Source organism: Adiantum capillus-veneris, chromosome 13 (assembly GCF_014529385.1).
Source record: "Adiantum capillus-veneris isolate H3 chromosome 13, ASM1452938v2, whole genome shotgun sequence".
Taxonomy (NCBI): Eukaryota; Viridiplantae; Streptophyta; class Polypodiopsida; order Polypodiales; family Pteridaceae; genus Adiantum; species Adiantum capillus-veneris.
The window spans coordinates 6,298,164-6,442,342 of NC_140943.1; the positions used below are offsets into that span (position 1 = coordinate 6,298,164).

Genomic DNA, 144,179 nt, shown 5'->3' on the forward strand with positions numbered 1-144,179 from the left:
GATCTACTTGCCTCCTATGCGGATATGGAAGGAGTTGGAGAGAGGATCGCTAATCCTCTTCTGCATTTGCATGTAGCGTGCATCCACTTCTGTCGACAAGTAACCTACCTTTTATCTTCACCCGCAATGTTTTCACGACAAGACTATTTTGAGTGGTCGTACTTGCTCGCAAGGCAGTCAGCATCAAGGCTTGTATTCTGCGACAGTAGTAAGGCTACCTAGTAACTCGGTTGGTTGGTGTTTACATAGCAACAATACCTACACCCACAGTATCCACATGTTTGGAGGAGTTTCCATCGGCTTATGCATCCACAAGCATCAAACGCATTCAGCATCAAAAGTATAGATAGAAGTGTAGCAGTTGTACCTCACCTTTAACAGGGGGGGTGTCATGTGCACACTGCAATTGCGCCATGGGGACAAGCTTCTGCTATAGTCTAGCGTCAGTCTTAGCTTAGGACCTAGCCTGGCACCCTTGTGAGCCTCTAGCAGGACGTGCATGTCCACGCCAATCATGTGCATACCCTCTCTTGCACAGTACCACATTTTACCAGCAGATTTCAGCCCCTAGCCTCATCATGGTTGCATGTGCAAGCACTCGACAGAGCTAGCACTTCGGCATTCAGCCATAGCCTCGTCACCGCCGTCGTCATTGTCGTCGACTTCGACATAGAACCAATAGAACCCCACATCAGTAGCATCAGTACCCATTAGCATCAGAATCTCAGCATTCAGTCATTATATGAGCATTTGTGCAAGAATAAAGAAAGTACTTGCTCTGGCAACAGAGCAAGGGGGGCCTTGAGGGTTTGGGACCCGACATTCAATGTCGTCTCTTTTCTATCTCTCTTGTGTCTCTCTCTTTCTTTCAATTCAATTCAGTTCTTTCAAGTGAAGTAAAGTGTCCCTTGTGTTTGTATTCGAGTACTAGATCCGAGCTAAATCCATACACACTTCTGCTACACCTAACAATGGTATCAAAGCTTTGTGTGTGCTTCGGCTTCGCGAACTCAGGAAGAACCTAAAGAAGAACCATCAAGAACCAAGAACCCAAGTACCCCAAGATCCCAAGGACACCAAGAACCTAAAGAACCCAGGTAGAACCAAGAACCCAAAGAGCCTCTCCCAGTGTTATAAGACCCGATCATGGAATTATTAAGCTCCCACCTTCATTGCCATGTCTCTGAAGAAAGATCGACATGTGAAATCAATCAAGCAAAGCCCTCGAAAAGCAGAAAACGGCTCAAAGGCTACAAAGCATCATATTCGATATACGAGGTCAAACTGACTCCAAATGAGCCAGAATTGGATGAGTTGCTTCACGACTATGTTGCGGACAAGTCCAAAGCCTCACAAGTGACAAACCAACTCCACAGGCAGTGTAGTCACAGAAATTGGTGATTTTAGAGTCGACAAGGCACAAAGTGATGCCAACAAGACCAAACTTGACCAAATTCAATTTAGGACTTGGTTTAGGTGTATAGGATGTATTTAGGTCAAAATTATTAAGTTTTGCAAGTACCAAGATCTACTTACCTCTTCTGCAGATATGGAAGAGTTGGTGAATGGATCCCTAATCTTCTCTCTTCTGCGTTCGCATTCGCATGTAGCGTACGTCCACTTCCGTCGACAAGAAACCCTTGGATTTACCTCCGAGCATCCTTACCTTTAAGCTTCACTCACAATGTTCTCACGACAAGACTATTCAAGTGGTAGTACTTGCTCACAAGGCACAGTCAGCACGAAGGTTTGTATTCGACGCGACAGTAGTAAGGCTACGGGGTAACTCGTATAGTAGGTGGTTACATCACACCTGTAACAAACTTGGGAACCCCAAGTCTAGATTCTGTCGCGACACGAGAGAGAATCACTTAAAATACTTCACAACTTTAAAATCACAGTTCAATTTGGTAGAAACGGCCTGGCGTAGTTTGGTGCCCAGAGAGATTGGCCCCAAAGACTGACGCTCTTTCAGTATTTCTTTTATATTAATCTTTGAGGAAAGTACAACTCCCGCAGGTCCTCCGCAGGGTAGTTTTCGTACGACGTACGGAACATCTCGTTCCGTACTGCGGGTCAAGTACCGTCCCGTACGTTTTGTATGCTTTTTTTAAAATATATATATATATATATATAATAAAAGCAAAATTCACAATTGTGAATGGATTACATTGAGCAGCCCAACTCTCTCTCTCTCATGCTCTAGTCTCTTCCTATTTAAGCAATGCCTCTCCATCTTGTTCTCCAACACTTCCAAGCTCTCAATGCTCATTGCTCTCAATGCTCTCACTGCTCAATGCTCCCATGTTCTAGCTCTCAAGTGACAAGCTCTAGAGACTAGAGTCTTGCCTCTCCATCTTCTCTCCATTGGGTCTCTCCCTCTCAAGCTCCCATTGAAGATCTCATAACGTCAAGTTTCTTTAAGTGTAAAGTTTAAACCCAAGGGCCTGAGCCTTAGACGTAAGAATCTTTGTTTTTTTATTTTGAACGTACGTAACATCATCGTACATCTTAATATTTTTTAGTTCGTTTAGTACCGCACATCATCGTACGTGTACAAAACGTACGGGACCGTACGAGACCACTATGTCTCAGACTCTGCGTCCAGATGCTCTGTAGAGTGAGGCCCTTAGGGCTCTTTTATTCTTACAAGGGATATATCTTCATAAGTTTAGAATAGTCCGGACTCACGAATTATAAGAGGGAATAAAGTACTCATAAAACTATAAAAGCAAGGGACACAAGAAAGAAAAGAAAAACAAAAAAACAAACAAACAAAAAACTAACTAAATCACTAGTTTGCTACGAAACAAAAGCAGATAAAACAAAACATATATTGAAAAGGCATGTGTAAAATAAGTTGACGTAACTTACTTGGCTTAAAACAAGTACTCAACTTTACGCAAAAAAGGATAAGACATCTTAAAAACTTAATCCTAGAAATCAAACTTCACACAACAACTTCTAATAGAACACATTCTTAAGTCCTCAGGTAAGCTAAATACGAAATCGAAAAATAAATACTACAAACCTACAAAGAGCAAAGAACCAAACTTGACAATATGTGATCTCAACTTCGCTGCTTGTCCAAACAAGAAGAATAAGATTATCACCTTTATCATGCATAGCTTGGACAACAGCTATCACATCCTACTCACGTCGTCGTGTGCCAAGAGTAGGTGCACATCTATATAGAGGTCATTCATGCTTTGAATGTACTCTATAAAACCAACGAGCTGAGTTTCTATCACCCTCCGGAGGTGATGGGCATACTCAGCCATGATAAAGGCTAGCATTTGTCAAGCTATAGTAAAAATACTAGAAGCGCTAAAGATCAAAACAACAACATAAGGTGTTATTAAGTCAAACAATAAGTGGACTTTTTAGCTCCCCACTTCTATTGAATTTACTATTGATTATCTTGAACATTCCAAAGGAAGAAACATTAAAGATAAACTTACTACGATGCAAAAAATGAACGTTTTTTCATGATTTTGAATGAGTATTCTTTATGGAAATGATGACACAATGATAGCACACAATTGGAATCCCCACTTTTTGCTCTTAAATAGCACAAATAGCATACATAACAATGTTATGACAAAAAGGGATTATTATCTCCTTGATATGCAACTCACCACCTACGTCTTTCCATGGTCAATGAAATCACCGATGTTTTCCCTTTCAAAACTCAATCATTTTTGTAGTGCACAAACCATTATTTAAATGATTATACGCACTAAAACCTGCAAGAATCAAAAGTCACTCTAAAAGAGATGAAAGACATGATTTGATTTCTCTTTTTTTCTTTTCTTTTCTTTTTCGAAGGAGGAGGGTGAGAACCCCCTTCTATTCCAAAAACAAAACCTTTTTGTTTTATTTTTTTTAATTCTCTGTTTTTGTTCTGATGGTGGCGGCACTGGCGGCTTGCAGCTGACAAAGACAACTCGACGAGCTTGAGGGCCCAACGAGGGGAAATGGGGAAGAGAGAGAGAGAGAGAGAGAGAGAGAGAGAGAGAGAGACGAGCCCAGCTGCATGTGTGTGTGTGTGTGTGTGTGTGTGTGTGTGTGGGTTTTTATGACTTTTGAGCAGTGAGGATGATTTGACTCATCAGATTGCTATGATTATTCGCCATAATATCAACTTGAAGCGCCAAGAGCAGAATGGGGCTCAACTGTTACAATTGCAGAATTATGCAGAGTTCCCGACCTAGGCAGTGAACATTAGGCTCCATCTCGCTGCGCTTGCCTGCTCTACGGGCAGAAGTGTCCATCATTACGGAGGGTATGACAAGAGGTGGAGGAACTGGCAATACTTGTAAAACCATCCAATCAGGACGTGCATACTTAGCATTAAATCCTATGGGCATACAATCTTCTTCAAAAAATGAAAAACAAATTTACTTCAAGATACCAAGCAGTTGTTGCTTTGTTTCAACAGGTTCTGGTAAAAACTGTTGCTCATCACTGTCTGTCTTCTTCTTACTGGATTTGAAGTCCTTCTGCAGTAGGACCTACAACGTCATCCCCCTCTTAGACTCTCCAGATCTACTCCCGTAACCTAATTGCCATCCCGCAGTATAACTCCCATAGCCTTGAAGCGAGCTTGCCATTATCTTAATACTCGGTGCAGTAGGCGTCAGGGTTGTCAATTGCCAAAAATGGGGTACAAAAGAAGAAAGACAAGGGGTTGGGGGGTGGATAAATGATGTGCAAGATCAAGTGAATGCTACGGCCATCCGAGTGTGATGAGGCGGGCATCAGTGCCATGGCCACAGTGTGTGGGTATGCCAACTGTGCAGCATGAGGAGCTCATAGGCAAGGCGTTGTGGGGTCGACATGAGGTTAAAGAGTCCTATCCGGGTGTATTGATGCATGCCAAGCAGCCAAATTAGTGGCAACTTCAAGGGAGTGGACTGTGGGACTCGGTAGCAGCCTTAGCAGCATTTAAGGAGTAAGAGACAGATGGCGGGGCTAGGTGACTATGTGTTTGTGGCTTTTTCTACTTGTGCAGAGTCAGGAGCCAGATTCCAGAAGCAAACAACCCCAAAAGCAGCTCCAACTGAGTATGACGTCGATGTGGTAGCTCATATTAGCGCGCTGCACGATGTCTGCAAGGAGGTCATGATGGCATTTATTAGTATGGCAAAAATGTTTGCAGGCTTGGACTGCAGTGAGTTGCGGTGGCTAGCTTTCAAATAAGGTAGCGACTGTTTGTTTGGGTTTGGTAGCGACTGCGATTCAAGCGCGCAAGTGGGAGGCCATGTGCAGGTAGGGCGCCGATTTTGTGGGTCCACCGAAAGTGAAGTTTTATGCATGCTCTCGACAAAGAAAGCATTTCGTGTGTGTGTGTGTGTGTGTGTGTGTAAGCATGCATTCATAAGAACAATAAGAGGGCAATTCCGGCCAAGAAAGCTTGCAAAATAGACAGCTAAGATTGCTTGCCTTGCGACCCGTGGCGATGACAGTAAAGGTATAGATCTCCCTTAGGGGACATCCCCTGTCGTGCTTTTGAGTGTATGGAGCTCGTACTCCAAATATAGCTCTCCTCATGAGATTCAAATGGGAATACCATCTTTTCAATAGACAAAAGTAGCACTCTTGAATTTTGGCAAAATTTTCCTCTCGATCCTTTTTATTGATTAGGTACCCCCTCAAGTACGATGCAAACTAGCACCAAAATTTGAATGTTGCAAATTGACACTATTTGTACACAAGATTTAGTGCCCTTCTAGTCCGGTTTATATGAGCAAATTAATGAGGACACACATTCCCCAATTAAATCATAATGCAAGCTCAAAAAATAAAAGGTGATTACTGATCAAGCATTGCATACACAAAATGTAAAGCATAAATTTGTCCCAATTGCAATTCCATAGAAAATCTTCAATTGCTCATATCTCTAAGCCCTTAATCATCCAAACCAAATTGGCTTGCCATTTTGGTACGTGCGGTGACACACAATTGATTATAGCATTTGCAAAGGCACAATTCAATGAAATTTTACCAATTCACATCAAATTGGTATACACGGCATTGGTAATACATAAAATCATTTTCAATTGTGTATCAATCGAATCATCCCAAATCAATTATACACATAGAAAACCAACCATTTTAGGTCTTTTAATCATCACAATTGGCAACCAAGGCCAATCATTCATCTTCAATTTGAACTTTGAATGCCATTGAGTAAGCACACACACCCAAATTTAGACCGAAATTATATGCAAAAAATTACATCAAATCCACATTGCAATGCTCAAATTGCAAACTAGATCAAGCATAATTAAATGCATGCATGCTCAATTTTCCAAAAAATAACCCTATTTTGACTCAATCAATCAATGCACACACTCAAAAATTAAGCATAAAAATTCAAATTTGACTCAATTGGCAATGCATTTAAGATTACACCTAATGATTACACACACTTTTCATGATCATTTCACAATCAAAAAACATTTAGGTGCCCCTGTTAACCCTCGTGGCTCACGGACACCCTATCGCCTACGACGGACACTGTAACCGTATTATTTATTTAAGTAGAGTCAGGCACCGGGCTTGTCGGTCCAATAGGGAAAGGTAGAGTGATCGCCGATGAGAGGCGCACTCTAACACGAACATGCTAGGGTTAGTTGGCTAAGCATGGGCGCCCAAGTGTGAATGGGGTGAGCTCACATAAAAGCCAATTAAACCTAAAATTGAGTCATTCTCTCATTGTGCAATAGAAGCTGCTCTTGCTCCATCTCCACCTTCTCCTTCACCATCTCCTTGTGTGTGTGCGTGTGAGAGAGAGAGAGTGTGAGAGTGTGTGTGCGATCGAGCGTTGCGGCGGCACGACGGCGGCGAGGCGGTTGAGCGCGGCGTAGCGGCGTCTCCCTCTTCTTCGTGGCGAGGAATCCTCTACGACATGAGCATAAGGCGGTGAGTGACACACCATTGCCCTCTTTGAGCTTACTAGTTAAACTAGTTGTGTGCTTGGAGCCGTCTGCGGCTCGTACACGGTGTATTGGCAAGTCCCTTGCCTCGACAGTGCGGCAAGGAGCGCACATTTTTGGCGCAGCTGCCGGGGAATAGCCCTGCACTAAGCCCAAGAGGCACTTTGTGCTTCTTATATGAGTGGTTTGCAGTAGGAAAGAAGAGGGAGAGGAAGGCGTATTTTTTCTACAAGTTGTTAATTCTGTTTTTCCAATGCGCACAGTTTGCATTTTCTGTTTTTCTGCTACGTACATTCAGTAATTAGTTAAACAGTTAGCAAAATTCTGTTTTTCTGTTTACACACAGTTAGCATTTCTTACGTTTTTTTGCGTTTTCTGTGTTTTCACTGCACAGTTCTGTCAAGTTTTAATTTCTGCATTTTCTGTGTTTTCTGGTTTGTGCACAGCTAGGTGCACAGCTAGTTAATTAAGTAGGTTAGTAATTAGGTGAACCACTGATTAGCAGGTCAGTAGGTAGGTGGGACAGTAAATAGTTAGGTGAGGTCAACGTGCACCAAAACGCGTACCAAATAATATCTCAAAAAAAAAAAGAAAAAAAAATTATTTAAAAAAAAATTGAAAAAAAAAATTCTGAAAAAAAAAATTCGAGAAATAAAAACGTGAGCGAGAGGGAGATTAGATTTTCGAAAATAAAAACGTGAGTTATAAAAACGGACGGGTTGGTTTGTATAAAAGTTAGATCGGAATCGGGATCATTTTCCCAAGCCCAAGCCCAGGCCTCAGTCCTCAATCTTATGATATGTACTAGACTCACTTTTATATATATACCCTACCTCCTCAAGAGGGAATGAGAGCATGTGGGACAAGTCCTCCACTCTCCTCCCTTCTCTTCCCACTTGCACCCTTAGACTTTCTAGTTTGGGCCTAGTTCCCTACTGGAAATTGACAGTTTTAGGGATTCCGAGGGCATAGAGTGACCAAACGGAGGGCTGTAAAGCACGGCACGACCCTCTGACCGATACGCTCGTTTCGAGCTATCACACGACCCATTCCACGACACGCTCTAAAAAATCTAGCAAAAAAAAAAAAAACAAAAAACACGCTAAAAACTAGTCACAAGGCCTCTTAGAGCAGCTTTTTGACACCTTAGGGTATCAAAAGCACATGCACTTACGCTCTGGGCGGGTGCTAGAACACGAGTATATTGAGGGTGCCTCTGTTCATACGGACACCCATTACCCATCCACGATAGGATCTAGACCCTCAGCGGGGACACAAGGTAGCACCACCCAAGACCCTAAAATAGCCGCTAGTGATTCCTCCTCCGACTCAGAAATCATGGAAGCATACCCTACCCAAAACACTGAGAGAGAAGGCCATGCACCTCCCGAAGCTCCACAGCCTAGTACTAGTATGTTTAGCCGTTTCATGGAAACATTAGGTAGAGCTACTCGCTCGGAACCTGATGCAAATGAAGCACACGAAGGGGGTGGGGAAGTGGACTCTCCTTTCACATCGCACGTGGACCCCACACCCCCAAAGAGTGTCCATGTGGATATCCTGCCAACTTCTTACCAAGAAGGCCCTGTTGAGCTGCCTCCTTCAGAAGTTCCCTCTAGAGTACCGTTGGTGACAAGTAAAACCACGGGGAGCAACATTGCTTCTACCTCACAAGAAACCGTTAACACGTCGACTCTAGAAGGATTGTTCATTAATGATCATTGGACATACGACCTCCACACTGAGGTGTTGACGGATCTACACTCTGGCCACGCCTACCATGTAGGATGGATAGAGATTGTACAATCCACTTCTAGTGCCACGAGCATCAAGATCAACAGAAAATGATCTGTAATGTTATCCATGGCATTATTCAATCAGAAAGGCAAAACCGAGGGGTAAATATACTCTCAACTGGCCCCATGAGATTTCTGGATACGAGCAAGGCTCAACAGCCTACTCTATCACAAATGGAGACTCCTCTAATGAGCCCCATGGACCCATCTTACGTCATTTCACCTGGGGTCTCTATGCAATCTGAGCCTCCGAGCGACAACTTTAGCTTCCCTAACTTGGCTCAACCCTCTATTAAGGAAAACACAGTGCTCACTCCAGGGATAAGCCTGACAGAGAATGTACCGATGACATCTACGGTTAGCGCAGTGCCACTACCTAGTGTCGTAGTACCTAATATGGGGCCTCGACCGTATGTGCCTCTAGCCCCTTATGCACACATGGCCGCCACACCTCCAATTGTACCACTTGTTTATGCTCCTCGAGTGCCGCTCCCTAGCCCTTATCCGAGTGGACCTATGCCCGGTTATGTTCCATATCCTGCATCATCCACACATATGCCAAGACCGTACCCGTCCCTCTCCCACATATGATTCCAAGAGTACCTCCACCGCCCTGCCTCCTCACATAGGTGACTTGGCAGCGTTTGCTCAAACCATAGGTCGATCTATCGCTGAAAATATGCGTCATGCATCTGATAGAGAGCCTAGAAGTAAGGCAGTACAAATTGCCAAACTCACGCAAAAATTCAATGGGGACGAAGATGCTAGGAAACACATTGAAGTGTTTGAACAAGTATGTGATTCCTTAGGGGAACGCAACGAACTACATAAGTGCAATGCCTTAAGCTTGACATTAAGTGGGAAGGCTGGAGATTGGTATAGGACCCTAAGGGTGGACGAGAAAACAATCTACCCTACCCTTCGAAGGTTGTTTCTAAAGGAGTACATACGAGAAGGTGTGCTTTGGGGCGTAGCATCTCAGCTACAGAAGGCCGAACGTAAGGAAGGAGAGTCAGTAAGGGACTTCATTAGTCGTCTAAAGCACTTAAACTCTCGTTGCCCTGTAAATGAGCGCTTCAACAATAACCAACTGCTTGATCGATTCATTCGAGGGTTGAGGAATGAAGGAATCTATAATGGACTAGTGATTAGAGGTATCACAACCTGGGAAGATGTCACTGCCAATGCAATCCAATTAGAGGACAACTTGATGATAGCAGGCATGAGGGTGTCTACTGACACGAGATCCACTAGCTCACAAGCCATTGAGTATGAACCCATGACTGCAAAGCCCATTGCCAATGAGCCAAAGGTATTTGAGACATTCTTGACAGACCTCACCAAGGCAATCCAAGAGTCTCTTAAGGATAATCGACCCCCTCAAAATAGTCACATGTATCCAAGAAGGGAGCAACAATGGTGTTCCATTTGCTTAGGTCCACATAGCACTAGTGAGTGCCCTACGTTTAGAGTAAAATTTAATGGAACTTGCAACGCATGTGGTAGGTATGGTCACCAAGCTAAGGATTGTTTAATGATCAAACGTATGATGGCAAATAGACCACCTGTAGCCTGGACGGATGCACCTCGAGCTCCTGTATTGATGCCTGCTCCACCTGTTGAGCAACTACCGCAACACATGGTCCCTAGATCTCAAAATGTTGTACAAGCTACACCGCTTACCACCTCCTGTGCTAGGACCGCAGCCCCCGCATCCAAGGTCGCCCCTATGAACCAAGTGGGTTGCGAGCCATCTAATGCTTATGCAGATGGCTGTGAGGAGGAAATAGACACTAGTATTGCCTACGGACTTGATACATTGGAAGAGTGTCCTATATACTACATGGAAGATTGTTGGGGGCAAGTCAAGCCGGTTTATCAAGCTGCTGCTCTCGCATCCAGAGGTCAAAATATCAACACCCAGGCTAGGAGGCCACCTCTTCAATGCTACGAGGGTGGTGGACCACATCGGGCAACGGAGTGCCCTATTAGGCTGCAAAAGAATGCTGCACAGATGCAAATGAATCAAGGGAGCACGTCTGCAATGCCAATACTCACATGTAATCGTTGTGGCATAGATCACTTGATTGCCCAATGCCCCTATAACCCAAATGCGCCTAAAATCACACCCCTAAATTTGGTCGAAATTGCTAGTGTGACATCGCCAATACCACCCGCCGCACCCGCTTATGCGATTACACGGTCCATGCTTCAAGGGCCAGGCCATACTCGAAGAGAGAGATACCGCGTCAGTTATCCAAGCAAAGAAAAAGAAGACACGAAGGAAGAGGTCGCAGAATATGGGAAATTCAAAGCCAAGTTCCAAAACAAACATAGGAACAGGAGATGACCCCGTGTATATGAATGACCTCGAGGATGATTCAGATTCAATCGAGACAATGGAGACTAGAACCAATACCACAAAGGGAAAGACCGACAAAGAAAACCGTAACATGGAACCAAATGAAAACCGAATAAGAGAAAACCATAAAGATCCTCTGAAAACACCACAAGTGTTTACAAATCCAATCCAAGACCCCCAAGATAAACCGCAGGGGCAAAAAGGGAAGAATCGTAAAAAGAAGATTGGGACGTACCCAAACCCAGTAGACGAGATTGAGCAGGTGAAACATCTAAGAGGTTTAGTGGAGGAGACTCAAAGGAAACTAGAACCAGAACCCATGCATGTCAAAATTCATGACACAGTGTTTCCCACGCAAGTTCATCCACCCCACATGAACCATAGACCGTTAGCCATATCTAGTATCATCCAAGAAGGGAGTGAGGACGGGACATCAGAAAGTGAGCATACACCTTTCTTGTTGGAAAGGATGTTTAACGAAGGAATACCTGATCCCATTGAGGAATATGAGATTCCATCCTCACCAGTTCCTAGTCAAGGACCTACACCCTGCAAAACGCCAATGAATGTTGCCAAACTAGTGGACTTCATGTCTTCTGAGGTCCGAACCACGATCATAGCAAAGCTGTATGGAGATCCTGAGTTATTCCTTGCACTTCGAGCATTCCTTAACGGAGAGCTACGAACGGGATTACCGCAGTTTGCGCAACCAAATAGGCCTGACTCGATTATGATTGATGAGGAAAATCATGTGCAATCACTTGACTTAGATGGACACGAGTCTGTGATCGAGGTACCCATTAACGAATTAGGGCAGTATTTTGAAGGCGACGAGTCTAATGCGACCCTACCCATCACTACCAAGGGATTAACTATAAAGGGAATTCTTGATGGTGGTGCGGGAGTTAGCATCGTTACAAAAGATTGTTGGGAATCCATGGAAAACCCCGCCTCAGTGTTACTAACATTGTGGTAAAGATGGCAAATGGTACCATAGCCAAACCTATGGGGATGCTCAAGGATCTTAAGATCAAAGTTCTAGGACACAAGGTACGACATACGTTCATTGTAATGGATTTCTCTAAACACCTTATGTCATATGAAATGATTTTAGGACGACCATTCATGAGGGAAGCACAAATGGTTCACGATTGGTCTAAAAATCATGTCTATTTGCAATTCCAAGACTCTGTCCTTAGAGTGGATTTGGTGACTGGTAAGGTACACCCCTTAGGGAGTAAAACCATTATTGATCATCGCTCTGACACCACCGTTCACTCGGCCCCACTACAATATTGTTACACTTGTAAGAAGGATACAGACATTGGCCAAGATTCCCCTTACATGGATGTGTTACCGGGTATAACGGAATCAGACAACGTAGACTGGGTACACCTAGCTGCAACCATAGATACCTGGGGAAATAGAGGAACCACTTGGGTCACACCAGAGGGGGAAGAGGTACCACAAATTGCACCTCTGAACATGATAAGTGCCATACATGAATCTTCTAAGGGCAAGGCAATTATGGACCAATCTGACAGTGACACCGATAGCTCAATAGAAGACTTTGACCAACACGACTTGGACACTGACTCCCAGAGTGAAACGGATTCTGAATCTCATGAATTAGAGAGTGGAGCAAGGTCAGAGTCAAAACATTCGGAAGGACCGAGCACATCAACCGATGATAGCTCCCCCGAGAGTGAAGAGGACACCAACGAGGACTCCTTTAGTGAGCCAGATCTAAATGCAAATCAAAAGCAGGTCTCAAATAAGAAAAAGAAAAACCTTAAGAGGCGTCGATATCGAGCCAATGTACGTGCTAGGATAAAAAAGAAGAGATCCTCAGCAGAATGGCTCAGTTATATAGGAGCATGTGATGCTCATCGAAAATTGGTAGACAATTGGGGTGAATATCTCCAAAATGTTATGTGGTGTAGACCACGACCCCATGACATAGCCCAATTAGAGATCATAGACAAGCCAAAGTTGAGCCGCACTGCAAGGAGGCGTCAAAACCAAGAGTTAGCTCGACAACACAAGAAAGCAGAAATGGAAGCACAAACCAAAGCACAACTAGAATCCACAGACTTGCATCCTGCACCAGAACATTTCAAATCTTACACCACAGGGGAAGCAAAGGTTGTGTACACAAAAGCCCAAAGAATACCTATCGATGGGAATAATGGAATCTATGATGGTCCGGCAATAGTTAAAGAAATAGAATTAGCTGACCCCGGTGAAGAATCAAAACCTGTTTTTATTGCCCAAGACCTCACAGAAGTTGAAGAGGCGGTCCTCAAAGAGCTTCTCAAGGAATTCAAGGACGTATTCGCTTGGACATACCATGATATGAAAGGTGTTCCACCTTCTGTGGTCCAACATACAATCCCTATGATTAGCACTGCGAAGCCCGTACAACAAAGACCCTACCCGATGAATCCTAAGTACGCAAAGATCATTCAAGAAGAACTAGAAAAGCTTATCAAATGTGGGTTCATATATCCTATTGAACACTCTGAATGGGTGTCTCCGATAGTTATCGTGCCAAAAAAGAATGGGAAACTCAGGGTGTGCGTGGACCTCAAAAAAGTTAATGCAGCTACTAGAAGAGACCATTACCCCCTACCATATTCCGAACATGTACTCGAAAGAGTTGCAGGCAAGGAAGCTTATAGCTTTCTAGATGGGTACTCAGGCTACAACCAAATCACGATAGCGCTAGAGGACCAAGCTAAAACTGCCTTCATCACAGAATTTGGCGTGTTTGCATTTCGTGTGATGGCTTTTGGCTTAACAAATTCCCCTGCTACATTCCAACGATTAATAAACACTGCTTTTAAAGAATATTTGAGAGAGTTTTGTGAAGCTTTCTTAGATGACCTTTGTGTTTACTCTTCTTGGAAAGAACATCTATCATGTTTGCGGAAGGTGTTTGAAAAGTGTAGGTTATATCGTATCTCATTGAACCCGTTCAAATGCCAATTTTGGGTCAAGCATGGAGTTATTTTAGGGCATATAGTATCCAAGAATGGTATCTCAACCGATGAGAGCAAAATTAAAGTGATTCTAGAGTTACCACCACCAACCAATTACAAGGGAGTTCAAAGGTTCATGGGACACGTGGGTTATTATCGACGGTTTATTTTATTTTTCGCTAAGATAGCACGTCCTTTGTACAAGCTTCTCATTGAATTTAAATGGACTGAAGAGTGTGACCAGGCCTATGAACAATTGAAGAAAACACTAGCAAGTGCTCCGATTTTAAGGACACCTAACTGGGATGTCATTTTCCATGTGCATATTGATACATCAAACTTTGCTATTGGGTGTGTTCTCACTCAATCAGGAGAACATAAATTGGACTATCCCATTAGCTTTGCAAGCCGTCAATTGAACGATGCTGAAAGGAACTACACCACTACAGAGCGAGAAGGTTTGGCAATGGTTTATGCAGTAAAGAAATTTCGTTACTACCTTCTGGCAAACAAGTTTGTATTTTATGTGGATCATCAAGCGTTGCTGTATCTGGTAAACAAGCCATGCTCCACAGGAAGAATCACACGATGGTTGTTAATTCTTCTGGAGTTTGATTTCACGATTGTAGTGAGACCCAGTAAAAGGCACGTCATGGCTGATCATTTGTCTCGCATACCCAATGGTGAAGCCCCTACAGGAGTTGATGATGAATTACCCGATACTTCCCTATTCATAGTTGAGACTATGCCTGAATGGAGTGAGAACATTGTTAACTTTTTAGTTAATGGTTTTCCACCCAAGGAACTTCGTAAGGATATCGCTCGAAGGCTAGTAAAAGAATGTGAACCCTATTGTTTGATTGCCGGAACCCTGTATAGACTAGGCAAGGACGATATTCTTAGGCGTTGTGCCCGCGAGGATGAATATTTGTATATCTTGCAAGAAGCACATATGGGCATAGCAGGAGGACATTTTTCAGGAGACCTGACTGCTAGAAAGGTGCTGCAATCAGGCTATTGGTGGCCAACTTTATTTAAGGATGCATCACTTTTTACAAAAGGGTGTGATGAGTGCCAACGTTACAAGACCACACAGCGCAAAGACAGAATGCCCTTACATCCTATTAAAGTAACCCAACCATTTGAAAAATGGGGCTTAGACTTTGTAGGTCCAATTAGTCCCGCAGCTCGCAACACTCAATCTCGATATATTCTAGTTGCTACGGACTATGTAACAAAGTGGGCTGAAGCTAAGGCTTCACAAAAAGCTGACGCGAGGACAACAGCTAAGTTTCTTTTTGAGAACATTATCACAAGATTTGGTTGCCCTTTTGAAATTGTTAGTGATAATGGTACCCATTTTATAAATGAGGTAATAAGAGAGCTTACCACGACCTTTATGATATCCCACCATAAGTCTACACCTTATTACCCGCAAGCTAATGGACAAGCCGAGAGCACCAACAAGACTCTAATCTCTATTTTAACCAAGACGGTAGAAGCTCATTGCACTGATTGGGATTTGAAGTTGACATCTGCTCTATGGCTTATCGTACTGCTTATAAAGTGGCTATTAATTGTACGCCATTCAAAATGGTATACGGCCAAGAAGCGGTTATGCCTTGGAAGTTTGTCATTCCTAGTCTTAGGGTAGCTTCGCAAGAAGGATGGAATGGTAACCCCTTAACCGAGCGTTTGTATATCTTAGAAAAACTAGACGAAGAGAGACAGTTGGCTGTGCAAAATGCTCTTGTGGAAAAGGATAGGAGAAAGAAGTGGTTTGATCGCCATGTGAAGGACAAGGACATCAAAGTTGGTGATAAAGTCCTTATGTATGGAGTACGTAAAGAGAAGAAAAAGTTGAAATATGCTGGTAAAGGACCATATAGAGTATGTGAAATTACCCCACAAGGTACCCTTCGTGTGGAAACTCTTGATGGAGTTGAAACCATTGGATTCCTCAATGGGAGTAAATTCAAAAGATATTACGATCCTTTAAGCCAAGAAGAACTACGGGCCATTCATCAAAAGAAGGCCACCAAAGCACAAACCGAGTTAAACAAGATACAAGCTCAAGCTGAGACTAAGGAGCGACAACAACGTATAAGACAAAAACGAGAGGCTAACCTTGGAGTCACAAATGCATTCCACGTGGAAATCGAAGAGGATGGATTGGACTCTGACACACCTCTACGATACCCTATTGAGTTAAATAGTGCCTATGGAAAAGTGCTATATAACGCCTTATTGGACACGGGTGCTAAATATAATCTGCTATCCTATGGGGTGTGGTGTCAGTTAGGGAAGCCACCTCTGTCTGAGAGTATTATCCAAGTCAAGGGTGTCAACAAGAAAAAAACTACGGTTTTTGGAATCTGGCATACTTCTGTCAGTTATGACAATGGAATTGTAGCTCAAGACTTTTTGGTCATGCCTACTGGAACTATGGAGGGTAATATAAACCTAGGCCGCACGTGGATGATAGCCACCAAATGCACTATTGATTGGGGGACTGGGGGTGTTACAACGCAAAAACCAACTCTTAGCCCTACCACTCAAGCCATAGTCCCTGAGATATTGCCTAAGGAAATAAAACCCAAGACATTGCATGTCCAGGAGGTTGAACCATACGTCCCCATAGCCCAACTCTCTAGAGCTTCAACTGATGTAGCTGAAAGAAAGCTTGAGACACACAAGAACCATCCTAATATAACACAGAAAACATACAAGTGGGTCCCTAAAGCCTCTATAGTGAGCATGGTTGATGCAAAAAAAACGGAAACCTAGTAAGAACCATCCCACTCACTCCAAGAAATGTAAAGAAACGTTGCGTTGGATTCCTAAACGACTATTGGAAGCCCAAGGATACTATGAAGGAAATGATCAAATCTGGGTGCCCAAACGTAAAGTGTACTCTTACCTGTCACCTGGCCCATGTAAACCCAATCCTGTGGCTCCCAAACAAATTGAAAATCGCGGAAAGGAAAAAATCATGGAATGTTACACACCCGATCTAGAGCTAGTTTGGGTACCAAAGAAAGAACGATTTGTTCCACCTAGCTCAGGAACAGGGAAATCAAATGAAGCTTCATGCTCTTCATGTAGTTCCTATACGCAAATAGAAGCTTCGACACAACCTCCACCTACCACTGTACATATCCATACAAGCACGAAAGAGTTTGCACCTCCCGGGGTAAGTTCACCACCTACAACAACATTGCAAATAAAATCATGGGAGAGTACCTTACCACCCTTGCAACTAGATGAAACGCATAGGGCGGTCGAAAACTATTGGTTAAAACCTTCACCCATAACAACTTGGAACAATTGGTTTCAAAAGGTGACGACCTCATTCCAAAAGGTATGATCTACCCAAGGAAGGGGGGAGTGTTTGCTAACATCAATCATTCACTCGCTCCCCTCTCAACCTTCCTCCCTGACCTCTCAATTCCAATCTTAGGGAATGTATATATATAGCCTTATACTCACAAAAAACAAAAATAGTAAAGAGTAAGAGCGACTAGCAACGAGAGAGCACCCTATCAGATCTTACATATAAGTCCAAATTCACCGTGTCAATTCAAGCAACACAAAAAAAAAACTTTTATGTTTTAAAGGCCTAACCGAATCTATCTGTCTTGTCAGAAATGGCTACTTCACCAGAGGCATGCACTTCTATTTTTTATGAAAGGTACCCTTTGTCTTTTCCTCAAGTGTTCTACGTATGCTACCCTATACTTTCTTGCGAATGGGATTTGATAGAGAGCCTTGCATGTGAGAGAAATTTTGAGGAGTTAGAATGGCTGATACGTCTATGGCTAACTAGTGATCCATACCCAGTAGCGAATGTGTCTCCAATGGCACATGCTTATTCTTTTGCACAAGATGAGTATCCACGCATCGCGAGGTTCTTGATTAGCATGCTTGCACAAGAGGATGATGAAGAGGAACTAATAGAGACCGAGGAAGACTATGGCCTCACGGACAACGATTTTATTTATCTAGATGATGAGGATAGAGGCCTAGCCTTAGGGTGGCCACCCGGTTTATATAATATCCTCTTTCCTTGATTCTAAAAGGGGTGACAGATAGGTAGGTTAGGGGTCTAGATTGTGTTTTGAGTTTGTTTTTTAGGAGTTTTAATTTTTCACACTGACATGCCTCCTAGAGGTATAGTGCCTGTTTTTGGATGTGTTAGGTAGGACTTATATGGATCCCCATCCACATGGCTGAGGACATCTGCTTCAACGAAATGAGCCACTCCATACCTCCAGGCGTACTACTTTCCATGATTCATGTTGGTGGATATGTGTAATTGTTAATAATGATTTTTCATTCTTTGTTTGAGTGCAATAGTTATGATTGTTATCTGCCATTATAGATGTATAAATTTGTCTTTGCTTAAGTTGATTGAACTCCAGTATCTTATGGATGAGCCTGGAGATTAGGAGACCGTGACTTTAGGTTAACTCATTTACTTGACCACTAGGCCTAGCTAATAAAATTATCTGATTATTTGAGACCTTAGGAATGTTTTAGGCAGAGAAAGGCTTGCTCACTCAAACAACAAAAAACACTAGTGCGAATACCAAGGAAATGGAAGCAAAAAAAAAAAAAACATAAGTGCCACAAATGAAAAATCTTACGCTGGAAGAGAAATCCTGGCTTGAATTGGTACTTCACTCACATGTATTGTCTATGGTACTAGAGCCCTAGAGGTTCCCAGTGTGGGTGCTTTTCCTTGAGAAGCAAAAAACCCCGGACATACAAAATAAGCACACACGTCACATGATTGTGACCCAAATTTTAAAAAAAAAAATTTAAAAAAGAAATTAAAAGACTTCCATTGAGCTTACAGTTAACATTTCAAGCTTTTGTTTGTAGTTGTGAGAGCGAGTTGGCTAATCAAAGCTGAAAAGCATAATTAGGGAATCTTGCATTTAGATAATCTTCTTAGCTAAGCTAGTACTAGAGTAGTTGTTTTAACCTTAGTCATAGCTAACTAATTGATAGACTCACCCATAAGCTCAAAACTCTTGATTAATTAATTTACTCAAAGTGCAATTTATTTGTCCTTAATGGCAGTTTAACATTTCATAAATCTTGCATTTACTCATTTCCACATGTACTTTACATTCCCCTCATGATTTATGGCAATATAATTCCGCTTGCTAAAACAGTGACTTTGCCTTGCAGATTCAAATCTAGATGCTCTACAACATGGACTTACCAAGCTTCAACTCAATAGCTTCCGAGGACGGAATCTACATCAAGAAGGGGGGCAATGTTAACCCTCGTGGCTCACGGACACCCTATCGCCTACGACGGACACTGTAACCGTATTATTTATTTAAGTAGAGTTAGGCACCGGGCTTGTCGGTCCAATAGGGAAAGGTAGAGTGATCGCCGATGAGAGGCGCACTCTAACACGAACATGCTAGGGTTAGTTGGCTAAGCATGGGCGCCCAAGTGTGAATGGGGTGAGCTCACATAAAAGCCAATTAAACCTAAAATTGAGTCATTCTCTCATTGTGCAATAGAAGCTGCTCTTGCTCCATCTCCACCTTCTCCTTCACCATCTCCTTTTGTGTGTGCGTGTGAGAGAGAGAGTGTGAGAGTGTGTGTGCGATCGAGCGTTGCGGCGGCACGACGGCGGCGAGGCGGTTGAGCGCGGTGTAGCGGCGTCTCCCTCTTCTTCGCGGGGAGGAATCCTCTACGACAGGAGCATAAGGCAGTGAGTGACACACCATTGCCTTCTTTGAGCTTACTAGTTAAACTAGTTGTGTGCTTGGAGCCGTCTGCGGCTCGTACATGGTGTATCGGCAAGTCCCTTGCCTCGACAGTGCGGCAAGGAGCGCACAGCCCCAATTGACCATCAATTATAGGAAATCAAGTGGTCTTGGATAGGCACACACACTCAATTTTTGCCCAAATTTTTGGCAATTAGGCTTATGCAATGATTGAATTAGCTTAGAATACACATCAATTACATGATTGCATACTCATATACCATCAATTCCATCACTTTATATGCATGCACACTCAAGATTAGATGCACACACACTTGAATTTTTTTTCCCTCTTCGGTGCATTACACACACAATGACTTTTATGCACACACATGAATTCTAATCATAAAATATAATATCTAATATCTAACCAACCCAAATGATTTTCTCATATTAAACTGATCACTTAATGTGGGAGAATAAACGGGAACAAGGGTTAAGATATAGACATGTGCTTATAGATCTATCTCAATACGGGGCCAATTGTAAAGGGGCCCAAATGAGAGCTGGTCTATCAAAGAGCAAGGCTAACCCCAATGGAGCATAAGACCTTAGGGTCAGCTTCATTGAAGACCTCCAATAATTGAGGTTCTTGAGATGCTTGAGGTGCTTGATGATTGAGATGCTTGAGGTCCTTGAGATGCTAGGGTTGCACTTGAGGTGAGAACGCAGCCCAAGCTTAAAGTGCTTAAGGGCCAAGCTTATGGTGGGAATTGGGCCTATGCATGAGGGGCTTGAGGTGTCAAAAGGTCAAGATTCAATCCCTACAAGGAAGGGGCGAGCCTTACAAGAGGGGGAATGAGAGAGAACACCCACACACTCACAAGAGGCATGCATGGTACAAAGAAAGCAAAAGGGACACTTGTCAAGTTCCTCCTCATGTTGCCTTCATGGTGTGCCTGAAGCCTATTGGTTGGCCACCCAAGGGGTCCAATGATAATTTAGGAGATTTAATTAATTGATTTTTTATTTATCAAGTCCTCTCTCTTAAAGGGGAAAGGGGGACACTTGTCCCAAGGCTACCCTTGCTGCTTGTAATGCCTCCTGCTTGTGATTGGCTAGGCCTGGAGGGGTCCAATGAGCTTCAAGCATGACCTACAAGGGAGGGTCGACCCAAGCAAGCTAGGGGGTTGCTTAGGGGGTATACTCACCCACACACACTCACAAACACTCTCATTGTGTGCTATGCAAAGTGCAAGAACTCCCTCTCCTTCTCCAAGCAAGTAGAGGTTGAGAGCCTACACCAACACTCTTGGCTATGGAGTGCAAATCCAACCAAGAGCCATGCTTCAATGCTTAATCTTGCCATCTCCTTCTTCTTCATTACTATGCTATTATGTATGCTAGCAAGAAGAGTTATGATAAGTGAGGAGCTAATTCTTTCTCCTATGAAATGTTTCTTCTTCCTCTTCCCTACCCTCATTCCCTGCTAGCTCTCTCCACCTTCAAAGGTGTTTGAGGTCTTGCGACTGAAGCTTGAGATAGTTAAAGCTTTCTTCAAGTTTATGTTATGCTTGTGATGCATGAATCTTTCCATCTTCATTGCATCACCTAGGTCACAAGGAACACAAAGGTTGTATCGTAACAAGTCTCTCTTAATGGGAGAAATTATAATACAAATGCCTATTGGAGAGGGGACCGACTCCACATAAATCCGGTCCTCAACTGTTGTCATGTTCTCTAAATTCTCTCTCTTGCAAAATTATTGTTCATGCCAAGTTACCTAATTGCTATGATTATGTTGCTATCTTCAATTATGTTCAGCCGCTATGCTCACAAAGTCATTTCTCAAAAGTACTCTCATTAATTTTCGCTACTCTCAAGTTAAATAGGCCAATTCCATTACAATTCTAGATGAGAAATAAGCATTATCTTGCACACACAAGGTTCATTAGTCAAAATTTGACCATCCATTTCATTCCAAAAGTGAATCAAATTAGGTGCAAAGTGTAGGTCAATTGAATCACACACCTAATTTTAGCAAATAATTAGCACACATTGAACCATATTAATCAATCAAGAATGAGCAAGTGGGAGCACTTACATTGTAATCACACTTCAAGCTATTCCTTTGCTCCACGTGAAGACACATCATTGCACACACAAGTGTGTGCACCATCAAATCGGCTCCAAAACTAACATTGTATACAAAAACGCAAACACTCAAATCATCAAATTAGGCATAATTAGCACAATTAACTTGATTAGAGTGATGATTCCACCTCTAAAAAGGGTATTTAACATACATTACACTTCAATATTAGCAGTTAGGTTAGCAAAGTTAATCAAAAATTAGTAAAAATTAGCATGAAATTAGTACAATTAGCATGGAAATGAAGCAAAATTAGTACGGGTTAGCATGAAATTATTGAAATTGGGGGTCGAATTGGGGGTTTGAGGTATTCATAACTCAATGATTAGCATCAATTAAACATCATCAAATCACACCAAAATTGAGTTACACACACTCAAAAACCGAGAAATTAGTAGTGAAATTACTCTATTCTAAACATCTTATACTCACTAGCTTAGGTTATCGATCCCCGGCAACGACGCCAAATTTTGGGAGGCGTTGTAGCAACGACCTAATCGCAATCCACACATATCAAATCCGTGGATCGACAACCCGGCTAGGGCATGGAAGCACAAGCATCGGATGAATAGAAATAGAGGATTCAAGAGATCACCTCTCCAATACAAGTAAAGATTAGCCACGGCAAGACTAACTCTAAACCTACTTTAACTACTAATCAATCAACTCCTACACACATCAAACCCACCGAAGTCTGACTTACCATCGAGGTTACAAGTAGTCATGTAAACAATTGTATGTGAGAGGGAATTTACAAGGAGAAGAGGTTGGTTTAGCTATAAGAAAGAGGCAGCTAAAGGTGTTTTGTGTTGGTAACTTGAGACCTGCCCAAGGTGTTGAATGCAACATGTTTGTTGAAGGTAATAAGAAGAGTGAGAGAATTGTAAGTTTAGGGAGGATCATCCTAGGACGCAAGGATAGAGCTTTAAGGAGCAGCATTTAATCACAGTGAGGTTGGGTTTCAGATAGATCCAAGTAGGCAAAGTGAAGGATGGTAAAGGAACTTGCCATGACTATACAGGGAGGTTGATAGCTAGGAAGGGAACAATCTCTGTCAAGAGGCAATTTAGGTATCAAATAGAAATATTAGGGTGACTTGAAGGGAAAGCCACCTATATGGAGAATCTCTTTAGGCTGTGAGGGAAGGACTGAGTTGAGGTATGAATATGACATCTCATTTGCAAAGGCTTTCATGGTGATGAGGGTTTGAAGTACAATAGTGTCATGAATCAACACTGCAACTTTTCCCAAGCTGGTGCCGAGGGGGGAGGGGGGACATTTGGGCATGGTATCGAAGTAGAGTTCCTCCATAAGCTATTTTGTTGCAAAATACATTAATTGTAGTCGAGCATGTGGAATACTACAGAAGGGGAGGGGAGATTGCTATTGTATTAAATGTCTTAAATTATATTCTCTCTCTCTCTCTCTCTCTCTCTCTCTCTCTCTCTCTCTCTCTCTCTCTCTGTGTGTGTGTGTGTGTGTGTGTGTGTGTGTGTGTGCGCGTGCGTGCGCGCTTAGTGCTCCTCTTGTTTAAACCATTTTTTTGAAAAATATATAAAAAAAGGATTTTCTAAGAATAGTAAAAGTCCACAAAACTAGCTTATAAATTTGAGAGCATACACATTTTTGAGGTCTAAAACAAGCTAATAGTCCTATCTCTAAAAATAGTATTTACATGGATTCTTTGTGCATACATGCCCCTATATTTTTTTTTATAAAAAATAAATGTGCTTTGAAGATTTTTAAGAATTTTACATGGAGTATCAAAATCTTTGAGCAACTTTTATTCTATTGTACTTAACATAACTCTTTAGAAAAATTAGATATGAAATTATACATTTTCTATTTCTTATCAACTCTCTACATGCCTTGAGAAAAAATGCCTAAAAGGTTTTGATGAGGTTATTTATGGTTCATGAGAAAAAGCATATGCACAAAAGTTGCTTTTATCCACAAAAGTGGCTTGTGATTCACACAATCCTAGTGTTAACACAAAACAAAGGAGAAGAAGAAGATGGTCAAGAAACAAGCTAGAGATAACGATCAATTTTGGATGAGTTCAAGAGTAGTAACATCATTAACAAACATAGTAATAGTAGCACAAGAAGAAGAAGAGGGAACCACCTATCGTCTATTCTACGGAAAGCAAAAATGACATTTTATGAGGACATATCTTGTATTCTCTTTGTCTTCGAGTGAAGCTATCTTTTGGATAGAATGGGTCGGCTTGGTCTTTACATTGTGTGAGGGGAGAATTTTGTTCTCTCTCTTAAGTGGAGGCCATCTCATTGAAAAGCTTCTTCTGCTATAAGTGGCCTTATTCTCTATTCCCTCACAAGTGGAGATTTTCATCCTAACTCGGCATACAGATTGTCTTCTCTCAGCCCAAGGGGAGGACTTTGCACAATGAATTAGCATTTGTCTCTTTTGAATCATGGTGTATCCTCTCTTATCTAGTTGGAGCCCGTGGCATAAGACATGTGATTGTCCATGTGTAGCTTTCCACCTAGGATGACGTGTTAGCCCATGATGTACCCATGACATCACCCTATAAAGTACCTTGATAAGTTTCAAAAATTGCCAAAATTCATATGCTTTTATGAATTCATAAGCAATTCTCGAATAAGATATTGTAAAGATGCACCTAGATGTCAATTCTAGTCATTTGCAACCAATCCTACATCCTATTGTCAAAAAGTCTCACTCAACACTCGTTGCTAAAAGTCATAACAATGTCACCACAGCTGTGGCATCAATGGTATTTTGATGTATAGCACTCGAAGGAGAAAGATCCCCACAGCTAGGCTCATGGGGATCTTGCAATAGGGCTACCCAAAGAAGCATATTGGGTGGTGGCTACATTGAGGACAATGTCATAAATGGTGGCAACATTGGTAGCCACCTGTTGCTCATCTGCCTTTCCGAATGTTGGGATTCATGTAGTAGTAATCTAGCATGACAGGGGCACGATGCCGGTGCGAGGACTTGTGGTACACATCAGTTAGATCACACATCTATGAATCAAGGATAGTCATGCCATGGGAATGGTCATGATTCCGTAAGGGTGAGAGCAAAGAATCATTGCCCAAGAGAGATGCCAGAATGCACTTGTGAAAATACACATACCAAGAGCTAGGAGGCATGTACTTGCAGAGGCATGGAGGAGTTGCCCATCTAGTGAGTGGAGCTACCTAAGACAATATCGTGAACATGAGATGACAGCGATGCATTGAGTTTTCTTAGTTCTACCACACAAAAGTTACTGGTCCTTTGCAATACCTGCAGTCTCAAAGTTGCTATGCCCTCGGCCTACTTATTTTGCTGCCTTGCAATCTGCCCGGTGTGCTGCATTGCTATGCAGGTTGGTGACCAGAGCCTCTATGGTAAAGGGCTGCTTATATCATACTCTGTTGCTTGACACTTTTGCTATGTTTACACGCCTATACAGGGCCACCAAGTGGCTACATTGAGAGAGAGAGAGAGAGAGAGAGAGAGAGAGAGAGAGAGAGAGTACCAAAAAATGGGTCTTATGTTTTCCGTGTGACCACTTATATGCTTTTGAGAGGAAGCTACCATGGTTCTGACAAGAGACCACCTCCAGTTCATTGCAATATATCTATCTATGAAAAACGCATACAACCCCGATTCAAGAATTCAATGCTTGCTCAAAGAAATGGCAAAGGATTACAGAAACCGACATTTTTTACCTTACACTCAATTGACATATCTCCATAGATTTTGAGTCTTTGAACTTGAGACAAGCAGAACCACACCAAATTTACCTGAACTTCCTATATTTACATGGACCCTTCTATACAATATTTTATATAGCTGAACTTCTAACAGTCTACTTTAACATTTGTTCCTGCACTGCAAATATCGACAAAGGCGGGCCTAGGTTGAGCTAGCTAGCTCGAAAGCCTTCAAAAACGAGGCTGGTGGCTGGGCTCCACTTAGTCGCTGCTGCCCGCTGATCTGTGCAAACATTGTGAATGGTGAGCATTATAAAACAAAGCATCCTAAGATGGAATCAAGCCTTCGTACAATTGGTATAAGATATAGACTATGGCTAGAAAAATTGCAAGCCCCACAAAAGAAACTCACCGTTGTCGCTTAGTCTTTCAAGCAAAGACAAACTACACAAATTGTCCAACACAATATTTACCAGAAAATAAGGAACACCAGAGACACCTTTAGCATACTGCTCCAGATCATGTTGTATCTGTAATTTAATCAAGAAAAAGAGAACAGTTCGGACAACCATCCACTGAAGGGCAAACCAATAAACAAAGGACCCACTTCATCAATGCCAGCATTTGAATCATTCAACCACGCTTCTGCCCCATCAATTTGGACCTTGGCAGCTGCCTCTAAGAGAACCTGCCTGCAAAATTCATTAAAATCTCTCTCTCTCTCTCTCTCTCTCTCTCTCTCTCTCTAAGAGAACCTGCCTGCAAAATTCATTAAAATCTCTCAATCTCTCTCTCTCTCTCTCTCTCTCTCTCTCTCAGGATCTTATACAGTTGGACACCAGGAGGACATGGGTAGAGCCGATGCAGGAGTTGGGCACGAAGATGGCTTTCTACAAAGAGCACCTTCTCCAACTTTCGGGAGATGGGTTTGTGACTCGTCTGAGCTACATGGACACTCATTTGTCTCATGGTCTGCGATGTGCTATTGGTCAGATTCGCACATCCTCACGACTGAGATGGGTAGATTCAGAGGGATACCACCGGAGTCTAGGATATGTCAACTATGCGGTAGAGAGCCAGAGATAGAGCTACACTACATATGCCACTGCACTGTGTATTATGAGACACGAGGGCGCTTCCATTGCTTATTCAGGGAGGGTTTTGGACCCCTAAATAGAGTCATGAGGTATCAGGATCAGAGATGCCCTGGCTTATATCTACTTGAGCTACATCGACATAGAGATAGTCTGTTGAGGAGACATGGAGTACAACAGTCGTCGCAGAGACAGATCACAGACTTCTTTGGATCGAGGGAGCCAAGAGACCAACCACCAGCACAGGGTTGTACCCGCATTCATACCAGAGGCACCCTCATCGACAAGGCGACTTCGCTCAGGAGATCGAGACGACCACGACCGAGACACAGGAGCACACTCCATCGACAAAGACTCCAACAGAGGATCAAAGGCATTCTAGCACGACACCCAAATTGTCATTGAGGGCCTATTCTACATTTTCACATTTCACATTTCACACTTCATTTTCAGTTTTCATTTTTTACTTTCAATACTTTTTGTACTTGTACTTCAGACATTGTATTAGATTCACCGCTTTGTATCTGATGGTCTCATAGGTCATTTTGGCATTCTGAAGACGGTAATATGTCATTTCATTTCATTTCTCTCTCTCTCTCTCTCTCTCTCTCTCTCTCTCTCTCTCTCTCTCTCTCTCTCTCTCTCTCTCTCTCTCTCTCTCTACATCGACGCAGATTGCAACAGAGGCTCCATACCATATTGGCGCGACATAGGAGCCGTCCCGACAGAGTGCCTACCTTGGAGGACATTGAATCTCTATAGCCTTTTGAAGACGTTAATATTACATTTCATTTCATTTCATTTCACCTGAAGCCCAATTACGTTGTCTTCTATGACCAAGCATTGTTCGGCTGGAACCACGAGCCTCTGATTCAAAGCAGCAGAGCATCTCTCTCTCTCTCTCTCTCTCTCTCTCTCTCTCTCTCTCTCTCTCTCTCTCTCTCTCTCTCTCATTTTGGCCCTGCTGCTCTGCTCGCGCTGCCCTGCTGCTCTGCGGCTCTCTCGCCAGGTACACAGGAGGAGTTGCGGGCTGCTGTACACAGCGCCCTGCGGGGCCTCCTCAAGCTGCGAGCTACCCGGCAGTGGAGGCTGTTCTCAGCAGAGGTGGGTCGCTCTGAATTCTGCTCGCCAAACAGCCACTGAGCTGAGCCGAAACTGCTGAGAACAGGATCGCAGCAGGCCTAGGGGATTCACGCGAGTGAGGTGGAGCAAGCAGGAGCTCGCGCGAAGGGCAGGCAGGGGATTCTCACGATAAGGCAGGAGAAGTCCTACGCGTAGCATGTCCCAGCAACCCTACGCGTAGCAAGTCCCAGCATACGCGCCGCATCACCCCCGCCCTTCACCTACGCGTAGGAAGTCCCAGCCTTAGAGAAAATTTTTAAGCCTTAAGGTAAAAGCCTTAAGATAAAATCTTTTAAGTTTGCCCTATTCTCCCTAGTACCCTACCCCACATTTGGGGCTCGGGTTCGATGGATCCGCCTACCGAAGGGGAAGGGCCGGGTGTAGATAGCTACACCACCCCAAAAAAAAACAACAGCTACATTTAAGCGGAGAAACAGAGATACTGTACTATCACTAGGATCATTACGAGTGGGGAAAACGTCCAAGATACATGATGAACTAATGATGGAGAAGGTCCAGATGATGCTCAAATCAGAGATAAACTACATGAGAGATGACATCAGGAAGGAAATGCACGCGAGCGCTGAGAGCTACAGGAACTCCATGTATGGAGACATGATGAGAGAACTAAGGAGAGAGATCCGGGGGATACAGAATGAGGAGATTCAGATCTTGAAAACGGAATTACGAAACCTAATCAAGGCCGAAGTAAATGTAACAGAATGCGTTATGCAAAAGAAACTCGATGAGGCAGTAGCAAGTTTTGAAGCATGGAGAACAAATATGGAAAAGCACATGGGGAAAAAAGATGCAATAATCGAGGAGCTAAAAGGAGAACTTGAGGCTTGCAAATCTGCAACTAAGGAGAAGGGAGACGACCAACCTTCAGTGCTGAAGGAGCTCGAGGACATGAAGGATCAAATGAAAGCTCTACGGGAAGGAGATGAACAGAAATCGAAAACGGCATCTTCATGGGCAAAAGGTCTATTTAAGACACAAGAAAAGGTTGATGAAGCAGAGAAATGGATTGAGGATGCGAAGAAAGGGAAGGCCCAGATGCTCGAGACCACACCTACTTCTACCATTATTAATATGACCATTGAGGAAGAGCAGAAAAAGAAGAATCTGGCTCTGCATGTGCGGGTCACAGGAGTCAAAGACAGAGAGAATGTAGATGAAGAAGTGAAGGAACTGCTACAACGCATGGGCATCACAAAGCATACTCACACAAGTGCATGGAGAGTGGGCAAGAAAGGAATCGATGAGAAGGGAAACGTAAAGGATAGGGCACTTATTCTCCGCTCTCCGAATATAGAAATAAGGAAAGAGTTTCTAAAGAAGAGGCCAACTCTTAAGAAAACCGGTATTTTCCTAGGAGATGACCTTACATTGGCACGAGTGGCACACATGCAAGAGTTGATGCCAGAGATCAGGGGAGCAAGAGAAAAGGGGAAAATCACCTTTTATAGAGGAGGGAAAGTAGTGGTTCTGGAAAAGCGCTCAGCATGACGGTGCGAGACCCATGGGGCGACGCTCCAGATAGCGGCGTGGAATTGTAATGGATCATATAGGCTAGATGTAGGTGCCTTTGAAGACAGCTTTAGGGACAGAGACATAGTTTTCTACTCAAAGACACACCAGATACCGGGACGCGTATGCCACATGTAAAGGGTTATTTATGGGAAACAGTTGGTCGACCAGAAAAGAGATCTCTACAGGGTAGCCGGGGTTCAGGAGTAGCAGTCTTATTTTAAGAGGAGCTGAAACCACTACTACAGATTATCAGGAAAGATGAGCAAGCAAGGTATATGTGGGTGAGAATGAGAGCCGAGACAGGTAGATTTCTATATATCGCTATATGCTACTTCCCTCCAAGTACCTCAGTCTACTCCTCACCTAAAGGACAATCCCCTTTCTCCATATTGAATAATGACATATGGGAGTTCTCTAGAGATGGAGACATCGTTCTCTTAGGAAACTTTAATGCCAGAACGGCCAACTCTCAAGCAGTATCTATGATAATTCCGAGGAAATGCTCAGAGAAGTGGATTTATCACAAAGGGGGCTTACTAGAAACTCACAGGATAAAGAACACATTGAATATGGGAGACATCTCATGGAGATCGCAACCATACATGGTTTGGCCATACTTAATGGTCTAGAGAATTTCCCATTATCTGGGGGATTCACATGCTTCCCGCACAGGCATGGGGCCAGTACAGTGGATTATGTCATGACTTCACCAAGCTTTATTTCTAGTATCAAGGACTTTAAGGTGGGACCCAGACCGGTTGGGATTGCAGTGGATCATGCTCTCTTGACCTTATCAATCTCCTTCCAATACAATGCCTCTCAAGTACAAAGGAAGAAGACACACACAAGATATACTTTCACGCCAGAAACTGATTCAGTCTATGTGGAAAAGATCTATAATAGGATGTGGGCAGCCGAGCCAGTATATACTGCAGAGGAGATTACTTCTCAGTTAACAGAGATACTACATGGAGCAGCACAAGAGGCATACCCACATACTCAACCTGATCAGAAGAGAGGAGCTGGGAACATGCCTCAAAACAGTTGGTATGACGAGGAATGCAGAGAGACGAGAACCCAGGTCCAGAAAGAGCTTACACTTGGGATCATCACATATAAGCAGTCTCGGATTGCTCTTCGGCGTATAGTACGCCGCAAGAAAAGGGCATTTTCAGCCAAACTGGAGAAGGATTTATATCAGCTCTTCTTGAGTCAGGACTCACATGAGGCATGGCGCTTATTTCAAGAGCACTCACCGCCTCCGGCGATTACTTCTCCTGAGATCTGGGGTCAATATGTAACATCATTATATATGGTATCTGGACACCCTCCATTACTAGATCCGCTAGAGCCATGCCCTGCTGCTAGTACTTTCTTTACTACGGAAATGGTGGAAAAAGCCATTGATAAGATGAAGACAAGAAGAGCATATGATCATGATGGTTTAGTAGCAGAACATTTGATCCATGCTAGGGATCTACTTTCAGAAGTCCTTGCTCGTCTGTTTAATCGGGTCATGTGTGAAGGATTACCTGAATCTTGGAAATTATCTACTATCGTACCTATTTTCAAGTCAGGGGATCCTATGATACCCGGGAACTACCGCACCATTATGGTAGGTCACACTTTGACCCGGCTGTACGAATCCATTCTTGAACAAAAATTGAGTAGATGGGCAGAGAATGAGGGCATAAGAGCAGCAGGACAAGCTGGATTCAAAAGGGGTTATTCCACTTTAGATCATATTCTTACGCTCAGAGCAGTGTGACATAAAAATGCGTTTCATGCTGATGAAACCCCGAAACCCTGAAACCTATGAAACGTTTTGCCAAAACTCATGAAACGGACAAACATTTTTTATGAAACGTTCAAAATTAGGGCTTTTTTTCCAGAAACTTTGTTCAATAGAAGTACTTTGCTAAATGAATCAATGATGCATCAGTTATGATTCATGAAACTAGTGGCTGTGTTATAACTTTCATCAATACTGAACATCTTTTTGATCGTGCTCGCTTGAAGTCGCTTCTAAGCAGTGAGCATGTCTCTCTCTCTCTCTCTCTCTCTCTCTCTCTCTCTCTCTCTCTCTCTCTCTCTCTCTCTCTCTCTCTCTCGTGGACATTAAAGTCTAGAGTCATGTGTGCTACATTGTATACATATTTATCATATTTTATTAATATATAATTTAATGTCGTTTATGAAACCTGTTTCATGTTTTTGATGCTATGAAACGAAACGTTTCAAAACCTCGAAACCCCGAAACGATCGAAACCACGAAACGTTTCATGCATAGTAACAAGGAATGGCCGTTTTCAGGTCTCCATTCCCCGTTCCCATTCCAAGTTCCCGTTCCGAATCCCCGTTCCGTGTTTCAAACGTGAGTACCAAAACAGGGAATGGCATTTTGTTCCGCGTTCCCGTTCCCCATTCCCGTTCCGGTTTCCTGTTCCTGGTAACTATGGTTTCATGTCACATTGGCTCAGAGCCATTATTGAGGAAGGAAGAGCAAACGGGAGAAGGATGTATTGTTGCTTTGTGGATTTTCGGAAAGCTTTTGATACAGTACCAAGGGCCAGATTGATGCGCAGGATGCAAGAGTTAGGGGTCCCCAAAGAGAATATTTAGGGGATCATGGCCTTATACGGGTCAGTAACTGGTTATGTACGTACTCCAGAAGGGGATTCCGACATTGTTCATTCCACCGTTGGAGTAAAGCAGGGATGCCCACTGTCCCCTACTTTATTTGGTATGTACATAGATGAGGTATCAGATTACATTGATAGAGAGGGTGACAGAGGGGCTCAACTTGCAGGGTCATGGATCCCTTTGTTGTATGCAGATGATATTGTATTGATAGGAGAATCACCAGATGGAATGCAGAGGCAGCTAGATGCATTACATAAATTCGCGGAGGACAGTGGACTGTCGGTAAACTTGGGTAAAACCAAAGTTATGGTGTTTAACACCACACCGCAGTGGGTTAGGAGATTGGCACCTACATTTGCATATGGCCAGGATACAGTAGAGTACACAGATGCATACACATACCTTGGGGTGGTATTTGCACGACCGAAATTTACTCTTAAGAAAGCAGGGGATGCTAGATTATCCAGAGCCTCTGCGGCCTTGGGAGGGTTGGAGAGGATGTGTTCACAAGTGCAGTTTTAGGAACCACGAACAAAACTTTGGCTCTTTGATACTGTGGTGGCTTCGGCTATGCTTTATGGGGTCCAGATTTGGGGACCATCTGTGGATCAGGATAATTGGAAGTCAATGGAGAGACCTTTGGTATCTATGATTTCCCGAATGATTAAAGCCAAGGCCTCCGTACCACACGCGATTACTCGAGCGGAACTAGCGGCCCCTTCGATAGAAATTGAAGCTCTTACCAGATCAGTGTCCTTTATACATGGTTTGTGGGATACAAATAATTGCCGATATACTAGACTGGCCCTCGAATCCTCTCGACAATTAGCAATGAAAGGGGATACATCATGTTGGTATGTGCAACTGTCCTCGTGGTTTCAGAGACACGGGTTCAGTATGCAAAGATTACCCCCCTTCCAATACTCTCTTGAGGCTCCATCACTGGCAATTACACGAACGGAGATTAATAAAATCATCCGATAGGATCTTATACAATTGGATACTAAGAGGACATGGGTAGACCCTACACAAGAATTGGGCACGAAGATGGCCGACTACAAAGAAAAGTTCCTACAACTATCTGAAGATGGATTTGTGATTCGCCCGAGTTCCATGGATACCCACTTGTCTCATGGTTTGAGATGTGCTATTGGTCAGATTCGTACATCCTCACACCAGTTGGAAATTGAATTTGGAAGATTTAGGGGAATCCCACCTGAGAGCAGAATTTGCAAGTTATGCGGAATGGAGCCGGAGACAGAATTACACTATATATGCCATTGCACAGTATACTATGAGATACGTGGGCGTTTTCATTGCCTCTTTAAAGAAGGCTTTGGACCTCTAGATAGAATCATGCAATACCAAGATCAAAGATGCTTAGGCTTGTACCTACTGGAACTACATCGGCACAGGGATAATCTAATGAGAAGACAGAGCACTACAGCCTCAGAGGCAGATCACAGATTTCTTCGGATTGAGAGAAGCAGGAGTGGAAGGAGAAGCAAGAGGCCAACAGCCAGCACAAAGGAGTACCCACATTCATACCAAAGGCACCCTAATTGACAGAGCAACTGAGCTTAGGAAATCGAGACGACCACGACCAAGATGCAGAAGCACACTTCACCGGAGGAGACTACAACAAAGGATTAGAAGCATTCTAGCCAGACACCTAGAATGCTCCTAAGAAGTTTATTTAATACTTTGTATTTAGTTTTTCACATTTATTTTCACACTTTCACACTTTTCACACTTAGTACTTTAGTACTAAGGTACCCAGACATTGTAACAGATTCACCACTTTTGTACCAGTTTGGTCTCATAGGTCATTCTGGCCTTTTAGAGCAGCTAGACGAGGGTGAGGGCGAGGGCGAGCAGCCTGAGGCAAGCAGCTGGACCAAGGCAAGCAGCCTAAGGGCGAGCAGACTGTGGCGAGCAGTCTGACGAGGGCGAGCATTATGTGGCGAGCAGGCTGACGAGGACGAGATGTCTGAGGAGAGGAGACTAAGGCGAAGGCAAGCAGGCTGAGTCAAACCCTCTCGCGCTGCCTTGCTGGACGAAGGACGAGCTCGTCGCGCTGCCAACTTGCTGGACGAAGGACGAGGGACGAGCTCTCTCTCTGCTGGACGAGGGACGAGGGCGAGCTGCTGGTCGAAGGCGGGGCGAGCTGCTGGACCTGGTCGAGGGCGAGCTGCTGGACCTGGTCGAGCTGCTGGTCCTATGTCAAGAGGGTGTGCAGCTTGCCAAGGGCGAGCACGAGGGCCCTAACCTCTGAAGGACGAGGGCGAGCTATGCCAAGGGCGAGAGCTAGCTGCCTACCAAGGGAGAGGGCTAGAAGAGCCAAGGGCAACCAGACAAGACCAATGCCAGGGTGAGGACGAGAGCAATCAAGTCAGCCAGGACGAGGGCTAGGACTTGGTGACGAGGGCAAGGCCAACCAGGGCGGAGGCCAGACCTCAACTGGTGAGGGCCTTGACTCAGTGCTCGCTTTGTTCTTCTCTCTCGGATGGACCAACCAATCGAGGATGGTGATGCAAGTGGCTTCACCACGCCACAAAAAATGAAAGCGACATTCAAGCGGAGGAATAGAGATAGCATACTCTCGCCAAGCTCATTGCGGGCAGGGAAAACCGTCAGAATCCAAGATGATTTAATGATGGAGAGGGTTCAAGTGATGATTAAATATGAGCTCAGCTTTATGAGAGATGACATCAGGAAAGAGATGTACGCAAACACAGAGAGTTATAAGAATTCTATGTATGCAGATATGAGGAAAGAATTCGATAAAGCGATGCTTGGTAAGCATGATGAGATGTATCTATCTGTGAAAGGGGAGATGCAGGCTCTAGTGCGGGCAGAAGTGAATGTAATGGAATGTATTATGCAGAAAAAGTTGGATGAGGCAATTGCAAGCTTTGAATCTTGGAAAACCAATGTGGAAAAGTGCATGAAGGAAAAAGATGCAGTGATTGAAGAGCTTAAAGGGGAACTTGCAACGTGCAAAATTATGCCCAAAACGGAAGGGGGAAATCAGCCCTCGATGTTAAAGGAGCTCAAAGATATTAAGGAGCAGGTGAAAACTCTGCGCGAAGGGGAAGAACTAAACTCGAAAGAGGCTTCCTCATGGGCGGAGCGCCTTTCTAAAACACAGGATAAAGTTGACGAAGCAGAAAAATGGATTGAAGGTGCAAAGAAAGGAAAGGCCCGGATGCCAGAAGCAGCACAGACTTCTACCATCATCAATATGACCATTGAGGAGGAACAGAAGAGGAGGACTAGAGCCCTCCATGTGCGTATTACTGGTATCAAAGACACCGAAAATGTAGAAGACGAAGTGAAGGAACTCTTGCAGCGCATGGGCATCCCGGAACCTATGCACACAGGTGCTTGGAGAGTAGGAAAGAAGAGAGTGGATGAGAAGGGAAACGTCAAAGAGAAAGCACTTATTTTGCGTTTCCCGACTTTGGAAACAAGGAAGGAATTCCTGAAGAAGAGACCAGCACTTAAGAAAACTGGAATATTTATGGGGGATGACCTTACTTTAGCACAAATAGCACATATGCAAGAGTTGATGCCAGAGATCAAGGCAGCAAGGGAGAAGGGAAAAATTGCCTTTTACAGAGGAGGGAAAGTAGTGGTTTTGGAAAAACGCACAGCATGACGGTGCGAGACATATGGGACCACACTCCAGATGGCGGCATGGAATTGTGATGGATCATATAGGCTGGATGTGGGTGCCTTTGAAGATAGCTTCAGAGATAGAGACATTGTCTTTTACTCGGAGACACATCAAAAATCTGGACAGTTGATGCCAAGTGTGACTGGCTATTTATGGGAGACAGCTTGTCGGCCAGACGCTACATCCCAGCATGGAAGTTGAGGTTCAAGAGGGGTAGCAGTCTTATTCAAGGAAGAGTTGCAATCGCTATTACAGATTGTCCGGAGAGATGACCAGGCGAGATACATGTGGGTGAGACTGAGAGCTGAGACAGGCAGATTCTTATACATTGCTATATGTTACTTTCCCCCTAGTGTTAGGAAATAAGACGTAGCTAAATAGATAATTGAGTAGATTACTTAATGGAGAGAGACAGATTTATATACACGAGATTATAGAGTAGAGAGAGAGAGAGAGAGAGAGTACACACGATATATGTGGTTCACCCAATGTGGGCTACGTCCACGGGAAAGCAGCCACTCAATGGCGTTAGTACTTCAAAACAAGAAGTAGTTTACAAAGGGATTATACCCTTAATGGAGCTCCCGCCTTGCTTCACTCTCACCACCTCACACTCACCTTGTTGCATCAACTTCACACTATGAAATGTGTGTAGAAATGGCCTCCTTTTATAGGCCAAAAGGGCTACCCTCTCTTATGAGAGACAGCCATGTGTAGCTGCCCTTGTGCGAATAAGTCCAAATCGGACCCTCCAATCCGCCCATGTGTGGCCGCCCTTGAGAAGACAAGTCCGCTTTTGAATTCGGCCACCGGCCAACGGCCATTGACTTCCGACCACCGGCCACCGGCCATTGACTTCCGACCACCGGCCATCGGCCATTGACTACCGGCCACCGGCCAACCGACCGGTTGTTTTCCAACCACTTTCCAGCCGCCGTCCGGCCATAATATTCCGGCGGAAAAGAATATTCCGGCGAGGCCTTTAAAGTTGCCCCTGATTCTTATCCGTGAAAATTTTGGTTTCCGGTGAGTGATTTTCCTTCACGCACGATGGCTTCTCCTCATAATGGGGGCCTTACAAATGTGCGCTTTTACCACAGAAAATTACAAGGGTAAATCAGGCTCCATACTTAACACCTAGCACATCAGTCTATACCTCACCTAGAGGGCAATCCCCTTTCTCTATACTTGATGATGACATATGGGAGTTCTCTAGAGATAGAGATATCATTCTCTTGGGAGACTTTAATGCCAGGACGGCCAACTCCCAAACGGTATTTTATGATACCTCGGAGGAGATGCTTAGAGAGATGGATATATCGGAGATGAGACTTGACAGACACTCACAGGATAAAGAGCACACAGAGTATGGGAGATATCTCATGGAGATGACAACTACGCATGGTCTGGCCATACTTAATGGTCTAGAGATTTTTCCTTCGTCTGGGGGATTCACATGCTTTCCACACAGACATGGGGCCAGTACAGTGGACTATGTCATGACTTCACCGAGCTTCATCTCTCATATTCAAGATCTCAGTGTGGGCCCTAGGCCTGTTGGAGTAGCAGTGGACCATGCTCTCCTGACTTTTTCAGTCTCTTTCCAGTATAGTGTCTCTCAGACACCACGGAGGATTGCACACACACGGTATACTTTTACACCAGAGACGGATTCAGTTTATGTGGAAGAGATTTACAGACGGATGGGGGCAGCTGAGCCTGTATATACAGTGGAGGAGATCACCACTTTATTGACGGAGATCTTGCAGCAGAGGCATACCCACACACTCAACCAGATCAGAGAAGACGTTCTGGGAACATGCCTCAGAATAGTTGGTATGATGAGGAGTGCAGAGAGATGAGAGTTCAGATTCAGAGCGAGCTTATACTTGGAGTCATTACATATAGACAGTCTTAGATTGCCCTTCGGCGTTTAGTGCGACGGAAGAAGCGGGCCTTTTTAGCCCAGATGGAACGTGATTTGTATCAACTCTTTTTGAGCCGAGATTCAGGTGAGGCCTGGCGTCTCTTCCATGAGCACTCACCTCCTCCAGTGATTACCTCTCCCGAGATTTGGGGTCAATATGCAGCATCATTATATACAGTACCTGGGCAACCACCATTACCAGACCCTCTAGAGCCATGTCCAGCCACTAGGATGGTGAAAGAACGTCATTGACAAGATGAGGACTAGGAGAGCATATGATCATGATGGTTTGGTGGCAGAGCACTTGATACATGCTAGAGTTTTACTGTCAGAGGTTCTTGCGCGGTTGTTTAACCGTGTCATGTGTGAGGGACTACCTGAGTCCTGGAGATTATCTACTATTGTACCTCTTTTCAAGGCAGGGGACCCCACGGTACCAAGGAACTACCGTACTATTATGATAGGGCACACATTGGCACGGTTGTATGCATCCATTCTTGAACAGCAACTCAGTAAATGGACAGAAAATGAGGGCATACGAGCAGCAGGACAGGCTGGATTCAGGAGGGGTTTCTCCACTTTGGACCATATTCTTACACTCAGAGCCATTATTGAGGAGGGTCGGGCACATGGGAGACGGATGTATTGTTGCTTTGTGGACTTCCGCAAGGCATTTGACACAGTGCCGAGGGCCAGATTGATGCACAGGCTACTGAAGTTGGGAGTACCCACAAAGATCATATGGGGGATCATGGCTTTATACGGCTCAGTGATTGGCCAGGTATGCACTCCTGAGGGGATTTCTGACATTGTTCATTCCACTATTGGAGTGAAACAGGGGTGTCCTTTGTCCCCTACACTTTTTGGTATGTATGTAGATGAGGTCTCTGACTACATTGACAGAGAGGGTGACAGAGGCGCTCAGCTGGCAGGGACATGGATCCCTTTAATATTATATGCTGATGATATTGTGTTAATGTCAGAGTCGCCAAAGGGCATGCAAAGACATTTGGATGCATTGCACAACTTTGCAGAGGATAGTGGACTGTCTGTGAACCTTGGTAAAACCAAGGTTATGGTGTTTAACACCACACCACAGTGGGTCAAGAGATCGGCACCTACACTCGTATATGGCCAGGACACTGTGGAGTACACAGATGAATATACATATCTGGGGGTGGTATTCACGGGACCGAGGTTTACCCTGAGGAGAGCAGCAGAGACTAGACTATCCAGAGCCTATGTGGCATTAGGAGGGCTAGAGAGGATGTGTTCGCAGGTTCAGTTTCAAGAACCACGAACAAAACTATGGCTCTTTGATACTTTGGTTGCTTCAGCTATGCTTTATGGGGTCCAAGTTTGGGGACCATCTGTGAATCATGACAGTTGGAGGAACATGGAGAGACCCTTGGTATTTATGATATCCCGGATGATTAGAGCCAAGGCCTCTGTACCACATGCGATTATTCGAGCGGAGGTAGCCGCCCCTCCTATAGAGATTGAGGCTCTTACCAGATCAGTGTCCTTTATGCACAGTCTATGGGATACACATAGAGGCAAATATACTAGACTGGCTCTTGAGTCCTCTAGACAGTTAGCGATGCAGAGAGATGCATCGTGTTGGTATGCACAGATGACCTCATGGTTTCAGAGGCATGGTTTCAACATGGATAGATTGCCTCCCTTTCAGTATTCCCTGGATGCACCCTCCCTGCCAGTCACAAGGACGGAGATCACTAGACTCATTCGTCAGGATCTTATACAGTTGGACACCAGGAGCACATGGGTAGAGCCGATATAGGAGTTAGCGATGCAGGGAGATGCATCATGTTGGTATGCACAGATGACCTCATGGTTTCAGAGGCATGGTTTCAACATGGATAGATTGCCTCCCTTTCAGTATTCCCTGGATGCACCCTCCCTGCCAGTCACACGGACGGAGATCACTAGACTCATTCGTCAGGATCTTATACAGTTGGACACCAGGAGGACATGGGTAGAGCCGATATAGGAGTTGGGCACGAAGATGGCTTTCTACAAAGAGCACCTTCTCCAACTTTCAGGGGATGGGTTTGTGACTCGTCCGAACTACATGGACACTCATTTATCTCATGGTCTGCGATGTGCTATTGGTCAGATTTGCACATCCTCACACCAGCTGGAGATTGAGACGGGTAGATTTAGAGGGATACCACTAGAGTCTAGGATATGTCAACTATGCGGTAGAGAGCCAGAGACAGAGCTACACTACATATGCCACTGCACTGTGTATTATGAGATACGAGGGCGCTTCCATTGCTTATTCAGGGAGGGTTTTGGACCCCTAGATAGAGTCATGAGATATCAGGACCAGAGATGCCTTGGCTTATATCTACTTGAGCTACACCGACATAGAGACAGTCTGTTGGGGAGACACGGAGTACGACAGTCGCACAGACAGATCACAGATTTCTTTGGATCGAGGGAGCCAAGAGACCAACCACCAGCACAGGGTTGTACCCGCATTCATACCAGAGGCACCCTCATTGACAGGGCGATTGAGTTCGGGAGATCGAGACGATCACGACCGAGACACAGGAGCACACTACATCGACGGAGACTCCAGCAGAGGATCAGAGGCATTCTAGCACGACACCCAGATTGTCATTGAGGGCCTATTCTACATTTTCACATTTCACATTTCACACTTCATTTCAGTTTTCATTTTTACTTTCAGTACTTTTTGTACTTGTACTTCAGACATTGTATTAGATTCACCACTTTGTATCTGATGGTCTCATAGGTCATTTTGGCCTTTTGAAGACGTTAATATATCATTTCATTTCTCTCTCTCTCTCTCTCTCTCTCTCTCTCTCTCTCTCTCTCTCTCTCTCTCTCTCTCTCTCTCTCTCTCTCTCTCTCTCTCTCTCTCTCTCTCTCTCTCTCTCTCTCTCTCTGCGCGCGCAGCAGAACTGTTGGCAGCCAATGGGCACGGATTAAGAGACCACAGATCTATATGATTTCTCGCCTGTTTCAAGGCAAGCACACAGTGCCGCCGGACATCATTAGGGCAGAGCTTCCCCCCCCCCCTTAGTGATAGTGGAGGCACTCTTCCAGATGGTCTGCTTCATCCAGAGAGTGAGAGAGCTCCCGACCGACAGACTCACATGTAGCAGGGCTACAGTGTCACTGGAATAGGACAAGCAGTTAGTTGCAGTTGGGGCTGGAGTTCACACTGGACAAACTCTCACTGGGCAGTGACACGTGGCAAGTGGTACTGATAGTGGTCTAGTGGACACCGTGGCCAGATCACCACCACCTCAATTTGGAGATAGGCTCAGCTGGATTGGGATCTCTGCTCGCCTTTGATGGCTCTTTAGGGATACATATGTGTGGTTGGTTTCTGTCATCGGATACTTTGTGTGGTTAGTAGTCTAGAGTCTTATCATCTTGAGTTATACATAGCACGTCTGCACCATCCCCACACATCTGAGCCTCGACACCCCATTGTACCTATGAGTTCTTGGCTGGAGCTGAGTGTGCTGCCATGCCAAAGTCTGGACGGGTTTCTTTGAGTTAGTTGAGCCCCATATGTTCAGGTTCTACTGTTGATGTCTCTGTGTTGTTGCTCTGTTGTTCCCTGTTTTCAATGTTGTCATTCTGTTGGAGTGAGATGTCACGGACATTGCACTGAGGAGCACCCACTGTAGAGAGCACGACACATTATCTCAGCTACAGGTGCTCTCATTTTTTGGCACACTCGATGGGACCTCAACTGAAATCTCACTCCGTGGAAAGTCAAGTTGAGGAGTTATTGGGTTTAACCTTTCTGTCTTGGTCTGTTGGTTTCGACTGGGTTGGGCTGCTTCGGCTTGGTCCAGTCTAGTTTCATCGTTACCTGCTTAGTCTAGACCTGCTTGTCTAGTCTCTTGTCCTAGTCTAGTAGTTGGAAGAAAGTGAACTAGTAGCATCACCAAATGTATTGCAGCTTTACCTTAAAGCCTTTGGTTTACAACCCATGTATGCCCCAACTCAACGTGCTCAAAAGAGGGGTGATGCTTGAGCTAGCACATCATATGTACATACGGATTTAGTGCAATAGAAGTGTACATTGCTTGACAAATGTTAAAGTACAATGCTCACTTCTATGATACATAGAAATGACAAAAGTATGAAGGTTTAATTAAGTTATTTGTATATATCTTGACAGTCCTTTCGGATACATGCAACGATAAAAGGGTGCTAACCACACTAAATCATCTGTAGCATGTATATCAGTTTTGGAATCCTCTGGCTTGTCCTGACTCCTCGGCCAGATCATTGGACGCTTTGTTAGGGCACGTGGCAAGAACATGCCCATGTTCCCCACATCCATAACATTTGTCCTCTTTGTAGTACTCAACATGCTACTCCGTTGATAATCTAGGGCCTGACGGTTTCTTCTTCTATTGCTTCCCCTTCTAGTTACCATTCAGTTGATTAGGCCCTCCTTGAGCACACACTGGCCAGTCCGTTGGGTATCTCAGTGTACCGGTGTGCATTCCAAATCCTTGCTTGGTGTGACCCATGAGTCGCTAAATAGGGTCCACCTTCTTTTGTAAATAGTAACGCCGAATCTCCTTGGGTAAGCCGTAACAAAACCACTCAACTTCTTGTTAAAGGTAATTTTCTTGAAGGAGGAAGCGAGTACAAAAGTATCCCAAAAACATCAAGAGTGTCTTCTTTGGTCATCCGAAGGTGGTTCCAAGCTGTGATAACATCCTCTTTGTACTCTTCGGTGAGCCATGCTGAGGTAAAAACTCGTTTGAAATTTAACCATGTGGTGGTGCTTTTCTTCACAAAAGTAAGGTCGACCACCAAGTATGGGCGTTGCCTTTCAGATAGGAAGATGCTCGTTGTACTTTGAAGTGTTTGGAAAAGCATCCTCACGAGAAAACGATATCAAACTCTTGAATGAAGGAAAGAGCTTTGCCGGTGTCCTTATATCCCCCAAGTTACTAGAAGTAAAGCTGGACCCACACACACACACACACACACACAAAACCTTACAAATTTAAATGATGACGTGGCCGGACTATACTGTTGATCCGCAATTTGCACTGACCTGCTCACATAGCAGACTGTACAGCAGTCCCGCAAAATGTGCTGACAGCTGGTGACGTGGCACTCTATGGAACTCCCAGATTTGTGTTGGCTGCTTTTAGTCTAGATGATTTTGAGTTCAAAGTTGCCACGTGGAATTGTAATGGATCTATGCGACTTGATGTGGGCGCCTTTGAGGATAGTTTCAGGGGAAGAGACATCGTCTTCTACTCTGAGACACATCAGGCCCATGGGCAGTCTATGCCTCACATCAGTGGATACAGATGGGAGACTGCCTATAGACAGGAGACACGATCAGAGCGTAGAGGGCGGGGATCAGGAGGAGTGGCAGTGTTATTCAGGGAGGAGTTGCAGCCATCGATACATATAGCCCGCAGAGATGAGCAAGCTAGGTACATGTGGGTGAGGCTGAGAGCAGAGACAGACAGATATCTTTACATTGCTATTTGCTACTTTCCCCCGAGCACGTCAGTATATGCACCACCCAGAGGACAGTCCCCTTTCTCTATTTTGGATGATGACATATGGGAGTTCTCTAGAGATGGTGACATCATCATTCTAGGGGATTTCAATGCTAGGACTGCCCATCATCAGACAGTATTTTATGATACTTCAGAGGAGATGCTGAGAGAGCTGGATGCTGCAGAGACAGGCCTATCCAGAGTATCACAAGATGGAGAACACACCGAGTATGGACGACACTTGATAGACATGGGGACTGCACATGGATTGGCCATCTTGAATGGCCTAGAGAGATTTCCCGCCTCAGGGGGTTTTACATGCTTTCCACACAGACATGGAGCTAGCACAGTGGACTATGTCATGGCACAGCCGAGCCTCATCTCTAGTATCCAGGATCTCACGATTGGACCCAGACCTGTTGGTGTGGCAGTGGATCATGCTCTTGTGTCAATGGCCATCTCCTTTCAGTTTAGTGTGGCACACAGACTACGGACAGCAGCCCCTACTCGCTACACCTTCACGCGGGAGATAGACTCTGTATACATAGATGGGATCTACAGACGCCTATGCACAGAGGAGCCAGGGCGACCTCTGGAGGAGCTTACTACTATATTGACACAGACACTACATGATGCAGCAACAGAGGCATACCCACATACCCAGCCTGAGCAGAGACGCCGTTCGGGGAGCATGCCCCAGAACAGTTGGTATGATGAGGAATGCCGGGACACTAGAGCTAGACTTCAGAGGGAGGTGCTTTTGGGGGACATCACTCACAGACAGTCACAGACTGACTTCCGGCGCCTAGTGCGGCGGAAGAAGAGGGCATTTTTGGCTCGGCTAGAGCAGGATCTATATCAGTTGCTCTTGAGTCAGGATTCACGTGAGGCATGGCGGCTCTTTCAGGAGCACTCTCCCCCCCCCGCCATCATTTCTACAGAGGACTGGGGCCAGTACGCATCATCTCTGTACACAGTTCCTGAGCAGCCCCCCCTTCCCGACCCCCCCGATCCATGCCCACACACACGTGCTTTTTTCACCGCAGAGATGGTGAGGAAGGCCATTGACAGGATGAGGACTGGGAGAGCTTATGATCATGATGGTTTAGTGGCTGAGCATTTCACACATGCCAGAGATCTACTAGCAGTGACGTTTAACCGTGCCATGTTTGAGGGTTTGCCTGATACTTGGAGCCTATCTACTATTGTACCTATCTTCAAGTCGGGAGACCCTATGGAACCTGGGAATTATCGCACTATCATGATTGGACACACATTGGCACGGTTGTACGCATCCATTCTTGAGCAGCAGCTGAGTAGATGGGCAGAGAGGGAGGGGATACGCGCAGCCGGGCAGGCAGGGTTCAGGAGGGGTTTTTCTACTCTTGACCATATCTTGACACTCAGAGCCATCATTGAGGAGGGTAGATCGCGTGGGAAACGGATCTATTGTAGCTTTGTGGATTTCCGCAAAGCTTTTGACACAGTGCCTAGAGCTACATTGATGCGCAGATTACAGCAGATGGGAGTACCCACAGAGCTCACATGGGGGGTCATGGCATTATACAGGTCAGTAGTGGGGCAGGTACGCACCTCAGAGGGTCTATCCACCCCGATTCACTCCACTATTGGGGTGAAGCAGGGCTGTCCGCTCTCTCCTACTCTGTTTGGTATGTATGTGGATGAGGTTTCTGACTACATTGAGAGAGATGGTGATGGAGGTGCACAGATGGCAGGGACATGGATTCCATTATTGTTATCTGCTGATGATATTGTGTTGATCTCCGACTCTCCGGAGGGGATGCAACGTCACTTGGATGCTTTGAATAGGTTTGCTCAAGAAAGTGGTTTGTCCGTCAACCTTGGTAAAACCAAGGTCATGGTATTTAATACCACCCCGCAGTGGATCAGGAGGTCAGCACCAGCATTCACATACGGCCAGGCGACTGTGGAGTATACAGATGCGTACACTTACCTCGGAGTGGTTTTTAGTGGGCCAACATTTTCATTGAGGAGGGCAGTAGAGACTAGACTGACCAGAGCCCATGCAGCATTGGGTAGATTGGAAAGGATGTGTTCACAGGTTCAGTTTCAGGAGCCTAGGACGAAGCTCTGGCTCTTTGACACTCTGGTGGCTTCTGCATTACTTTATGGAGCTGAGATCTGGGGACCTTCATTAGATCATCACGGGAGGACAGGCCGCAGTGATGGATGGGGGGACATGGAGAAGCCTCTGGTCTCTATGATCTCGCGGCTCATTAGAGCCAAGGCCTCAGTACCACGTGCTATTGTTCGAGCAGAGCTAGCTTGCCCCCCCACTAGTGGTGGAGGCGCTCACCAGATCGGTCTCCTTCATACACTGCATGTGGGAACTTCCCAGAGACAGATATGCATGCCTTGCACTTGAGTCCTCTCGACAGTTAGCCATGCAGGGAGATACAGCATGCTGGTATGGGGAGATGACATCATGGTTTCAGGCGCATGGGTTCAACATAGACAGATTGCCTCCCTTCCAGTACTCACTGGATGCACCCTCTCTGACTCTTACACAGTCCGAGATCACCAGGCTCATCCGCCAGGACTTGACTCAGCTAGACACCAGGAGGACATGGATACAGCCAGCACAGGAGCTGGGCACGAAGATGGCTTTCTACATAGAGCATCTCCTCTAGCTTACGGTTGATGGCTTTGTGACGAGGCCGAGATACATGGACACCCACTTGTCTCATGGGATACGATGTGCTATCGGCCAGATACGTACATCTTCACACCAGCTGCAGATCGAGACTGGGAGATACAGCAGAGTACCAGCAGAGGCCAGGACATGCCCCCTGTGTGACATCGAGCCTGAGACAGAGTTGCACTACACATGCCACTGCCCCGTCTACTATGAGATATGAGGCCGCTTCCATTGCTTGTTCAGTGAGGGCTTTGGACCATTCTCCAGAGTCATGCAGTACGAGGATCAGAGATGCTTGGGCTTGTTTTTGCTCGAGCTACGCAGACACAGAGAGAGCCTGATGAGACGGAGGCAGCAGAGGATTCGGATCACGTTGGCTCGACATGCACGACGCCCGGTCAGACTACTGACCATGGAGGAGATTGATGAGATCCGCCAGCGATCGATGTTGGATCTCTTGTGATCTAGATATCCCAGCTAGCTGCTGTTCACACCTAGTAGTTTAGGATTCCATAGTATAGTAGTATAGTATTTTATTGTGGCATTTGTCATTGTTGTCATCTTGTTACTTTGACTCTAACTTTGTATCAGATCCACCACATTGTAACTTTCTGGTCTCATAGGTCACTTTGGCCTTTTGAAGATGTTAATATAACATTTCATTTCATTTCATTTCTCTCTCTCTCTCTCTCTCTCTCTCTCTCTCTCTCTCTCTCTCTCTCTCTCTCTCTCTCTCTCTCTCTCTCTCTCTCTCTCTCTCTCTCTCTCTCTCTCTCACAAATGAAAATCCGTTTGTAGTATCTTCAATCCCTGCAATCAAGGGGTGAGGACAGGATTCGCTGCTGCTGGCGCCCCCCTGCCCTCGCGCGCCCTTCCGCCCTCACCTGTTGCGCGCAGTCCTCCAGCGCGCCCCCCGCCCCACCCACTACCCAGCCCACCCACTACCTGCCCGCTACCCAACCCCGCCCGTCACGCTGCCCGCCCGCCCTTCGTTGCTGCCCTACCCGCCTGCCGCCCCGCCATTCGCCTCAGCCCGGACCTAGCAGAGGAGAGCTGCGTGACCTTCTCCAGGCCCACCTTCTCGTAGAGGTGGGCAAGATCTTGGACGTTCAGATCCTCGGACGAGGCTATTATCAGATCGAGTTTGAGACCTCCGAGATGGCGTCCAAGGTCATCGCCATGAGCCCCTTGACCATCCAAGCAGTTCGAGCCCACTTTCGACAGTGGAGACATGGTTTTAACTTTTGACCCTGCTTCAGATGTTTTGGTAGAGGAGGCAGACATTCCCATCTCCGTCTCCTTTCCTGGTTTGCGGAGGGAGTACCTACCACTTTTGTCCAGGATAGGCTCAGCGATTGGACTGTCCTGGAGACACCTCGCACGGCAGCCTCAGTAGAGGCAGCCGGCATTCCCTCAGTTCGCGTTCTGGTTAGGAACACTCACACTCTCCCGAAGGTCATCCTCCTTCCTCGGGTGAGTGGGGGATGGTTTAGACAGAGCATGGAGTATTCAGGCCTCCTGAACCAGTGCTTCATTTGTCGACAGATGGGCCATCTTGCGAACTCCTGTCCGCGGAGGAGGCCCCGACCTACACCACAGACTCAGCCCCAGCCTGTAAGGGCTGGGCACCAGCCAGCCACAGGCAGAGACACAGAGCACACAGGGAGAGCCACCCTCCGAGCTTGGGGCTCCAGCGGAGGAGGGATGGCAGCACGTTCGTGGTGGTCGACGGCAGGGGCCACAGCGACAGCCTGGCACTCAGGGTGGTCCTGAGGCACCTACCCAGCAACAGTGGGTTCCCACGGGAAACCGATTCGATCCTCTTGAGCAGGACAAGGTCCCTGCTCCAGCCCCCACCTTAGCTTCATCCTCGACAGCCCCCCCTCCCCCCGAGTTCCCCCTTCCTCATCAGCCCCCCCCCCCCGCCTCCTGCTCCCGCCGCCTCTCCTCCTCGCCCCTCTACCTTTGCCGATCCCCCTCGCCCCTCTTCTCCCCCACTTCCTCCACCTCCCCCTGCTCCTACACCCCCCTCCCTCCCGCTCCAGTTCCACAGTCGACCCAGGGGGGCAGGGCAATCCTTGGCTGCTAGGAGATCTCTTGGCAGCGCCTTTGCCACGAGTCGCTTGGCGAGAGAGGGACAGCCTTTCTTGCGACCCCCTCTACAGGTACAGACGTCTCCCTTTGCAGCAGTCCCTCGTGGTCTGACGAGCTTCGACATTCGGCGCCGATGGGACTTGACTACGACTTTACACGCTTTCTCGGCGACTCCTTAGCAGACCATGAGGCAGCCTACTTCAGGGTTCATGTTCTGTTCCTTGCAGCTAGGGGCATAGAGGCATTGGACTCAGCGGTTGGCTTCTCTTTTCCCCTTTGCGACAGGGACCAGACTGAGTGGACTCTCGACTCAGTGTTGGAGTGGCTGCATACACAGGCCCTAGAGTTCTCTCACCACATGGGAGACCTAGGAGTTACAGACATGATTCAGACTCTGTGGCCATTGGCCAAGTGTGCGGTGACCCCTCCAAATGCAGCACGATGTAGACACATTGTGGTTCACTTCTTTGCTGATACGCACAGCTCGCCATGCTATGTACACATTCATGAGGACTCCTGGACAGAGGAGGTTGCTTTACGTACGGCTCGGTCTACTTGGGCTTGGGCCAGGCACTCTTTGCAGTCACGCCTATCTAGAGGACGCTCGGATGCGGATTACTCCCCATCCAAGACATCCTCGAAGATAGCACGTTTAGCTGTTGCGGCAGCATCTGTTCTCTCTCGCTCCCCATGAGGATCGTCTCATGGAACGTGCAGGGACTAGGTGGGCCCCAATTTCAACGTCAAAGGGGCCGACTGCGTCAAGAGCTTCAGTGTTTCCTTGTGGGAGGCGAGATTGATCTCCTTATGCTACAGGAGCATCATCTGTGTGAGAGCCGCATTAGACATTGTGGTCAGCTCTTGCGTGGACGATATGATACTTTTTGGTCAGCTCCTTTTGGACCTGGAGGCATCCAGGGTGGGGAATGTATGACTATTGCGGATTCTTTGTAGCAGGCCATTCTGGGCAGAGGGATTATTGTGTGCCAGGTAGGGCTCAGTGGATCACTATGCAGGTTCAGGTTGCCTTGTGGGCTTCCTAAACATATATGCACCCAATGTGGCGAGTGCACGAGGAGAGTTTTGGTCACAGATTGTTGAGTCTCTGCCGTAGGCAGAGCAATGGTACATAGGGGTGACTTCAACTTGTTGGAGAACCCTTCTGACAGGATTGGTGGTAGCCATGCTACTGTGCATGGAGTTGAGCTGGCAACTTGGGAGAGGTTTTGTATGACTGAGGGTTTCAGATGTGTGGCAGCACTCTAGCTTTGTGAGGTCCCAGACAGCCTGGCCTTCTCTCGTTCGGACCACAAAGTGGGAGGAGTGAATCTATCCCGGATAGATCGCTTCTACACTAGTGACTATTTCTGTGACTTGGGTGGAAAAGTTGGCCTTTTGGCAGGGACTTCCTTCTCGGACCATGCACCAGTGATCCTCACAGTGGCACATAGACACAGGAGGGGGAGCACGATGCTTCGCATCCCTGAGAGGGTCTTGCTGGACTCTGCACTCAGAGAGCGAGTAGAGGCTCTCTGGACAGAGAGCTTGGACATGCAGGATTCTCTTGCTGACAGAGTGGCCTCAGGACTAGCTCAGCTTGGTCGCTTCTATCTCCAGGAGTCTTTGGCTCGCCTCTGGCTGCAACGAGAGAGGAGGAGCAGCGTCTCAGATGGGGCGCTGCTTCCTTGCAGAGGATGCAGGAGCAGCATCCAGACAGTCCTTGGTTGGAGGAGCAGTTATTACAGCAGGCTCGCCACAAGCTTGTTAGCACAGAGGAGCGGCGCCATGAGTTTGCTTTCCATCGACAGGCATCTCAGTGGACACAGGTGGGTGACAGAGTGACTGGTGCTTTCTTCGAGGCAGTGGGACCTCGGCATACGCATGCCAAGGTCAGTCAGTTGAGGAGGCCCGACGGGTCAGTTGCTTCTAAGCCAGAAGACATGCGTGCAGTTGCTACTGACTTTTACCGTGAGTTACTGTCTGAGAGCCTCAGTCAGAGCGTCAAGATGCATGCAGGGAGCAGGTGTGGGCACAGATGCCTTGCCTTGTGACTGAGGAGATGCGTTAGAGGCTTGAGCTGCCACTTCAGCTTGAGGAGTTGCACACGGCTCTTAGTGCACTCCCCCGTGGTAGCTGTCCAGGTGAGGATGGCTTGACTCCCAGTTTTTTCTTTGAGTACTAGGACTTGCTTTGCCCAGATCTCCGTAGTGCTTTTCAAAACCTCTTGCACACAGGAGAGATACCTGACAGCATGAGTGAGGGTCTCATCTACCTCATTCCCAAGAAGGGTGGCTTCTTGGATGAGATTTGACAGTGGTGCCCCATCACCATCCTCAACTCAGCCTACAAAATTCTTGCCAAGGCTCTGAGTTTGAGGATCCAGCCACTTCTAGAGAGCCTTATACATGGGACTCAGATAGGTTTTGTCAAGGAGCGCAGTATCCTTGGGCAACATCTTTATTTTTTGGGAGGCTTCTACCCTAGCGGGGCTCCGTGGTGAGGATCTGGTGATTCTTCTTCTCGATTTTGAGAAGACCTACGACAGAGTTGACTGGGACTTTTTGGAGGGCACTCTACGCAGGATAGCCTTCTCAGATGCTTGGATCAGAGGGATGTCAGCTTTGTACAGACGAGCACACAGTCAGGTACTTTTGTCAGGAGGTAGAGGTGATTGTTTCATGCTCACACGTTCGGTTAGACAGGGCTGCCCTCTTGCCCCATTCCTCTTTTTGTTCTATGCTGAGGCGATGGGCAGGTTTTTGATGTCGCAGCAGCAGGTTGGTCTACGGGGCTTAGAACTCCCTATTCGGAGAGATGAGCTACTGGACGTTGAGTTTGCTGCCGACTCAGCCTTGTACTTGGATGGCCAGGAGGCCAGCCGCCAACCTTCACAGCTGTGAGCAGGCTCTTGAGACCTTCTGTTGTGCATCTGGCGCATTGATCAACTGGAGAAAGACAGTGGCTTTCTCAGTTGGTAGTGCTCATGTACCCGATTGGATGCCAGGTGAGGGTTTCAAGTGGATTCCCCCGGGGACTGCAGTTCGGTACTTGGGCTGTCAGGTTGGTTTGGACTTGTCTCCCAAGTAGCAGATTGCTCCCCTCCTCCTATCTATCACGAGGAAGTTGTTACATTGGAGCTCCGCACGACTTTCTTTGGCTGGCAGAGTTGTTGTGGCCAACCAGGTGCTGTTGGCTACTGTAGCGCGCATAGTATGTCGTGCTATCTACAATGGGTGCTCCTCAGTGCAATGAGCGTGACAATCTCACTCAAAACAGACTGAAGACGAAGGAACAATAGACAACAACTGAACAACTGAGCTCACAGAGATACAACAGCAGACCAGAACATATGACTCGACTATCTCAAAGAACTGATACAGACTCTGGCGTGGCAGCACACTCAACTCCAACCCAGGACTCACAGGTACAATGGGTGTCGAGGCTCAGATGTGCAAGGATGGTGAAGACGTGTTGTGTACATAGACTCTATCCTCAAAACGACAACGCTGAACCATATATGAAGCAGATGATAAAATGACCCAACAGCTCCTACTCATATGTACCACCATAAAGAGCCACCAACAGCTCATAAATGTCAACCATCTAAGTCTATCCCGAAACTGAGTGGTGGTGACCTGGCCACGATGTCCACTAGACCACCGTCCGTATCCCTGCCACGTGTCACTGTCCAGCCCAGAGAGTCCGTCCAGTGTGAACCAGACCAGACTAACTGTACGAACTGTGTGTCCTGTGAAAGGGACACTGTAGCCCTGCTACAGGTTGTCCGCCACAAAACCACTCACCGTCTCGGTGAGAGAACCACTGAAACTGCTAAAAGACTGAACTGCAATAATAAATGACTACTGTACTGTCATGGTGAAAAGATTGTCAATCATCATCCCCAAAAAAGAGTAGTCGCTATAATTGCACCCGAAGTATCAGTCTCCGGAGGAGGAGCCATCAAATCAATGGTGGAACTTCGCTACTGGACTAGAGGCTGCTGGGCTCTATTGTCCATAACCTGGCCGCCTATGAAAGGAGCTGCCAGCTACTGCAGGGCAGAGGGTAACACCTGTCCGGTAGTGTATAGAGGATGACGAGTGACACAGCCATGGCGGTGTGCACCAGCAACATCGTCGCAGCAAGGAATGCTATGCATGTGGGACGATGGCGATGACTAAAACCCCTGAGGGTACTGTTGACTGAAGTACTGAACTGGAGATTGTGTAGAGTCCCATGAAGTGCTGAGAAGGAATTGCAGTATGCAATGGTGGCCCGGATCCAGTCCATCCAAACCCCACGCCAACCTGAGCCTAAGCCTGAGCCTGAGCCTAAGCAGACCTAACTCCATGTAGAAGCATTTCTCGAAACATTTGTACTTGTGCTTTAAGGTCTTCAATGATGTCTGACTTTATTTTCAAAGCTTGTTGTAGCGCGAAAATCGTCGCATCCAACTCCGAGAGGGCACTTTCGGCCACCTTCAGAGATCCCTCCATAGCTGCGTATATGGCAGAGTGGCGCTGGTGCGTGGCAGCTAACTGTTCCGCTCCAAGCTCTATGGTGGCGATAGCATTCCTGGAGTCTTGTAATACTTTCTCCGAAAGGTGTAACAGAGAAGTAGAGTCGGCCACCCCTGAAGATGATACTGGAGGACTCCCAAGTGGCACATGTGGCTCACTAGGAGTAGGTACTATTGGTGGAGTAGGAGCTGAGACGGGAGCTGAGATGGTAGTTGCAAGTGGAGTCAAATCTGTATGGTTGAATATTGGAGAAGAAGGAAGAGGAATCTCCGAGGGAGAAGCCGTCGATTTTTCATGAAGTTCGGAAGTGGACACTGGCCCAGTACAGAGAGGGGTGGAAGACAGAGAGCACCACGGAAGATGTGCTACTTTAGTCTTTTGACTCTCAGATATTGGCAAAGAGAGTAGAGACTCTGCTCTATCTTTCGCCACCTTTGCTTTGATCTTCTTTTTCTTGTTGATTTTAGGATCAGCATGAATGTTTAAGGATTTTCTTTTCCCTTGCACACTTCATGTATCATCATCTACTTCGTCTGGTGTAACATGTATACTTATGACCCACGTCAAGAGTTGGGGCTGCGAAACATTTGAAGCTGAGCTGCAAAGATCTCACCTGGGTGCGAAACCTTTTGGCCCTAAACTGTAAAGATGAAAAAAGGATCTCGTGAAATCCACAGGGTTGGGCGTGGAGCAAAAGGGTTGGGCGTGGAGCAAACAGTAAAGGCAGTCCCAACGGGATAATGTAGTAGGCAGTTCACATTTCCCTTTATCTTCTTTGGCATCCCTAGCTAGAAAGTAGTATCTAAAGATTGCCAAGAGCTATTTGTTTCTTTCGTAATCCGGGTGATTCGTACTGAGCATTTCCTCACATGCCTGAATGGTGGCCTCCTTTGAAAGCTGAGAGAAGGTTCGGGTAGCAGGCTTCACAGATGGAAAGGTGATCATACCCATAGCATGGCCTAACCTTGTAACGGTGAATTGGGGACGAATTGGGGAAAAGGGGGCGAATTGGGAGAGGGGGGAGTAGGGCGAATTTGGAGAGGGGAGAGCGGGATGAATTGGGAGGGAGGGCGAGTTGGAATTGGGGGGGGGGGGGGGCGAATTGGGGAAAATGACAAATTTGGAGAGAGGGGGAGGGGGCGAATTGGGAGATAGAGAGGGATTGGGAGTAAAACTTATCTGCAGAAGTAGATCAGATAGTCCTCATGTTGAAACAGAAATCTGCGTCTCTCCATAGTGCAAGGTATGCATCTTCTTGCTCAAAATACTAGCTGTAACCACGAATTTGCAATGGCCATAATTGATTGTGAGAGCTTAAAGCAGCATGTTGATGAGCATGACAGTGGATATGTTGCTGTACATATGAGAGTAGAGGTAGACTGGGTGATACACTTGCAGTTGCGGTTGTTCTTCTGGAGGGTAGGAGCCTGTTAGTCAGTTGGGATGAGACTGCAACTATAGCGCCTTGAAGTAAGTAGAGGTGAAGTTTGTCTTAAAGACAGCAGAGGATGTGTTTTGAAAACACCAAGGCCAAGGCACAGGATTGGGGCAATAGAGAGTAGAGAGGGCAAGGGCATACAATAGAGACACACAACTCCGTGCTACAGAGAGAAGCGTGTGAACTTAGAGAAACTATCACAAAACAGACTAGGTGAGGAGTTCAACTTGAGAGACCTTAGTAAGAACGTCAAACAACACTGATGATAGAAACACTTAGAGAAAGAATGATTGGATTTTAAGAAGTTCGAGTAAATACCCCAATTACTGAGTTTACTGAGTGGAGAAAGGATACCTTAGGAGGAAAGGTGGAAACTTCTACAAGCATAGCAGAGACTGAGAGTATTGCAGAGACGGAGATAGTAACAGAACACCCGTTTTGGTGGGAAGGTAGTGGGGAGGAGAGAGATGGGAGATTAGAACCTATTAGACATAACAATTACAGATGGCGAAACAGTTGCAGACTGTTTACTGAGATGTTTACTCAGAGGAATAATAGCACTTGATTCTGGAGCCCTTTACTAACGGCAATGGAACACCGTCCAAAGTTACTAATTGGATTGCTCCTTGTGGCAAAATTTCTTGTACCATGAATGGCCCTTGCCAAGCTGGGACCAGCTTTTTATCTTTTCTTAAATATTTAGCTTGATAGAATAGCACCAGTGTTCCCTGCGTTATTTTTGGCTTTCTGAGATGGCGATCATGCCACGCTTTGCGACGGAGTTGCTCGGCTTGGAGAGCATGTGAAGCTAACATCCTGCTTTCTTCTAACATTGAGAGACGAGAGAGGTTTGCGGAAGCAATCCCCGCTGTGACGCGAACACTTCCCACTCTTGCTGAATCTGAGTTGAACTAATATGGTGCAATTGCTTTTAGACCGAAAGCTAGCTGGAATGGGGTGTAGTTAGTGGTTGCCTTGAAGGAGGTGCGATAAGCCCAAACTGTGCCGAGGATAGCCTGAGCCCAAGAAGTTGGATGCAGGTGACAAGCTTTCCTGAGAAGCGCGATTAGCACTTTGTTAGTGCTCTCAGCTTGCCCATTTGCTCTAGGATAGTAAGAGCAAGATTTGCGATGAAAAATCTTATAGTTGTTAGGAGTGTGGAGATCAGGTCATTGACGAAATGACTACTTCGATCACTGGTGATTTTCAGAGGGCACCCAAACCTGCAAAAAATATTTTCATACAAAAATTTTGCGACAATGGCGGCTGTACAGTCGATGGTAGCCACCACTTCGGCCCACTTTGTTGCATAATCCGTTGCTACCAAGAGATACTTACGAATGCCGGGTTGAGCAGGTGGAGTAATTGGACCAACAAAATCCAAGCCCCATCGCTCAAAAGGCAACCACGCCATAGATACCTATTACCTGCAGAGGGCGATTGGATTGCTTGCTAGGCTTGCGCGCACATCACTGACAGACATCACAAATCTTGACATGAGCAATAGCATCTCTAAATATATAGGGCCACCATAAGCCTGTTTGTAAGATTTTTTGCGCCGTGATGTGACCAGGGTAATGGCCACCTGTAGGACCACTGTGTGCATCTTCCAGATGTGGTCTACTTCGTGAGGGGAGACGCACCTGCGCAGCACACCATCTTGCCCAGATTTGTAGAGCTGTCCACCAATCAAAGAGAAGGGTCTAGACTTCAACAAGAGTCTTCTTTTTTGCAAGGGAGAAGCATTCTCAGGTATAGGCCAGTAGAGAGAAGATGTAACACATCTCCATACCATTCTGGGATGGTGTCGACCTTAAAGAGATAACTTATCTGGAAATTCATCAACCCCAATATCTCGCTCACTTGTATGTATGCGAGAGAGATGGTCGGCCATGACGTGCCGCTTGCCTGGACTAAGAACTACTTCAAAGTCGAATTCCTGGAATATCAATAGCCACCTCCAGACTCTTCCTGCTTGGGGTTTATTCAGAAGATAGTGTAGCGCATGATGATCCGTGATGATAGTGAAGTGAAACCCTAACAAGTAACAAAAATTTTGTAAAGAATACACCATAGCCAAACCTTCCCTTTCTGTGGTGCTGTAGTGGCACTCTGCTTTGGTGAGGAGACGACTTGCATAGTAAACACGGCGATCCAGTTTGTACTCCTTACTAGGTTGAGTCAACACAACACCCACAACCAGTTGACTGGCATCAGTATGCACATGAAAAGGGAGAGACCAATCGAGAGCCACTAAAATAGGTGCTTCAATGAGGCCTTTTTTGAGATATGCAAATGCTTCAGCCTCCGGTTTTGACCATTTGAAGGGTACAGAAGCACTAGTGAGTCGAGTCAATGGTTGAGCCACCTGTGCATACATTCGTATAAACCTGCGATGATAGCCTGTGTGGCCTACAAAACTCTGAACACCTTTCGGATTGATGGGACGTGGTAACTTCAAGATGGCCATGATCTTCTCTGGGTCAGGCGCTAAACCTTTGGCAAACACCGCATGGCCTAGAAATGTGCCCTCAGTGACCAAAAAATGACATTTGTTAGGATTGAGCTTTAGGCGCGCCTCTCTGCACCTGAGGAAGACAGCAGAGAGCTGAGCAAGGTGCTCCTCTAGATTCTCCACTGGGGTTGAACATTGAGCACCTGAGAAGGTCGAAAAATCGTCCATGAAGATACGAAGATGATCCGTAAGTAAAGGACAGAATATGAGATATACTGCTCGATTGAAGGAAGGTGGAGCGTTTTTCAACCCAAACGACATTCTAGTGTAGATAAAAATACCAAGGGAGACACGAAGGCCGTTTTCAGCCGATCACCTGGATGGATGTCCAACTGATTGTATCCATTGAACCCATCCATGAAACTGTACAATAAATGCCCTGCTACATCTTCGAGCACATGCTCAGTGAAAACCATTTGGGATAGTTACCTTGTAATCTACGTAGATTACAAGGGTTCAGAGCGCGGTAATCTACGCACACACGGATTTTATTGGACTACTTCTTAGGCGCTATCACCATGGGTGATAACCACTCAGAGTGCTCCATAGGTACAATGATTCCTGCCTCTTGCATTTTTTCGAGTTCTGACTAAATAGCCTCTGCATACTTTGGGTTGAGCTTGTAAGCTCGGCCTCTGACAGGCTTAGCCCCTTCAACCAGAGAGATAGTGTGGACACCCAATTCTCGTGGGATACCTTCCAAATCCTTGTAGGACCAAGCAAAAACATCTTTAAAAGAGTGTATAAAAGAAACTACCTGATCAAGTAATGCGGGATGCTCCCATAGCCAAGCTGCTAAGAGGACGTGCTGAGGGTTGTCAGGGTCGCCCAGGTTGACTTTTTTGACCGGGTCAGGAGGTGTAACTGTGGAGGGTACTTCGGAAGTTGAAAAGTGAGTTGCCTCTTGGAGCTTCAAGACATCATGGGCTGGTGTTTGATCGATTAGAAACTCTGCATACTCTTCTTGTGTAACCATCCTGGTGGAAGCTCCTCGAAGGGTAAATCTTCAGACACAGGCATAGCCGAGTGCTTTTGAGGGGGCGGGGCGTCCGTGGGAGATGTTAGAGGAACGGGAGAATCATTGGCGAGCTCATGCAAAGGAGATTTCTTCCCCCTTCGGTGATGTGTTATAGGTTCACCAAGGCCGTTGTAGGGCTTGGGACACTGGTGTCCGCCAGAGGAGTTGGGAGAGAGAGAGTGTTACTGGCACAAGTGAGGTTTGAATAGAAACCACATAGCATGGCATCGATGTGGTAGCTTCCAACCACTGCAACAGGTCTTCGTCAGACCCGTCAGGTGGGATGGGCTGCTCAGGGTCGGGGTCGGACTGTACTGACAATGAGCTGTGATGAACCACTGGATCCATACCTCCTTTGAGTCGAATTGGTTGCATGGGGGAGCCAGGCGTGGTTTCCCCAATCATGAAGTGCCTTAGTATGCCGCAACCATGGTCTACCAATAAGTAAAGGAAATCCTCCCTCCACCTGAGGAAGACTAACCACCACAAAATCCAATCTAAATGTGAAGACTTGTACCTTCAGAGGCACCTTCTCTACTATGCCCACAGGGTAGACTGTCCTCTGGTCCGCCAATGTAACAGTGAATGGAGCAGGGCGGGTAGGTTGCAAACCTAAGGCCAACAAAGTAAATTCTGGCATCATATTGATCCCAGATCCACCATCCACTATGACGCCTGAGAATTGATGCCCAAGAATAGACACGGTGAGACGAGAACTTTTGTAGTAGGTAAGGGGAGCAGCTGGATAAGAAATCATGTAGGACTCCAAGGGCTGCACAGGTAGGTGCCCGCCACTAGGCCCTGCACCAAGATACAGAGACTGGATGATGGAAAGGGTGTCACTTCGAAAATTTGCATCAAGTCGAAGCATGTCGTACAGTGACACTTGTTGAAAGGTGTTTTTCAAGATAGACTCTGTTGTAGGCTTCTCTCTTTTGATCAGATCTTGCTCTGGTATCTTAAGCTTCTGCAAGTCCTCTACTGCTTCCATGAAGGCACCATCAATCTCTGATGGAAGAGAGGTAGGTTGGTGCTTGGCACTACCTGCTGGTTTGTCAGCTACCAAGGGAGTTTGACTCATTTGTGTGACTGGAGACGAAAAAATTGGCCCGCCAGGGAGGCTGAGACCAAGAGTAGCTCTCTGTGCCCGTGTAAGCACACCAGCCGGCTCTTCCACCTGCTTCAACCCATCTCGAGAGGCAACTACAAGAGTGGAAGGCGGGGCCTGTGGAATGGTGCTTACTGTGATGAGGTGTAACAGACTTGGACACTCCAAGTCAAGAATCAACTGCGACAGCACCAAATAACCACTTCAAAACAATTCACAGATCACAATAGATTTGCACTGGCCCGGCGGAGTTCCGTGCCTAGAGATATTGGCCCCAAAGACTGGCGCCCCTTTCGGTATTTCTTTTTATATTAATCGATCATCAAAGTACAAGAGAGCGGTTAGGGTTTCACTCTCAGACTCTGCGTCCAGATGCTCTGAGAAGTGAGGCCCTCACCACTAATTTAAAGGTTACAAGGAATGCCCAAAAGCAGAGCCCCAAAACCTTTTAAAATCAAAAGCATCAGTTCTCTCTCTCTCTTAGAGAGTCTTTTCTCTTTTTTTTTATTAAAAGCAAAAGCAAAATTCGCGTCGCTCATCATTTTCCCAAAAAATAATAATAATAATAATAATAATAATCCGCCTCCGCGATTTCCGGAATTTAGGGTTTCTTGCAAAAATTAGGGTTTGCAGGAATTTTAGGGTTTCTGGCAGAAATTAGGGTTTCTGCTGTCCGCCACGTCATCACTTTGTGACATACCCCCCTCTTGAAAGCATTGTAATCGACCGCGATTACGCCTGCAAAACCGACAAAAGCCATAAACCGTCTTAGCAGACACTGACTGTTAGTACCTACGTACTAGGAACACACATCTAGCACATGTACAAAATCCACAGTCACATCACACGACATCACAGGACATCACATGACATTCAACATTCATTCGGATCTTAGACCATGATTTATCGGCAATGTAGCTAGCAATCACATCTAGGTCCAATCGGGACCTCATCGATGTCCGATTGACTAACCCCTATTGCAACCATGTCTATTCGAGATCAAGTAGACCAAAATGTTGCAGTCATTTCGTCTACCAGTTCCTGCACTCACAAGAAGTCAAGAACAAATCAGTATCATAATCAGGAGTTCTATTTCATAAAGTCATCCAGCAGAATACTGTCAACTCTCAGTATCCCTGAAGCTCAAAGAGACATCAGTGACTTTAGTATCAAAATCGAGGCATCTGTTGACAAAGGAGTGGAGTGACTCCCCTCTTGTGCATCCCACTGCACCAGATCTCCGGCCAAGCTGAATTCTGGGTTCCGTTTGGAGTAGACTATGCTAAACCAAAACATCGAGGTAAATTTTCACAATCCGAGGAGTATCTGCTAGGTCCTCCTCCTCCATCCACTTCGCATCAAATGCAGGAAAGTTCTTGAACTTAACCAAGAACCGCCTTCGGACTTTACCTTTCTTCGTATCATTATGTGCCAAAATATGTTCAGGAACAAGGATCTCCTCGTTTTCTTCCACTTTGGGTTGCTCATCAGGCTCCCCATCATCAGGCACATCACCCTTAACAGGGTTCAAGAGACTCACATGCAATGCATTGTGAATCCTCCAAGTATCTGGCAGTTTCAATCGGAAGGAGACATCATTTATCTTGTCACTAATCTCGAAAGGTCCGTAGTATCACATACTAAGCTTTGGAAAAAGCCTCTCCTTTCCCTGTTTCTTTCTTAGGCGTGCCTTCTCAAAAGTAAGAGCACCCAATCATCCTCCTTCAGTTTCCAGTCGCGACGATGGCGATCCGCTGCCTTTTTCTGTGGTTCTTGAGACTCCTGCAAAGTCTCGCGAACCTTGGCAAAAGCCGTATCCAAATCTCGCGAATATTCATCCGCTTCAAATTTCTAATCTTTCGTGCTCAGGAAGGATGGAACCTTCGCAGCAGTTTCAACAATCTCACATGGCATCTTCCCCGTCGAAGAGTGTATCGTGTTATTGTAGGCAAATTCCAGCAAAGGTAAGTTCTTTTCTCATTGAGTCTTCTGATGCAAGATACAAGACTTCAATAAATCTAAAATCACTGAATTGGCAATCTCAGATTGCCCGTCAGTCTGCAAGTGGAACGATGACGAGAACTGCAACCGCGTGCCAATGTTCTCCCAAATTGCCTTCCAAAACAAACTCATAAATCTAGGGTCTCTGTCGGAGACAATCGTCTCAGGCGTGCCATGTAATCGGAAAATCATGGTGATCATTCTGTATTCTCGGGAGATCAAAAAAATGAAATCCATTTCAATATTTTCGCAGGGGCGGGTGGGTATGGGTAAAGGCTGTAACAATCCCTGTGCCTTATGCCTGTCAAACTTGATCTTCTGGCATACCAAGCAACTGCGAACAAACTCTTCCATATCCTTCTTCAGTATCCGCCAAAAGAAATCTCTCTCTACCCCTTTCATGGTGGTAGCAATGCCGCGGTGACCCGTAAAAGGTGGACAGTGGCAATCAGTCATAACCTTTTCCCTCAACGGCTGTGTAACGCACAACATAGTCTTTTTCATCAAGTAGCCTTCCCGAAGGGAGTATCCAGCTACTGTCTCCCCATCCCGTATCCGTGTGAAAATATCTGCAAAATCTGTATCTGTGGCACACTGATCGACCATATCCTCGAAGCTCCTATGATGTATCGCGGAAATAGCCAAAACCAACGGTTTCCGAGACAAAGCATCTGCCACCACATTCTTTTGTCCCTGGACATGGACAATCTTGAAGTGGAACTGTGACAAGATGTTTGCCCACCGCATCTGCTTTTCCGAAAGCTGCTTCTGTGACAAGAAGTAGCGCAAACTCTGATGGTCTGTAAAGACAGTAAAATCCGCTTCGAGTAGGTAATGCCGCCACTGAGTAAGAGCATGGATAACCGCCAAAAGCTCTTTCTCATAAATCTGTGCTGTCATCTCCGGCCTAGAGAACAAACGACTCTCGTAAGCTATGACATGGCCTTCTTGCATCAAGACCGCACCCAGACTACGACCACAAGCATCACAAAATACTTCAAATGACTTCTGCAAGTCCGGCAAAGTCAAATCTGGTCCTGTAGTGAATTTCTCTTTCAATGTCAGAAAGGCAGTCACCTCTGTGGGTCCCCACGAAAAAGGTACTCCTTTCTGTGTCAAGGTATGCAAAGGGGAAGCAACCTCTGCAAACTTTCGTATGAACCGCCTGTAGTACGGACACAGTCCCAAGAAGCTTCTAGCTTCATGGACATTCCTCAAATCGCGCCAATCACGGATAGTCTCTATCTTGGCCGGGTTCATTTGCACTCCTGCTATTGACACAATGTGTCCCAAAAAGTGTATCTCTGGTAGGAAAAATTCACTTTTCTTAGCATTAATCACTAATGTGTGATCTCGTAATGCCTGAAAGACTTAAGCAGATGATCTCTGTGTTCTGCCTCATTCTTCGAGAAAACAATGATGTCGTCAAAGAAAGTGCCAACAAATAGCCTGTACTCTCGAAAAATCCTATCCATCATCCGGTTAAATGTCGCAGGAGCATTGGTTAAGCCAAAAGGCATCACCAAAAACTCAAATAACCCAAAAGTCGTCCGAAAAGCTGTCTTGTAGACATCTCCTGGCGCTATCCTTATCTGATGATATCCACTCTTCAAGTCAACCCTGCTAAAGCACGAGGATCCCTGTAACCTGTCGAGTATATCATCGATCCTAGGAATCGGAAATCTGTTCTTGATGGTGATTTCGTTGAGAGTGCTATAATCGATGCACATTCTCCAAGATCCGTCTTTCTTCAAAACCAACAACACCGGAGAGCAATACGGTGAAGTACTAGGCTGGACAAGACCCTTTTCCAAGAGGTCTTTCACTGAGTTCATAATCTTTTCATTCTGTACTCGGCTCACACGATAAGGTGGCCGATTCGGTGGTGTGCTTCCATATTTCAGATCAATGGTATGATCTTCAGGCCCTCTCAAAAGCAATCGGCATGAGCGTGGAGAAAAAAAATCTTGGCGTTCTTTTATTCAGGTCAAAACATTTTCAACTTTTATCCATCGTTCAGTTCTCCCAAAAGAATGAGTAAGAAAACTGAAGTTCATCAAGTACAATCTCTAAGCCCTTCATTTATCAAAGTCGCTTTCTCGGCCCGGTAGTCAACCACGGCGTAGTTCTTGTGGTACCAAGGGATCCCGAGTAGAACGTCACTCGCGTGCCCTGAACACCCCTGTCATTGCAAACGAAGTTTGCCAATGCTCGGTGTAATGGCAACATCCCATCCGGGTGCCAGTCGAACTACCTCCGCCTGTGGCATCAGTCTGTCGGGCGTAGTTCCAAATCGAGCCACCAATTCCAAGTGAAAAGAAGTTGGCCTTGGCTCCTTCAAAAGAGCTTCCTGATCCTTCACTTTGCCCCAAAAAAAAGCGGCAAAGTTTGTACTTTCATTCATTTGATTCGGTGCAAGTCCCACGCCATGTGGTACCAGTTCTACTTTTCTATCTGCCTTTTTTGCCACATTCCTCAGCTGCTCTCAAACTCTTAGGCCTGTCGTCGTCTTTATCATTTTGTTCTATCTGTGCCTTATCAGGGCACTCTGCGGAGATATGTCCATGTTCCCCGCATCCAAAGCACTTCCCCTCTCTGATGAAGCGAGCTCTCTCCTCAAGAGTAAGCTTGGGTCGTGTATCCTTTTTTTTCTCTAGGTTGCTCTTTTTCATTCTACTTTCATTCCCAGAAGTCTGTTCGGCTCGTTGTGTCATGGCCTTATCTGTGGGGTAGGTCAAACTGCCAGAGTGAATGGCAAAGCCCCGCTTCGCATGACTCATCAACTCCTGAATAGAAGCTGACTTCTGTTCCAAGCAGTGATCTCGGATCTCTGTAGGTAGACCCAAGGTAAACCACTCAATCTGTTCTCTGAACGAGATCTTCTTGAATGAAGAGGCGGGCAGAAAAGAGCTCCAGAATCTTTCACAATAAGAATTCACTGTATCGCTCTTGGTCCTCCGGAGATGGTTCCAAGCAGCTCGTATATCTCGCTCAAACTCTTGAGTCAACCAAGAAGAAATAAAAAGCCTCTTGAATTTCAGCCATGTAACTGGGACAGTCTTGCTTAATAGAAGCGTGGACCACCAAGTACGAGCATTCCCCTTAAAGTAAGAGGCAGCTCTCCGAATCTTGGAGTGCTCTGAATAGCGTCCTCCCGCGAAAGCGATGTCAAACTGCTGTATAAAGACAAAGCCTTCGAAGCATCTGAGTATCCTGAAAAGTATCAAACTTGATCGAGTGGCCACCTTCCTTAAACTCTCGGACTTTCTTGCTTTTATCTTCGAGAAAGTCATACTGGTTGGCTTTGTAAAAATTCTTCTTGTTCGCATAAAACTTCTCGTCATCGGAATCTGAGCTGTCTGTAGACGAGTCCTCAATAGAACTGTCAGTCTCTGGGCGAGATTTAGCCTGCTTTGCCTTTCTCTTGCCCTTTCCAAAGCGTTGCTTCTTGCTTCGCTTTTTACCTTTTCTGTCTTCTTCGCTCGAATCCGAGGAGCTAGAAGAACTGTCAGAAGAAGAAGAAGAAGAACCGGGTAGGTCTTCAAACTTGACGCGCTTCTTCAATTTCTTTGCCTTGTCAAATGTCGACAGACGACCCAAATATCGCGGGAAGTCAGTGCCTTACTTCTGCTTTTTGCCGTGCTTTTTGGCTTTCTTTTGCGTGTCAAAAAGCTGAGCAATCCGTGCATCAACCACGTTCTCCAGTTCCTTCTCCGTATATTTCTTGGAGGCAGAAGGTTTCTTGAGAGCGGGTTTCGGGAGTGGTGTTGTGGTTCTCTACCACTCCATCTGTACCTCTTCCAAAGAGGTCTGGTTCATATATTTTGCCATCTTCGAGTCCTTGGCAAAATTGAGCATCATCTTTGTTGCATCGCCGATCAACTGGCGACGCTCTATCTCTCGCCGCTCCGCCTAAGTAGGCCAAGGCGGGCCATACTCTCTGCCTGAATCTTCGTTGTGATCCCAGCCCGCATCTCAAGATGCAGAGGGAGTTGACTGATTATTGCCTGAAGCCATAGGTGCCGTGGAAAAAAATTCGGGGATCGGATTTCCCGTAGAAGAGAAATCGGCCGTGCTCTGATACCACTGTAACAGACTTGGACACTCCAAGTCAAGAATCAACCGTGACAGCACCAAATAACCACTTCAAAACAATTCACAGATCACAATAGATTTGCACTGGCCCGGCGGAGTTCCGTGCCTAGAGATATTGGCCCCAAAGACTGGCGCCCCTTTCGGTATTTCTTTTTATATTAATCAATCATCAAAGTACAAGAGAGCGGTTAGGGTTTCACTCTCAGACTCTACCTCCAGATGCTCTGAGAAGTGAGGCCCTCACCACTAATTTAAAGGTTACAAGGAATGCCCAAAAGCTTTTAAAATCAAAAGCATCAGTTCTCTCTCTCTCTCTTAGAGAGTCTTTTCTCTTTTTTTTTTTTTTAAAGCAAAAGCAAAATTCGCGTCGCTCACCATTTTCCAAAAATAATAATAATAATCCGCCTCCGCGATTTCCGGAATTTAGGGTTTTTGGCAAAAATTAGGGTTTGCAAGAATTTTAGGGTTTTTGGCAGAAATTAGGGTTTCTGCTGTCCGCCACGTCATCACTTTCTGACATGAGGTTAACCTTTGGGAGTATAAACTCCTGTTGGTTCTGGCTTGTGCTGGCTTGTGCTTGCAGATGTGGAGGCACATTGTTTTGGGCAGTCCTTACTATAGTGACCTTAGTTTCAAGGCAGTGTCAGCAAGGGCAGTGTCGGCAAGGAGGGGACCCTTCTGGCAACGGACATTTGCTCTGATAATGTTTATACTCCCCGCACCTGTAGCACAAAATTGGCCTATTGGAGGGGCGAGGTGGTCTTGGCCCTTGCTGCATAGGGCCGGATGCTGACGTGTAGAAGCTTTGGGGAACTGAAGGAGTACTAGCATGATAAAAGCTGGGGGAGGCAAAGTTGTTGTGCATACCTTGCATAGGAGGTGTTATCAGCAGAGGTGGCATCGGCTTTTGATGGCCATAGAGTGAAACCATGTTGGATGCAGGTGCTATCCCTTCTTGGAGAGAAGGACCTAGACTTTGTTGTATTTGCCGCAATCCCTTGATATAGTAGAAATCCTTGTCTTCATGCCCCGACTTTTTGCAGAAGTGGCAATAAGCCCGAAGGGGACAGTCCTGTGGAGGATGTCCTGGAGAGCGACACGAGTTGCACCATACCATAGCCTTAGTCTCCTACTGAGACTGAAGCTCTTCTAGCTCTCTCTTGATTTGATCCAAAGCCTCAAAATGCGGTGGTTTCTCCTGTCTAAGAGAGATTGATTTCTCCTCTTGCAGAGCGCGTTGTAGTTTTAGGGCTTCAAATTCCCTACGTAAAGAAGTCAAAGGATCAGCATGACTTTCCGAAAACACAAAGGGGGTCTCTATGTGAGGGGAGTTGGTGAACAGCTTCCTAGCCCCCTCTATCCTAGTAGCAGCTGCAACGAACTCCTCCAGAGTGGTATCGGGTCGGAGACTCTCTCGGAGTTTTTGTTGAGAAGTTTTGGAAAGAGCCTTCTCCACCCACTTCTTAACCATAAATTCACCGGGTTGCTGGGGAAGCTTGGCAACCAAAGACTTGGTTTTAGTCATAAGTTCTGCAAAAGTCTCCTCTGGCTGGAGCACCATGTTGGCCAACTCATCCAAAACTTTCTCTTGGTAGTCACCTGGCCTGAATGCTGCACAGAATTGTTGTCTTAAAGCTGCCCAAGTTGCAAAATGGTTCTCTGCAAACTGACTGTACCATTTGTCTGCTAAGCCATCCAAGGTAGATGGAAAGAGTACCAAATAAGCATCTTCTCTATAAAGACCACGACGTCTACAGAGAGATACAAACCTTCTTGCATGGTCGTTTGCATCTTCTGAAGAGAGTCCCTTGAAGGTAGGAAACTTGATGTTTACCTTGGCCAAAACACTGGCCAACGCCTCCATGGCTTCTTGCTTAGGAGTCCGTTGCTCAATAGCCTGCTGTAATAGAATAGGAGAGAGCTTTACTGGGGAAGGTGACCTGGAAGATGTGGAACTTGATGGAGGAGGAATGGGTGATGCCGTATGTGGAGGTATGGATGATTATGTTGATGGACTTCTACTAGGTACCAAGGGTCATCTTTTGTTGTAGTACTTCAGAGGACTCACTAGTGCGCTTTGACGCTTGAATGACCGCCTTGTATGTGTCATGCAGCGACCACCAATCCAACCAAGCTTTGGGCAAGAAGACCTTTAATTGGCTGAAGACAGGTCTAGACTCTACTAGACCCAGGCTGGACCAGGGACAAGGAGGGACTAGACCTGGGACGAGGAAGGACTAGACCTGGATGAGAGCTGATTGGACCAGGGCTAGAGAGGACCAAACCAGTTGGACCAGGGCGAGAGAGGACCAGACCAGCAGGCTACACAGTGCAAGCCAAAGTAGGCGAAGCTAGATAAAAACCAACTAGCTTCAAGATTTGTACCTCAACAGAGAGTGAGACTTCAGTTGAGGTCCTACCGTGATCGCCAAAATGAGAACACCTGTAGCACGGATAGTGTGTCGTGATCTCTACAGTGGGTGCTCCTCAGTGCAATGTGCGTGACAATCTCACTCAAAACAGACTGAAGACGAAGGAACAATAGACAACAACTGAACAACTGAGCTCACAGAGATACAACAGCAGACCAGAACATATGACTCGACTATCTCAAAGAACTGATACAGACTCTGGCGTGGCAGCACACTCAACTCCAACCCAGGACTCACAGGTACAATGGGTGTCGAGGCTCAGATGTGCAAGGATGGTGAAGACGTGCTGTGTACATAGACTCTATCCTCAAAACGACAACGCTGAACCATATATGAAGCAGATGATAAAATGACCCAACAGCTCCTACTCATATGTACCACCATAAAGAGCCACCAACAGCTCATAAATGTCAACCATCTAAGTCTATCCCGAAACTGAGTGGTGGTGACCTGGCCACGATGTCCACTAGACCACCGTCCGTATCCCTGCCACGTGTCACTGTCCAGCCCAGAGAGTCCGTCCAGTGTGAACCAGACCAGACTAACTGTACGAACTGTGTGTCCTGTGAAAGGGACACTGTAGCCCTGCTACAGCTACTATGTGGTACATCACTTCTTGCTGGATCTTCTTGAGTTCTTGTATCAGCCAGGTAGAGAGGCTGATCAAGAACTTCCTTTGGTCAGGGCGTGACACTCAGACAGCCTGGCCAAAGTGGCTTGGCAGGTCATCACTCTTCCTTGTTCACAGGGAGGGCTTGGGATCATAGACCTAGCACAGCAGAGCAGAGCCCTTCTTGGGAAGTTCATCGTCCGAGGACTTCTTCCAGGTGAGGAGCCCCGAAAGGAGTTCTTGCTACAGCAGCTCCGTGCTAGGGTGCCTCAGGCAGGAGGCCCCTGGCAACCTTCGACCAGATGGATCTTCACAAAGATGCGCAGAGTTGGTTTGAGCAGGAGATTGGAGAACCGCTTCGCTGTGGATTTGCTTCGATCTTGGGAGCACTTGCGGCGAAGCCTGGAGCAACGGCAGCCTACTTGCACGGAGGAGCGCCTGCGACAGCCCCTTGTTTGGAACCCCATGGTTAGCACTCAGAGAGGCCACTTACTTGGTAGTCGGCCTCATGTTTCCTCGGGTCCCATGGCAGCGGGTCCAGCACGCTCTTTAGGTGACTAGTTACAGTTTCCAGGCTTGTCAGAGGAGCTGCAGGGCTTTCAGCTACAGGGCATGAGAGGGGTGCAGAGCATGTGCCAGGACATCTCAGAGGCAGTACCAGCTGAGTGGCTCACACCTTTCGAGTCAACAGCGCCGAGATGGATGGGAGCCTTCACGCGACTGGAGGTTCTCATCTCAGTTCGGGCTTGCTCAGAGACTGTTCCCTCCCTGTTTTTCGAGTTACAGGGTGAGGGACGCTTACAGCGAGTTGCAGTAGAGGCCCCGCAGGTGGTAGAGTGTTGTTTCCAGAGGATCCGAGTGGTGGGCATCTGTGGGAGGACTTGTGTCATCGATCCTAACCCAGCTGCTCTTGAGACTGGACATTGGAGACTGTGGGCTTGGAAGTGTTGTCCACTGGCACGAGTACAGTGGGATCCTGGAGAGTAGCTTTGGAGGGACCCTTTCTCTTCTGCAGACCACCCAGGTGTCCCTTTCTTTCAGTACACTATTCGACTGGGACGTCACATACTGGCAGCACATAGAGAGGCTCGCCCTGCTGCAGCACCTCATTGGCAAGAGGAGGGTCTCACAGCTAAGTTCTTGGCAGCTTTTTGGGAGAGGTTGTGGAGAGGTTCTCTGCACTTGCTCCCTTTCGGTACTTCTTTGTATTGCTTCAACTCAATACACAGGGGGTGGCTCTGCTTTTTTTTTTTTCCGAGTTGAAGCATAGAAATACCGAAAGGGGCGCCATCATTTAAGGACAATGCTCTCTTGGGGTGGAACTCCGCCACTCTGCCTCTCCTGTATCGTGACTCTTTCAGTTCGCTTGTTTTGAAGTGCTAAAAGTCTATTCCATCTTTTCTTTTCCGTTGGCACATGGTGCCCTCCCGTTAGAGTATTGCTGTAGATTTCATCTTTGATCTCTTAAAGACCCAAGGTGGGTTATCAAGGTATTCGGACCCCCTGTGTATTGAGTTGAAGCATAGAAATACCAAAAGGGACGCCATCATTTAAGGACAATGCTCTCTTGGGGTGGAACTCCGCCACTCTGCCTCTCCTGTATCATGACTCTTTCAGTTCACTTGTTTTGAAGTGCTAAAAGTCTATTCCATCTTTTCTTTTCCGTTGGCACATGGTGCCCTCCCGTTAGAGTATTGCTGTGGATTTCATCTTTGATCTCTTAAAGACCCAAGGTGGGTTATCAAGGTATTCGGACCATAGTAGATAGATTTAGCAAGCTCGCTCACTTTGTGCGCGTAAAGAAAACAGTGAAGGCCGATCACTTGGCTAAACTATTCATTGCACTAATCTGCGAATATGATGGGATGCCAAAGTCTTTTGTGCAGACAAAGACACTTTTACGAGCTTGCTTTGGAGAGAAGTGTGCGAGAGTTTGGGTACACTCAAGTTCTCTTGGACTTGACAGCCATAGATTACGATCGCAATCACAGATTACCAATTCAGAGCTGATAGACTTGTTAAATTGCTATATCTCTGATGAGAAGCCATACTGGGACAAGTATTTTCCATTGGTGTAGTTTGCTTACAACAACATTCTTCACACGTCTATTGAGAGTATTGCTATGGATTTCTTCTTTGATCTCCCGAAGACCCAAGATGGGCATCAAGGCATTCGGACCATAGTAGATAGATTTAGCAAGCTTGCTCACTTTGTACACGTGAAGAAAAGAGTGAAGGCCAATCACTTGGCTAAACTGTTCATTGCATAGATCTGCGAATATGATGGGATGCCAAAGCGTATTGTGGCTGAACCAGGTTTACGAGCTTATATAGGAGAGCAGTGTGCAAGAGCCTGTGTACCGACACTCAAGTTCTCTTCAACTCATCAACGGTCATAGATTACCAACTCAGCAAGCAGTTGGCAATCACAGATCACCAACTCAGCGCTATTAGACTTGTTGAAGTGTTACATCTCTGATGAGAAGTTTTAGTGGGACAAGTATTTTACATTGGTGTAGTTTGCTTACAACAACATTGTTCACACGTCTACTAAAAAGGAACCATTTGAGATAGTCAAGGGTGGCAAGCAGGTTCCGCCTGTCCTGTGCACCAAGAACGAGTTCTTTCACCCTAATCAATTTGTTGAGGATCATCTTTTACCAAGGTTAAGAAGGTATTGCAGAAGTCTCAGGAGAGGCATGAGAGAGCAGCAGATAAGTATCGCCCACGACTTGCAGTTAAAAGAAAGAGATGGTGCTTCTCAAGTTTGGGAAGGCGTAATTGAAAAAGATGAAGGGTAAGGAGAGGTTTATCCAAAGCTAAGTATGAGATTTTATGGACCCTTCCAGATTTCCGAGGAGATCAACAATGTATCCTTCATACTTAAATTACCAGATCATTCGAGAATTCACAATGATTTTCACGTGAGTCTTCTACGACCTTTCAATAAGTAGACCCAAGCCCCACGCCAACAACTAGAAAAAGCAGCATGAATCGCAATCGCAGTTCATACAGGTTTCTGATGTGGTGGGTGTACGGAGGGCTGAGGTGGCAGCTAACATGGCAAGTGTCTGTCGCTATCCACATGGCACTTTTCACGCTGGGAAAGCTTTCAGGCGATCAGTTATTGAAAGCATATGATCTCTGTTCTTTTGGGGCACACATTGTACAGTGTTTTGGACCTAATTCCTTTAAATATGAGGCCAGGGTTAGCCATTAGCAGTCATTCTATTCAAATGGGCTCACATCAGCAGTTTAACAGACAACTGAAAAAGATAAAAAAGACATATCGCAAGGAGTGCCTGAGTGGAGATCTCCAGTGTTCTCTTTCAGATAGAGTTTTCTGGTTTAAGTTCGTTTGTGGTGTTGCTGCATTGTTTTACCGTCTGGCCCCTTATCAAGTGACTTGCAGATTTCAGACCGGAAGAGGAAGAGCACAGGAGAGCCGAATGGACCAAGGGCCATGTCCTGCACCGGCAGCAACTGGACAACACTGTGCAATCTGGATCTCTCCACAAGGTATTACTGGCCACCTCCTAACCTGCGATTAACCTCAGGAATGCAGCATCCAAGCAAAGCAGTGTACCAAATTGCACGAAACAAAACCTGGTTGATCAGCGCTCTTCCCGCAAGGATAACCACTGACACTACTTCTTGCGACTGGATTGTAAAGCAGAAGTGTGTGCTAAATTGGAGAAACCTTAATGTGAACTTGAAATAACAAGTATTTACGTGTCTGACCTGGCAACAACCAAATCAAACCATCCGAGGGATACCCTGTGAGCAATCCCCCTCAATACCAACCAGAAATCCAAAGACTAATATCAGGAGCACCAATAGCTAAAACAAAGCCCAGGCAGCTCGCAGCACAGCAACTCAAATCAAAGCGTAAAGCAAAATATCATCAGCATACTTCACATCCAAGACATCCTGGGTGGCACATAGGGGAAGACAATTGTAAACCTCTAATGTGAGGGATTTTCTTTTTTGCAGAAATGCAAAAATATCATCCACAAAGAACACACACATGGAACCAATGGACAACCGGTCTAAGAGGTCTGCCAGGAGTGGAGTGCTTGCCGACAAACTCCCCAATAGTTGTTTTGTTGGAAAGATGTCTATGTAATGTAAGACATGGTGTATAAATTTCAGGAAAAACAAAAAGTTTAAGACATCCAAGTTTATTCCATCAATCTACTTCGTAAACCTTTGGGCCGTAATCACAATGTCAAGATGAATAGAAATCTAAAAAACCAGAGTGCTCATGAACTACAGGCATGGATACCTATCACCAATGTACTTCTCTTGTGTAAAATAGTTGCAAAAGAGTTCTTCGACCAGAGCATTTTGCTTATCGTATCCTTGTCGACCAGCCAATGCAATCAGTCTGTGACTATCTAGTGTAGAGCCTCTGCACCAGCATAAAGGCTAAGATTCAGAAAACCAAAGGCCTGTGCTTTCAAATGCACTGAGGCAGGAATAATGAGCTAATTCAATTGACAAAAATTTCTTTGTTAAGAAATCATAGAAGGCATATGCATGGCTACAGACACCTACTGGGCTTAACCCAAGCCCCTCGATTAGAAATCTCAAAGATGTGCCCAGATAAAATTAAAGTAGCTCACGTTAGGCCACCAATGCTGAAGTTCAGTCCCAATTCCTGAAATACCTGAAAGAGCGGCAGAATTACTTCAATAAAAAGAAAATAATCAAATCTGACACTTTTAAAACGTCAAAAAAGAGTAAATGGGGTGGTTTGTATCTTATCAATCAGTATAATTTCTTATGTATCTCTCTTTTACAAATTTCTTGCATCGCAACAGAAAACAGAGATAATTACTTTTGTCATGTTTTCGATGATTGCTGCAGCACGTTCTTTACCAAACTTTTCCTTGTAGTACTCTAATTTACCAACTCCTTTTGTGTCTGCATTTGGATTCAAGAGAAAAGGATGCCACTTGACCTGCAACTATGTTCATGCTTGTGAATCAAAGTTTTAATCAGGAAGAATCAAAAACAAATTACTCAACCTCAAAGTTGTATTTATCTCTTGATGCATCCATAGCCTTCTCTAGATTTCGCTTTCCAACAAAACACCATGGACAGACAGTGTCTGAGGTCACATCTATGTGAATCAAAGGTTTAGCTGCTCTTGTTCCTGCCATCGGCGTTCTGTTTAAAAAGTAAACAGTGTTATTGAAACAGCTAAGAAATTATCAAACAAGGAATAAACCCTTTGTAATCACACAAATACTACGGAGAATAAAACTAGGTCATAGTTTCATGCCTTTTATTGAATAATTGTTTTGACATGTTTCGTTTCACATGTACCAACAAGAAACAGACAGTGCAACACATCATCTAGAGCTTAGAAATAAGATGCCTTTTATGCACATGATGACAAAATTGACCTGAAAGAGAAATCCACCATAGCAGCATTAGAAGCTGTTACAAGAGCCTATTCTCAAAAAAGCATTATATATATTGTGCACGGTGAGCCTTGTGTGGGGGGAGTTTTGAAGAACCAAAGGAAATTGTCAGCTTGTGAATGTGCTTTAAGTGAGAAAATTGGGTGTGCAGAAAATTCAATTGCATGTGCAGGTGTGAGCCCATTTGTGTGTTGTTGTTAACATAATAAACATATCACAAAAGAGCTGTTATAGGAGCTTTTTTACCAAAACCACAGTCCAGATATGTGTGGCTCTCTCTCAAAAGTATTTCTTGGTAGTTATGGATGGGATGTATCCGTCGTATATATAGTCGATCTTGTGTGGTCTAGCCATATGAGTCATTGATCCAGAGACGATTCATTGTCACAAGTCCCTCCCTGCACTGTTTGAGTCTCCATACCCCCATTTTATCTTGTGAGCACTTGGTCTCAAGCTGTGTGCACTGCCAGCCAGTCTGTAGTTGATACATCAAGAGCAACTGGGCTCGTATTGAGTTTGGGGTTTATCTTGTTGTGTCTATTTCTAGTTCAATTTCTTGCTGTACATCATTTCAATTATACTATCATGCCTTTCAACTGTCTTGTTGTGTACGGTATGCCTAGTTAAACAAGAGCAGTGTATCGCATAGAACCTGGCATGCAGGATTTCCTTACAAATTTCACCCCAAGGATCAATGGTATGCATGGAGGTGGTATGCGACAAATTGTTGGCACTACTTTTGGCAATACGGGTAGCACGCTCATGCATCTCTCTCTCTCTCTCTCTCTCTCTCTCTCTCTCTCCCCCCTTTAATCTTTCCCCCACTTTCACTTTCACTACAACATTTTGCCTAGGATGTTAGTCTTTCTTTCAGCACACAAACTTTGGGCGACATTTAGGCAGAGGTTTTGAGAGACCACACTATCGCTAGGTTCTATGAGAGTAGAGAAACTTTCTAGAGTCAAAGATGACTTAATGTATGAGCAGGTACAGGTGATGATTAAGGCGGAGGTGAGCCTCTTGAGGGGTGACATTGAAAAAGAGATGTATGCAAATGCGGAAAGTTACAGAAAAGCTATGTATGCAGATATGAGGAAAGAATTGGACAAAGAGATGTTTAAAAAGAGTGACGAGATGTACGTCATTTAAGGCCGAAATGCAGATGATTGTGAAGGCAGAAGTGAATGTAATGGAATGTATGACGCAGAAAAGGTTAGAAAATGCACTTGCTATGTTTGAATCCTGGAAATCAAAAATGGAAGAACGCGTGAATGAAAAGGATGCATTGATTGAAGCACTTAAGGGAGACCTTGCAACTTGCAAAAATACCCCCGCAAAGGAGGCATAAAATCCACCCTCAATGATCAAGGAACTCAAAAGCATTAAGGAGCAGGTGAAAACTCTACGAGAAGAGGAAGAGCAAAAGGAACGAACAAACTCTTCATGGGCGGAGCACCTATTCAAAACACAAGAGAAGGTTGACAAAGCTGAAAAGTGGATCGAGGACGCAAAGAAAGGAAAAGATAAGATGCCTGAAGCCACACCGACATCGACTATCATCAATATGACAATTGAGGAGGAGCAAAAGAGAGAGACTAGAGCTCTTCATGTACGTGTTACAGGTCTTAAAGACACTGGAAAACTAGAAGAAGAAGTGCAAGAGCTCTTGAAGCGCATGGGTATTTCTGAACCCACACACATAGGTGCTTGGAGAGTTGGCAAGAAGGGAAGTGATGAGAAGGAAGGCCCAAGGAAAGAGCACTCATTATAAGTTTCACTATACCGGAAGATAGGAAAGAATTCCTGAAGAAGAGACCAACACTCCAGCAAATTGGGATATTTTTGGGTGATGACCTCACTCTAGCACAGTTAGCATGCAAGAGTTGATGCCAGAGATCAAGGCGGCGAGGGAGAAAGGAAAAATTGCTTTCTGCTAGGGAGGGAGAGTAGTGGTGTTGGAAAAACGCACCACATGACGGTGCAAGACCTATGGGACCAACCTTAAAATGGCAGCATGGAATTGTAACAGATCAATGAAGCTAGATGTAGGCGCATTTGAGGATAGCTTTAAGGGAAGAGACATTATGTTTTACTCGGAAACGCATCAGATTCCTGGCGGCACATTACCTAGAGTGACGGGATACCATTGGGAGACTACTTGTAGGCAAGAAGTGAGATCGGCGTAAAGAGGACGGGGTCAGGAGGTGTGGCCATTGTCACGATTGTGACTATGTTAACAGCAATACATCTACTCCTAGTTGCAGATACGCGAAGTGCCATGCCAAGGAGGACCCCTGCGCTTGGATGGTCACACCCCTTCATCCAAAGGACGTGTCTCTTCGCCAAAAGCCACACTCCTTCGACGACTGGTCACACCCCTTCGCTCTACGGGTGCGACTCTTCACCCAATGGTTGCAGCTATTCGCCGAAAGGATGTGTCTTTACGTCTAAAGTCGTGTCTCTTCACCAAGAGACGTGTCTTTTCATTTATGTCTCTTCGTCTCCTATATAAGGAGCCCCCGTATCACACATTCAATCAATCCAACACAGAGTCTTCTAAGTCTTGTCTCGAGTACAATTGAAGTTTCTTAAGTCTTAATCATGAGTTTAAGTACTTAATTAAGGATTAGCACCTAGAATCCTCACAGTGGTATCAGAGCAATTTTTTTCCGGGACCCGAAGGTTGTGAGCCTCTCACCCTCGTCGCTACACTCTATCCCTACCCGGAGTTGTATGGAAGCAGAAGAAAGATGGAATTCAATCTCTTCCCCAATGGTATCAGGTAACATGGTATTTGTTATCCTAATACTAACTACATAAGTACCAATTATGTGTGAAGTTGTATTGGAGTCTCTCATCGGGTGTGAAGGCTTCAGAGTCACCAAGTGCACCCCTTTGCGAATTTTGCTGTGAATCTCAGCCGGTCCAACACAAACAACAAGCAAACAAAATCGTGGGTGACTTGCCTCTTCGGTGACACCCTTCGCCCTGACTCTTTGTACGCAGAAGTCCCTTCGCGAACAGTCACACTCTCTCAGCCTTGCCCCTTCCTGCATAGGCTTGCCTCTTCGCCATGCCTCTTCATGATTCAGTGCTGCCGCTTGCCACATAGTGTCGGGCTGAAATCTGAAACGCTGCCTTCTAATTTGCAAACGCTGGGCTGAAATGCTGCCTTCTAAACCTCTTCGTTGGCTGATTATTGATCGCTGGATTCTCTGAAACGTTATGCTACAGCAACAAAAATATTACACTGGCTGAAAGCTTATACTCACTTAAACTTATTAAAGTTTCTGTCCGCACAAAGTTTGACCGGCCGCCCAAAGTCAATTGGTTTAATTTACCAAAGGTTATATTTCAAAAAAAACATGGACAGCAGCGAATCATTCTTACGGCAAATCTCCAGCACTGGCTTTCCGGCACACACACTCCCTTGCGGTGATTCCTGCGCATCAATCTCGCACTCCTCATGGAGGATGACGCTTACGATGTTCCCATTCCGTACTTGTCGTACGTAGACCAAGTGCGAGAAGAAATTCTCCCAGAGAATCCCATTCTACCAGAACCTGCTCCTGCACCCATTCCCGAACCCATTCCAATTCCGGAAATTCCCGCAGACATTCCCAGAACCTGTTCCCGAACCAGAATCTACATTTGTTCAAGAGTTCCTTTTGAGGCGTAACCATGCCAAATTCTCAGGACGGAGGTGGTCAATCTGACGATGCCCTTACGCTTATCAAGGAGCAGATGGCAACACTTTCCATAAGCCTCGCATCACTTCACACTCGCTTGGATGAGATGCACACAGAAAACACTTCTCGAAGTCGACCTGCTGTTTCTCGAACTACTAATGCAGCATCTTCAACACATTCTTCCGAAGCTTCAGTGGACGAACAAACGAACTAGATCCATCTGAAGAGGTAGATAATCGCGAATTTCAATTACTTTATAAAATTTTTAATGCTGCACGGAAGAAGAAGCTTGATGTTAAACTGCCGGAACCGTATAATGGTCACCGCGACAAGCGCGTACTGGACCAATGGCTGTTCAAAATGGAGATTTACTTATCGAACACGGACTTGGTCGAGAGTAAAAAAGTTGCACTTGCTAGTTCTCTGCTCAAGGACAGCATTTCTTTGGTGGCAACGACGGGTTGCTGATGGTAAACACACCTTCTTGGGATAAATTCCGGCGTGCTATTCGCAAGGCGTTCCAACCTACCAATGCGGATTTTCATGCCCGGTCCTCTCTTCACCGCCTGAACCAGACAGGTTCCTTGGCCGCGTACATCACAGAGTTCCAAAGACTAACTCTAGAGATAGAGACCCTTAGTCCCTCTAATAAACTTCACAGCTTTATCGACGGACTCGAACCCAACCTAAAGGATGATGTGCACAAATACAACCCTACCACTTTGGATGCTGCAATTGCCTATGTGGAGCGTCTTGGCGATAATTGGCGCCCTACACGGAATTTTCTCCCTGATGACAAATCTTCAAATAGCGCTCGCTTTTCACAGCGCGATCGCAGAGACAACTATAGCCAAAGTCAGCAACATCAGTCTCAGTTCAGACAGCAAGCAACGCAACCTTATTCAACTTCAAGGTTTTGTTCTCAAACTCGACAATCTAAAAGCGGATCTTCTTCACATGTTCCTCCACTTGATCGTGGTAAAGAACGTGATTTTTCTCAAGATCGGCATTCCAATACTCAGCAAGACTCTTCGTCAAATGGATCTTCGACTTCAAAGAAGGAAGGATTATGGACAATTTGCAGTGGTGGCCATAGATAGTATCAATGTCCAAAGAGACCAAATCCGTCTAATTTGAAAAGAAATTCCAACGCAGAAACATCATCGAATTCTGAACAACCAGATTCTGCTAAGGATAAAGGAAAATCAGTGGTCAATACGATTCGTGTCTCAGAAGATATGAGTATTCTTATGAAGCATGCTCAGTGCAATTCTTCAGTTTTGGAGCCTCTCTCAAAGCAAGTTTTGAGCCTTCTTGGAACACTCAATGGTCGTTCCATCAATATTTTGGTAGACAGCGGATGCTCCAATAATTTTGTCAGCACTCAGATAGTTTAACAGCTTGGCTGACCAACTCAGAAGACATCTCACTTATATGATGTGGAATTAGCAGATAGATCAATTTTGACTTGTGATCAGACAGTTCGACACTTGCAGTTCGAGATTCAAACTTATGCAGATCAACTGGATTTTGAAGTCATGCCTTTATCTTATTACGACATGATTCTTGGTCAGCATTGGTTATTCCAATATGATCCAGCAATTAGCTTTTGAGGACATACTATCAATTTGTTCAAAGATGGACGAGAATTAACTTTACACGGGCTTTCTCATGTGGAAAGAGTGATTCAAGCTTCACGTGTACAAGTCAAACAACATGATACAGTGGATTATGAAGAGAATATGATTTCCGATGCATATGCAAATATTATTATTGATGAATTTTTTAATTCATTAACTTCTCCTGAATCAATTGATGAAGACAAAGATAAAGATATAGTTGCAGATTCCGAATTTAAAGACGACTATGCTTTCTTTGATTCTTTACTGGATGATGATATGCCAATTACAAGTCATGAAGCTACAGTTCCAGTAGATGATTCTGAAGAATTTTGGGATTCCTTATTGGAAGATGATTACAATCTCAAGCCAAAATCCTCTCAAGAGATTACTAAAGTTGAAGTCACCCCATTTGAAGAGTACCTTGAGAAGATTTCCTCTTCCCCAAATATTTCGCAGTTACTGGAAAATTTTGAACCAGAAATCTTACATCGCACAAAAGATTTTGAAGATCAACCTCTTGCTGCAGTCAACCTGATTAAACCAGATTCCTCTAAAAAGTCTTTGAATAATGCAATGACATGGGATTTAGCAGTCAAAGCAAAATGGTTTCAAAAGAGGCAAAGGTTAAAGACAAAGATTTCAGATAACTCAAAGATTGAAGATTTTCGAAGATTCAATGCTTTTCCAGAGTTCTATCAACATCAGAAGTCATTTCTTTGACACGGGCTCTCATTTTAAATGGGGGGGAATGTCACGATTGTGACTATGTTAACAGCAATACATCTACTCCTAGTTGCAGATACGCGAAGTGCCATGCCAAGGAGGACCCCTGCGCTTGGATGGTCACACCCCTTCAGCCAAAGGACGTGTCTCTTCGCCAAAAGCCACACTCCTTCGACGACTGGTCACACCCCTTCGCTCTACGGGTGCGACTCTTCGCCCAATGGTTACAGCTCTTCGCCGAAAGGATGTGTCTTTACTTCTAAAGTCGTGTCTCTTCACCAAGAGACGTGTCTTTTCATTTATGTCTCTTCGTCTCCTATATAAGGAGCCCTTGTATCACACATTCAATCAATCCAACACAGAGTCTTCTAAGTCTTGTCTCGAGTACAGTTGAAGTTTCTTAAGTCTTAATCATGAGTTTAAGTACTTAACTAAGGATTAGCACCTAGAATCCTCGCAGCCATCCTATTTAAAGAGGAGTTGCAACCCCTCATTTGTATTGTTTGGAGGGATGAGCAGGCCAAATATATGTGGGTTAGAGTGAGAGCAGAGACAGGGAGGCCACTCTACATTGCAATATGCTATTTTCCCCCCCGCACATCTCATTATGCATCGCCCAAGATGTCACTCTTTTGGTAGGCTTCAATGCCAGGACGGGCCAGTCTCATACAACTTTCTACGATACCTCAAAGGAAATGTTGAGAGAATTGGATGTCAATGATATGGGATTGGCCAGGTGTTCGCAGGATGAAGAGCACACTAGATATGGGGGATATCTGACAGATTTGGGGACTGCACATGGACTAGCCATTTTTATGGCCTCCACAAATTTCCAGCGTAGAGTGGGTTCACTTGCTTTCCTCATAGACATGGGGCCAGCACACTGGATTATGTTTTGGCTCAGCCCAGTTTCATACCCTCTATTCAAGACCTTACATTCGGGCCCATGCCTATTGGGGTAGCAGTAGATCATGCTCTCCTCACATTTACCGTCTCATTCCAGTTCAACACAGCTCCACTGGCACAGACACCTATGCATACCTGATACACTTTTACTTCATGACTGATTCTGTCTACATAGATGGTATCTAAAGACGCTTATGCACAGAGGATCCGGGGAGACCTTTAGGGGAGCTCACTTCTATATTGATTGTAAGGTGCAGCGGAATGAATGTTTGCACTTTGATCAAGATGAGTGCTCCGAACTGTGCTCAAGGTTCCTTTTGTTCTTATGGAAGGGAGAGCCTTCCGTTCTTAATGAGAGAATGCTATGATCACAAACAATGTGAATGGACACTGTGTGTGCAAATGTATGAGACTGAGAGATAGAGAGAGAAGAGAGATACGACACCAGAGACGTTGTAAAACCCTCCTCCGAAGGCCCCACTCTCGTCGGCGAGAGTGGTCTACTTATGATTGCACAAACTAGTACAAACTGTATGCATGGGACTGATGCAAGTCTAGGCTATGTCGGCGATGACGACGGTGATGACGAGACCGACCTAAGGGCTGAAATCTGCAATCTTTCTACTGCTGTCCAAAAACGCTATGGGTTGAAATCTGCGGCTAGTCCACAAAAGCTGATTTTGCAGGCTGTTTCTATGGGTCTTTGTCGCTGAAAATCTGCAGGTTTAGGGCTGAAAACTGAGGTTCTTAAAGACTAAAGCTGATGGTCTATCCGGGCTGAATCTGCTACTCTTTCGACTGCTGAAAATCTGCAAACTCTGGGATCTCTTCAAAACGCTAGGGCTGCATATCTACTACAGACCAAAAACGCTAGCTGTTGGTGCTCTTCAAAAACGCTAGGCATGGGGAAAAACGCTAGGCATGAGAGGATCTTGCGGTGAAGATCTGATGCAAAAACGCCAAGGAGCTGGGGCTTGCTGGCGATGGTGCAGATGCTGAAAACGCTAGAATCTGGGCGAGGGTGCTTGATGGAGAAAATGCTAGGGGAGGTTCTTGCTTGGAGGGAAGTACCGCCAAGTTCTTGTTGGAGAAGTTGCCTGCTGAGCTTGGCTCCTGTTGCCTCTTCTGCCAAATAGTGCTAGTTTAGGTTTGCTTATATACAAACGTACTCAATTTGCCCTACCTACTTTCCAACAAAAGTCACTTAAAAATAATAAGTGAAATGTCAAAAATAGGAAAAATAGGCTAAAATCACTGGAAAATTCCCCTGAAGGATTCTGATGGATTCTGATGGGAATGCTTATGATCATGCTGTGTGCAACCAGAGGATATGCATGTACACTAAGTGATTGGGCATGCGTGGTCTACGAATAGACTCACAAAAGTGCCACATCACTTCTAATCTAGACTGACTGGACTGACTGAACCCTGATCATGATGTAGCTTGTCCACGGACGCATAGAGTTGGATGTGTCATGTGACATCCCCTCCTTTTCAAAGTGAGGTACTGATACCGAACTGTATGGCATCGAGGGAGATTAGCAATAGCATCCGGAATCCTGGAAGAGACTCTTCGCCGGCCCACTCTGATGTGTGGGTCGTGCGATACTTGAACTTCATAAAGGTCTGCAACGCTTGCTTCTTTGGGCCGCGCCGAAAGCGACACAAAGTCTTCTGTGGTTCCTTCGATGCTTCAACTTCGTCGAGAATCATGCTTCTTTCTTCTTCAAGAATCTCCGTAGCTGAAAATTCATGAAACCACTTCCAACACAAAAACATGAACATACCCATTCCATGTAAAGTGAGTGGAAAAAATCTTGTCTTCCTAAAAGACTGTGCATGCAATGTAGATGAACCAATAGACGGAGTGCTAAACTGTTCACCACACATATGCAAACAATGAGATCGAATCTTTCTCTTTTGATCTAGAGCAATCAATTCACAACGGAAATGCGCATGCTTGGTGCTCATACTTTCATGTGCTCGGTCTACGAATGTGTCATGCCAAGGAAGAGACAGGGAATGTGACTTCCTTGAATGCATACTTTTCATGAACAATCCGCATACATTCGTGCTCATTCATGAGTGAAACGTGCTCAACAAACAATATGTCATGCCTAGTAAAAGGGATCACATAAAGACGCTGACTAAAATACAAAAAACGATCACGAATGAAACACTCGTACAATGAGTGCGTATCAATCATGCGAACACATAATACTTCCTATGACGGTTCTTTGGACCTAGGCTCGAGAGACAAGATCAGTTCTTCCTGAATGATCGAATCGTCTTGTGAGGGATCTGTGGACCTCGACTCGAAAGCCAAGATCGGTTCTTCGTGATTCATCAAATCTGCAATGAGGTTAGCTTCACTAGAGAAAGTATCAACTAACACCTCATCCTTCTTGTAAATAATCACATCTTCTTCATGCAGATCATCATGCTTGTGAGAAATCACATCTTGATCATGCAAATCATCATGCTTGTCATTGTCATCCAAATCATTGGCATTCAAATCATCATGCTCATCATTATCATTCAATTCATCATGCCTCTCATAATCATGCAAATCCTATGTGTCATGCTTGGGAGAAGAGGAGACTGAGAGAGTCTCCTTTTCCCGAATCTCTTGCATCTGTGCCAGAGCTTGAGAAAAGAGTCGCAAGAACTCTTTCATGTGTTGGTCGCTCTTTCCTTTGACGACGGATGCCATTCTTTCTTGGTGTCTGCGCTCCATTTCTGCTCTTCTTTCTGCGTGTCTGCGTTCCATTTCTGCATGTCTTGTGTCGCGTTCTAACTTCCTTTCCAGAAACATCTGGTCTAAAGCCTCCATAAAGTTAGTGCAATTCTTGACGTAGATGGGGAAGGGCCGGAAAAACCTCCTAGTGGGGAAAATTCTTCTTCGCCTCTCTCATGCTCATCACCTCCAAGCAAAGTATCCATTCCGCTTCGAGTGATGACCATTCTGAAGTCGTTTGTTCTTGTGGGCTCTTGTGGTCTTGGGTTCTTAAGTTCACGAGGAACTTGGGTTCTTGGGGGTCTTGGTTCTTGGGTTCTTGAGTTCTTGAGGTTCTTATTTAGCTTGTAATCTGTGTTAGAGAAGAATTTTCTCTTCACCCGAGTTCTGCTCTTTTCCACAGGCGCACCCCTTGGCGGCCTTGCGCTCACACCAAGGTTGCTTTTTCCCACCTCACGTCAATTGGTCGGCCGCTAAGTGCACGGTCCGCTCTCAATGAGTGAAAAGAGGCGCAAGGGGATGCTGGACAAGCCCTTCTTTCTTGGGTTTCCTGTCACTCTTCAAAAACACGATTAGGAATCGACATGCCCAAGCAAACTTGGGTTCGTGCGACCACAACAAGCAAAAAAAATTCTTGTGGTTCTTTCCTTGAGTGATACAGAACACTGCCAAAGCTCTGATACCAATGTAAGGTGCTGCAGAATGAATGTTTGCGCTTTGCTCAAGATGAATGCTCCGAGCTGTGCTCAAGGTTCCTTTTGTTCTTATGGAACGGAGAGCCTTCCGTTCTTAATGAGAGAATGCTATGATCACAAACAATGTGAATGGACACTGTGTGTGCAAATGTATGAGGCTGAGAGATAGAGAGAGAAGAGCGATACGACACCAGAGACGTAAAACCCTCCTCCGAAGGCCCCACTCTCGTCGGCGAGAGTGGTCTACTTATGATTGCACAAACTAGTACAAACTGTATGCATGGGACTGATGCAAGTCTAGGCTATGTCGGCGATGACGACGGTGATGACGAGACCGACCTAAGGGCTGAAATCTGCAATCTTTCTACTGCTGTCCAAAAACGCTATGGGTTGAAATCTGCGGCTAGTCCACAAAAGCTGATTTTGCAGGCTGTTTCTATGGGTCTTTGTCGCTGAAAATCTGCAGGTTTAGGGCTGAAAACTGAGGTTCTTAAAGACTAAAGCTGATGGTCTATCCGGGCTGAATCTGCTACTCTTTCGACTGCTGAAAATCTGGGATCTCTTCAAAACGCTAGGGCTGCATATCTACTAAAGACCAAAACCGCTAGCTGTTGGTGCTCTTCAAAAACGCTAGGCATGGGGAAAAACGCCAGGCATGAGAGGATCTTGTGGTGAAGATCTGATGCAAAAACGCCAAGGAGCTGGGGCTTGCTGGCGATGGTGCAAATGCTGAAAACGCTAGGATCTGGGCGAGGGTGCTTGATGGAGAAAACGCTAGGGGAGGTTTTTGTTTGGAGGGAAGTACGGCCAAGTTCTTGTTGGAGAAGTTGTCTGCTGAGCTTGGCTCATGTTGCCTCTTCTGCCAAATAGTGCTAGTCTAGGTTTGCTTATATACAAACTTACTCAATTTGCCCTACCTACTTTCCAACAAAAGTCACTTAAAAATAATAAGTGAAAAATGTCAAAAATAGGGAAAATAGGCTAAAATCACTGGAAAATTCCCCTGAAGGATTCTGATGGATTCTGATGGGAATGCTTATGATCATGCTGTGTGCAACCAAAGGATATGCATCTACACTAAGTGACTGGGCATGCACGGTCTACGAATAGACTCACGAAAGTGCCAAATCACTTCTAATCTAGATTGACTAGACTAACTGAACCTTGATCATGCTGTAGCTTGTCCACGGACACATAGGGCTGGATGTGTCACGTGACATTGACACACACTACAGGATGCAGCAGAGGCCGACGTTCCGGGAGCACACCCCAAAACAGCTAGTATAATGAGGAGTGCAGAGAGATGAGAGCCCGACTTCAAAGGGAGGTACTTCTAGGTGTCATTACTCACGGGCAATCACGAATTGCTTCTCGGTGTTTGGTACAACGAAAGAAGAGGGAGTTTCTAGCTCGGCTAGAGCAGGATTTATAGATCAGTTGTTTTTGAGCCAGGATTCAGGTGAGGCATGGCGACTCTTCCATGAGCACTCCCCCTCACCAGTCATCATTTCTACGGAGGTATGGGGTCAGTATGCAACATCTCTCTATACCGTCTCAAGGCAGCCACCTCTTCTAGATCCGCCAGAGCCATGCCCACACACGTGCTTTCTTTACCGAGATGGTAAAGAAAGCCATTGATAGGATGAAGACTAGGAGAGCATATGATCACGATGGCTTGGTAGCAGAGCATTTTATACATGCCAAAGATTTTCTTGCAGAGTTTCTAGCAATGATGTGCAATCGTGCCATGTGTGAGGGTCGACCTGATACTCCACGATTGTACCTATCTTCAACTCAGGGGACCCTACAAGAGAGGTTTCTCTACTCTTGATCATATTATGACACTCAGAGCCATTATTGAGGAGGGGAGATCATGTGGGAGACAGCTCTATTGTTGCTTTGTGGACTTCCGCAAAGACTTCGATATAGTGCCCAGAGCCAAATTGATGCACAGACTGCAAGAGATGGGGGTTCCAAAAGAGTTGATTTGGGGGATCATGGCTCTTTACAAGTCAGTAGTGGGGTATGTACGCACTCCAGAGGGGATTTTTGATTTGGTTCACTCCACTATTGGGGTGAAACAAAGCTGCCCGCTATCTCCTACACTATTCGGCATGTATGTGGATGAGGTTGCTGACTACATTGAGAGGGATGGTGATAGAGGAGCACAATTGGCAGGGACATGGATCCCACTATTGTTATATGCTAATGATATTGTGCTGATTTCTGACTCCCCGGAGGGGATGCAGCGTCATTTAGATGCTTTGTACACATTTGCCCACGATAGTGGATGTTAACCTAGGGAAAACCAAGGTTATGGTGTTTAACACCACACTACAGTGGGTCAGGAGGTCAACACCTACGTTTACATATGGCCACGAGACGGTGGAGTATACAGATGCATACACCTATCTTGGGGTAGTCTTCAGTGGACCCGCATTTTCATTGCGGGGAGCAGCAGAGACTAGATTGACGAGAGCTTATGCAGCCTTGGGAGTTTTGGAGAAGATGTGTTTGCAAGTTCAGTTTGAGGAACCTCGAACAAAGCTGTGGCTTTTTGACACTCTAGTGGCTTCAGCTATGCTCTATGGGGTTATTTGGAGGCCCTCAGTGGACCACAAGGGAAGATCTGGTAGCACTAATGGATGGAGATGTATGGAGAGGCCTCTAGTCTCTATGATCTTTCGAATGATTCGGGCTAAGGCCTCAGTGCCACATGAGATTAATTGGGCTGAGCTAGCTGCCCCTCCTCTCGTAGTTGAGGTCCTTACTAAATTAGTTTCCTTCATGCATAATTTATGGGACCTTCCTAGAGACATATATGCTCGGCTAGCACTTGAGTCACCCCGACAGCTAGCGCTACAAGGGGACACAACATGTTGGTATGGGCTGATGACATCATGGTTTCAGTCACATGGCTTCAGCATGGATAGACTGCCTCCATTCCAGTACTCCTTGGATGCACCCTCCCTCTCTCACACGGACAGAGACCACTAGACTTATACGCCAGGATTGATTCAGCTAGATACGAGAAGCACATGGATACAGCCGGTACAAGAGTTGGGCACGAAGATGGCTTTCTATAGAGAGCGTCTCCTCCAACTAACAGAGGATGGATATGTGATCAGACCGGCCTATATGGACACTCATTTGTCCTATGGGGTACAATGTGCTATTAATCAGATGCGCACATCATCACATCAGCTAGAGATTGAGACTGGAAAAGATTTAGGAGAGTACCAACAGAAGCCAGAATATACCTTATCATGTCATATAGAGCCAAAGACAGAGTTACGTCACATTTTTCTTTGTCCAGTATACTATGAGATACGAGGGCGCTTTCACTGTCTATTCAGAGAGGGATTTGGACCGTTGGCTAGAGTCATGAGATATCACGATCAGAGATGCTTCGGGTTGTTTTTGCTAGAGCTGCGCAAACACAGGGAAAGTCTCCTGAGGAGACCAGGTAGTGGGAGACATTCACAGAGGGAGATCACTGACTTCTTTAGAGCAAGGACACTGCAGACTTCAAAGCTAACTTCTACCAGAGGTATATTAGTGGACAGAGCCACTGAGCTCGGGAGAGCTAGACGCCCACGTCTACAGGGGCAACCACGACATTGACGGAGGCTCAACCAGAGAATCAGGACTATTCAGCACAACATGGGAGATGCCCAGTACAACTATTTACAGAGGCGGACATTGACGAAGCTCTTCAACGATCGATGCAATACTTTCTCGGACAACACCTGATGCTGGGCATCCTCGGGCATGGATGATGATGATGATTTTCAGACTGACGATTTTAGTCTTTTAGTTTTAGTCTCTCACTTTGCTTCATTTTATTTTTGTACCCAGACGTTGGATTAGACCAACATTCATACCAAAGGCACCCTCATTGATAGGGCGATTGAGCTTAGGAAATCGAGACGACCACGACCGAGATGCAGAAGCACACTTCACCGGAGGAGACTACAACAAAGGATTAGAAGCATTCTAGCCAGACACCCAGAATGCTCCTAGGAAGTTTATTTAATACTCTGTATTTAGTTTTTCACATTTATTTTCACACTTTTCACACTTAGTACTTTAGTACTAAGGTACCCAGACATTGTAACAAATTCACCACTTTTGTATCAGTTTGGTCTCATAGGTCATTCTGGCCTTTTGAAGACGTTAATATAACATTTCATTTCATTCATCTCTCTCTCTCTCTCTCTCTCTCTCTCTCTCTCTCTCTCTCTCTCTCTCTCTCTCTCTCTCTCTCTCTCTCTCTCTCTCTCTCTCTCTCTCTCTCTGCGCACACTAAAACGGTCCGGGGACGCACGCACACGCCACCACCGACACACCAAAGAGCAGAAGAAGAGAGGGAAGTGGAGGGATAGACAGTAAAATGGAGCTATGACGCTTGATTCGTTTTCAGATCAGCCCCGACCTCACCATACCGCACCCTTCCCGGTTGCAAAACCTCGCCGCATCGACCATCAGTATCAAAATCAGCCTAGCGTTTTTGCATTGCACCTCCGCATGCATTGGCAGTCGCACATCCTCGCCGCAATACAGCTGCAGATTGCAGATCTCTAGCAGAAGTACCTAGCGTTTTCAGACTTCAGCTTCGACATCGACACCATCGTCGTCATCGTCATCGTCGTCGTCGACATCGTCGTCATCAAGCACCACAACATCAGTACACATTAGCATCAGCATCGAGTCATTGTATGAGCATTTGTGCAAGAATAAAGAAAGTACTTGCTCTGGCAACAGAGCAAGGGGAACCTTGAGGGTTGGGACCCGACATCCCTGTGTCGTCTCTTTTCTCTCTCTTGTCTCTCTTTCTTTCAATTCAGTTCAATCTTTCAAGAGAAGTAAAGTGTCCTTTGTGTTTTTGCGGAGTACTAGATCCGACCTAAATCCCTAAACACTTCTGCTACACCTGACACACGGAGATTCTTTGAGATAAATTTGGGAGAGATTCTTTAGGTTCATTTCATGAGTGATGATACCGAACACTGCCAAAGAGCTCTGATACCAATGTTATGTGCAGCGGAAGTGATTTATGGTGTGTGTCTCAAGATTAGTGCTCAGTGTGTACTCAAGTTCCTTTTAATGAATGAGAGACTTCTTTTACTTCATGAGAGTTGTGCAGTAGACTAGTGTCACACGCTTGGGCACCAAGCAGAGAATCTGACACGACACACGAGATAATCACTTCAAATACTTCACAGTTTTAAAATCATAGTTCAATTCGAGACGACACGGCCTGGTATAGTTCCGTGCCCAGAGATATTGGCCCCAAAGACTGGCGCCCTTTCGGTATTTCTTTTATATAAATGCTTGATCAAAGTTACAACTCCCACGGAACCTCAGCTCTCAGACTCTACGTCCAGATGCCCTGCAGAGTGAGGCCCTTGGGTTTCTTTTATTCTTACAAAGGGTTGCCAAAAGCAGAGCCCCAAAAGCAGTTAAACCCAAAAGTAAACTGTCCCAAAAGTAACTAGTCCTCAAAAACTAGCAAAAAGCAGCCAGCACAAATTACAGAATTATGTACAACTACCACATCAGCATGTTAGCGCGAATTGCGGACGTTCGTACAGCTGCCACGTCGTCAGCCAGTCAACGCAATTTCTGGACAATCCGTACAGTCTGCCACGTCCTCTGTTGCTGTTTTGTGTGTGTGTGTGTGTGTGTGTGTGTGTGTGTGTGTGTGTGTGTGTGTGTGTGTGTGTGTGTGTGTGTGGGTGTGTGTGTGTGTGTGTGTGTCCGGGCAGTACTGCCACGTCATCAATTTGTGACAACTAGAAAGAGATAGAAAATGATACTATGAGAAAAGGTGATGAGTGATAGAGAGAGAGAGAGAAAGAGAAGACTGACACCAAATGGGGTCAGACCCCCCTCCAAGGCCCCCCTCTCTATCTATTCGAGAGGTATTTGCTTTAGATTGCACAAAATGCTAATACAATGGTACTAGATACTAAGATGGTGATGGGATCTTGCGGTACTAGATACTAAGATGGTGATGGGAGCTTGGTTCTGCGAGGCTAAAGGCTAAAATGCAAAAACGCTAGAGATTTTGGCTGCGATTTGCAATGACGACCAGGCTATGGGCTGATCTGCTATCGCCGATGTGGACGATGGGCTGAAAACTGAAAAACACTGGCTGATCTAGTACGATGCGCTGAATTCTGAGAACGCTGGCTGATCTGACACGGAAGCTGAAAACGTTGGCTGATCAGTGGAAGAGCATCTTTAGACCGGAGTGGAAGTACAACGGCTTATCACGACTACGCATGATGGAATAGAGAAAAAGAGGTTACTATCGACGGACTGTATTGTGCCAAATACATTTCGGGCATGGTACCATTACGTTGCGGGAAACTCAGAGTTTAGACCACCAAAACATAAACCTTCGCTTGTGGGAAGTATCGAATGGGTTTGATCTAAGTTAGGGAAGGAGACCATTATCACTAACCAATTGTTGTATGTAAATGTTCATGAACTTACCCTAAGACCAACAAAGGAAACTTGGATAGCTAGGAGCATACTTCCCTTAGTGATGGCTACGGGATGTTCAGCATTGTCATGTTTAATGTATGGGGTTGTTGATGTTTACCTCAGCTGAATTCTAAAAACGCTGGCTGATTTGGTGCACAGAGGGGTGCACTGAGGTGTACTTGGTACTTGTACTCCGGGTACTAACTTATGCTTGAGAAGTGACCCTTAGGGTAACTTAGATATGGGGTCAAAGCTGGGTCGGGCAATCCAACTTAAAAATGCCATGATTTTTAAAATGATGCAAAAATGTCACTTATTAATAAGTTGATTAATTACTAATAAGAGGTGATTCATGTCCCAAATTGCTGACGTGTCAAAGCCTAAAGAATGGAGCCAACTTACAGATGCCGGCCGAGGGGCCTAAACCCTAAGAAGAGCAAGTAACAGAAGAAGTCCTACCAACTTATGGGGTTCCGTCCGATGGGGTCCCAAGTGACAGAGATTAAAATAAAGCAGGACCCGCAACTGATGATGTGGCAGATTTCCAAAAATCACGTTGGCTGATGACGTGGCATGCTGTACGAATTTCCATGTTTTGCACTGGCTGATGATATGGCATGCTGTATGGATTTCCGTAAATTACGCTGGCAGCTTTTTGGCATTGCTTTTGGACCATAAGCTTTTGAGTTTTGAAGGCTTTTCACTGTAACTGCTTTTCAAGCCAAGGGCCTTTAAATATGAGGTTAGGGCTCATTCTCTGGCATGCTTCCAAGAGAAGGTGTAGAGTCTAGAGTACCGGCTTGTACTGTGTTGATGCAATATAAAGAAATACCGAAAGGGGCGCCAAGGTTTGAGGCCAATCCTCTCTGGGGTGGAATTCCGCCACTCCGTGTTGCGTGTCGTCTCTCTCTCTCTCTCAGTTCAGTTATTATTGAAGTGTTAAAAGTCTGTTCGGTCTGTTCTTTTCTATTGGCACGTGGTGCCCGTCTTGTGACAGTGGTATCAAAGCATCAGGCGTATGCTTTTCTAAAAGCATACCGGTCCTACAAAAGAGCAAACAGAACTATTGGAATTTTATTCGAGGTATATTCGGCCTATAACCCGGACCTATTAGCCACTCCCACCCTTACTTCATCGCACATCATGCGCGCTCCCGTCTTCATTGCTCATGTCTTACAGGGCATAATCCATTAAGATCACTTGCAAGAGAAGGATCCAAGATTTGTTTCGAGCTGCTGTTTTTCTCAGAGACAGTACCATGCAGATGTCTATAGCTACCAACCCGCACACTTCCAAGGATTTGGCAAGCTTTCAAGAAAAAAAAATTGGCCGAAGTTATATGTTTTCTGACATCTTCCTTCGAAGTGCAACTTCTGGCAAAGTGGGGTATCCTGAAATGCTTGCCATGGAAACCCTAGCAGATTATAACTTGAAATTTCTCGACATCTCTCAGTAGATGTCTCTTCACGAGCAGATGACCTTGGAGGTCCAGTGCGATTGCTATCTTTGGACTACCATCGCCGCCAAAGAAACATTGTCTGTCCAAGAGCTGATGGACCATGCTGTGCTCGGCTACGACCTTATGGAATGAACCTAACCCTAATTTTTGGTGGAGGTTCCAGGATGGAAAGCCAGTCGACTTTTTGAGCTCGGCTAATGTCGAGATTGCTTTTTTTTTAAGTTTCAGTTCTGTTTGATCTTGTTTGGAATGGGTGGTATCTATTTTGAACTTGTCTTGGTGCCGATTTAAACTGTTTGACTCTGGTTTTAATACTGGTTTCAATAATTGGTGATTTTACTCCCGGGTGGAGAAGTGAAAAAAAAAATATTATTTTGGTATTGTTTGAACCTCGGAACGACGCAGGCCGATGCCTGGGGAGCATTCCATGGTACGCTAGAAAACCTCCGAGCAACGCAGGCCGATGCCTGGGGAGCGTTTGGTTGTATGCTTGTAAAATAATTGTTGTTGTGACTCTCGGCCCGAACCTGGATGGTTATGCGAGAGGAGTATTAAGAAGTCTGAGCAGTGGTTACTCTCACCACCTCCAAACGACGCAGGCTGCGGTCAAGGGGGATGTTTGGTTGTAAAAGGCCTCTATATCTCCCGGCCAGAACCTTTTTAGGTTATGCGGGAGGAGTGACAAGGGAGTCCTTGAATATCTCCCGGCTCAAACCTTGTTAGGTTATGCGGGAGGAGTGTTCATTGGCGACTTTATGTTTCTATGTCTTATAACATGCATATGTGAGCATTTGTATTGCATTGTGATGTGCCAACCACTGAATATTCCTAATTGGATGAGATTGCATGGGTATGTAATTTTAGTGCATCAAGACACCCGTGGAAGATCAGTACGGTCTGGGTGTGATGGCTAATTTTACTACGCCAGAATATCGAGAGTTCCGATCTGGACGAAAGGAGAAGCTAACTCCTTGATCAAAAGAGTTGAAAGGAGACGCTAACTCCTTGATCAAAAGAGCCCAAAGGAGAAGCTAACTTCTTAACAAAAAGAGCAAACTGATTGTTCCTCGGAATGACCTTTAAGCTAACTTGAGTTGTTTTGCAGATATGTTGTAATCGCGGACGATAACTCTTTCAAGAAGGAGAGATGTCACAAACTGCTGACGTGTCAAAGCCTAAAGAATGGAGCCAACTTACAAATGCCAGCCGAGGGGCCTAAACCCTAAGAAGAGCAAGTAGCAGAAGAAGTCCTACCAACTTATGGGGACCCGTCCAATGGGGCCCCAAGTGACATAAAGGTTAAAATAAAGCAGGACCCGCAGCTGATGATGTGGTAGATTTCCGAAAATCACGCTGACTGATGGCGTGGCATGCTCTACGGATTTCCGTAAATTACGCTGGTAGCTTTTTGGCATTGCTTTTGGACCAGAAGCTTTTGAGTTTTGAAGGCTTTTCACTGTAACTGCTTTTCAGGCCAAGGGCCTTTAAATATGAGATTAGGGCTCATTCTCTAGCATGCTTCCAAAAGAAGGTGCAGAGTCTCGAGTACCAGTTTGTACTATCTTGATGCAATAGAAAGAAATACCGAAAGGGGCGCCAAGGTTTGGGGCCAATACTCTCTGGGATAGAATTCCGCCACTCCGTGTTGCGTGTCGTCTCTCTCTCTCTCTCTCTCTCTCTCTCTCTCTCTCTCTCTCTCTCTCTCTCTCTCTCTCTCTCTCTCTCTCTCTCTCTCTCTCTCTCTCTCTCAGTTCAGTTATTATTGAAGTGTTAAAAGTCTGTGCAGTCTGTTCTTTTCTAATGGCACATGGTGCCCGTCGTGTGACAATTCACATGCAGATAAATACCTAGGCTAGGTACTAATGCAACTAATACACATTGCAGACATTGGCTATGCTCGTGTGCAATCAGAGGGTATGCAACTAATCTAAAGTGCCTAGACATGCACGTCTTGCGTACAGGCTCACAAGGGTGCCAAAACACTTCCTAGGGTATCCTAAACCCTAGAAATAGGAGTTAGCTTATCCACATGCACATAGGGTTACATGTGCACGTGACATACCATAAAGAATCTCAAAGGGTGCCTTCTCCGTAGACGAATGTACAGTATTCCACTTAGACTATCTGTTCGACACATAGGATTTCAACATAGCCACCACTATGGAATTAGTTAGGGTGTTGCTGCATTATTTTACAGCCTTCTCTAGTGACGAGCTGGTTAGAGCCATGTCCAAGGGTCACTTACATCTAACCAACGCTAGACAAGGCCTAAAACAATGAGAAGGGTCATAAATTTGTCTTGGACTCATAATGGTACGAGGCACCAAGCTCAAAAATGGGCCGCATAACTAGCAGAAAATGCCCAAATGATAAATTGACCAGGCCCAAATGCAATTATAGGGTGAAAGCAAACATACAAAAGAAATAATGAAACAAGTCTAATTTCTTACTTAGTTCATGTGGTTTTGAAATGAAACCCAACAATTTCAGCTATTGGGCCAACACAAAAAACATTTGATGCATTGAAGGTAGAGATATCTCACTTGGGATTGCTGCACTACTATTGGGTTTCAGCGGCTTGCACATTAAAAAAAACTGTACTATGTTTCATGGTCCATGTTCTCAAGGCTGTGGCTGTAAACATATCTAGGTACAACGCATTTGACGGTACTTAACATTATTGTAAACTTCAATAATGTTGAGAACCACAATTTCAGATGCAGCTCCAAAAAGACAGATTTAAGCCGAAGGGCCACAAGCACTTACGACTATATCCGTATGTGTTTAGCATAATCAAGGCCCTACGCCACCTGTGTCGGGCTTGGCATCTCAACAGAAACGTTTTGATTTAATACGTATAAACACCCAATGTGATGCTTCAAGCCACCACAAAAACTACCAACAAAAATCAATTATGCAAGTGCCAATCCCTTAGTTTTCGGAATGGATCAATTGACAAAAGATTACACAGTTCTCTCTCTCTCTCTCTCTCTCTCTCTCTCTCTCTCTCTCTCTCTCTCTCTCTCACACACACACACACACACACACACACACCCCGAGAGAGAGAGAGAGAGAGAGAGACGCGCACACACATGGCGTACCTCTGCGCAATAGTGCTGAGCCGGTGGACTTGGCGGACGAAATTCATTTACGTCATTTGCGCCTGGTAAGTGGATTTGAAAAATTCGAGTGCACGTGGGATCAATACCTTAGATATGCGACGCGCGCGCAGGGGGGGGCCTACCTCGTCTATATGTAACACGGGGTCGAACTCAAGGGATCAAGGGTGGGAGTTAAATCGACCGTTCAATTTGATTCAGGAGACCTTTCGAATTTTGGGGGCGCAGAGGAAAGCGACATGCAAAAAGTAATCCGCCTAGCTATACGCGCCCAAATCCTCCTGCGCCGAAAAGCTCTGCCGACGAAATTTGATTTAGGAGACCTGCGGGGAACCTGCGCGACACACAGTCGGGTTGCCCAAACCTGCGCGACACTGCGCCAAACGCATTACATAGCCTGCATTACACACAGCGGGCACTGCCCTGCTTGACACTGCGCGACACTGCCCTACTCGACACTACGCAACACTGCATTACACAGCCTGCATTACACACAGTCGGGCAAGATGCCTGCGCAACACTGCCTGCTCGAACTGCAGAGCCAGTTTTACACACAGTCGGGCATGCATAGTGCGACCTGAGGGTGGCCGAAAAAAATCCGTGAGGTGCTGCTGTGAAATCTGCACGAAGGACTGTCGTATGCTGTGTAACCTGCTTGACTGCATACGACGAACCTGCACGGATTGAGTGACACGGGGAATGCTGTCCTCATTCGGAGATATGTTGTCCATGTGAGGCAAGGTGTTGTCGTATGCCGAGATTCCTGCTTGACTGCTTCTGCCGAACCTGCACGAAAGTTGGTCATTGTGAGTGCTCTCATTTCATGCATTGTTCGTTGAGTACTTTAAGCTATTGTTAATACAGTGAATTAAAACCAGAAATACCTCTAAGCAGCAAATGAAATGAGGGTCAACAGTGTTAGAATGTGGTTGAGGGTTGAATCATGCTTCTACAGAAATTAGAGGTGTATATGTAAAAGACTGTCTCGCATGGCTTGAATATCACCCAATTTTGGAATCATTCACACGGTCATTGAAGAAAGATAGATATTAAGATGTCAATGTTGAGTTCTGATCCTTGTTTTGCATTTATCGCATATGTTTGCCAATGATGTGCATGTTGTGAGGAATTTTTGAAGGAATAGAGGCCTTGTGTCTGGTATTCTTAAAGCATATGTTGGCCTTAGCACAACAATCTTTATGGGTCTATGCTCGTCCCTCTTCACCGGTCACGTCTTTCTGCTTCTTTCTTGCTGAGCATCTGAAATCTGTCATAAGTGTGCAGAGATTACTTCAAAGCCCAGGGTCGATTCTGAGTAATTTCATAGGTGTGTAGAGATTACTTTCACCGGGATTACAAATATTTGCGGCTTCAACTCAAGGGGAGTATAGGGTGTAGTACTTCTACAATAAGTTGATGGCGAATCATGAGGTATGTCTACGAGCTTACTTTTCTCAGAATGCCACACAATGTCGACGTAAATTGCGTATCTTTGGAGATTTTTGGTGCTTTTGAAGCATGTAATCGGGCAGGGAAAAATTGAATGTTGTTTTCCGTCTCATTGTCAGGAATTGACTCCATTCATTGAGGTTATGGGAACAAATGGGAAGGTTATTCGTGAGTGTCATGCATCGCAAACATGTATTGACCAAAAGGTTTCTTACGAAAGGCGATGCCTTCTTATTAGGCATTTAAAGAATGTGCACAAAATCACAAATATTCACGTTCCAGAGCACAAAACAGGACGTCCTAAAACCAGTGAACGGCCACCACGACCAGTGTCTCCTAGATCTAAACGCCAATGCGTTACAAGGTTTGGAGATATTGCATATAAAGTTAGGGCGGCACGAAGAAAATTTCACAAAGATTTACAAGTGAGGGCAACAAAAGAGTGGGAAAGAGTCTTTGACAAAGAGGGAAAATCGCAAATAGAGTGGGAAGAGTCATGGATTGAAGCGCAAAAGTTTGCATGGGAAGCAGACATGCCAAGTAGGATAACAAAGCTAGAGGCAAAAATTAAGCGCGGATACAAACCCCGTGCTTATGGAGTTCCACATGACGCTGACATTCCTCGAGAAGAAAACGAGAGCGAAGACAAAGAGGGTATTAAAGTTTCAAATGATGAGTCTGCCATCGTAAGTTTACTTTCCTTGACTACACACTCACATTCTCTTTATAGTGACAAGTTTTTACATTTATTTCAAGCTATAATTTGAATGTTATTGTAGCTGGTTTCATCATCGACCGCTAGCTTTGCGCATGTCGAGACCATTTCTTTCTTGGTGAGCCATGATCGCCTTGTGTGTGAGATTGATCACTGCAATATGGATCAGTTCTTGGATAGGTGTGTTACTAACGTAGATTTACTCTTTTGCATGTAAATCTTGCAAGCGTAATTAGAAAAACAAACAGTGTAAGTGTGTGCATTTTTTCATAGGTGTCGTAAGGGAGTCATTTTTGTTTTGCGGTCTTCTCGATCTGGGCTTGAGTCGGGGTTAGATGCCCATGTCAATGATGATGTTCTAGATCTTGAAGCTTCTACAAAAACGATCAACCTTTTTGCATTGTAAGGAAATAAACTTTATGCCTAAGTAACATTATAGATTTTTTGCTTTGTTCACTTGTGTATCTCATCCTTCATAGGTGGATGGAAAGCATATTGCCGCCCGATGTTCTCTCAGGTGTGTGGTGGGTAGACAGCTTGTGGTTCCCATTTGTCTCTGAGCGTGCTATAGGAGATCATACGTTTAGCAATTTCTTTGGGACACCTGATTTAGGAGCTCACGTATTTACCTTCTTCCCCGTTTTGGATGGGTATGGATGTTTTACTTTTATGTATTTTCGTAGTATCAAAACTGTCAAAGCTTCAAGTCTGAATGTGTGTTCTTTACATAGATCACATTGGGTTCTTGTGGCATTTTACAATGCCCATCTCATACGCATACCCACTCTTTCTCGACGACGTTCAGCTATACTTCTCTTTGACTCTCTTTCGATTGTCTGCATGGAGAGACTCTTACCACACGTGTCTAGGTATGCATTGTTTTTGCTTCAAACATAATGGTCACATTGTTTGCATAATTTTAATTAATCAATTGCTGTGTTTGAAGGGTACTAAAGCATTTTAGTAAGCATTGTTCAAACCTTCAAGTTAGAGAAGAACTTGAAGATCCGCGGGAAGCTTGCGAACTCCTCACTGCACAGGTTTATGGCACAATTTAGGGTTGTGTGCTATTGCATTGTGTAGTGAATTTTCTGTTGTTGACTTATACACATGTTTGTTGGCTATAGTGTCCTTAGCAGCCAAATTCTACCGACTGTGGTTATTATGTGATGACAGCAATGAGGTTATTGATAAAGACCACTCTTAAAGATCAAAAGCCTCAAGGAAATTTGGTAATCGCTTGTCTTAAGCACTCATTATAGTGTGAACTCTCACTACTTTTTTGCTTTCTAATGCTGTGTTCTTTTCAGTTAAAAAAGAATTGGTTTGCGCATGAAGAGGTCAAGTTCACGAGACAGAAACTCAATGCTTGGTTGAACAAGGCTTTGGGTGAGGTCACACTTGGATAGGCCATGGTTTAGGTCGATGTTGTGTTCATCTTTTATTGTATTAATGGCAAACTTTGGAAGCCGTCATGGCCTACTTTGTATCGATGATTTTGCTAACAGATATTGTCTATATTTACATTTTGGTCCACTTTGTGTGTTGTAATTTGCGGCAGGCTACAATGCTGAGAATCTTACTTACATGGGATATTGTCATGTCTGGACTTGATTAATCTACTCAGGCTTCTGGGACGCTTTTTTGTAGAATCCAGTCTCCTGATATTTTTATGCAAAGCTGTACACGAGCAGGTACACCAGAATGGGGGGTGAATGAGGAGCACATGCATAGCACATGTAATCTGGATACACACAAAGAGGTGCCCACACACACACAAGAAAGCTTTTATAGTACTTGGCTGGATTATGAGTAGTGAGGCTTTGCATGTCGAAGCCTACCGATCCGTCCTTGATGTACAAATTACGTTCAAAATAATTTTATCTGGTTTTGGTTTGTAAATTTCTGCCTTTTGGTCCTCCACAGATGGAGTATGCAATTACATTGTTTCATTTGTTTCTCAAGTGTTTAAATGAAGGTGATTGAGTTGCTGGCTTTTTATTCCTATTTTAGGCTGGAATGACAATGTGCCCTGCTTTGGTATTTTGGAAGAAAGTGTATCAGTGTCAGCATCTTTACATGCTGGTGATGAAGTTGCTATAGCTCAGCTGCCACTCAAGGATACAGAGAGACCAGAATTTGAGGGTGAAGCATGCGTACTTGAAACCAATGTTGAATCAGGGCAATGCGGACAGCACTCAACATTCAGATGCTAATATGGTCGTGGGTTTGGATAAAGTGTCCTGCTGAATGGTTTGAGGGTTCTATTTACTCGGACGAATGGAAATTTACAATGCTGAGGCTGGTCTTTATGAGGAATACATGGTCTTTATGAAGAATACATGCTTGTTTATTATTCCAGAAGCCTGGTCTTTATGAGGAATACATGCTTGTTTATGAGCAATACATGGTCTTTATGAGGAATACATGTTTGTTTATTATTCCAGAAGCCTCGTCTTTATGAGGAATACATGGTCTTTATGAGGAATACATGCTTGTTTATTATTCCAGAATTTGTTTGTCTCTCTTTTGCTTTCGATTTGTCCGGTGATTATAGCCCATGTTGTCTTAGCAACAATACATGTTGTGACAGTTCTGAGAAACAAGCCTTTAAAAATGCCTTGCATCTGGATGATGACGATGCTTCGGCTTATGCCTACATGCAGAAAGTTTAGAGTACATGGTCGCCCATAGAAACACCAGAGTTGACTCCTCATTGATATCCTCCACTCGGTTTGGGTCAAGAAAATATATGAAGGCCTGCACTGAAAACAAGAGGGCTCATGGCCTGCAATTAAAACCCAAAAGCACTGCCTAATTGACAAAAAGTTCGACACAAAGGAGTGTTGATGCTACTGTTCCACTAAAATTTTCATAAAGTGGTAGCGTTTCACTTTACATAAAAGTGGTAGAGTTTCATTGCAAACCAGACCACTAAACAACTACAGCAAAAATGACCCATTGAAAAGTCAACACTGTCTCTTCTATGGAAGATGAGATCCGGCCACCTCATCCTTAGGCAGAGGTTATTTACACACAACAAGTCTCTTTAAGTTGTATTTACAGAGCGAATATCCATTTCAGCCTTTGCATGATGCCATCCTTCAAGATGGATTCTTATGCTTTCAAAGCACACTAGAATTAACATACATGTCGACTTTTGCTTTCAGAGCACACTAGAATTAACATACATTTCAAGAATTGGTTTACCCACACTTTCATAATGGGATATGATTACTAGTTGCAAGTATAAGCACACTATTTGGAGAGAGGTCTTGGCTCCGCAAACGCTCAAAAATGTAAAGAGCTTTTTAACAAAGCAAAGCAAAAAACTGATGTAACAACTCATTACTATGTTCAAAAGTTAAAAAGTAATCTCAACAAGTTGAAATTAACAACCCTCTTGAAACAAAGTAATCTCGACACAATGTGTAGAGATCACTTTTGTGGTAGGGAGCTCTTAGTTTCTAAACTCTCTGGAAGAAAAGTAATCTCAGCACAACGAGTCGAGATTACTTTTTTCCCAGAGAGCTAGAATCCCTAACTCTCTGGAAAAAAGTAATCTCAGCACAACGTGTCGAGATTACTTTTTTTCCAGAGAGTTAGAATCCCTAACTCGCTGCCATAAAAGTAATCTCTGCACATTGTGTCGAGATTACTTTTTTTCCAAAGAGCTAGAAATTTTGAACTGTTAGCCACTCCCTGTAAAAAAAGTAATCTCTGCACAATGTGTCGAGATTACTTTTTCTCCAGAGAGTTGTTAATTTCTATTTCTCTGGAGAAAAAGTAATCTCGACACATTGTGCAGAGATTACTTTTATGGAAGAGAGTTAGAACTTTAGATTTGTGTATTATTAACGTAATCTCAACATACGAATAATGTTTGGTTTAAATCAAAATTGAATAAAACTCGTCAAAATTTTCCATTTGTATTAAAAAAAGCTTGAAATATAATTGTCATAAATACGTCATTACATGGCTTCGACTAGAAGAATACAACAATAGCATTCTGATGATGGAAGCTTTGATGCCTGGTAGTTGTTCTCCATTTTCTCGGGTAAGTGTAAAGCAATACTCAACATCTTCTGCACCACCAAATTGGTAAGAAGAAATCACCCCCCCAAAACTCTCAGCTTCATTACAGACGCGAATCACTTGACCCACTAGAGATTGAATGACATTTTCCTTGATGTGTATAGGCTTTACTGGGAGGAGAGCATGACACGTGTGACACGTGGGTGTGATTTGAGAATCCACTAGCAAGGTTTTGGTGCAACAATGTGGACACCAAATACGGGGCCACTTATCAAAACGGACACGCGATCTCCCCCTTTGGTGCTTGCGTCTGAGTTGGCCCGTTTGACGCAATGGTTTGGAAGGTTGGCCCGTCCCATCAAGGTCTATGCTTTGTTGTTCTTCACATGTGCGAACTAGTGGTACGCCATGATCGAGCCGAGTTGCTGTAACGTGGGCTTGTATTTGTTTAATACTCCCTCTGGCAGGGAGATCAATCTTTGTAGGGATCACAGATGTTGAAAGTGTCCCTTTCATGTTTTGCAACTGTTTCCTGATGACTTCAATCTCTTTGGGATCCTTAGAATACACCTCTTTTTGTATAGTTGACAGTGCATCCTTGAGGTGGTTGATGAGATCCACCACATCATCTTCCCTCTCTTGTACATTATTGTCACTATCGTGTGCTTCAAAATCACGATGCATGACATCTTTGTAGATGTTGGATGCATCTTCATGTGCACCATGTAGAAATTCTTTCAAACGAGGAAAGTGAGTCAGTACTATCATTCGAACACCATTAAGATGCTTACATTGACTGCCCCAATCTGGACAATCACAATAATTGCTTTGCAAGCTGACATAGTACCATATACTCTCAGTTGTGGCACTTTGAATCTTGAAGAGAAGTGACCCTTCATTTATAACCTGAAAGGTAGATGGTGTGGTTTGAAACCTTTGCAAGATTCTCTCCCCTTCAAGCATTTTTGCTGTCTGCATCTTTGTCCCCCCCCGAACGCCATATCGCCCAGAGTTAGCTACCATGCAAAGCATGAATTAGACACGAATCCACACCTTCAACGTATGCTTTGCAATAAACAGAAAAGAGAACAAATTACCTATTTCTTGTTTTGGTTGAAAGACCTCAAGAGGGTACCACCGATGCGACTTCCAGACTTCGAGTCACCCACAAGCGCATGCAAGAGCTCCAAGATAGATCGATTAATCCGAGCATCCAAAAGAGTATATTTAATATATTGCCATAAGCGCTCCACCAAGTTTGTGGTGTCAACATTGCCATGTCTAAACATTCGTCCAAACCTTGGCCATCGGGTTTTCCACATGCAATCCCACCCACACCATCCATTAGTAATATAACGAACTATATTTGGGTACGGTGAATACCTCACCAAAAGCTCTTGAAATCTGCCTTCAAAATCTGATTCTGTTGCACAATGCATTAAGTTTGACAAATCATTATAAACATCGTCCCTTAACTCCTTTGGAACCTACATTTCAAAACAAACGTGCATATGTTGTACATCGATTTTTTTTTTTAGATCAAATAGTTACAATTAAAAAACTTACCAGTATAATACCTGAGGTAAGAGATTCTCCACCCATGCTTTCTTGGTATGGAACCAACATAGTAGAACACGGCATGCAACCTGATACTTTTTTCCATTGGCGTCAACACTCCAACTATGCGGGTCTTCATCCACGACCTTCGATATAGCCTCTAGTTCTTGTTGTGACTTATCAATCACAATAGCTGACGGACAAATGTGGCCCATCCTCTCAAAGACTACAGCAACTGTCAACTTTAAAGCAATGACGTCATGATGACAGCCAGGATCTGTCGTACACAGCATGAACCAAATTGGTAGGCCAACACCTTGTTGGTTTGGCAACACTGCAGCATATAATGGTAAACCATATATGTTTGTTTTAAATGTGCTGTCAATAGCCCATGAGTTATTTGTAGAGAATCGCTTGGCCATTTGTAGCATCCAGTCATCTTGGATGATCAAGATAAAAGGCTTATCTTTGTCATTAACTGCCGATGGATTGTATGGTTGGCAATAAACCACCTGCATAATTTGAATGTAAGAAGAAAATAAATTTGAACTACTCTGTATGACTTATGACAAGACATTACCTTGTTGGTTTCACGTAATTTCATAGCCTCCGTATACATAGAAACCCAGTCATCATCTGATACGCGACCTGTATCAACTTGATCACTTAGAGGGTATCCTCTGTATAAAGCAATTTACTAAAGAGGCAAGTCAAAGTGCTACCTCGATAACGCATTTGATAAGACAAGATATTGATTTCATGCGGTATCATAAAGAACCTGTAGATAGTACAATCAAGAAGGGAGGCTTGCTCCATGTGAAATCTTTCTTTTGACAAAGACATAGAAGCAACATATCGAGCATTTCCGACATCAAAGAGATCTTCCATGCAACACTCAATTACGGATGGATGGACGGGCAAGTGATATATATCACTTCTTGAACCTGGAACATGACCACTGTGACTAGTGTTTAGATAAATATGAACATCATTACTCCCATTGGTAGTTATCACTTGTATTTTGAACGGACAACCACATTTCTTTGATGTCCTTGTTCTCTTTTTATCTCCCCTTCGTCGAGGCGCACCACCTCGATGACATATATAATCAATCACAGTTTTTAATGTGCCCGATTTTTTGGAAGAACGGACCATCACTAGCCTTGTCTTGTACTCGATCATGATGGTCTTTAGGCGCCCCTCTACATCGGACGTGTTTGTAGTGATCACATTTGGAGGCTCTTTATTCAGGTCCATTCTTTGACGCCATGATCTTGAAGTTGAAGCGTTAGTTGCATTGCTACATCCACAAGCATTTATGTACTCTTTGATGTATATGGTAGATATACCATGCTTCCTAACTTCAATGCACCATTTGGACTTGATGGAAATTAGGGTTTTATTAAACCCTTGGTGTTTTGATCCTTCAACAATATGGGCAACTTTTACAATATCCTCCCAATCTTCAACACATGGAACTCTCACTGGCTGCGAATCTCCCAAATATAAACAAAGCCTTCTATCCTCATCAAGCCCAACATGAAGCTCATCCTTCATCTTGCGCCACTTCTTCAAATCCAACATGTCTCTAGAGTCATAGGTTTTAAGAGTCTCCAATGTTGTGGAGAGGTCACTTTGAAGCACTCTTATCATGTAATTATATGCCTCTCTGTGAAAGGAAAAATATGTTGTGGACACATAGAGATTTGGATCCGGAAATACCTTAACCATTTGATCTTCAAGAGGCCGGCTTTCTCCAAGAGCATCACCTTCTTCATGGAGTACCTCGAAGTCGTCATCAATACTTTCACTACTCGCATCACTTAAATCCTCATCAAACAACTCTTCAAGCATATGATCACCTTCCACGTTTGCTTGATCCCAATCCATCACTTGGTTGTGATTGAGGGTGATTGGATGAGAAAGCACACTTCTTTCTGTCGGTGAGCGTGAATGTTACTGTGTGTGTGTGTGTGTGTACGCGCGCACGCAAAGGAGAGGGACAGAGAGAGGCCAGTTTTTCTGCCCTGTGTCGAGATTACACGTAGTGTGTTGAGATTACATACAGTGTGGGTCTCTGCATTACTTTGATGTGAGTCGAGAGTTAAACTCTTTAAAGTAGGTTGAGTGAATGCTGAGCATACTTGCTTGGCGTTCATAAATGGAAGAATGTACTTTAAGCTTCACTTCAATGCACAAATTAAAGGCGCCGGGCCCCGCCGCCGAAAGTGATGGCTGTGCAGAGATTACTTTTTTTGCAGAGATTACAATTGCACGGTGCCGCAAAAATCCGCGGTCCTCATTGAATCTTGATCTAACTTTTCACTCCCACCCTTGATCCCTTGAGTTGGACCCCGTGTTACATATAGACGAGGGGGGGCCTATTTGTCCATCGACATTGAGCCACTAAGGCCCCTATCACACTAGGACAGCCACACTCTAGCATATCAAGCTTAACTTGTGTACCCTTCCCATGTGCACTTTTGCAATTGGCTTCATTCTTTAGCAAGTGGGTGAGCAAGCAAGACCGCCCCTCTGACATATCTCCATGGCCAGCTCCCAAATTTTTCAGTGGCGCATACAATGTTGCCACTTCAGCTTGGCCCTCGGTCACCCATCCTAGTGTGACACGAGCCTAAGAGTCATGATGAAGGCATGGAGCTCTAGAGCTAGGGGTATGAAAGCCATATGATCAGATAGTGGAATCCTGATATGCATGGATGTATCAAATTCATACCGTACCAAATTGGTGGGGAGAGAGAGAGAGAGAGAGAGAGAGAGAGAGAGAGAGAGAGAGAGAGAGAGAGAGAGAGAGAGAGAGAGAGAGAGAGAGAGAGAAGCAAGTTATAGACAACATTGAGTGTTCACAAGGATTTAAGAAACACTATGCCAATTCAATTTCTTGAAATAGGAAGAAACTGACATAGACCTCTATTGAAATTTATCAGCCTTTTTCTTGCTCAAGTTCTTAACTCAAATAAGGATTGTTCTACTCACTATGAAGTTACTATCGTGAGTGAGTGACTATGTGTTAAGTGTTTGTTGAGAAAGAGAGAACGTATGGTGAACTTTCGTGATTTTTATTGAGAACCACTACTTGAAGGACTGGAGGCAAATGTTGGAGATATGCCATCGTTAGATGGTGGAATCTTATGTTGCATACCATGGTTGTATGGCCACATTGGCTTTGCATATGCATTTTAGCCTATTCTCAGTCTTCTGGCCCTATGTTGGTCCATATGTCCCAATTTTTTGTCCTTTCCCTATTTTGTGGACTTATGATTAATGATTTACTTGCATGGATGTAGGGTGCTTGCCAATGCATGCATTGCTTAGATCTACACCAATTACACATGCACTCTTGAGGGCCGGATTTCTGGTCAACACAAAGTTGGAGATCTTGTCATTTTTTATAAGTTTGGAAGGCAATTTCTCCACATCATGTCATTTTCTTGAGTTATTAGAAAGATGATGTCACTAGGTCTTTTTTAAGCAGTTCAACCCAGTTTAGACCTTTCCTTAAATTCTTTACTCCTTTTTGGATGTTGAAGATCCACCTCTCCTTTCTAAGAGGTGTGTGTGTGTGAGGATAAGCAAGCATTCTCGATCAAGCCACATTGAATATAACCCTCATTCTTTTTGGCTTGCATTCCTGCACATTTTCCAAGGCATTCAAAACATGTTTTTAAGCCGTGTTTGTCTCGTAAAAACACATTAGATTCCCGTAAGAATTCCCTTGGCACTTTTAAAGGTTGCATCTCCTTTTAGCACTCTTAGGTGCCAAAACACACCTTGAAATGTAACATTTTCCCTACCACATAGTAGACCAAAATTCATTTCCATAACATTACCTCATCCTTGAACTCATATTTTTCCTCGACTATGCTTATTACAAGAAGAGATCAACTAGGCCCATTGGCATTCAGCGAAGCATCCGTTTTAGCATATTGACACCATTCCATAGTAGGTGACTAGTCTACTTGGCGCTTGGGAGACTAACTACCACAAGTGTGTCTATTGATCATAGCTAGCACACCTTTTTAGAGTAGATAGCAAGTTTACTCGGTACTTGGGAAACATAGTTGCCACAAGTGTGTGTCCTTTTGTATGCGTACACTTTGAAACATAAATGAATAGCATTTAGAAAATCAAGTCAAATAAAAGAAAACATTTTCCTTCATTTGCTTTTACAACATTTACATTGATGATTACCTTTCAAGAAATTCATCGTAAGCATTAACTAAGTACATCTAATCCTTCAATTATGGCTTAGCACCCATTTAGCAATTTTGAAAGGATACTTTATAGTTTAAATTAAATAGTTACCCAAGGCCTTACCATTATGGAGCATTTTGCTTTCATTATTGATGGAGGATACTTTCCGACGGAGGTATCTGCTCTTCTCCTTCAAACTTAAGAGGATCATTTGCAACTACTTGACCCTGAGGAGCATCACCCCAAAAAGATTTTAGTAGACTTGCCTAGAAAACATTGTAGACTTGCCAATGGTTAGGCAACTGAAGCTTTCAATCTATTGCGTTATTGGCACTTGAGTCTAAAAGGTCATACTATCTTTTTGCTCATTAAGCACATTAATTTTGATCACCCATGAGTTCTTCTGCCAAATTTTCTCATCGTGTACTATCGATGAGCTTTGGGTCATTTTAGAAGAACGCAATTATATTCTTTAAATTAACATTGTTCCTAGGCATGCCTATAGTAGCCTTTTGCTTTTACTATGTGGTCTTCATGGCTTGCATTTATCATGACTATAACCATTGGTTTGTAAGGATCTTCCCATGCATCTTCAAGATCAATGGTGTTAGGATTGGGTAGCGGAAGAGTGCTCTAGCCTAAGCGTCATTAGTGAGCTAGGCTATGGTGGATGAAACCTTAAGCTCACCATGATGCTAGGGTTAGGGTTAGAGCAATGGAAATTAGGGTTAGGCTATAGCTTAGGGCAAAAGCATAAAGGTAGAGCGTAGACACAATGATGATAGCTCAAAGTGCAATTGATTGATTAGAAAATAACCTCTATTATAAGCTTAGTGCTTTACAATCATTGGCTAGAGAGGTTATACCTTCTTGCTATTCGACCATTCTCATCATTTATCTCTTCTTATGTGGCTAGAGGGCATTCCCATATGGTGCCACAAGTTGGCCTTATCCTAACAATCGCCCCCTTAAGACAAGCTTAGGGTTTTACAAAGACTTCATGTGTTTTGGTTCATGTGTTCATGTCATGGTGTACTCCTAGGCTAACATGATTCATCTACCTGATATATCATGGCGGTTTTTGTTGGATTTAACACTTCACGATTCTCAATTGGATACATCGTGGCAATTCTCAACGGATTCAACAACCATGGTTCAATGTCCCATGATACATCATAGCAGTTCTCTACCGGAATCATTGCTATGGTTCACAAGTGGGACTTAGTAGGTTCACTAGTAGTTAGTACAAAATCATTTATTCATTCATCTTTGTGTGAAGAGGTCATTATCTTTGCGCTCTTCAAAAGTGTCTATGTGTCTTTGTCCTCGTTGTCATTTGTTGTTGATGTTTGCTTCATCTTTATGTTGTTGTCATCTTTAATTGCTCGATCTTCATTTGTGTCATTTTCTTCATCTTCATTTGTACATTGATGTCGATCTTTAGTTTTTTGATTTTTTTTGGTTCAAGATTTCAAGGATGTGATCTTCTTGGCTAACAGTGTAAAGTACACATACATAACAAACATGATGCTTGTGTGTACGCAAGTCATGGGCGATCTTACCATAGAAGATGTCTCTAGGCAGTGTCTATAACCCCATGTACATGTGTGCAAGGTGTCTTTGTGTATGTATGTTGCATACATAGTAGTTGTGCATGAATACAAATGAGCTCTTAGAAAGTTCGACACACATTAACTCTTTGTGTGAAGAGCTTGATATGCTTTGACACACATTTTTGCAAAAGACTAGAAAGTGAGGCACCCAAATGGTTGTGTGAGAGTGCTTGTAGCCCTACTATGATAGGAATGGCTGCCAAAAGAAAATATCCAAATAAAAAAACTTGCAAATTAATGAAGGGGGATTTAGACAGTTGTCGAGGGCTCGCAGCCACCAAGCAGTGGGTTTGTTAGCAGCAAGCTAATCCCATGTAACATTTTTTGGGAGCTTTTGTTGTAAAAACACTCATACTTTTGATAAATCGGGAATATTGTAACTCCTATTTTCCAGGTGGATATTGTAATCGATGAGCCGGAGCTATAAGCTTCTAGATTGTATCAAGTTATCCTTAGTTAGAGCTCCAAGATAATTAGTTTTTGACCAAATAAACCTTGTCTAAGGTATAACAGCCAATTTTTGTAAGTTATTGTTAAGTTTTGGATAAGAAATACACAGCGTGACTAATGGCACTCACTTCTCTCCTTCTCATGCTTCCTACTCCCTTGTTGGTTGTTGCATTGTAGTGCCGTCTGTTGTGTTGCAACCACAGGTAAGAGCTCTACGCATTGACGTAAACATATCATGGTAAACTGTAGCTTTTGGTGTCACTGACACGCGACCTAATTTCATCATAAGTAATAATTTAAGCTAGGAAATCACGAAATACACATAGGCGGGGTATTGGGGCATCATTGCTAAGCTTTTAGATGCATTAGGGTGGGTCAGAAACGACTAGGTCAAAATCTCACTACTGTTAGTAATCGCGTTTTTTGCACTTCATCAAAAGTGAGATTTGAGACCATAAGCATGTGTGCTTAGGTCATATATACTTGTCCTAGAAGTTTTGTAACATTTGGATGTCATTTGATGTTGTAACGATCATGTTTTGTTTGCCGATTAGTGACTAGCTTTTGATGACTTTGGTCATTTGAGTGTAGCTTGTGTTAGATGTGAGTTGTCTGTTGTTTCCAAGAGATTAACACCCTCTTGTAGGCTCTATGCACTAGTTAAATTAGCTTTGTCCCATGGATTGACAATTATGTTCGTGGTTCTCGCTATGTTTGCAATAAGATAAGAGTGAGTTTAGGAAACCCATCCCACATTTGGTGCCGTTTCCGAGGACAAATAAACATAAACTAGGAAAAACAAGAGCGTCTTGTGTACTTGTCCTTTAAATTCTTTCAGAATCACCTAGAGTAAAACTTTCTCTTTAAAACCGCATAGCTTAAGAGTGTCGTCCTTTATTGTGTAGAGGTAGCTTGGAAGTAGATTGTACTTGCTAAGTACCTTGTAGGATTGTAGGATTGTAGGATTAGGTTAGAATTTTGAGAATGATTGATGGAAAAGACAAGTCTTAAGATCAAAGCTCATAAAACCATAAAAAACAAGAAAACAAGCGTTTGTGGACACCTTCCACAATCCAATTACAGTAGAACCTAGGAGTAGGGAAAGTAGAATCCGGTGTGGATCTCAAATCATTGCTCACTCCAAAAGAACCATCTATGAGTTGCTTGTGTGAAGTTATAGAATTTCAGGTCTACGGCTTGAAACAGCACCAAAAGGCTGTCAACCATTGAATCTGGCTAGAGATTATCCTCATAAAAGTTGTATGAACCAATGGGTAAGCTTAAAGAAGCATTTGAGGTAAATTTTCAAGAGTTTGCAAAAACTCAGATTATTTATATTTTTTTGAGAATTTAGGCCAAATTAAGTTTTGACTTGACTTAGAGGCTTAAAACATGTCAGAAAAAGTCTGACCATTGAAAATGTGCAAAAAATGTTCATTTTAGGCCAAAAGTAAATAATCGTGATTATTTACTTTTAGCTTAGAATTGACCAAGGTTGATACCAGAGACTCTATGCATGATTACAAACATCTTTTGTGAAGGCCCATAGAATTTGGATCACAAAGCAGATCAAAAACTTGATAAAAACTGAAATTTTGTACCGATTGTCGAGAATTTGAGTTTGACTTGCTAAATCTTATTCAAATTTAATGAAACCTGACTTAAAGGCTTAGTTTGAAGTGTTTAACATGTATGTATGCTCAGATGATAAAAAAATGTGCTAAAATTTACCATAAGTAAATAATTGCGATTATTTACTTTTGTCCATTTTTCAAACTTTTTTGGCCAACCAAGCATACCACAAGTTCTATCATGTTGTATTGAGCACTCACATCAAATTTAGTAAGATTGGGATCTATAAAGTGGAAATTGTGGCCAGATTTGTAAAGTCAATCTGCAAACACAAAATTGTTGGCAAATTGAGCAGAGTTTATCCAAACTTGGTGAAACTTGGCTAGGGAGCCTAAGTTGAGTTTATTTACCTATTTGTATCAACATTTTGGCAAAAAGTTGCAAAAATTTTCGAGAAGTAAATAATCGTGATTATTTATTTCTGCTCCATAATTGAATATTTTTACACAATTGAGTATACCACAAGGTCAAGCATATCGAGTAGATTCTACATATCAAATTTGATGAAATTTGGATCCAAAAGTGAGACTTAAGCCAAATTCTTGAAAACTAAGTCTACGGACACTAAACAATTGATGACTTGGGCAAATCTTGTTCAAATTTGGTGAAACTTGTCCAGATACTTTAACAAGGTGTTTATATGGCAAAACAAGCCGAAAAAGTGAGAAAATTTGAGAAAAGTAAATAATCAGATTATTTACTTTTGAGCCCCAGAGACAAGATTTTGACCCCAGCTTGTGCTCTTGGTTTCTGTTGGCTTTGTTGACCTTGATTTAATGTCTCAGCCTCATCAATCATTTTTCTTTTAGTCTTTTGAGCTTGTAAAGTGTTAGAACAACATAATACAAGTCCACTGGTCAAGTTTGGATTCCATCGGATCCAAATTAGTACATGTTAACTCAGTTTGCAAGTTGCAGATTAGCTCTTTATCTCTTTGCAAGGGTAGAATCTGAAAGTCTCATTTGCTGACTCACTTAGCTAAGATTGAAGTGATATACACAGACCAATCACAACAGTTAGCAAAAATTGAACAGTCTATGAGAGGAAACAACTAAATTGGTTAAAACTGACACAGGAACTAGGTTGCATGCAAAGAATTGAGAGCTTGACAAGAGTTGAATTCAAGTGATAACAATTCAATCCGACGATAAGTACTCTATGCATGTTTGTTGGAGAGCTTGGTCTGCGTTATGAAGTACTTAAGGCTTTGGTGATTTGTCCGCAGAATGAAAGGAGTCCCTAATAGTAGCAACCAAAGTACGATAGAAATGTTCAATATGTGCCTATGAGACCACAAGGACAACCCATGTACAGATATCAGCCTAATATGGTCCCAACACATAGACCATTGATGGGTATGAAAAGACCACAACCTCCATATCTTGGACATAATGTAGTGCTTGTAAAGTACATGCATTCTCAGAAGGAGTCATAGATGAACAAGCACTAGTGCTTGTTACATCGTATGTTGAGCCTAGTCCATCTACAGTGATGGTAGAAAGAGAGTGGTATAATTCACTTCCACCTTCAATGGAAGAACCTGTGAATTATGCTACACCAGAGCTTTCATTGATGTACTATGTAGCTAATCAAGGTGTTAGACCTCCAATGGTAAGACCCACGATTAAGCCAAGGATTGAAAACTGCCATAATTGTGTTGCAGATGATCATTGGAAAAATAAATGCCCAGAACCTGACAAGAACATTAAGCCAGTTGAAGCTTTTTGTACACAATGTTGCAAAAAGGGAGGACACTTCCCTAAAGACTGTCCAGTTAAACAAGGGAAAAGCAGTTGTGAATGTAGTCAAAGTGATGCCTAGTAGCTCTTCAGAAAGTGAACCTATTGTTCGAATCAAGGTGATCACTAGAGCCCAAGCTAAGAAAAAGAAACATAACTCCTCTGATGAATCGAAAAATACTGAAAATTCCTCTCAAAAGACCAAGAAAAGAAGAAGTCAAAGGTATGAGATGAGAAAACAAAAACAAAAGGATGAAATTGAGGAAAAAAACAAGAACCTATTCCGGGAAAAAATGAAAGAAACTGGAAGTGAAATCAAGGAAACCACAATAAAATCTGGAGAATTAATTTTGGTAGACAAATTTTTTGAGCCAATCAATGCAGCCTTGGAAGCTTTCCAAGCGGGACTTAAAGCAGGCCAAAACATGGAAAACAAATGCAAAAACTATCCTTCTCCAGATACGGAAGCAGCTAAGCTTGAAGCTTATCAAAATTTGGTAAGAATTACTCCAGAGATGCTGAAAAAACAAAAACCCAAGCTTGAGAGTATGGCAAAACGTGAGGAGCTTGTGGTAGAAATCAATAAAGAGAAACCCCAAGTGGTGGTAGAACCCCACCTTGAAACTAAAGAGCCAAAACTCATAGTGCCTGACAATGAAGATGCTTTAGATGGAATTCCGTTTGTGGAGGAAGACTGGCCATGACATTTATGGAAAAAAGTAAGAGAGATTAATGATGGGAGCATAGCTTTGAAGTAGCTGCTATAGAGGAAGTTTGGTTAGACAATTTACCTCTTGATATGGACAATGATATACAATCCTTGTATGGGGATTGCGGTTCTGAAGCATCAGGAATGTCTAAACCATTGACTCTAAAAACACTACCCTCTTACTTAGGAGACAATGAAGATGAGTCCATAGTGTGTAAAACCACTCAGGTAAAAAGAGCGAAACAGATCCTAGAGGTAGAAAACATCCATTCAATCATGTCAATGCCCATTCAAGCTACTCTTACCTTGGGAGGAATGTTAAAAATCAGACCATATCTATGGAATGATTTACAGAAAACTTTAGAGAAGGTGGGGATAATAGGGCTAATTGCAAAAAAATTGGGTAAATTGAAACATGAAATGGATAACAAAGAGATTAGATCCGTCCCTATGAACAAAGTCGAAGAATACTACGATGGGAAAGAAGGAAACACAACCCTAAGAAGTACCATTTGCCACTAACCAATGATTTTCTAGAAAAAAGGCATGCAACAAAGCAAAGAAAGATAAAATGACAATAGGTTATTGATGAAGCTCAAGAGGAAGCCCGACTTTGAGTACTCAAGAAAAAAGCTACTTTCAGAAATCAACAACCACTGTGCGCGTTTGTCGCACGTGTCAATGCAAGGGAACTTGCCGATACACTGTATGCGAGCCACAAATGGCTCCAAGCATGCAACTAGCCTAAAGTAGTAAGCTCAAAGATGGCGATCTTGTGTCACTCACCGCTCTACGCTTGCTGTCGTGGAGGATTCCTCGCCGCAAAGAGAAAGGAGCCGCTGCTTCACTGCCGTCGTGCCGTCATCGCAATGCTCAATCGCACTCTCTCTCTCTCTCTCTCTCTCTCTCTCTCACACACACACACACACACACACACACACACACACACACACACACACACACACACACGCATACACACATACACAAGGAGATGAAAAAGAAGAAGATGGAGATGGAGCAAGAGCACTCTTCCATTGCACAAATGAGAGGATGAGTGAATTTTGGGTTTAATTGACTTTTATATGAGTTCGCCCCATTCACACTTGGGCGCCCATGCTTAGCCAACTAATCCCTTGAATGTTCGAGTTAGAGTGCGTCTCTCATCGGCAATCACTCTTACCCTTTTTCTATTGGATCGACAAGCCCGGTACCTAACTCTACCAAATAAATAATACGACGTCCGTCTTAGGTAATAGGAATGTGCGTGAGGGTTAACATGCCCCCTTTCGTGATGTAGATTCCGTCCTCGGAAGCTATTGAGTTGAAGCTCGTTCGTCGAGGTGGAAGAGCATTTGAGATGAATGTCCTTAGCCTTCTTCAATCACTGCAAAATCAAACAACATTGGCAGAGTAATTGCATTCTCATATACAATTAAAAAGCATATGCAGTTGTAGGCAGACAATTTGATTGGTAACAGAATTTTAAACCATTTGTCAGCAATAAACAAATTGCAATATAATCAAACGTATAAACTTTTGTAAAGGTAAAAATTTAAGCAAGTCTGGGGTCGCTAATTTAACGGTCGAAAGGCACTAAAGATCGACTATTAATACCATGGGCAAGCTTCTCAATTTTCTCTGGTCAATTAAGTTGTTTAATCGCAAGAGCCAAGCATTTCATGTCCGAGGGCTGACTAGAGGCTATACCTAGAAGACCTTGTAGTTAAGCTACGATAAAAGGAATTGCTCATGAAATCATCGCCTAACTTATTTCCTTTTCTTTGACCCCCCAAAGTCTTTTCACGTCGTTTCAATTTTGATGTGTGTGCCTATTTTGTATGCCTTGGGTTTTTTACTTTTCAAGGAAAAGCGCCCACACTGGGAACCTCTAGGGCTCTAGTACCATAGGCGATACATGTGAGTGAAGTACCAAATCAAGCTGAGATTTCTCTTCCAGCTTAAGATTTTACATTGTAGCACTTTGATTTTTTATTTTTTTTTTGTTCGTTTTTAGCATTTTAATTAATTTTGTAACTTTGGGGGGTCATATAACACTGTTACCCTCCCCAAGCTCATCACACTAGTAAACTCCCTTTATAATACTTAAGCTAAAGGTCAATAGGGACTAAGCCCACTAGAAAGCCCAAGTGCATTGCACACAATGCTGCCTAAATCGGATTAAGAACCTAAATAACCATTGATTATTAGGAAGGCATTCCCCATGGTATTAAGAGAAGATCTCTAACGCTTAGCTTGGTCAAACTAGCTTAGTTGGACTGCTTGATTTTTTAACCTAGACAAGTGCTTACGACAAAAAATTACATTGAATTTAATGTTTGATACTAAGCAAATGTGCTGAATATTATGCTATCAATTACAATTAAAGCAGACAAACATGGATGCAAAAAAGATAAGGGGCAATGCTAATGGACAAGAAACACCTGGTTGTGTTGATGATCACGCTTGATTTGAAAAGTGGACGAGAGAAAGATTCCATGAAGGTCCAAATCCTAACAACAGCAACACGTTCCTGTACACACTAGGAAACACAAAGAATACCTCTAGGAGGCACATTAGTGGGAAAAAAGAACTTTGCTAATCACTAAACTCTAAAACAGAAACACTCATATTGTACTAATCCTACCTACCCTCCATCACTCGAGTGGTGAGGATCAAAGGTGTTTGATGAGATAGGTTTCTGTTTCAGTGTACCGGATGTGAATGTGTAGGTCTGGTCAATGTTTTGACTTTTATTGTGCATACTCGTTTGCTAATTGCTCTTGCTCTTTACTTTTTTTCTTTTTTGGGAGTATAAGGCTTTATATATACATTCCCTAAGAGTGGGAGATTGAGAGGTCAGGGAGGAAGATTGAGAGGGGAGTGAGTGAATGATGACTGTCAACAAACACTCCCCCCTTCCTTGGGTAGATCATACCATTTGATATGTGCTCGTCACCCTTTGAAACCAATTGTTATAGTTGGTACTAGGTGAGGATTTTTGCCAGTAGTTTTCTATTACCTTAGGTGCCTCGTCCAGTTGCAAGGGTGATAAGGTACTCTCCGAGGATCGAACTTGAAGTGGTTCATCAGGTGATTCTTGAACACTAGGAGGTGTGGATTCCTTTGTAGCTTCATGGAGGTCCATTATTGTAGGTGGAGGCTGTGGAGAAGCTTTTACCTCTATGGATGCATTACATGAGGAGCTAGAAGCTTCATGGGACTCTCCCCTTCCTGAGCTAGGTGGAACAAATCATTCTTTCTTCAGTACCCAAACTAGCTCTAGAGCGGGTGTGTATCATTCTGTGATTTTTTTCTTTCCACGATCGTCAATTCATTTTGGAGCTACAGGATTGGGCGCACATGGGTCAGGTGATAGGTAAGGACACAATCTACGTTTTGGCACCCAAATTTGATCATTCTTTGATAGTAGCCTTGGGCTTCCAATAGTCGTTTAGGAATCCAACGCCACGTTTCCTTACATTTCTTGGAGCGAGTGGGACGTTTCTTACAAGGCGCCAAAAATGTGGGCTTCTATTTTTTAGCATCAACCATGGTCGCTAAAGAAGATTTAGGGACCCACTTGTATGTTTTCTTTGTTATATGAGGATGAGTCTTGTCATAAGCTATATGCATTGCTTCTAGCATATTTAAGGGTACGTGCATTTCATCCCCCTCTGGTGTTACCCAGGTTGTCCCCCTATTCCCCCAAGTGTCTATGGTTGCTGCTAGGTGGACCCAATCCACATTGTCCGACTCAGTCATTCCAGGTAGTACATCCATAGAAGGAGAATCTTCCCCAACATCAGTGTCTACTTTACAGGTGTAACAATACTGCAATGGGGCCAAGTGAACTGTGGTGTCGGATCTATGATCAATTATAAATCTGTTTCCTAGAGGATGTGCTCAACCAATTACAAGATCCACTTGAAGAATGATAGAATCTTGAAACTCCAAGTAGCTCGCAAGTAGACATGGTTTTTAGACAAGTCAGGCACCATTTTTGCTTCGCACATGAAAGGTCGTCCTAAGATCATCTTCGATGCCATAGTGTGTTTGGAAAAATCCATAACAATGAAGGTAATTCTTATTTTATTTCCAAAGACCTTGATCTTGAGATCTTCTAGCATCCCAATAGGTTTAACAATAGACCCATTGGCCATCTTCACTACTATGGTTGTGATCGCAAGGTGAGGTCTTCCCATAGTTTCCCAACAATTTTTAGTCACAATGCTAACCCCAGCACCACCATCAAGGATTCCCTTCACAGTTAATCCCTTAGTTGTGATTGGTATGGTCGCATTGGATTCATCACCCTCAAAGTATTGTCCCAACTTGTTAACAGGTATTTCTGTAACAAGGTTCTCATCTAGGTTGGGTTGTGGATCTAAGTGTTCCTCCTCTATTGGCATCTCCCCAGCTCCATCTATCTGTGCAAATTGTGGTAGCCCAAACTTCAGTTCTCCATTGAGGAAGGCGCGAAGAGCTGAGACTAGCTAAGGGTCTTTATATAGTTTGGACATTATGGTGGTTCTAACTTTTGAAGACATGAAATCCATCAATTTGGCAATGTTTAACGGCACCTTTTGAGCTTCAACCCCTTGAGGTGGGGAAGATGGGATATCCATTTCTTTGATAGGATCAGGTAGTCCCTCTGTAAACATTCTTTCCATCAAGAAGTGAGTACGCCCACTTTCCCATGACTTTGAGTCACTTTCTTCTTGGATGACACTAGGTATGGCTAAGGGTCTATGGACTTGGTGAGGTTGTTGTTACGTAGGGAACACGGTGTCTGTAATCTGGATCTGCCTAGGTGCTGGTTCTAGATTCCTTTGGGTATCTTCTACCAAACTCCTTAATTGCTTGACTCGTTTGATCTCCTTTGTAGGGTTTGGATAAGTTCCTATCTTTTTCTTGGATCCTGGTCATTGTGGCTCATGAAGATCTTCCTTGTTGGTTTCTATCTTAGTGATCGTTTTGGTCTCCATGGTTTCTCCTGAATCAGAATCCTCTTCAGCGTCGTTCATATATATGTGGTCGTCACCAGTCCCTATGTTGGTCTTTGAACTGGGGTCTGACTTCGCTGCTTTTTGCAATCTCTTCCTTCGTGTTTTCTTTTTTTTTTTGAGATTGGGCAATCATGTTGTTTAAGAGGTGGGACCGGCATCAATGCAGGCACTTGAGATGTGTCTGTCCATGGTAAGGTTGGTCTATTGGCCATCGCGCGCTTAAATACTATGCAATCCTTAGCTTGATGACCATACCTCCCACAGGCATTGCAGTTCCCGTTGTATTTTACTCTAAAAGTAGGGCATTCACTGGTACTATGCGGTCCATAGCATACTGAGCACCATTGTTGCTCCCTTCTTGGATACATATGATTGTTTTGTGGAGCACGATTGTCTCTAAGACTCTCTTGAATGGCCTTGGTGAGATGTGCTAAAGTCACCTCATATATCTTTGGCTCCTTAGCCATAGGCTTTAGGGTCATTGGGTGATGCCCCGATGCTTGCGAGCTAATAGATTTAGGCTCAGCAGAAACTCTTTCTCCTTGAATCATTAAATTATCCTCCAATTGGATCGCATTGGTGGTGACTGCTTCCCAATTGGTGATACCTCTACGCCATTGTAGATATCCTCATGTCGTAATCTCCTAATGAATCGATCAAGCAATCGATTATTATTGAAGCTCTCATTTGGATTACAATGAGAATTTAAATGCTTCAAGCGACTAATAAAATCTCTCACCGACTCTCCTTCCTCTCGTTGGGCTTTCTAGAGCTGAGAGGCTACACCCCAAAGCACTCCCTCTCGTTTGTATTCTTTTAAGAACAGTCTTCTCAGAGTAGGGTAAATCGTTTTTTCTTCTATCCTTAGGGTTCTATATCAATCCCCATCCTTCCCACTTAAGGTTAGGCTTAAAGCATTACTCTTATGTAGGTCATTGTGTTCTCCTAGAGAATTGCATATTTGTTCAAACACTTCGATATGCTTTCTCACATCCCCATCTCCACTAAATTTTTATGTGAGCTTGGCTATGTGTACTGCCTTACTTCTAGGCTCTTTATCAGGCGTGTTTCGCATATTCTCAGTGATAGATTGACCGATAGCTTGAGCAAATGTTGCCAAGTCACCTAAGTGAGCAGGCACCGTGGGTGAAGGGGCTCCAGAGACTACATGTGAAGTAGGTATTGGCATTGGGCTTGTCGCATAGGAAGCCCTTGGGTTCCACGTTTGGTATGCTGTTGTGCCATGTGGCGGCCCAAAGTTCATATGGGTGGCCCTGGGCATAGCAAACGTCAAATGTGACATGCTAATGCTAGCCGGTATGGTCCCATGGAAATAAGAGCTTGGGTGTTGTGGTTGTGGAGCATAGGTAGTTGAAAGAATGGGAGGGGTAGGTGCTACATAAGTACGAGGACCCATGGGTGTATACGATTGGTACACACTTGTAGGTACTATTGCAGGCATTGAGCTACCATATAGTGGTGTTTTAACAACAAATGAGGTCCATGGCGTGTTTCTTGGCATGCTCATCATTGGGGTAGGCATGGTAGCCGTGGTGTCATCAAGGGAAAGATGAGCTAGACTTGGAAAAGTAAATCCATCACTTGTGGGCTCAAATTGCACTGAGACCCCTGGCGAAACAACATATGGAGAATCAATCGGACTTACCGAGGGAGTCTCCATTTGCGATAAGGTCGGTTGTTTAGCCTTCCCTGTATGCAAGAATTTCATGAGACCCGTTGAAGGCATATGGATCCCCTTGTTCTATCTCTCTAGCTCAACAACCCTATGGATGACCTCACAAACTCTTTGTTGTTGATCCTCCACACTAGTAGCACCCGTTGTGGATTGTAGGATATCTAACCAACCCACGTGATAGGTGTGACCTGTGTATAGGTCAGTTAGATTTTTCGTTTGTAGTTCGTACTCCCAGTTCTCATTTAAGAACGCTCCATCTAGGCTTGACGTGCTAGGGGTGTCCTTTGAACTAGATGCAATGTAGATCTCTATGGATTGACTTTTAGTGGTGGCTAATTCTCAAGCACTCGATTGCTCTCCTAGCAAGGATATTGACATAGGAGCTTTTGCTTTTAACTCTCTTCATTGCTCCGCCTTGCGTAAGCTCTCAATTTCCTTTTCCCTAGTCGCAATGATATATCGCTCAACCTCTTGCACTTCGGCAAGGCTTCTACTATGAGGTAATATAACCTCGAAGGAAATAGCTCTGAAGCGTCAGGGGGTGCAGTGAATGGAGTATTCGCGCGCACATTCTCTAAGGGCATAAGGTCTACGTTGGTCATGAATGGCAAATTTACTTCCCCACCCCCCTCATTTACATCGTTAGCTCCATGTTCGGAGCGAGTGGCTCTACTAAAGGTTTCCTTCAAGCGGCTAAGCACGCTCGGTCCGGACCGTGGGCCCATGGCATGCATGCCGTGGCTTGAGCTATCGGGATTAGCCATTGGGAAACCCTCCATGACATCGTAGTCAGAGGAAGAGTCACTAGCCGCTATGTTTGGATCTTGGTTTGTACTACCTTGGGTCCCTGCCGAGGGCTCGGAACCTAAGGTAGGTGGATATTGAGAATTCGCGTAAGTCGAAATGCTCTCTAGTTGCTCGGCCTCTAGCACACAACCAGAGCGCAGATGCATGTGCCTTTGGTACCCTACAAGCATCGGCGAATAACCTTGAAGGTTAACCGCTTATTTTTTTGGGCGTCCATTTTCACTCGTTTTTTAATTTTTTTTAATGATTGATTTTTAGATTAGAGCGTGTGATAGCTCGAAACAAGCATATCGCTAAGGGGGTCGTGGCGTGCTTTACAACACAGTGTTCGATTATGTGAAGCTCCGTTGGTTCTAAAAAAGGTCGGTTTTTAGCTACGTGCGAGGCTAAAATACATAAGTTTAAAGGGCAAGTGAGGCTTGAGCTTGAGCGTGAGCTTGGGCTTGGGTTTGGGAGAGTCCTACCTTTAAAATTTTTATTTTTTATTTTGGATAAGGTCGCCTCGGCCGTGTTGTGCGCACGAGCACACACACACACACACACACACCTAACCTACCTACTTACAACTAATACAGCTATTGTTACACACTAACACACTACTACAACAACTCCTTAGCTAACAGAACTACTTACTGTACTTCACACAGAACTAACATTATGGATCTACTACCTTAATCCTAACACCTTATCACAGAGAAAACACAGTACCTTTCAACACCTTATTAACAAAAAAAACACAGTACCTTTAACAAAACAATACACAGCAACAAAACAAACTCCTTCTCAACACACACACCTTCCTTCTCTACCTTTCCTACAATTCAAAATGCACCACAAAGTAGCATAGAGTGCTACTCAAGCTTATTGTATAGCATTTCTCCGACAGCGGCGCCAAAAATATGCGCGTCTGTCGCACGTGTCAATGCAACTAAACTTGCCGATACACTATGTGCAAGCCACAAATGCCTCCAAGCACGCAACTAGCCTAAACTAGTAAGCTCAATGATGGTGATGGTGTGTCACTCACCGCTCTATGCTTGCTGTCGTGGAGGATTCCTCACCACGAAGAAGAAGGAGCCGCCGCTCCTTCGCGCTCATCGCTTCGCCGTCTGTTAACCCTCACGGCACACGGACACCCATCACCTACGATGGACGCGTATTATGTATTTGGTAGAGTCAGGTACCGGGCTTGTCGGACCAATAGGGAAAGGTAGAGTGATCGTCGATGAGAGGCGCACTTTAACTTGGACATTCAAGGGATTAGTTGGTTGAGCATGGGCGCCCAAGTGTGAATGGGGTGAGCTCCTATAAAAGCCAACTAAACATAATTTTTACTCATTCTCTCATTTGTGCAATTGAAGAGTGCTCTTGCTCCATCTCCATCTTCTTCTTCTTCACCTCCTTGTGTGTGTGTGTGTGAGAGAGAGAGAGAGAGAGGGAGAGTGTGTGTGCGATCGAGCATTACGAAGGCACGACGGCGGCGAAGCGGTTGAGCGCGGCACAACTGCAGCTTCTTCTTCATCGCGGCGAGGAATCCACCACGAAGGCGAGCGTAGAGCGGTGAGTGACACACCCTTTGTTTTCTTGAGCTTGCTAGTTTAGGCTTGTTGTGTGCTTTGAGCCGTTTGTGGCTCGCATACGGTGTATTGGCAAGTCCCTTGCTTCGACAGTGCGGCAAGGAGCGCACATTTTTGGCGCCGCTGCCGGGGATATGCCCTACACTAAGCTCGGTTAGCACTTTACGCTTCCTTGTGGTGCAATTTCTATCATAGGAAAGGCAGGGAAGGAGTGTGTGGAAGGTTTCTGTTTTTTGCGTTTTCTGCAATTGCTGTCAAGTTTCAATTTCTGCTATTGTCTGCGTTTTTTCAATTTTCTGCAATTTCTGCGTTTTTTCTGCATTTTCTGCAATTTCTGCGTTTTTTCTGCATTTTTTGCAATTTTTGCATTTTCTGCATTTCTGCATTTCTGCGTTTTTTTCAATTTCTGTATTTTCTGCATCAACAAAAAAAAATAATTAAAAAAAATTTTGGGAAAAAAAAGTTTTTTGAGAAAAAAAAATAATTTTGAAAAAAAAAAGGAAAAAAATTCGATGACTCTTAAAACGGACGGGTTGGTTTGTATAAAAGATAGATCGGGATTGGTATCATTTTCCCAAGCCCAAGTCCAAGCCCAAGCCCAGGCCCAGGCCTCAGGCCTCAGTCCTATGATATATACTAGACTCACTCTTATATATATACCCTATTCCCTCAAGAGAGAATGAGAGCATGTGGGACAAGTCCTCCACTCTCCTCCTTTCTCTTCCCACTTGCACCCTTAGACTTTCTAGTTTGGGCCTAGTTCCCTACTGGAAATTGACAGTTTTAAGGATTCCGAGGGCATAGAGTGACCAAACGGAGGGCTGTAAAGCACGGCACGACCCTCTGACCGATACGCTCGTTTCGAGCTATCACACGGCCCATTCCACGACACGCTCTAAAAAATCTAGCGAAAAAACAAACAAAAAACACGCTAAAAACTAGTCACAAGGCCTCTTAGAGCAGCTTTTTGACACCTTAGGGTATCAGAAGCACATGCACTTACGCTCTGGGCGGGTGCTAGAACACGAGCATATTGAGAGTGCCTCTGTTCATACGGACACCCATTACCCATCCACGATAAGCTCTAGACCCTCAGCGGGGACACAAGGTAGCACCACCCAAGACCCTAAAATAGCCGCTAGTGATTCCTCCTCCGACTCAGAAATCATGGAAGCATACCCTACCCAAAACACTGAGAGAGAAGGCCATGCACCTCCCGAAGCTCCACAGCCTAGTACTAGTATGTTTAGCCGTTTCATGGAAACATTAGGTAGAGCTACTCGCTCGGAACCTGATGCAAATGAAGCACACGAAGAGGATGGGTTGGACTCTAACACACCTCTACGATACCCCATTGAGTTAAATAGTGCCTATGGAAAAGTGCTATATAACGCCTTATTGGACACGGGTGCTAAATACAATCTGCTATCCTATGGGGTGTGGTGTCAGTTAGGGAAGCCACCTCTATCTGAGAGTATTATCCAAGTCAAGGGTGTCAACAAGAAAAAAACTACGGTTTTTGGAATCTGGCACACTTCTGTCAGTTATGACAATGGGGTGGTAGCTCAAGACTTTTTGGTCATGCCTACTGGAACTATGGAGGGTAATATAAACCTAGGCCGCACGTGGATGATAGCCACCAAATGCACTATTGATTGGGGGACTGGGGGTGTTACAACGCAAAAACCAACTCTTAGCCCTACCACTCAAGCCATAGTCCCTGAGATATTGCCCAAGGAAATAAAACCCAAGACATTGCATGTCCAGGAGGTTGAACCATACGTCCCCATAGCCCAACTCTCTAGAGCTTCAACTGATGTAGTTGAAAGAAAGCTTGAGACACATAAGAACCATCCTAATATAACAGAGAAAACATACAAGTGGGTCCCTAAAACCTCTGTAGTGAGCATGGTTGATGCAAAAAAACGGAAACCTAGTAAGAACCGTACCACTCACTCCAAGAAATGTAAAGAAACGCTGCGTTGGATTCCTAAACGACTATTGGAAGCCCAAGGTTACTATCAAGGAAATGATCAAATCTGGGTGCCAAAACGTAGATTGTACTCTTACCTATCACCTGACCCAAGTGAGCCCAATCCCGTAGCTCCAAAACGAATCAATGATCGTGAAAAGAAAAAAATCACAGAATGCTACACACCCGCTCTCGAGCTAGTTTGGGTACCAAAGAAAGAACGATTTGTTCCACCTAGCTCAGGAAGGGGGGAGTCCCATGAAGATTCTAGCTCCTCATGTAATACATCCATAGAGGTAAAAGCTTCTACACAGCCTCCATCTATAGTAGTGGACCTCCATGAAGCTACAAAAGAATCCACACCTCCCAGTGTTCAAGAATCACCTAATGAACCACTTCAAGTTCGATCCTGGGAGAGTACCTTACCACTGTTGCAACTTGACAAGGCACCTAGGGTAGTAGAAAACTACTGGCAAAAATCCTCACCTATTACCAACTGGAACAATTGGTTTCAAAGGGTGACAAGCTCATTTCAAACGGTATGATCTACCCAAGGAAGGGGGGAGTGTTTGCTGACATCCATTATTCACTTGCTTCCCTCTCAACCTTTTTCCCTGACCTCTCAATTCCAATCTTAGGGAATGTACATATAAAGCTTTATACTCAAAAAAAAAAGAAAAAAAAAGAGCAAGAGCAATTAGCAAACGAGTATGCACATTAAAGTCAAAACATTGACTCAGACCTATACATGTCACATTTGGTACAGTGAAACAGAAACCTATGCCATAAAACACCTTTGATCCTCATCACTTGAGTGATGGAGGGTAGGTAAGATTAGTACGATAGAGTGTTTCTGTTTTAGAGTTTCGTGATTAGCGAAGTTCTCTTTTCCCACTAATGTGCCTCCTGGAGGTATTCCTTTTGTTTCCTAGTGTGTACAGGAGCGTGTTGCTATTGATAGGATTTGGATCTTCATGGAACCTTCAAATCAAGCGCGACCATCAACACAAACAGGTGTTTCTTGTCCATTAGCATTGCCGTTATCTTTTTGCATCTATGATTGTCTGCTTTGATTGTGATTGGTAGCATAATATTCAGCGCATTGGCTTAGTATCAAACATTTAATTCAATGTAGTGTTTTGTCATAGTCACTTGTTTAGGGGTAAAAATCAAGCAGTCCGACTAAGCTAATGTTAACCCTCACGGCACACGGACACCCATCACCTACGATGGACGCGTATTATGTATTCGATAGAGTCAGGTATCGGGCTTGTCGGACCAATAGGGAAAGGTAGAGTGATCGCCGATGAGAGGCGCACTTTAACTTGGACATTCAAGGGATTAGTTGGTTAAGCATGGGCGCCCAAGTGTGAATGGGGTGAGCTCCTATAAAAGCCAACTAAACCTAATTTTTACTCATTCTCTCATTTGTGCAATTGAAGAGTGCTCTTGCTCCATCTCCATCTTCTTCTTCTTCACCTCCTTGTGTGTGTGTGTGAGAGAGAGAGAGAGAGGGAGAGTGTGTGTGCGATCGAGCATTACGAAGGCACGACGGCGGCGAAGCGGTTGAGCGCGGCACGACTGCAGCTTCTTCTTCATCGCGGCGAGGAATCCACCACGAAGGCGAGCGTAGAGCGGTGAGTGACACACCCTTTGTTTTCTTGAGCTTGCTAGTTTAGGCTTGTTGTGTGCTTGGAGCCGTTTGTGGCTCGCATACGGTGTATTGGCAAGTCCCTTACTTCGACAGTGCGGCAAGGAGCGCACATTTTTGGCGCCGCTGCCGGGGATATGCCCTACACTAAGCTCAGTTAGCACTTTACGCTTCCTTGTGGTGCAATTTGTATCATAGGAAAGGCAGGGAAGGAGTGTGTGGAGATTTCTGTTTTTTGCGTTTCTGCAATTGCTGTCAAGTTCCAATTTCTGCTATTGTCTGCGTTTTTCAATTTCTGCAATTTCTGCGTTTTCAAGTTCGGCGTTTTCAATTTCTGCAATTTCCGCATTTCTGCGTTTTTTCTGCAATTTCTGCGTTTTTTCTGCATTTTCTGCATATCTGCGTTTTCTGCATTTTTTGCATACCTGGGTTTTCAATTTCTGCATTTTCTGCAGCAAAAAATAAAATAAAAATAAAAAATAAAAAATAATTTTAAAAGGAAAAAAAACGCGAGCGAGGATATTTTTCGAAAATAAAAAACGTGACTCTTAAAATGGACGGGTTGGTTTGTATAAAAGATAGATCGGGATCGGGATCATTTTCCCAAGCCCAAGCCCAAGCCCAAGCCCAAGCCCAGGCCCAGGCCCAGGCCTCAGGCCTCAGTCCTCTGATATATACTAGACTCACTCTTATATATATACCCTACTCCCTCAAGAGAGAATGAGAGCATGTGGGACAAGTCCTCCACTCTCCTCCTTTCTCTTCCCACTTGCACCCTTAGACTTTCTAGTTTGGGCCTAGTTCCCTATTGGAAATTGACAGTTTTAGGGATTCCGAGGGCATAGAGTGACCAAACGGAGGGCTGTAAAGCACGGCACGACCCTCTGACCGATACGCTCGTTTCGAGCTATCACACGGCCCATTCCACGACACGCTCTAAAAAATCTAGCAAAAAAACAAACAAAAAACACGCTAAAAACTAGTCACAAGGCCTCCTAGAGCAGCTTTTTGACACCTTAGGGTATCAAAAGCACATGCACTTACGCTCTGGGCGGGTGCTAGAACACGAGCATATTGAGGGTGCCTCTGTTCATACGGACACCCATTACCCATCCACGATAAGCTCTAGACCCTCAGCGGGGACACAAGGTAGCACCACCCAAGACCCTAAAATAGCCGCTAGTGATTCCTCCTCCGACTCAGAAATCATGGAAGCATACCCTACCCAAAACACTGAGAGAGAAGGCCATGCACCTCCCGAAGCTCCACAGCCTAGTACTAGTATGTTTAGCCGTTTCATGGAAACATTAGGTAGAGCTACTCGCTCGGAACCTGATGCAAATGAAGCACACGAAGGGGGTGGGGAAGTGGAATCTCCTTTCACATCGCACGTGGACCCCACACCCCCAAAGAGTGTCCATGTGGATATCCTACCAACTTCTTACCAAGAAGGCCCTGTTGAGCTACCTCCTTCAGAAGTTCCCTCTAGAGTACCGTTGGTGACAAGTAAAACCATGGGGAGCAACATTGCTTCTACCTCACAAGAAACCATTAACACGTCGACTCTAGAAGGATTGTTCATTAATGATCATTGGACATATGACCTCCACACTGAGGTGTTGACGGATCTACACTCTGGCCACGCCTACCATGTAGGATGGATAGAGATTGTACAATCCACCTCTACTGCCACGAGCATCGAAGATCAACAGAAAATGATCTGTAATGTTATCCATGGCATTATTCAATCAGAAAGGCAAAACCGAGGGGTAAATATACTCTCAAATGGCCCCATGAGATTTCTGGATACGAGCAAGGCTCAACAGCCTACTCTATCTCAAATGGAGACTCCTCTAATGAGCCCCATGGACCCATCTTACGTCATTTCACCTGGGGTCTCTATTCAATCTGAGCCTCCGAGCGAAAACTTTAGCTTCCCTAACTTGGCTCAACCCTCTATCAAGGAAAACACAGTGCTCACTCCAGGGATAAGCCTGACAGAGGATGTACCGATGACATCTACGGTTAGCGCAGTGCCACTACCTAGTGTCGTAGTACCTAATATGGGGCCTCAACCGTATGTGCCTCTAGCCCCTTATGCACACATGGCCCCCACACCTCCAATTGTACCACTTGCTTACGCTCCTCGAGTGCCGCTCCCTAGCTCTTATCCGAGTGGACCTATGCCCGGTTATGTTCCATATCCTGCATCATCCACACATATGCCAAGACCGGTACCCGTTCCTCTCCCACATATGATTCCAAGAGTACCTCCACCGGCCCTACCTCCTCACATAGGTGACTTGGCAGCGTTTGCTCAAACCATAGGTCGATCTATCGCGGAAAATATGCATCATGCATCTGATAGAGAGCCTAGAAGTAAGGCAGTACAAATTGCCAAACTCACGCAAAAATTCAATGGGGATGAAGATGCTAGGAAACACATTGAAGTGTTTGAACAAGTATGTGATTGCTTAGGGGAACGCAACGAACTACATAAGTGCAATGCCTTAAGCTTGACATTAAGTGGGAAGGCTGGAGATTGGTATAGAACCCTAAGGGTGGACGAGAAAACAATCTACCCTACCCTTCGAAGGTTGTTTCTAAAGGAGTACATACGAGAAGGTGTGCTTTGGGGTGTAGCATCTCAGCTACAGAAGGCCGAACGTAAGGAAGGAGAGTCAGTAAGAGACTTCATTAGTCGTCGAAAGCACTTAAACTCTCGCTGCTCTGTAAATGAGCGCTTCAATAATAACCAACTGCTTGATCGATTCATTCGAGGGTTGAGGAATGAAGGAATCTATAATGGACTAGTGATTAGAGGTATCACAACCTGGGAAGATGTCACTGCCAATGCAATCCAATTAGAGGACAACTTGATGATAGCAGGCATGAGAGTGTCTACTGACACGAGATCCACTAGCTCACAAGCCATTGAGTATGAACCCATGACTGCAAAGCCCATTGCCATGAGCCAAAGGTATTTGAGACATTCTTGACAGACCTCACCAAGGCAATCCAAGAGTCTCTTAAGGATAATCGACCCCCTCAAAATAGTCACATGTATCCAAGAAGGGAGCAACAATGGTGTTCCATTTGCTTAGGTCCACATAGCACTAGTGAGTGCCCTACGTTTAGAGTAAAATTTAATGGAACTTGCAACGCATGTGGTAGGTATGGTCACCAAGCTAAGGATTGTTTAATGATCAAACGTATGATGGCAAATAGACCACCTGTAGCCTGGACGGATGCACCTCGAGCTCCTGTATTGATGCCTGCTCCACCTGTTGAGCAACTACCGCAACACATGGTCCCTAGATCTCAAAATGTTGTACAAGCTACACCGCTACCACCTCCTGTGCTAGGACCGCAGCCCCCGCATCCAAGAGTCGCCCCTATGAACCAAGTGGGTTGCGAGCCATCAAATGCTTATGCAGATGGTTGTGAGGAGGAAATAGACACTAGTATTGCCTACGGACTTGATACATTGGAAGAGTGTCCTATATACTACATGGAAGATTGTTGGGGGCAAGTCAAGCCAGTTTATCAAGCTGCTGCTCTCGCATCCAGAGGTCAAAATATCAACACCCAGGCTAGGAGGCCACCTCTTCAATGCTACGAGTGTGGTGGACCACATCGAGTAGCGGAGTGCCCTATTAGGCTGCAAAAGAATGCTGCACAGATGCAAATGAATCAAGGGAGCACGTCTGCAATGCCAATACTCACATGTAATCGTTGTGGCATAGATCACTTGATTGCCCAATGCCCCTATAACCCAAATGCGCCTAAAATCACACCCCTAAATTTGTTTGAAATTGCTAGTGTGACATCACCAATACCACCCGTCGCACCCGCTTATGCGATTACACGGTCCATGCTTCAAGGGCCAGGACATATCCTCGAAGAGAGAGATACCGCGTCAATTATCCAAGCAAAGAAAAAGAAGACACGAAGGAAGAAGTCGCAGAATACGGAAAATTCAAAGCCAAGTTCCAAAACAAACATAGGAACAGGAGATGACCCCGTGTATATGAATGACCTCGAGGATGATTCAGATTCAGTCGAGACAATGGAGACTAGAACCAATACCACAAAGGGAAAGACCGACAAAGAAAACCGTAACATGGAACCAAATGAAAACCGAATAAGAGAAAACCATAAAGAGCCTCTGAAAACACCACAAGTGTTTCCAAATCCAATCCACGACCCCCAAGATAAATCGCAGGGGCAAAAAGGGAAAAATCGTAAAAAGAAGATTGGGACGTACCCAAACCCAGTAGACGAGATTGAGCAGGTGAAACATCTAAGAGGTTTAGTGGAGGAGACTCAAAGGAAACTAGAACCAGAACCCATGCATATCAAAATTCATGACACAGTGTTTCCCACGCAAGTTCATCCACCCCACATGAACCATAGACCGTTAGCCATATCTAGTATCATCCAAGAAGGGAGTGAGGACGGGACATCAGAAAGTGAGCATACACCCTTCTTGTTGGAAAGGATGTTTAACGAAGGAATACCTGATCCCATTGAGGAATATGAGATTCCATCCTCACCAGTTCCTAGTCAAGGACCTACACCCTGCAAAACGCCAATGAATGTTGCCAAACTAGTGGACTTCATGTCTTCTGAGGTCCGAACCACGATCATAGCAAAGCTGTATGGAGATCCTGAGTTATTCCTTGCACTTCGAGCATTCCTTAACGGAGAGCTACGAACGGGATTACCGCAGTTTGCGCAACCAAATAGGCCTGACTCGATTATGATTGATGAGGAAAATCATGTGCAATCACTTGACTTAGATGGACACGAGTCTGTGATCGAGTTACCCATTAACGAATTAGGGCAGTATTTTGAAGGCGACGAGTCTAATGCGACCCTACCCATCACTACCAAGGGATTAACTATAAAGGGAATTCTTGATGGTGGTGCGGGAGTTAGCATCGTTACAAAAGATTGTTGGGAATCCATGGGAAAACCCCGCCTCAGTGTTACTAACATTGTGGTAAAGATGGCAAATGGTACCATAGCCAAACCTATGGGGATGCTCAAGGATCTTAAGATCAAAGTTCTAGGACACAAGGTACGACATACGTTCATTGTAATGGATTTCTCTAAACACCTTATGTCATATGAAATGATTTTAGGACGACCATTCATGAGGGAAGCACAAATGGTTCACGATTGGTCTAAAAATCATGTCTATTTGCAATTCCAACACTCTGTCCTTAGAGTGGATTTGGTGACTGGTAAGGTACACCCCTTAGGGAGTAAAACCATTATTGATCATCGCTCTGACACCATAGTTCACTCGGCCCCACTACAATATTGTTACACTTGTAAGAAGGATACAGACATTGGCCAAGATTCTCCTTATATGGATGTGTTACCGGGTATGACGGAATCAGACAATGTAGACTGGGTCCACCTAGCATCAACCATAGACACTTGGGGAAATAGGGGGACGACCTGGGTAACACCTGAGGGGGATGAAATGCATGTACCCTTAAATATGCTACAAGCAATGCATATCGCTTCCGACAAGACTCATCCTAATGTCACGAAGAAAACATACAAGTGGGTCCCTAAAGCTTCTTTAGTGACCATAGCTAGTGCTAAAAACCAGAAGCCTTGTTAGAAACGTACCACTCGCTCCAAGAAAAGTAAGAAAATGTTGCGATGGATCCCTAAACGACTATTGGAAGCCCAAGGCTACTATCAAGGAAATGATCAAATCTGGGTGCCAAAACGTAGATTGTGCTCTTACCTATCACCTGACCCAAGTGAGCCCAATCCCGTAGCTCCAAAACGAATCAATGATCGTGGAAAGGAAAAAATCACAGAATGCTACACACCCGCTCCCGAGCTAGTTTGGGTACCAAAGAAAGAACGATTTGTTCCACCTAGCTCAGGAAGGGGGGAGTCCCATGAAGATTCTAGCTCCTCATGTAATACATCCATAGAGGTAAAAGCTTCTACACCGCCTCCATCTATAGTAGTGGACCTCAATGAAGCTACAAAAGAATCCACACCTCCCAGTGTTCAAGAATCACCTGATGAACCACTTCAAGTTCAATCCTGGGAGAGTACCTTACCACCGTTGCAGCTTGACAAGGCACCTAGGGTAATAGAAAACTACTGGCAAAAATCCTCACCTCTTACCAACTGGAACAATTGGTTTCAAAGGGTGACAAGCTCATTTCAAACGGTATGATCTACCCAAGGAAGGGGGGAGTGTTTGCTGACAGTCATCATTCATTTGTTTCCCTCTCAACCTTTTTCCCTGACCTCTCAATTCCAATCTTAGGGAATGTACATATAAAGCTTTATACTCACAAAAAAAAAAAAAGAAAAAAAAAGAGCAAGAGCAATTAGCAAACGAGTATGCACATTAAAGTCAAAACATTGACTCAGACCTACACATGTCACATTTGGTACACTGCAATAGAAACCTATGTCATGACTGTTTTAGAGTTGAGAGATTAGAAAAGTTCTCTTTTCCCACTGATGTGCCTCCTGGAGGTATTCCTTTTGTTTCCTAGTGTGTACAGGAGCGTGTTGCTATTGATAGGATTTGGATCTTCATGGAACCTTCAAATCAAGCGCGACCATCAACACAAACAGGTGTTTCTTGTCCATTAGCATTGCCGTTATCTTTTTGCATCTATGTTTGTCTGCTTTGATTATGATTGGTAGCATAATATTCAGCGCATTGGCTTAGTATCAAACATTTAATTCAATGTAATGTTTTGTCATAATCACTTGTTTAGGTGTAAAAATCAAGCAGTCCGACTAAGCTAGGTATTAGAAATCTTCTCTTAATACCATGGGGAATGCCTTCCTAATAAGCAATGGTTACTTAGGTTCTTAATCCGATTTAGGCAGCATTGTATGAAATGTACTAGGGCTTTCTAGTGGGCTTAACCCTATTGACCTTTAGCTTAAGTATTATAAAGGGAGTTTACTAATGTGATGAGCCTGGGGAATGTAACAGTGTTATATGGCCCCCCAAAGTTACAAAATTAAAATGATGAAAATGAACAAGCAAAAAATCAAAGTGCCACAATGTAAAATTTTAAGCTGGAAGAGAAATCTCGGCTTGATTTGGTACTTCACTCACATGTATCGCCTATGGTACTAGAGCCCTAGAGGTTCCCAGTGTGGGCGCTTTTCCTTGAAAAGCAAAAAACCCAAGGCATACAAAATAAGCACACACATCATAATTGAATCACTGTAAAAAGACCTTGGGGGGTCAAAGAAAAAGTAATCAGTCAGGCGATGATTTCATGAGAAATTCCTTTTATGGTAGCTTAACTACAAGGTTTTCTAGATATAGCCTCTAGTCAGCCCTTGAACATGAATACTTGGCTCTCGCGATTAAACAACTTAATTGACCACAGAAAATTAAGAAGCTTACCCATGGTATTAATATTCGATCTCTAGTGCCTTTCGACCGTCATATTAGCGACCCCAGACTTGTTTAATTTTTTACCTTTACATCTGTTTATGCATTTGATTACATTGCAATTTAATGTTCATTGCTGCCAAATTGTTTGAAATTCTTTTACCAATCAATGTGTCTACCTAAAATTGCATATGCTTTTTAAGAGAATGCAATTACTGTGCCAATGTTGTTTGATTTTGCAGTGACTGAAGAAGGCTAAGGACATTCATCTCAAATGCTCTTCCACCTCGACGAACCAGCTTCAACTCAATAGCTTCCGAGGACGGAATCTACATCAGGAAGGGGGGCATGTTAACCCTCACGGCACACGGACACCCATCACCTACGATGGACGCGTATTATGTATTCGATAGAGTCAGGTATCGGGCTTGTCGGACCAATAGGGAAAGGTAGAGTGATCGCCGATGAGAGGCGCACTTTAACTTGGACATTCAAGGGATTAGTTGGTTAAGCATGGGCGCCCAAGTGTGAATGGGGTGAGCTCCTATAAAAGCCAACTAAACCTAATTTTTACTCATTCTCTCATTTGTGCAATTGAAGAGTGCTCTTGCTCCATCTCCATCTTCTTCTTCTTCACCTCCTTGTGTGTGTGTGTGTGAGAGAGAGAGAGAGGGAGAGTGTGTGTGCGATCGAGCATTACGAAGGCACGACGGCGGCAAAGCGGTTGAGCGCGGCACGACTGCAGCTTCTTCTTCATCGCGGCGAGGAATCCACCACGAAGGCGAGCGTAGAGCGGTGAGTGACACACCCTTTGTTTTCTTGAGCTTGCTAGTTTAGGCTTGTTGTGTGCTTGGAGCCGTTTGTGGCTCGCATACGGTGTATTGGCAAGTCCCTTGCTTCGACAGTGCGGCAAGGAGCGCACAGCTAGTTTGACCAAGCTAGGTATTAGAAATCTTCTCTTAATACCATGGGGAATGCCTTCCTAATAAACAATGGTTACTTAGGTTCTTAATCCGATTTAGGCAGCATTGTATGAAATGTACTAGGGCTTTCTAGTGGGCTTGACCCTATTGACCTTTAGCTTAAGTATTATAAAGGGAGTTTACTAATGTGATGAGCCTGGGGAGTGTATCAGTGTTATATGACCCCCCAAAGTTACAAAATTTAAATGCTGAAAATGAACAAATAAAAAATCAAAGTCTCACAATGTAAAATTTTAAGCTGGAAGAGAAATCTCAGCTTGATTTGGTACTTCACTCACATGTATCGCCTATGGTACTAGAGCCCTAGAGGTTCCCAGCGTGGGCGCTTTTTCTTGAAAAGCAAAAAACCCAAGGCATACAAAATAAGCACCCACTTCAAAATTGAATCAGTGTGAAAAGACCTTGGGGGGTCAAAGAAAAAGTAATCAGACAGGCGATGATTTCATGAGAAATTCCTTTTATGGTAGCTTAACTACAAGGTTTTCTAGATATAGCCTCTAGTCAGCCCTCGAACATGAATACTTGGCTCTCGCGATTAAACAACTTAATTGACCACAGAAAATTAAGAAGCTTACCCATGGTATTAATATTCGATCTCTAGTGCCTTTCGACCGTCAAATTAGCGACCCCAGACTTGTTTAATTTTCTACCTGTACATCTGTTTATGCATGTGATTACATTGCAATTTAATGTTCATTGCTAACAAATTGTTTGAAATTCTTTGACCAATCAATTTGTCTACCTAAAAGTGCATATGCTTTTTAAGAGAATGCCATTACTGTGCCAATGTTGTTTGATTTTGCAGTGACTGAAGAAGGCTAAGGACATTCATCTCAAATGCTCTTCCACCTCGACGAACCAGCTTCAACTCAATAGCTTCCGAGGACGGAATCTACATCAGGAAGGGGGGCATGTTAACCCTCACGGCACACGGACACCCATCACCTACGATGGACGCGTATTATGTATTTGGTAGAGTCAGGTACCGGGCTTGTCGGACCAATAGGGAAAGGTAGAGTGATCGTCGATGAGAGGCGCACTTTAACTTGGACATTCAAGGGATTAGTTGGTTGAGCATGGGCGCCCAAGTGTGAATGGGGTGAGCTCCTATAAAAGCCAACTAAACCTAATTTTTACTCATTCTCTCATTTGTGCAATTGAAGAGTGCTCTTGCTCCATCTCCATCTTCTTCTTCTTCACCTCCTTGTGTGTGTGTGTGAGAGAGAGAGAGAGAGAGAGAGAGGGAGAGTGTGTGTGCGATCGAGCATTACGAAGGCACGACGGCGGCGATGCGGTTGAGCGCGGCACGACTGCAGCTTCTTCTTCATCGCGGCGAGGAATCCACCACGAAGGCGAGCGTAGAGCGGTGAGTGACACACCCTTTGTTTTCTTGAGCTTGCTAGTTTAGGCTTGTTGTGTGCTTGGAGCCGTTTGTGGCTCGCATACGGTGTATTGGCAAGTCCCTTGCTTCGACAGTGCGGCAAGGAGCGCACACCGTCGTCGTCGCAATGCTCGATCACACACTCTCTCTCTCTCTCTCTCTCTCTCTCTCTCTCTCTCTGTGACGCATACACACATACACAAGGAGGAGAAGAAGAAGAAGATGGAGATGGAGCAGGAGCACTCTTCAATTGCACAAATGAGAGAATGAGTGAATTTTAGGTTTAGTTGACTTTTATATGAGCTCGCCCCATTCACACTTGGACGCCTATGCTTAGCCAGCTAATCCCTTGAATGTTCTAATTAGAGTGCACCTCTCATCGGTGATCACTCTTACCCTTTTCCTATTGGACCGACAAGCCTAGTACCTTACTCTACCAAATAAAAAATATGGCGTCCGTCTTAGCTGATAGGAATGTGTGTGAGGGTTAACAACCACATATTCCCATCAATACTTTAGAACTAGATGAAAGACTATGGGAATCACATAATGATGCAGTGTTAACGGATGATGAATGGTTGGATGGGATTGACCTTCGCATCACAGTACAACTGAACAATCATAGCACAAATGCATTAGTAGATACCGGAGCTCAAATGAATGCAGTCAGTTATTGCACTTACAACAAAGCTATGAATCAGTCTTTAGCATCGGGAATATCTGCTGCAACAAAAACCCAACGCGAACATTGGGAGTAGTCAACTTGGATGTGATAGTAGATGCATTTTCATGCCCACGTCAATTTGTATGCATACCAGATGAACATATGAATGAAATGATGATTCTTGAAATCTCATGGATGCTAACATACAAGGCAATACCAGGTTGGGACACCAATCAACTCAAGCTATCACTTAAAGGAGGAAAGCTCTTAGTTCCAATTGCACCAAGAAAAGAGGAATGGAAAAGAGGTCACCCACAAAAGAAACCAGGGAGTAATCAATCTATGTCAACCTCTACACAAACAAATGCTACAAGTAGCATGTAAGGAGTCAGGAAAATTTGGGTATCGAAAGCACAACTCTAGGACAATCCGTCTCAAATTTGGGTGCCCACAAACTCATCTACTATACTGAAGAAAGTTTCACATCTGACAACTCAGAGAAAAACATCTTTTAGAAGAGACACTAGCACTAGATGGTTTCAAAACCAAAGGAGCATTTAACTTCTCCACCAACTGTAAAGCCGATGAATCAGTGGAAGGTTAAATCTCAAAAACTCAACCACAACAGTTTACCAACGGAAAACAAAAGTACCAATGGAGAGTTAAATCTCAGCAATCATCACAATTGATACCAAGACCCAACTTTTGCACTGCATACTGGTTTGAATTGCATTGACCTTCAAAGCATGATAGAGCCAACCATGGCTATGCATAGACACCATTGTTCAACCCATGCACACAGTCGTCCCAAAGTACTCCATCTAGGAGGGGTGGAAGGACACTTCATTAATTAAGGGCAATGTTTGAAGAGGGAGAAAAAAGTTTGATGTTAACGTGTGGTTTTTTGCAAAATTACCTAATAATGTCCTTAAAAATCATCAACAGGGGAATTTCAGCTGATAACATCTCGAGTGTAAATAGTGTGTATACTATTAGAAAATACATAAAAAATAGTATTTTTTGCTTATTTTCATCAATTTCTCTTGATATTGGAGCTTAAAAATTGGAGAAATCCACCAAAAAGTAATAAAATAGTGTTTTTCAATGGATTTTCTTAATTTTTGATTTATCAATTTACTTTTTTAGCGTATTTTCTTATTTTCTTTGATTTTTCCAATAAACATGTCAAAAATTAATAATAAATAGCTAATGAGCTCAGATGGAGAAACTGAAGATATGATGATGATAAGAAGAACAAGATGATACATGCACAAAATTTTTCAATCAAAATGACAAACCAAAGCGGGAAGCCTAAATTAGGCTGCCAAGGCCTATTTCTGCAAATTCTTGCAGAATGAGGTAACGAAGTTTGATTGACGAAATTTTTGAGTCTAGCGTAGATTTCACGGCCTAGTAGGAATAATGGAGGAATATGGGGAAAAATAGTATGGGAAGTCCGAGTATAGATATCCAAGGTAGACCAAAATCACCTCATTTCCACTAGTCACTCTGAGAGAAGAGAGCTCTCTACCTTCTTTGTGCGCCATTTTTGGAGTCACAGTCACCCATTTTCAGCGCCATCTCACACCAGACATGAGGGGTGAGTTCTAAACTGATCATCAAGAACGTTTCTATATAGTCGGATAGCAGGTCTAGGCCTAGGAAAACCCCTACAATCCCAGTTGTGTACGAATTCCTACGACACAAAAACGACCATAGCGGCCTATCAACTCAATCGAATTGGACGAGACTTGAACTGTAGGATGCCCCTAGATAGTAAAACACTTCCATATCATTAGATGACCATTTGGCAGAGGTCGAGGGGGTCCCAAGTACATAATCTAGGTTTTGGCCACATGCCAGAATTGGATTCTGATTCCCCGGGCAGCTTATAGACAAGGTCTATACACAATGTACCTAGATGGTTTCAAGAAAACAGTCAAGGCAAGCTCTCAAATAGTAGGAAATAGCTCGAGGACTACAAAGTGTCAAATTTAACATATGAAGTCAAACTGACTCCGAATGAGCCCAAACTGGATGAGCAGCATCAGGACTATGTAGCGGACAAGTCCATGGCTTTTACAGTGACCAAACAACTCTACACACCAAGTAGTAACAAAAAAATCGATGATTTCAGAGTCGACAAGAGCACGAAGTGATGCCGATACGACCAAATCTCACCAAATTCATTTTAGGACTTGTTTTAGATGTGTAGGTCATTAAATTATCTTTTCAAGCAAAAAAATGCAGTTGTAGTTAATAATTGAGATTATTTACTTTTGTATACAACTGGCTTGAAAATCATCATTTTGCTTCACCTATCACTTGTACACATCTATCTCATGCCACATGTCGACTTTGAGCTCAAAAGATCGAGAAAATCTTAGTTTTTGTCAAAAAAAACGCACTAAAGGCTCTTCTATCCAAATTTTGAGTTAATTGTCACATTTTTTGATCCAAATCATGCCATGTCTCACACAAGGGCTCTAAAGCATGTCTAAAACCAACTTGCAACAAAACAATATTCAATTTAATGAGAAAGTTAATAATCATGATTATTTACTTTTTCACTAGAATAAGCTCAAATTTCAACTTTGACCTTATGGGACCAAAGTACATGATGTGACAAGCCCACCAATCAAGTTTGATCACGTTTGGATCACAAAAACCCAAAATCCCTTCATATCTACTGTTTCAGACTCTAAAGCCTAAATCTGACATCATTTCCACTCTGTGCATTCAAATGAGCCCACACTTCACTCAGAGTGTCTAAGTCACATATTTTTCAAGCCCATGATGTCACAAATGCAAAAAGTTGGAAAAACTTCTCTATTGTAAATAATTGCGATTATTTACTTTGGTTGCAAATTTTGCCTGGATTGCATGGTTTTGATCTTTACATGTTTTTATGCATCTATGCATGCTCCAAAATTTATTTGAAGCAAAATGGACATTATTTGCCAGCAATTCAGACACAGTGTATTTCAGAGCAGAATTTGTGAAATTTTCTAAACTACGAACTATATTCTCCAAATAGGTGCAATGCAAGCAGCTGAGAAAGCAAAGAAGAGGATGACTCATAAAGAAAAGCTGCAAGAATGGCCACCATACCAGTTAGAGCCGAGTTCAGTGAAAACGGCCAAGGTAACATACCTATCAAAGGAACAGCTTGAAGAACACAACACCACAGTCTTCACCGGCAGGTTCAAGAGTGAAGATGGAAACTAGATAGAGTTGCAAATTCTACCCAAAGAAGTTTATGATATAGCCGTGAAGCCAACCACAAAAGAAGCCAACTGAAGGTTAGGACTTCGAGAATTCTACGATCAAGAGCCTGTTGGGGTTAAGGCTTATGTGCCTTGATCGGTCGCCCAGGTCATGGGCGCCCGCCCACTGTTACCCTATACTTATAGTGAGTATACTGTATAGGGGGGCTGCTCACTCTTTGAGTCTCCCCACCCACATCGTGTGTGTCTCCTTCGCTCTCTCTTGACGATAGAGAGATTAAGAAAGTAGAAGACTTGCTGTGAGAATGCAATGGGAGCTTGTGAGCTCAGTTGAGAGTGATGTATGCTCTTGTGGAAGCTCAGAAAGGAGTGTGGAAGATTGTGTGTAAGTGAAGGTGCTGCCCTAAAACTGTGTGCGCAGCAGCACAGTATTTAGATTCGGTTTTCTCCTTGTAGAATGCAGATCTGAGAATTCTGTCAAGCGTGCCCATCCGTTTCGACGTGGTCTAAAAATTTGCAGAAGAAACTTTTTGCAAATTCCTCACCATTTTGCTGATATTCAGCTCAGACTGACTGTATACAGAAATTCCAAATTTTCTGTTGTCGTATTGTGTGCGAGTTTGATGCACTTTTGGAAGCACGAGAGATGCTTGAAGTTGAGTGCATAAATTCTGAGCTGAAGATGCAATTGCAGCTTGTGTTAAGCTTGTGGTTTGAGGTTTTTTTGGTAGACTTGGGCAACGAAGTACGGAGGCGTTTACACACCACCGAAGCGGTCTCTTGAGAGACGCAGGTTTTTGGAGCACACAGGTGGAGCTTCTTTCACTGGTTTTCACAGGATACTTTGGCAGTGATTTTGTGCTTGGATTCATGGTCTTTGCGGATGGTTTGCATATGGTTATGGCGCATGGTTGATGCCCATTATACATGCATTTTGACGAGCACTTTCAAGTGCCGGTGAGCTCTCTTGAGAGCATTGTTTTCGCATTGATCAAGTTTCCGGATTGCAAATCTTTTGGCGCTTGCTTATGCGCGGTCACTCCGTTGATGTACGTTGAGTGCGGATTGCCATTGTATGTGAAAATGTGGAGCCATTTTGGCATTCTTACTCATTGGCATTGAGTAGTGTTATGGTTTATGGTAGAGATTGTACTTGAGTTTTTGCTCAGTTTTCAGGGGAAATTCTGTCCGATTTTTCCCAGATTCTCGCCATAGTTTGTGATCGAGTGTTTACTTTCACTTTGACAGGTTTCGTCAGTTTGGTCACAGTTTTGTGTTTTTGTATCCACTCTCGCAAGAGTGAGTTGTGTATCTTTCTTTGCTTGAGACAGTGGTTTGCTCTCGGGTGGGAGAGTCTTGTGATCTCGAGCATTGTTTGCCATAGTTTTGCAGAGCTTATGCATGTATGTTGAGTGTAGTTTGATGCGCATTGATTGCTCATTGTTGGGGTATAAAGCCCAATGTGGTCGCCCAGGTAAGTGGGCGGGCCGCCAGGTATGTACACATATTCTTTTGTTAAAACCTAATAAGAACTCACTATGCTCTACACATTACAGTAGAGCGAGTTCACCATATCGTCGTGCTCTTCTTCTCGCACTCTCTCTCGCGTCACACTTCCGCTCGTACTCCCTCAACTGGTATCAAAGCTCAGATCTAGGCTCGGGGCAGCACTGCAGGAGGCTAGAGTCACTAGCTTAGATTGGAGTGAAATTCGACAGGCGAAGACACGGCCCCAAATCTTGTGGGAGTGTCCAAAGGGCTTCGTGTTGTCAGAATTTCATTCTGAGGTCATCTCGGCCACCGTTCGGCTTCGACAAAGGTATGCGCAAGCCATTTTCGACTACGTGGTCTCGACGGGTGCAGATCCGACTCTGTAAATTTGGGGTTTTTGGCCTACGACTGCAGGTGCTGAGGATATCGACACTCCCAGAGTGTTGATTTGTGGCTGTCTACACATCGAAGGACGGCTCACAGTTCTTGGAGGCGTGTCACATACGACACGGGCGCATCTACACACAGACTGTAGGCGACATCCACTAGTTCATCAGGTAGCTTGTGTTTGCTGCTTGATATTGCAGATTTCATCCTGACATTGCAGGTACTTCCACATGGGATGTATTGTCAGAGATGATGTATGTTTCTTGAGGGTTTGCTGGCTGTGAGTCACGTAGCAAACAACCGCCGCAGCGGTTACAACATACAGTGGGAAATTTGTGGATGTATGACTTTGTGGGAAGTCTATGTACTGTCAGATTTACTGGAGCCTTTGTTGAGGGTCGAGTGAGGTTTTATTGAGCTGGGGGATTCTCGAATGTTGAGATCCTTTCGGTGATACAGGTCTTGGAGCGATCCCTCGAGCACCCTTAGATAGGCAGCTAGGATGTATTGACTGTGAGTTAGACAGTTGGGATTGCATCTTTGCTTTACTGCCGTTGAGGCATTGTCGCAGTCTATGCTTATAGGACAGTGACAGGACAGTGAGAGATAGTACAGGTGCAGGACATGTTTACCCGCAGCTTACAGTGTCAGAGAGACAGTGTTTTTTGAGCTGTTTTTTGGTCTGTTTTTTGAGTACACCAGAGCCATTTTACAAAGGAGACTCTGCCGAAATTTATGCAGAATCTGAAGCTTTCTTGGTTCATTTGACAGGTTGATATTGGTTCAGAGGTCAGTTTACAGGGGAAACTCTGCCGAATTTTTCCCAAGAAAGTAAACCACTGTGAAGCGTAGCTATGGCTGGATCACAGGACACTGCTCTTTACAATATCAAGAAGCTGGATGGAACCAATTTCCCATTGTGGAAGCAGCAGATTTGGCACATGTTGGTACAAAAGAAGCAGATAAAGCCTATAAAGCTCAAGGGGATAAAACCAGAAGATATGGACGAAGATGAATGGAGCAAAATGGATGAATTGGCACTTTCTACCATTATGCTGACTTTGGCAGAAAGCGTTTACTTCAATGTAGCAGACGAGATATTGTCTTATCAAGCATGGTTAAAGCTGAGTGATCTTTATGAGAAGCAGAGTGCAGCTTCACATGTATACTGACTTAAGAAGCTTGTTGACTTGAAGATGAAAGAAGGGACACCTATGTCCAATCATCTGAATGAATTCAACACAATCTACAGTCAGTTGTCAGCTCAAGGTGTCAAGTTTGATGAACCTGTTAGAGCTATGTTCCTGTTGATCACATTGACGGAAAGTTGGGACACTTTTTGCACAGCTTTGAGTAATTCTGCACCTCCAGATGGTTTGAACATAGCAGGTGTAGAAGGAAGTCTGCTTACTGAAGAAACCAATAGAAAGACAATGCACAAAGGCAAAGGAACAACCTTAGTTGTCAGGGGAAGGACCAAAGAAAAGTACAAAGGTGGAAAGAGGAATCAGTCTCGTAGCAAGTCCCGCAGTGCTAAAGGCAAGAGTGACATAGAATGCTACCATTGTGGCAAGAAGGGTCACATGAAAAGAGACTGCAGAGAATGGAAAGCAGAAAAAGGCAAAGAGAAAGCTGAAGACCATGGTGAGAAGAACAAGTCCTCAGTGAAGATTCAAGAAATAAATGTGACAAACACTGTTGCAGAGGATGACAGTCTAGTGTCAGGAGACATCTACTTCTTGAAGAATACAATGGACTCAGCTCTTCTTACAGCATCTGATGGAAATGCACTGAGTGACTGGATAATAGACTCATGGGCATCACTTCATGTGTTTCCAAACAAGGAGTGGTTTACTTCTTATGTGACCACTAAAGATCATGTTCGGCTAGGCAATGGGCAGACATGTGAGATCTTAGGTGTTGGAGATGTTCAATTGAAGTTTCAGAATGGCTCTTCTTTCACGCTGAATAATGTGAGACATGTTCCCGCAATTACAAAGAGCTTGATCAGCACAAGTTTACTTGATGATGTTTGCTACGTCACCACTTTTGGACAGAACATGTGGAAGATATCCAAGGGTTCTATGATAGTAGCACATGGAGTAAAGTCTGGAGGACTTTACATGATTTATGTATCAAATGTCTCTAAAAATGTAATCAATGTAACCGAGCAGCCGAACGTTTCTTTGTGGCATAGCCGGTTAGGACATATGTCCAAGAAGGGAATGGAAATCTTGTCTCGTCCTGGTTATTTGCCTGGCTTTTCATTTAATGATTTTGAATTTTGTGAACATTGTCTGTATGGTAAGCAAACACAGCAGCCACATAAGCATAGAAGCAGTAGAAGAGATACACAGTTGGCACTTGTTCATAGTGATTTGTGTGGACCTATGCCTAACCTATCTCTAGGGGGAGCTTCTTACTTTATGACATTTATAGATGATTACTCGAGGAAAGTATGGGTTTACTTTCTCAAGCACAAGGATGAAGCGTTTAGTGTTTTCAAAACGTTTGTGACACTTGTGGAGAATCAGAGTGGCAAGAAGCTTAAATGCTTACGCACTGACAATGGTGGAGAGTATGTTTCAAAGGCCTTTCAGGACTTTTGTGATTCAAAAGGTATAAAACGTGAACTTACTGCTCCTTACAATCCTCCTCAAAATGGTGTTGCTGAGAGGATGAATAGGACCATACAAGAGAAGGTCAGAAGTATGTTGTCTAATGCACAGCTGCCAAATGGGTTTTGGGCTGAAGCTGTATCAACAGCTGTTCATCTTGTAAATAGATCTCCTAGCAAGGTTTTGCAGAAGGATTCAGTGCCAGAGATGGTATGGTCAGGCAAAATGCCCTCATACAAGCATCTCAGAGTCTTTGGCTGTGAGGCATATACTCACGTTCCAAATGAATTTAGGAACAAACTTGAGCCAAAGAGTAGAAAGTGCATCTTTCTAGGCTATGGTAATTCTGGTGAGATGGGGTACAGACTTTGGGATCCCGAATCTAGAAAGGTTGTCCGCAACAATGATGTTCACTTTAATGAATCCAAATATCATTCTAAACCAGAGAGGGTTGAGGAGATTAGAAGAGTTGTCTTCCAAGAAGATGGACCTGCACGTGCAAGACAAAATGTCAGGGCTCAAGAGGAGCAAGGACAGGATAGATTGGAACCACAGGTTGTGGCTGAGCCTGAGCCACCTATTGTGCGTAGATCTGGACGTATCACGCGACCTCCTGATAGGTTT

The 144,179-nt window shown here is 44.3% G+C and overlaps 1 protein-coding gene and 1 pseudogene across 5 annotated transcripts; one reads left to right on the plus strand and one right to left on the minus strand.

The window, feature by feature from the left end:
* Nucleotides 1-25,645: 25,645 nt before the first annotated feature.
* Nucleotides 25,646-94,712, minus strand: LOC147443553 (Thioredoxin superfamily protein). Of its 5 annotated transcripts, none has more exons than XM_086526350.1 (9): nucleotides 94,559-94,595; nucleotides 72,993-73,116; nucleotides 72,736-72,877; nucleotides 72,546-72,668; nucleotides 72,331-72,374; nucleotides 71,991-72,116; nucleotides 26,261-26,345; nucleotides 26,127-26,183; nucleotides 25,646-25,931 (listed from the first exon to the last, which is right to left on the minus strand). In XM_086526350.1, the coding sequence occupies exons 2-9, from the start codon at nucleotides 73,064-73,066 to the stop codon at nucleotides 25,866-25,868; spliced, it is 717 nt and encodes a 238-aa protein (XP_086382476.1). In that variant the 5' UTR covers nucleotides 73,067-73,116; nucleotides 94,559-94,595; the 3' UTR covers nucleotides 25,646-25,865. The 5 variants fall into 5 exon arrangements, with proteins under 5 accessions (XP_086382476.1, XP_086382475.1, XP_086382478.1 ...); XM_086526349.1 differs by having other exon boundaries at nucleotides 25,646-25,936; nucleotides 94,559-94,580; XM_086526352.1 differs by lacking the exon at nucleotides 72,993-73,116 and having other exon boundaries at nucleotides 25,646-25,936; nucleotides 94,559-94,712.
* A 1,456-nt stretch (nucleotides 94,713-96,168) lies between these two features.
* Nucleotides 96,169-98,149, plus strand: LOC147443554 (uncharacterized; annotated as a pseudogene).
* Nucleotides 98,150-144,179: the final 46,030 nt, after the last annotated feature.

Coding starts and splice junctions, on each gene's coding strand:
- LOC147443553 (XM_086526349.1), bottom strand. CDS start 73,066: ATGATGTGTTGCACTGTCTGTTTCTTGTTGGTACATGTGAAACGAAAC. Junction 72,117..72,330: donor TTCAGCATTGGTGGCCTAAC/GTGAGCTACTTT, acceptor ATGCTGGTGCAG/AGGCTCTACACTAGATAGTC. Junction 26,184..26,260: donor CAAATGCTGGCATTGATGAA/GTGGGTCCTTTG, acceptor ATTAAATTACAG/ATACAACATGATCTGGAGCA.